This window comes from Saccopteryx bilineata, chromosome 2 (assembly GCF_036850765.1).
Source record: "Saccopteryx bilineata isolate mSacBil1 chromosome 2, mSacBil1_pri_phased_curated, whole genome shotgun sequence".
NCBI classification, from domain to species: Eukaryota; Metazoa; Chordata; class Mammalia; order Chiroptera; family Emballonuridae; genus Saccopteryx; species Saccopteryx bilineata.
This window is the reverse complement of record NC_089491.1, coordinates 205,115,927-205,260,105: the sequence shown is the minus strand read 5'-3', so window position 1 is coordinate 205,260,105 and position 144,179 is coordinate 205,115,927. Positions and strand designations below refer to the sequence as shown.

Here is a 144,179-nt window from a genome sequence, read left to right as displayed (position 1 = left end):
GGGCCAGAAGAGAAACCCATGAACTGGGGTGAAAAGCAGGAGACAACATACCAAGAAATAAAGAGACTGCTTGCCAGTGTCCTGGCGCTAGGTCTGCTGAAGAATGTAAATCGTGAATTCAATCTCTTCATCTGCAAGAAAGACCATGTATCATTAGGGGTCAGCTCAACCTAGTGGCCACCAGGTGGCCCCCTTGCCTCCAGGCACTCACTAGTCAGAGAGGCTGGCAAGCTCACCTTAGGCCAGAACACCCATGTGAAAGTCCCACATGCAGTGACAACCCAGGGGTACCAGTGGTTCACCAGCGCTAGGATGGCCCACTAACAGGGACTATTGTGCAAAAACCTATGGGTGAAATTAGAAACAGTACACACACTGAACCTAGCCACATTCCTCTTCACCTTGGCCAGGCCACCAGATCATGACTGTGAGGAAACCATGGATGAGGTCTACTCTAGCCAACCTGATTTAACAAACACCCTCTTTACTGAACCTGAACTGAAACTATTCACAAATGGAAGTTGCTTCATTCAAAATGGGGAATGGAGAGCTGGATAAGCACTGACCACCTGGAACTGAGTCATAGAGGCAGAAGCATTACCACAGGAACGGCTCGCTCAAAGAGCAGAACTATCGGCACTAATCCAAGCACTAGGATCCTCAGAAGGGAAGAAGGTCAACATCTTCACCAACTCTAAATATGCCTTCACAACCCTACATGTGCATGGGGCAATTGACTACTTACAGACAGGGGTAAAGAAATCAAAAACAAAGAAGAAATTTTTCAACTACTAGAGCAGTCCAGAAACTCAAAAGAGTAGCAGCCATACACTGCAAAGGACATCAAAAAGGAACTGACTCAATACACTTGGGAAACTGTTTCGCTGACCAAGCAGCAAAGAGGGCCTGCCTTCATGTCAACTTGTTTGAGTAAATAGCAAAAGTATTAAAAATCAACTGGAAACTACAGGCTGCATACCGGCCTCAGAGTTCAGGGAAAGTTGAACACATGAATCGAACTCTAAAGACTACCTAGCTAAGTTCTGCCAGGAGACAGGCCTCCTGTGGGTAAGACATGCTACCCCTTGCCTTGCTGCAGGTGCAATGTACTCTTGGACCCACAGGATACTTCCCCTTTGAGATTTTAGATAGGAACCCCCCATCCACCATTAATAAGCTAAAAGGAGACACCCCTCCCCCAGACAGGTAGGGGAATTAAGCCTCTCAACCCAACTCCAGATGCTAGGAAAAATGTTCCATAATATAGCCTGAGATGTTCTAGAGAAAACCCCATTCCACTAGGAAACTGGACCCACCCCTATTAACCTGGGGACTTAGTATGGGTTGAGTATTAGAAAAAGGAACCACTCCCATCTGTTTGGACAGGTCCACATATAGTTGTATTGGCTACCCCGACTGCCATTAAAATTGCAGGTATGACACCCTGGATTCACCATACTTGAGTCAAAAGAGCCAACACTGAGGACCCTCCAGATACCTGGACTGCTCACAGTGACCCCACAAAGCCATTACAGATGCTGCTGCGAAGGACTACGGAGCCCAAGGAGCAACCAGGACTGTGATGACCTGCCAGCTGATGTTCCTGATCATTGTCAGGATCCTGACTCTACTTCTGGGTATAGGACTAGCTGCAAGCACTCCAGTGGACTGGAGTAGACCAGAGAGACTGTTATTGATAGTCATTTACATACTAATAGTACGATGTGTTGTTACTATAAACTGTTTCAGAAATTTTCTGTTAAAACAACTCCTTACAGCCTGACCTGAGGTGGTGCACTGGGATCAAGTGTCGACTTGGAACACTGAGGTTGCCTGAGGTTGCCTGTTCGAAAACCTGGCTTTGCCTGTCAAGGCACATATGGGAGTTGATGCTTCCTGCTCATCCCCTTTCTCTTTCTCTCTCTCTCCTCTCTGAAAATTGAATAAAGTCTTAAAAAAAATGTTTGTGAAATACATTTGAAAAAAATAAAATAATAAAAAAAAATCCTTACAAAATCCTAATCAAACATTTTAGTAAGCATCACCCTGCCACCAAGTGCCCCCATGCCTTCATGTCCTAATGAGTGTTTTCAGACATGTATAGTGATGGCCCATAGACACAGCTAGAGGGCATCAAATTTACTAATTTCACCTTTTTAGCTTCTGTAAACCTGCCTCCACATTCTTCATACCTTGTGACCTTAAAACCCAAAGACCCTGCCATTCTGGGCTCAGACTTCGAAGAATTAACTCTTCTGAGCTCGCTGGTGTAATAAATCGGTTCTCCACCTCTCTGAGTGTCGTTTGGCTTTCTGCATTCCATTCTGCTGCAACACAAGGGGTTGTACAAAATGGAATATTTATATAGAAAAAAGGGTGTGGCAAAAGAAAAGAAAGAATTACTCTTAAACCAGAACATATTTTGGAGAAAAGAGGAAAATTGTCTCTTTTTCTATGGGGATGGAGAGGCCCCACTTGACAGATTACCTCATTGGTATTGTTAATGTAGACAGGTAGCTAGATATTGATGGGGAAATAGGGCACAGAGACTTGGACATTATATTTATTAAAACTTGAAAAGTTTGCTTCTGTAAGAAGCTTCAGTATCCCTTTAGCTTAATTTGCTAAAAGGCAAAAGTTTTTAAAGACCCAATTGTATATTACAGGAATTCATTATGCCCTCAGAGTCCATTGTACCTCAGCCCTCCAGACTCAGGTTTGGAAGGAATCTCCCCAAGAAACTGCCAGTCAGGTGCTAGCGGGGAAATGCTTCTGTGCTTCCACTTTAAGACATGCACAACGGAAGTCAGAATGGTGACCATAGAGGCTTGTCAGTCTAGCCTAGAAGAAGGACCTGATTGGTTAGTGGGAGGAACCAATGCAAGCCCACAAAATTTTAAAGAAACTGACTGTTTGGGTTGAAGGAGAGCAGTCCTTCCCAGCTCAAAAATATAATAAACACAGGGTTAACAGAGATCTAGCTAGTTTTGACCTTCTCTTTTTTGGGGAGGCACTAGCTACATCTACAGCCATACATTGTGGGCTGGCAGCCAGATGATCTCCCAAGTACGGGCTTTGAGCAGCTCCTGAACTGAACTGAGGTTTGATATGGGCTAAACCTTGGAACAGAATATATGGATTTTGATCTTTATATTGGGCTTAATGAAGACAACACTGGACGTTTTCCTTGGCAAGACAGACGGAAGTAAGACACTGGAAACCTGTAAGCAACCTTCCTTTTCAACTCTGAATAAAACTTATTTCAAAAAGCCTACGCTCCTCCAAATGCAGGTTGTTTGAAATTGCTTTCTCTCAACACTGGAACTTAACCACACCAGAACCATCATCACAACCGATATCAGTGTTGAGCAGAAAATTCCAGACTGGTTGATTAAGATGATGTTTCTCTGAGAAGTTGAAATAGCAATTAGATCAGGTATTTTATTGTTTGTTTTTTGTTTGTTTTTTTTGTATTTTTCCGAAGCTGGAAACGAAGAGGCAGTCAGACAGACTCCCGCATGCGCCCGACTGGGATCCACCCGGCATGCCCACCAGGGGGCAATCAGAGCCATTCTAGCGCCTGAGGCACAGGCCACAGGGCCATCCTCAGTGCCCGGGCAAACTTTGCTCCAGTGGAGCCCCGAAGAGAGAGACAGAGAGGAAGGAGAGGGGGAGGGGTGGAGAAGCAGATGGGCGCTTCTCCTGTGTGCCCTGGTCGGGAATTGAACCCGGGACTCCTGCATGCCAGGCAGACACTCTACCACTGAGCCAACCTGCCAGGGCCAGATCAGGTATTAAATTTAGGTTTGTTTCAAAAGCTTTAGCCCAAATAGTGCTATTCTGGGCCTGCAGTTTTCTCTTTAATAGTTTCTTTTCTCTAATAATCATGGCTCTCAGATGGTTTTCCTAGTATGACCAGTTAGTGCTGTTATTTATTGCCTGAGGCTTATGCTATGCTCTTGCAATATGGGATTTTTAAAATGCTTGTTTAAAATGTCTAAGACTTGGGCCCTGATCGGTTGGCTCTGTGGTAGAACATAAACTTGGTATGTGGATGTTCCAGTTTGATTCCTGGGCAGGGCATGTGGAAGAAGCAACCATCTGTTTCTTCACCCCATCCCCTCCCCATTCTCTCTCTCTTTCTCTCTCTCCCCCTCTGGCAGCCATGGCTCAATTGGTTCCAGTGAGTTGGTCTCAAAGTGCTGAGGATGGCTCCATAGAGCTTCCAACTCAGGTGCTAAAAATAGCTAGGTTGCAAGCATTGCCCCAGATTGGCAGAGCATCAGCCCCAAACTGGGGTTGCCAGGTGGATTGAGTTAGGTTTATATAGAAGTCTGTCTATCTCCCCTCTTCTTATTTGGAAAAAAAAGAGAAAATAAATAAAATATGTAAGGCTTGGAAAACAAAGTATATATATTAGTGTATACTTGATAATTTGTAGTCACATGATGTATGAAGGAAGAAACTCAGGAAAGAAGATGGAGATATACAACCTATCACAACTTACCCCATAGATTATGCCATCAAACTGTTTTCATTGTGTTATTAAAAATAGCACTATAAAGGTATTATGACAAGCTTTTAATCCTTTTTGTTCATTTCCAGAAAAGACTACATTGAAAATATTAAGACGAGATATAATATTAAAGGCATCTTTGCATGTAATGCTTGTTTGCACATCTATTTTTTTTATGTGAGCTAATAAACTCACTAGAATAACAATGTTCTAGTGCTGGATCTTAGAAAATATTCTGATGGCAAAACAGTTTGTTTAAACTGCTGCCCCCTTTACTGGCTCTTCCCGTCATCAGTTGTCTGTCCCTGCCCCACTTAGCACGTCTGAGGGAAATAACTGAGGCCAAAGTGTGCCAGAGCATTGCTAGTGAAGGCAGTGTGGTTCCCACTCACACAAGCAGGCTTTCATACACATTTTGAACAGATCCCTGCTAAATATAAACTTAAATCTGCTTTGTACTTTGTTACAATAGGATTAAATCTATATAAAATATATTAAACCTTTACCTATTAATCAAAAGAATATTCAAGTACAATCAACATCTAAATAGGTTCTAGGTTTGTCAGGAAATAAAATGCTTATTAGGTGATACTAGTTCTGTATATGACCCACTTGCATGACAATAGAATCCCTATGGTAATTTTTAGAAACTGTTTTAGATGAAAGAGGAGAGAAGATTATGAGATTGGGAAAGGTGCTCAAGAAATACAAATGATTGGTGTATCCCAATGAAGTTCATTAATAATTAACAGAATCAGCCAGCCATGTGACCTTTGCTTCACTGTCACCTTCTAAATGTGGTGCAAGGACATCTGATGGGTCAAACATAATCTCAACCAAAAATCAAGCTGCAAAGAAGTTGAGCAACTTCAATTTTAGTTCTAAGTTTCATTCTTCATGGTAAACGACTGGACATTAGAAAGTAGATGGTACAGATGTGCTAAGTCTTTCAGTTCCAGTTATACATAATTCTTCTCATTCTTGCCATATGTTTAGTAGGTCAGAATCAATGAATTAAACATACACATATATGCACACACTCTCCATGAACAAGCACTGCAATTCGTAAAGAGAAACAATATATGTAATGACAGCTGCCCATTATAAATCGTTCTTCATATGAATATACAGAATTTTCATCCTCTCTTTATTGTTCCACAAGCTAAGAGGTAGCAGACCTGGTTTTCTGGTGCTGAACTTCACTAACCAGAGTTATCACCTCATAGATAAATACATGCTGCACAGAGATGACCGCTTCTTGTTTAAAACTGTGTTCTAGTTTTGATACTTAGCTATGGAATTTATTCTAGGATAATATGAATAATTGGAGAAACACAACCCTGCAGAAATCTTTAAAATAAAGTAATTTTTTGTTTCATTTTTAGATCAGTTAAATTTATAGGGCAAGGTTTTCTCCAATAACATCTATTTGAGTAATCAGAATGGAGTGGGCAGTGCATGAATCACTTATTCTCAGTGCCAAATAATTCTTTGGGGGTTTTCTAGTCATAAGTATGTGTATTTACTTACTTATCAAGAATAAAATATAAAAATTAATGAAAAAATTTCAGCATATCTGGGAAGGCTTTTCAGATAATGAATTGCAGGAGCATGCTACTTAAGAATCACAGATACTATATATTACATAAATAAGAAAAAGAGCAAGATTTAAGCAAATTGCCAATGTTTATTGATTTGTATTTTTGCAATATACATCATACCTAGAGAGAAATAAAAATCAAAACATTATAGGAAAAATGCTGCTTTTTTTATTTTTACCAAACCTAGGCATACATACAAATAATTGAATTTATCTCTTGATGTCCACAGAAATTACATATTTACCTCTAAGACAAAGCTCATGGATTCTTTAAACATAACTTTCAGAAAAAAACTAAAATATAAGTAAAATGGTCAGCCATCCTATGTCATTCAGGGTAATTCCCTTGCACCCTGAGGTGAGACAGAATTGTTTCAGTACAGTAAGTTTGGCCACACATAAGTGTCATCAGACTTTTTTGAAAGTCATGTCTTTTCCTTTTCCTTGGAAGGACAAATGTATCCTCTATGCTTGGTTTCAAGAAAACCACAGAGTGAAATTAAATAAGTAAGGCGTTTATCTGTCTCATACAACAAGCCCATGGATAGGAAGATACAATGAGTAGTGTGAATCAAAGTCTTCAGGGATCCATTGTTCTTCCTGCATTTCCATGAAACAACCATAAAATATGGATTTAATCCTCTTAATTGCAAGATGATTACTCTTCCAGGCATTCATCTGGGGGAAAGGCAAAGGAAATAAAGGACCATATGAATGAGTAAATCTCTCTTATACAACTTTCCTGGAAACTCTAACCAGAAGCTTCTATGATTTTGTCTATTTTACTTCTACTGTTTGGTCAGTTTGGGTCAATTCTATCTGCACCAGAGACTAGCAAAGTGAGGTTTTTAGCAGGACATATATTGACTTAAGTGGAAAGGCTGGTAACTAAGAAAGGGGAAGTAGATACTAAGTAGGCATTGGTTAGTGGCTGTCACTGCTAGTAACTATACCACACAAGATTCACTAACTTCCTCCCGCACCACCCCAAGTGAGAAGCAGGGGAGAGGCAGACAGATAGACTCCCACATGTGCCCAACCGGGATCCAGCCGCTATGACCACCAGGGGGCGATGCTCTGCCCACCTGGGTCGTTGCTCCACTGCAATCAGAGATTTTAGCACCTGAGGAGGAGGCCATGGAGCTATCCTCAATGCCTGGGCCAACTTTGTTCCAGTGGAGCCTTGGCTGCGGGCGGGGAAGAGAGAAATAGAAAAGAGAGGGGGAAGGGTAGAGAAGCAGATGGATGCTTCTCCTGTGTGCCCTGGCTGGGAATCGAACCTAGGACTTCCACATGCCGGGCCGATGCCTTACCGCTGAGCCAACCGGCCAGAGCCAAGATTCACTAACTTGATACAATGTTCCCCCAACTAACCTGCAAATTACACACACACACACACACACACACTAGTACTTGGGCCACTTCATTTTTCACTTACATTCGGCTTCTATGTATTTGTTAAGAACACCCTTTCCCTGAAAGAATAAGCATATACTTGAAAAATATAAAAACGTAAGTGCTGTTCACTCAGGTTTCTAAGTTTCTAAATTAAGTACTGAGAAGTGTTAAATCAACATTGAAATAAGACTGCAGAGAGTCCTAACGTTGCAGAACTTTTCTAGATCCAGCCATCGATTAATATTCATTTCAGCTGAATATATCTGAGTCAAGAAGCACTTATTGAACATCAACACTGTGCCAGGCCCTGTGTTAAAGTTACAAAGAAGAACCTGACCTGTTTTAGTGCAGTGAATAGAGCAACTATCTGGAATGCTGAAGTAGCCAGTTTGAAGCTTGGGCTTACTTGATCAAGGCACATGGAAGAGGCAGCTGCTGCAAGTTGATGCTTCCTACTCCTCCTCCACCACCTTTCTCTCTCTCAAATCAATCAATAAATAAATAATCTCAAAAGAAAAAGAGTTCCCAAGAAGAAAAGGAGAAAATGTTTTCCACCAGGGAACTCATTATCTGATACAAAAACTAGGCATGTGAACACATAACTACAATAGAGGACAATACGAACACAAATTAGAAGACAGTACAGCTCAAGAATGCTTCACTGCATTGAGAGAGGGGTGCAGTGAAGAGCTCTCCAAGACATGAGTTCCAAACGAGGTGAATCAATGTCAGGATCTGTTCTCAGGTTTGCTAACATTCAGTCTAATGCATTTTCCACAATCTAAAAATGGAAGTTATAAAGTGGCAATGGGAAATACATCCTCAGTATTATTTTTAGATCTATCTATGAATAAATATGCAACCCATCCCTGGCCGGTTGGCTCAGTGGTAGAGCATCGGCCTGGCGTGCAGAAGTCCCTGGATCGATTACAGGCCAGGGCACACAGGAGAAGTGCCCATCTGCTTCTCCACCCCTCCCCTCTCCTTCCTCTCTGTCTCTCTCTTCCCCTCCCACAGCGAGGCTCCATTGGAGCAAAGATGGCCTGGACGCTGGGGATGGCTCTATGGCCTCTGCCTCAGGTCCTAGAGTGGCTCTGATCGAAACAGAGCAACGCCCCGGATGGGCAGAGCATAGCCCCCTGGTGGGCAGAGCGTCCTGGTGGATCCCGGTGGGCGCATGCAGGAGTCTGTCTGACTGTCTCCCCGTTTCCAGCTTCAGAAAAATACAAAAAAAAAAAATGCAACCCAAAGTGTTGGTCTGAATTTTAATAAAATATTTGGATTACTGCTTTGGCTCACCCAAAATGCATTATATTATCTTCACAGTTTGTTATAAGTTTCATAAATATAGCACATCTTACACATTGCTTATACCTACTGAAAAACAAATAGCAAAGTAACTAATAATCCAAGAAAGTTTTGGCCGTAAATATGCTAGACATTTTCATAAGCATGAGAAATACTTAAATTTCTATTTGTTTTCTGTACTACATAGTTGAGAATAAGAGAGATTAAGTATTTTTAACTGACTCTACCATATCACAATAGTCTAAACTCTAAGTGTGTTGTAGTATTATAGTTAAGCCTCTTAATGATCAAGTTACATGTTCTTGAAGGTATCTCTACCCATTTTAGATTTTTTAGGGGATAGAATTTCATGGCAATTCTTAAAAATTGGAAACTAGAATGTGTTTCCCCTTCTCCCAATGATTTTCCATTTTCACTTTCATCTTTCCATTTTAGACACTTCCCTCAAAATCCAATCTTGTCTGCCTTGAAAAATATTTAACATTTTTAAAAATTCATCACAGTGAGTTCAAATATTCTATTCCTTTAGTTCTCAAAACACTCCTGAAATGTTGAATGAGCCATTTTATGTGGATTTTGTGAATTTAGAGGACTTGTCTAAAGAGTTATCACTACTAAGTGACAAAGCCAGCCCTGGTTTTCTCACCACATATTAGTCCACTTTTCCAGCACTTCCCAGGACTCCTCATCTAAAAACTACGCATTTTCACTAGGTATCCTTTTAAGTAGCTCATAGGTCAGATAAACTCTCACTCTTAAGTCTTCTTCTTTTTTTTTTTTTTTTTTTTTGTATTTTTCTGAAGCTGGAAACAGGGAGGCAGTCAGACAGACTCCCACATGCGCCCGACTGGATCCACCCGGCATGCCCACCAGGGGGCAATGCTCTGCCCATCCGGAGTGTCGCTCTGTCGCGACCAGAGCCACTCTAGCACCTGGGGCAGAGGCCATGGAGCCATCCCCAGCACCCGGGCCATCTTTTTGCTCCAATGGAGCCTCGGCAGCAGGAGGGGAAGAGAGAGACAGAGAGGAAGGAGAGGGTGAGGGGTGGAGAAGCAGATGGGCACCTCTCCTGTGTGCCCTGGCCAGGAATCAAACCCAGGACTTCTGCATGCCAGGCCGACACTCTACCACTGAGCCAACCAGCCAGGGCCTCTTAAGTCTTCTTTAAATAGGCTTCTCAAAAGTTCTTAATATTTTAAATATGATATTCATTTTAATAATTTAGGATTTTTTACTGAGCATCTATTTATGTTCTAGTACACTACTAAGAACAAGGCAGATATAATAAACTTCAGTTTTGTCTTCTAGGAAATTAGAGTTTGTTCAACTAAGTGCTAGGCGGTGTTCTAGGCATAAGGATATTTCAGGAAGTATATATAAGGTCTACCGGAAAGTTCTGTCCGTTTTTGGAATAAAACAAAACACAAATTTTTCTTACCGTCAATAAACTTTATTAAGTAATATAATTGCCATTATTATTAATGATTTCTTGCCAGCATGAGGGCAATTTATATATCCCATTTTTGAAAAATATTTTATATTTTGATTGGAAAAATTGAACCAGTGCTTGTTTGATATCTTCTTCATTTTTTAATTTTTTGCCCTTCAAAATATTTTGTAAGGACAAAAATAAGTGATAGTCAGAGGGTGCTAAGTCCGGAGAATATGGTGGATGTGACAGACATGCTTCTGTAGCATTTCTTCCTTGTTGAAATTTGTAAAAATTACAGTGGAGTAAATGAACTTTATCAGTAGCCATGGGTACACTATCACTTCACACATAAGACTAACATGAATCAACTTTGTTTTAGTTAATTTGCTACATCAGTATGTATACATTAAGTGATAAAAATAGAGAGGCACACATGTGCCAAATAAACATGTGCTTACGTGTCGAAATTTGTGATAGAAACAGACAGAACTTTCAGGTAGACCTTATATGTTCATACAAGTGAATTTTCAAAGCTAGAAAACATTTGATGGATGCAACTGTGAATGAACAAATGTAAATGGAAAAACAGGAAAATGCTAAGGCCAAAGAGCATGCATACAGAGACTATAGACATTCTGGGGTGATTAATAACTCATGGCAGACTTTTGTAGCCAAAGTGGAGAAAGGCCAAACCACTTTGGGATATGTGTATATCAAGAATCTTAATACAAACTTTGACTTATTTACAAATTTTAAAATATTTTCCACCAACAATAGTATGTGTTTTCAGGCAGGAAAGCAACCACATATTAGCCCAATCCGTTGATACATATGAACATTATATCTCCTAACTGGGGGGTGAGGGAGCTAGAAGTAAATGAAACTTTTTAAAAAGAAAAAAGAGGCCTTGGCCAGTTGGCTCAGTGATAGAGCATCAGCTCAGCTTGTGGAAGTCCCAGGTTTTATTCCTGGTCAGGGCACACAGAAGCACCCATCTGCTTCTCCATCCTCCCCATCCTTCTTTCTGTCTCTCTCTTCCCCTACCTCAGCCAAGACTCCATTGGAGCAAAATTGGCCCATGCACTGAGGATGGCTCCATGGCCTCGGCTTCAGGTGCTAGAATGGCTTTAGCCTCAATGGAACAATGCTCCAGATGGACAGAGCATTGCCCCCTGGTGGGCATGCTGGGTGGATCCTGGTTGGGCACATGCGGAAGTCTGTCTGACTGCCTCCTTGCTTCTAACTTCAGGAAATACAAAAAAAAAAGAAAAGAAAAGAAAAAGAAAGAAAGAAAGAAAGAAAGAAAGAAAGAAAGAAAGAAAGAAAGAAAGAAAGAAAGAAAGAAAGAATTTGAACTATTATTTTAGCTAAATCCGGTGCAAATTTCTGGGCTGAGGTCAATTGGAAACTATACTGAATCGCACTGTATACTAGTTAAAATGACATTTGGTTTGGCTACATACTTTAGGTTTTATAAGACCCATTTATTGCTTTCATCTCTCAATATGGGTTTAATCGTTATCAACCAATTCTCTGTCATCAAATATTAGTCTCTGTGTGTGCTTTTTAGACATTGATGTTGAGTTTATACAGACGTTACCTGACTACGATGAGTGAGTAAGCATCCTTTGCAGGATGTTGCTTCAACAGCTATAGCTTTAGCTCAGATTCATATTCTCTGTGACAGAAAGATAAACTGTAACCCTGAGAATTTGTACAAGGTCTTGTCACCAGTAAGTAGTGAATGAGGATATGAGCTCAGCTCTGCTGGCTCCAGAGCTGGTGCTCTAGATCAATGGTTCCCAACCCCCAGGCTGTGGACCGGTACTGGTCCGTGGACCATTCGGTACCAGTCCGCAGAGAAAGAATAAATAACTTACATTATTTCCATTTTATTTATATTTAAGTCAGAACGATGTTTTATTTTTTAAAAAATGACCAGATTCCCTCTGTTACATCCATTTAAGACTCACTCTTGACACTTGTCTTGTAAGTTCAACAATTATATTTAAAAATACCACAGTTTTTAAGCCGGTCGCATAATTTTATTTTGTGCATTTATCCATCGCACCCTAAAGGCCGGTCTGTGAAAATATTTTCTGACATTAAACTGGTCCGTGGCCCAAAAAAAGGTTGGGGACCAATGCACTAGATCACCAAATAAGGTTTATCTATATCTACTACTTAGGATGCAGGTATAATCAAAGTTCAGCTTCTGCAGATGTATTTTGTCTTCTTGGTACACTACTCCTGACTTGGGTATAACTTTAAAATAAATGATGTCTCTTTGCCATTCAATAGGAATTGTTTTGCATTTCAATGTCATCAGTTTTTTTTTATGCCCAAGAAATATGATTCAGTACTAAATTGAAGTCATCAAGAAGGCAGACCCACCCTGAGGAAGACATGATGGCAGGTGATAAATAAAATCTAGTTATTTCAGTTTTCCAACCTTTAGAAAAAATTTAGAGAACCTAACTATAGTCACCCACACAAAGTCAGCATGAAATTGTTGAACAAAAAACGCAGTTGATTAAGGAAGATTCAGTTCTGGAAGAGGTAAGTTCCTTCTGGAAGACAAATCTCTAAGGAAATAAATTTAAAAGGCACAAGAGAAGTGTGTGGGAGTAGTGAGAGTAAAGGCTTTAGGAAGTCCTCAACCAAGATATTGTTCAAGCTTGACCCTCTCTGACAAGGCTTCACCGACTTTATTGTGCAAGAGAATCACCTTGTTGAAATATAAATTTCTGGACCCCATACCCAGATTTTTTAATTTGGTGACTCTGAGGTTGGATCCAAGAATATGTCTTGCTAATAATTTCCCAGGTGATATTGATACTGCTAGTATTACATCATTTTGAGAACCACTGCTTTATAGTAATGGCTCTCAATACAGTAAATACAATAAGAAGGTGTATTCTTTGAGATATCCACATTGTAAAGTGATGTCTTTATGATTAGAATCAGAGTAGATGCTAGAGATAAAGCCTAGAATGACTAAATATTGAGTGATAGCAAGAGAAGAAAAAAAAGAGGAAGAAAATCTACCAAAAAGTATCTCAGCTCCAGGAGCAGTAAACAACCTGTTTATTAAGTGTTGTTCAGCTAAGATAACAAAAAGGATACTAACCAAACCAGAATTGGTAACCACCCTTGACTAACATTGTTAAAAATAAAACAATGAGAGAGAACACCTCCCCCATGTTGATGGTATTACAGGGAAATCTATATATTAGTTAAAATTAGATAAAGATTAGGACTCTATCCTATGTAAAATAGTGAGTCCAAAATATTTTTAAACTGAAACATGACCTATTAGATCTGAATTTTAAGTAATGAGACATATATTAATCAGGATTCTCTCAGTTGAAAAAGAAACTGAATTCAGACTCACTTTAGCAAAATGGGAAGTATATTGTTTCATATACAAGAGGTAAGTTGGAAAAATTTATCCATGGTTGAATCTACAAGCTCAAACAATATTCATAAAAAATTTCCAACTTTCCTAATTGCTCCTGATACTGAGTGTCATTTGCCAGCTTTTAGTCTAATGTCTAACCATGAACTAATGTCTATGTCTTGGGTAGCTGGAGGGTTGGGTTGGCTAGAACCCCAGAGCTAGCTACCTTGGAACATGAGCAGCATTGTCAAAGTCCCAATTCTCCAGTATTCTATAGAAATATTATCTTTTTTTTTCATATGACTGGACATAAAAGAGTTTGGAAAACATTGCTCAGAAGATAAAGTAACAGGATGGGAAAGAGGTCACATATTTATATTTTCCAATTATTCCTATTATGATGCTAGTGAAAAGAAACTCTACATGTCTCAAGGTCAAAATTGGGTATTTAAAACCAATTATCCCTAACTGTTATGCTGTTACTTCAGTTAGGCAGATAATGAATCCTTTATAGAAATGGTTCCTATGTTCTCAGAAGGTGGAGGAGAGGGAGAGTGGCTAGAGACTCCTGAGATAGGGACGGAGGCCACTGCCTTGCTGCCCCCCCCACTTCACTCTGAGTGATGTGTGCTCTGTTTATTTCTATTTTTCATATAATCTTTACTTGAAGTCAGAGTTCAGTGGCTAAAATAAGCTTGTAAAATTCCACCTTCAGAACAGCCCTAGACAGAGTTTCCTTCATTTTAGTTATCCTTTACTAAAGAAACTCAAAAATATTCTTTCCTCGAAAAACCCAAGCTGAGATTATATGAACCCTACTCCTATATCCTCTATTATGAATAGTGCAAGGAGTTAACTCTGTGGGACTGAATTTTTTATGTATTTAAGGTGCAACTGATTAGTTCTTTTAAGGACAGGGACTTAACTAAAGCTCAGAAATCAACTTATCCTCCCCAAGTCATACATGGTTTGGGATAATTCTGACAATAACCCAGTGAGAAAATGTTCATGCTCAGTTATCCACAGTTCAAAAATCATTTTCTCAGAATAAAACAAATTGAAGAAAAAATATAAAGTCTTATAAAAATAAAACCAACATAACCTTTAGGAGAACTTCTAGCTTTTAAGTGCCTCATTGTGCAATCACGCAAAGATGACTTTAAAAGCCAAGTTTTGGAGTGAGATGTACAGTTTTTGGTCTTCAACAAATTCTGACAAGGTTTCACCCAAGGTCAGAGAGGTTTTCCCTTGACTGGCTTCCCTGTGGTGGGAGAGGGGACTGAGCCATGCCCCAACCACCTTACACTCTGGGAGGCACTTTGACCCAATTCCAGAAGTCCAAGGTTTGTCTTTAATTAGCATTGTATTTTATATTGCACAATTATGCAAATTGGGTAAATAAACAAAATTAGCTTCTCAGTTTGCTTTGCTATGAGAGAAATGCAAAGACAATTAAAGAATAGAATAAAGAAACAGAACAGTTAGTGCTTGAATGCAAGACACCATTTCTTAATTTATCTATTCTTTTGTTTTACTCTTTCACCTTGCACTTGGGGTCTATTAAAATTTTTCTTTTCTCCTATTTTTGATTTTTCTTTTTTAATGCCATTTTTTTCTTCCTTTATCTATGCTTGGCTCTTTTCTTTGAGAAATTTTCCGTTTTATTAATTCTGCTGCAGCGATTCATAACTCTTCAGGTCATGTCTTTGTTTTCTGATTTGACTACTAGCTTCACAGTCTATACTTTTGTCTCCCTTTATTTCTCCCTCCCAGATTCTCTCCTGTCTCCTGGCATCATTTTTCACTTTACTCCATTTTATTGTTAGTTTGACTTGCTTTTATATCTGTGTGTTACTCCTTGATGGGTATCTTGAAAACACCCTCAGGACCCCATCACTTTTACTAAACTTGGCGAATAACAGGTTGGAAGATAGGAAATTAAAGATACAAAGCCCAATGAAATAGAACTGTAAGCCAATGCCTACAGGCAATAGACTATTCAAGGAGATATTAGCCATCAGGTAATCATTCCAAAAATCACCATAACAGAAAGTTAATTTTCCAACACTAGATGATATTCTAATTAAGCCAGCCCTTTTAAAAAGTCTTAACATTGTATGGGAGATCAGGAAATATAAAATATTTAAAACTAGTGGAAAATATAACCTTGTAGATGAAGCTGGCTATGCAAGAACAGAGGTAATTGGTGCTGGACAATATATGGAGACTAAATGTTAAGAGTATTAAAATAGAGGTGCTTGAACAGAATTGTGAAGAGGACAGAGTTGTTCACTGCTTTATCTGCCCCAAACCATGGCTCCCATGGGAGATATACCTCTTCCTTCTACAGCCCTCTGGCTATAGCAGCCAAATTAAAATATAACCCAAGGGATACTAGATCCAATTTGGGCAAATCAGAGCACCCTCCCTCTAGCTATAACTTTTTTTTTCCATTTTGAATAACAATCAAATGCTTCACATATAGCTTTTGAGTCCCAGTCTCTCTGGATGATCCCCACCTCATCTACATTTCTCTAAGTTCCAGCTACTTTGGCTGACTAATGCTCTCAGGTCATTGCTTTTGCATCTTTCATGCTTTTCTACTGGAAGGGTCTTACTTGATTTTTTGATAAACAGTTTCTTGTTGTTATTTGAATAGAGACTCAAATGTCATCTCAGAGAAATAACCTCTCATATCTCTATTTAATAATGCTGACTTCCATTCCATCATTCACTATATAGGTTAGTTTGTGTTAATTTAGCACTCTTTAAAATTATCGATTTATTTATTTTGTATATGTACTTACCTCTCAGATATTTTTATTTTAACTTATTATCTGTCTCTTACAGCTAGAATATAAGCTCTTGTATGTCTGGATCACCACTGTATTTCCAGTACTCAGAAGAGTTCAGATGCAGAGAGCATTCTAAAATAATTTTGATTTAAGTGAATGACTTAATATTTGTTAACAAATGGGCAATGACCTAAATCTGGCCAAAGCTTTCCATCCTCATGATGTGTGAGCTTTGTAGAAGATTGAGTCAGATTTCTGTTTTGGGACATTGAGTGTTTGAAGTAGGAAATATAAAGCTAACAGGAATAGGTTTTCCACATTGTGAACCAAAGTGAGTAAACCAGTGGGGTTGGGGGCAGGGAGGAAACAAATAAAGGGTATGGAAGTGGTCAGAGTTGAAGTGGATGGAAACTGAGCTCGAACAGTGTTTTTGTTTGTTTGTTTGTTTGTTTGTTATTGCCTGGTTTCTGATGCTCCTGAAGCCAGCTATATTTCTATTTTTGTTTTTTTTATCTTTTTTATTTTAGGTGAGAGGAAGGGAGATAGTGACACAGACTCCCACAAGTGCCCAGACCGGGGTCCACCTGGCAACCCCATCTGAGGGTGATGCTCTTGTACTGAACTATTTTTAGCACCTAAAGCTGATGTTGCTCAGAACAACTGAGCTATCCTCAGCATCCAGGGCCATGCTTGACCCAATCAAACCACTGGCTGCAAAAAGGGAGGAGAGAGAGAAAAGGAAACAAGAGTGAGAGAAGGAGAGAAGCAGATGATTGCTTTTTCTTTGTGCCCTGACAAGAAATCAAACCTGGGACGTTTGTATGCTGGGCCAACTCCCTATAAATTGAGCCAACAGCCAGGACCCTTTGGGTTCTATTAAACCCCTCATCCTTTCTATGATTTCGTGTTTTTTTTTAAACTGTGCACTGGATTTCAATCCTTTGTCATCAATAAAAGTAAAATAGGATAACATTATAACATAGTGCTTAAACCCTTAAAATAAGGTACAAAATAGGTTTTGTTATTTATATTTGTATCTTGGACTACCAAGTTTTTATCTCTCCAAATTTTAGTTTCCTTGTCAAAAAAATGAATGGCAATAATAGAACCTATCTGACGGGAGCATTAGAAAGGTTAGTAACTTCCTAGTTAAGGAAGATTAGAGCCTGGCTCAAGGGTGAAAGTCTGCTTTGGATTGGTATTTTAAACCTACCTTCATTGATGTATCTTCTGCGGTACATTCTGCATTTCATTACATTGGGGAACAGATTTTTTGTTGCTTTTTTTTTGTTGCATGAGGTTTTAAAACTGTTTCTATATATTTCTGCATTGCTGATTCCAAATCTAAAATTTGTTTTTTGGTGCATGCTCTAGTTTTTATGCAATTTTCTTTTTTTGTTACAGTTAATGGCATGCATTGGTTTTTAAATTGGATTTAAAGGGCAACGACTCTTAGATCAAACAAAACCACAAGGCAATTAAAGTTTTACAAATATCACTTTTACATAATTGTAGTTGTTTTTAAATGTAAAAAAAATTATTATCTGATAAAATTTTGCTTTAAGATTGAAACATGGCTTCTTCGAGTAGGCATAAATGTAAGAATAGTCCTGACACCTTCTGTTATATCTGTGGCTGTTACACACTTCAACATTAAAGGCGCAATATGTCATCATTTGTGACACGTTCATACATTGCCTTTTTTCAAGTTCCCCTTGGCGAGCAAGACAAGAATTGGGCTCCTCATATTGTGTGTCATAATTGTGAGAAAATGTTTTATGACTGGACAAAAGGAAAACTCAAAGGAATGCCTTTTGATATTTTCATGGTTTGGTGTGAACCTAAGGACCACAGCAGTGACTGTTATTTCTGTCTGATCCATACAAAAGGCATCGGCAAGGAAAAACAGCATATAATCACATATCCTAATATTCCTTCAGCAATACTACCTATCCCACACTCTGAGACAGTACTGGTTCAAGTTTTCAATGGTTTTATTTCTTCTAAGGATGAAGAAAGTGAACACGGTGATCAACTGTATTTTGATAAGATACATGAGGAAATGGTTGTAGAATCTGAAGGGTCTTCTGATGCCAAGCAGTCATTAACCCCTCAGCAGTTTAGCCAACCTGAATTGAATGACTTAGTAAGAGACTTGGGCCTATCAAAGAAGGCAGCTGAGTTAGTAGCCTCCAGGCTTTAAGAAAAGAATGTACTTCACTGGTCAGCTAAAGTATCCCTTTTCAGAAAGCATGAACAAATTTTTTTATATAAATTTTTATTAATTTTAATAAGATGACATCAACAAATCAGGGTACACATGTTCAAAGAAAACATGTTCAGGCTATCTTGTCATTCAATTATGTTGCATACCCATCACCCAAAGTCAGATTGTCCTCCGTCACCTTCTATCTGATTTTCTTTGTGCCCCTCCACCTCCCCTTTCACTTCTCCCTCCCTCTTCTCCCCCACCCCTTACCACCACACTCTTGTCCATGTTTCTTAGTATTGTTTTTATGTCCCACCTATGTATGGAATTATGCAGTTCTTAGTTTTGTCTGATTTACTTATTTCACTCCATATAATATTATCAAGATCCAACCCTTTGTTATAAATGATCCAATGTCATCATTTCTTATGGATGAGTAGTATTCCATAGTGTATATGTGCCACATCTTCTTTCTCCTGTGATCTATTGAAGGGCTTTTTGGTTGTTTCCATGTCCTGGCCACTGTGAACAATGCTAGGATAAACATGGGGATACATGTGTCTTTATGTATCAATGTCTCTGAAGTTTGGGGGTATATACCCCGTAGAGGGATTGCTGGGTCATAAGGTAGTTCTATTTTCAGTTTTTTGAGGAACTACCATACTTTCTTCCATAATCGTTGTACTACTTTACATTCCCACCAACAGTAAATGAGGGTTCCTTTTTCTCCACAGCCTCTCCAAAACTTGCTATTACCTGTCTTATTGATAATAGCTTATATAACAGGTTTAAGGTGGTATCTCATTGTAGTTTTGATTTGCATTTTTCTAATAACTAATGAAGATGAGCATCTTTTCATATATCTGTTGGCCATTTGTATTTCTTCCTGGGAGAAGTGTCTGTTCATGTCCTCTTCCCGTTTTTTTATTGGATTGTTTGTTTGTTTGTTTTGAGTTTTATAAGTTCTTTGTATATTTTGGATATTAGGCCCTTATCTAAGCTGTTGTTTGAAAATATCATTTCCAATTTAGTTGCTGTCTGTTTATTTTGTTATCAATTTCTCTTACTGAACAAACACTTCTTAGTCTGATGTAGTCCCATTCATTAATTTTTGCCTTCACTTCTCTTGCCTTTGGAGTCAAATTCATAAAATGCTCTTTAAAACCCAGGTCCATGAGTTTAGTACCTATGTTTTCTTCTATGTACTTTATAGTTTTAGGTCTTATATTTAGGTCTTTGATCTATTTTGAATTAATTTTAGTACAAGGGGACAAACTAGTCGAGTTTCATTTTTTTGCATGTGGCTTTCTAGTTTTCCCTGTATCATTTGCTGAAGAGGCTTTCTTTTCTCCATTGTGTGTTGTTGGCCCCTTTATCAAAAATTATTTGACCAGCCTGACCTGTGGTGGCGCAGTGGATAAAGTGTCGACCTGGAAATGCTGAGGTTCCCAGTACAAAACCCTGGGCTTGCCTGGTGAAGGCACATATGGGAGTTGATGCTTCCAGCTCCTCTCCCCTTCTTTCTCTCTGTCTCTCCTCTCTCTCTCTTTCTCTCTCTCTTCCTCTCTCTCTCTCTCTCTCTCTCTCTCTCTCTCTGTCTCTCCCTCTCCTCTCTAAAATGAATAAATAAAAAAAAATTGGAAAATTATTTGACCACATATATGTGGTTTTATTTCTGGACTTTCTATTCTGTTCCATTGATCTGAGTGTCTATGTTTCTGCCAATACCATGCTGTTTTGATTGTCATGGCTGTATAATATAGTTTGAAGTCAGGTATTGTAATGCCTTTAGCTTCATTCTTTTTCCTTAGGATTGCTTTGGCTATTTGGAGTTTTTTATAGTTCCATATAAATCTGATGATGTTTTGTCCATTTCTTTAAAAAGTGTCATTGGAATTTTGATGGTAATTGCATTAAATTTGTATATTGCTTTGGGTAATATGGCCATTTTGATTATATTTATTCTTCCTATCCAAGAACAAAAAATATTTTTCCATTTCACTCTAACATTTTTTATTTCCCTTAACAATGCTTTGTAGTTTTAGTGATATAGGTCCTTTACATTCTTTGTTATGTTTATTCCTAGGTATTTTTTGTTGTTGTTGTTGTTGTTGCAATCATGAAGGGGATTTTTTTTTTAAGTTCGTTTTCTAATGTTTCATTGATGACATATAGAAAGGCTATGGACTTTTGTATATTACTTTTGTATCCTGAGACCTTACCGTATTGGTTTATTATTTCTAGTAATCTTTTTGTAGAGTCTTTGAGGTTTTCAATGTATAGGATTATATCATCTACAAAAAGTGATACCTTAACCTGTTCTTTTTTGATATGTATGCCTTTTATTTCTTTGTCTTGTCTGATAGCTAAGGCTAGAATTTCTAGAACCACATTAAATAAGAGTGGAGAGAGTGGACAACCCTGTCTTGTTCCTGATTTAAGGGGAAAAGTCCTGAGTTTTATGCCATTTAATATGATGTTAGCTGATGGTTTATCATATATGGCTTTATCATGTTGAGATATTTTCCTTCTATACCCATTTCGTTAAGGGTCTTAAACATAAAGTTGTGTTGTATTTTATCAAATGCCTTTTCTTCATCTATTGATAAGATCATGTGGTTTTTGTTCTTTGTTTTGTTGATGTGGTATATTACGTTAACCGTTTTATGTACGTTGAACCATCCTTGAGATTCTGGGATGAATTCCACTTGATCATGATGTATTGTTTTTTTAATATGTTGTTGTATTTGATTTGCCAGTATTTTGATTAGTATTTTACCATCTGTATTCATTAAAGATATTGGTCTGTAGTTTTCTTTTTTTGTACCATCCTTGCCAGGTTTTGGTATGAGGGTTATGTTGGCCTCATAAAATGTGTTTGGAAGTACTGCTTCTTCTTCAATTTTTTGGAAGAATTTGATTAGAATAGGAACCAAGTTTTCTTTGAATGTTTGATAAAATTCACTATTACAACCATCTATGCCTGGACTTTTATTTTGGGGGAGGTTTTTAATAGTTTTTTCTATTTTCTCCCTGCTAATTGGTCTGTATAGGCTTTCTGCTTCTTCATGACTCAGTCTAGGAAGGTGCTATTTTCTAGGAATTTATCCTTTTTATAGATTGTTGAATTTGGTGGAATATAGTTTTTCATAGTATTCTACAATAATTCTTTGTATATCTATGATGTCTGTGGTGATTTCTCCTCTTTCATTTTGGATTTTGTTTATATGAGTCCTTGCTCTTTTTTCCTTGGTAAGTCTTGCCAAAGGTTTGTCAATTTTGTTGATCTTTTCAAGGAACCAGCTTCTTGTTCTTTTAATTTTTTCTATAGTTTTTCTGTTCTCTATTTTATTTATTTCTGACTGATTTTTATTATCTCCTTTCTTCAGCTGGTTTTGGGTTGTCTCTGTTCTTCTTTTTCTAATTCTTTAGGGTGTGAAGTTAAGTGGTTCACTTGGGCTCTCTCTTGTTTGTTCATATAGGCCTGAAGTGATATGAACTTCCATCTTATTACTGCTTTTGCTCCATCTCAGAGATTCTGATATGTCGTATTTTCATTTTCATTTGTCTGTATATATCTTTTGTTCTCTGCACTTATTTCTTCTTTGACCCATTCATTTTTTTAAAAGTATGTTGTTTAGTTTCCACATTTTTGTGGGGTTTTTTTTCTCTCTTTTTTGCAGTTAAATTCTAATTTGAAGTCTTTATGATCAGAAAATATGCTTGGTACAAATTTAAATTTTTCTGAATTTGCTGATGTTATTTTTGTGGCCCAACATATGATCAATTCTTAAGAATGTTCCGTGTACACTAGAAAAAAAAGTATACTCTGTCGGTTTGGGATGAAATGTCTTGTAGATGTCTATCATATCCATATTGCTCTGGTGTTTCGTTTAAGGCCAATATATCTTTATTGATTTTCTGTTTGTATGAACGATCTAGAGCCATCAGCAGTATATTGAGGTCTCCAAGTATGATTGTATATTTGTCAGATTTTTTATTGTATTTTCTAAAGTTAGAAACGGGGAAGCAGTCAGACAGACTCCCACATGTGCCCGACCAGTATCCACTCAGCATGCCCACCAGGGGGCGATGCTCTGCCCATCTGGGGCATTGTTCTGTTGCAACCAGATCCATTCAAGCGCCTGAGGCAAAGGCCATGGAGCCATCCTAGGAGCCCAGGTTAACTTTGCTCCAATGGAGCTTTGGCTGCAGAAGTGAAAGAGAGAGACAGAGAGGAAGGAGAGGGGGAGGGGTGGAGAAACAGATGGGCACTTCTCCTGTGTGCCCTGGCCAGGAATTGAACCTGAGACAACTGCACACCAGGCTGACACTCTACCACTGAGCCAACCGGCCAGGGCCTGTCAGTTTTTGTTTTAAGGTCAATAAGTACCTGTCTTACATATTTTGGTGCTACTTGGTTTGATGCATATATATTAAGAATTGTTATGTCTTCTTGATTCAGTGTCCCCTTAATCATTATGAAATGACCATTTTTGTCTCTGATTACTTTTGCTGTCTTGTTGTCAGCGTTATTAGATATGAGTATTGCTACATCTGCTTTTTTTTTTTTTTTTTTTTTTTTTTTGGTGTTATTTGCTTGGAGTATTGTTTTCCAGCCTTTTGAATTTGTTTTTAACTTTGTTGCTTAGATGTATTTCTTATAGGCATCATACAGTTGGATTTTCTTTTTTAATCCATTCTGCTTCTCTGTGTCTTTTTATTGGTGAGTTTAATCCAATTACATTTAGTATAATTATTGACACTTGCGGGTTCTCTATTGTCATTTTATAAATTGCTTTCTGTTAGTTTTGTATCTTGTTTGATTCTTCTTTTTTGTTTTTCTATCATTTGTTTTTGTTTGTTTGTATTCCATACTTCTTTCCTCTGTTGCTACCTTTTTTAAGTCATGTGCTTCTGTGGTAGTTTTTTTTCTAGGGTGGTTACTATTAAGTAATGAAAAGGGTACCTACCATGTTCATTGTAATGTACTATTTTCTGAGTACTTCTGCACTCCATTGTCCTTTGCTACTGTTAATTTCAGTTCTCTACCCTCCCCTTTTTTTTTGTTTTTGTTATCACAGTTTAAATTTGGTTTTATTGTGTTCTTGGTGGAGCTTTTACTTGTGGTTTTGTTTTGTTTTATTCTGTGTATCTGGTTGGAAAACCCCCTTTATTATTTCCTGGAGTGGGAGTATTCTGATGATAAAGTCTCTCATCTTTTCTGTATCTGTGAATGTTTTTATTTCTCCTTTGTATTTGAAGGATAGCTTTGATGGGTATAGTATTCTTGGCTAAAAGTTTCTTTCCTCAGAACTTTAAATATTGGGGTCCACTCTCTTCTAGCTTGTAGAGTTTCTGCTGAGAAATCTGATGATAATCTAATAAGCTTTTCTTTATATGCTATATTCTTCTTTTTCCTGGCTGAGTTGAGAATTTTTTCTTTGTCGTTGGTTTGTGCCAATTTCATTATGATGTGCCTTGGAGTAGGTTTGTTGGGGTTAAGAAAACTCGGTGTTCTGTTTGCTTCTTGAATTTGAGACTTTATTCTTTCCACAGGCTTGGGAAGTTGCCATCTATTATTTGTTTGAATATGTTCTTCATTCTATATTCTCTCTCTTGTCCTTCTGATATAACTATTATTCTTATGTTATTCTTTTTGATGGAGTCAGACAATTCCTGTAGGGCTTTCTCATTTTTCTTTTAATTTTTGAGTCTCTCTCTTCTTCTCTATGTTGTGCCTGAAGTTGCTTGTCTTCTATGTCACTAATCCTACCTTCTATCTGGCCTGTTCTACTCACTAAGCTTGTTACCTCTTTTTTCAGTTTATGAATTTGGTTTTTAGGTCTGTTTGATTTGTTTTTATAGTTTTAATTTTCTTGGTAATATATTCTTTGTATTCATTGAGTTGTTCTTTGAGCTCCCTAAATTGCCTTTTTGTGTTTTCTTTTATATCTTTGAGTACTTTTAGGATTTCTATTTTAAATTCTCTGTCATTTAGGTCCTAGGTTTCCAATATATTAAATTTTTTTAATAGATTTTTCTTCATCTATCTGCACTACATCTCTGTCTTTTTTATCCATGATATTCGATTTCCTTGTCCTTAATGACATATGAGGGTGGTTTTGTTGATTGCACTAGTGAGAATTAATAAAGAATAAAAAGTTAAAAAATAATGAAAAAAAAATTATTATTTCTTTTTTTTATCCTCTCCCCTCCTCCATGAGAAAATATTGTGATAAACTGTAAATTATATTGAGCTAAGTGGAACAGAAACTATCTATAATGAATGACCTGAGTTGGGGAGGAGGGAAAAGGGGGCAAAAAAGGAGGTAGGGCCCCACAAAATGCAATAAAGAAAAAAATTTGGGTCAGGAATAAAATAATTTGCTTGTAAGTGATGGTCGACTGAGAGATATAATGAGAGGGAGAAGAGGAAAACAGGAAAAAGAAAAAAATACTATTATATTAAGTGGAGCAAAAGCTAGACATAATGGAGTGCCGATGTTGGGGGGATTGCTAATGAGTTAAAAAGCAAAGTAAAAAGCACCCAAAATGTCACAAGAAAAAATTTGAGTCCCAAATAAAATAAGTTGTTCATGAGGATTGAATGAGAGGAAAAGTAAAGAAGAAAAGAAGAAACTAATAGAGGGGGAGAAAAACAAAAAAGAAAAAATGAAAAAGGAAAAAAAAGAGAGAAAGAGTTAAGGGTTTTTTAGTGTAACCCTCATAGAGGGAAAGGAAAAAAGAAAGAAAATGGGAAATGTAACACTTATGGGTAATGTAGTTCAAGAATATAAAAAAATAATATGGTCAGAGAATAAAAGAACCAAGGTGAAAGAAATAAAATAATAAAGACAAGAAGATGAAAGAGCAAAAAAAAGTGAAAAAGTTATAAAGTCTGTGGATGATTCTTGATTATGAGAGGTTATCTTCTTCTTTTTTCTTTCCTCTCCCTCTTCCTGGTTGGTGGCTCTGTACCCCAGTCTCTGTCCCCGTGTCATGCTTAGGTAGAGATTTGCAGATGATGAGTCTCTATGGCAATGTCATATATTAGGCTTCAGTTTTGTTGGTTGTTGGGGCTTGTTAGTGTTTGCAATCTCTAACAATGAGAGAGTATGTTTTCTCAGATCCTCTCTCTTAGTCTCTCCTTCCTGAATTAGCAGCCTGATGATCCAGATATGAGGTAGCTGTTGCTTCTGCCTGGAGAGTAAGAGGCTTGAAGAGCTGGCAAATACCCACTCTTTTCCCACTCAGCACAGTGCTTTGGGTAAGGTTCTGTCAGTCAGAGCTGCCAACGTCATCAGTCAGGGCTGGGAGCCAATTGCTCTCAAGGTGTCTTTCTATGAGCCTCCAGGTGTGTCCAGTATGCCTCAGCACTCTGTGGGACCACTCTCCCCAGGTTTTTTGTACTTTGTGACCTGTTTTGGCTGGGAAGAAGATGCCCTAGTCGCTGCCTGCAGAACAGGAGGACTTAAAAGCTATTATGTCTCTCTTTTTAACATATAGCCCTGAGTATGAAAGCTCTGCCAATCAGAGCCACCAGCTTAATAAGGTAGGGGGGCATGTTGGCTTCTGTTCAGTTCCCCAGGTATATCTAGTTAAATTTGCCTTAGTGTTCCATGGTATTGCTTTCTGCAGGTTTCTTCCTTGTTAAAAAGCCTACAGCCTAGCTGGTCTAACTGCTGCAGTGTTCTCTGAGGTTTGTTCCATTGGAATGTGTTTTTCACCCTATATTGGCTGACAGAAAGTTGCCCCCACCCTTATGTGCATAGCAAGAGGCACTAAAAAATATTATGCCTCTTGTCTTAGTTCGCTGAACTGAGAGAGATATTGTCAGTTAGCACCACGTAGGTCAGTTGGGAAGTGAGCAGACTGTGGGTTAAGCTAATTTCAGTGATTGGATCCACAGATCTGCTCCCAAGACAGACTGCAAGCTGCCTGCACACCGCTCCCCCTAAAGCTTTTGTATTTTTTATTCCTGGGGATGTTAGCTTGAATGGCTGGGTGAGGCACCCCACCTGCCCAAAGAAGTTTGGGCATAGGAAAGTTTGCTTTTGTGCACTCCCTGTGCACCACTGTTCAGGGTGCAGGGACCACACTGAGACTCTGGTCACAGTCCATGCAAAAACCTCTGACCCTGCCCCTCTGTCTGAGAACATAGGCACCCACTGCCGAGGTGCTAGGAGGAACCTCTCACACACTATACACACTATTCCATCAGGATATTGGGGCTAATCGCGGCTGTCGCTCACCCCTCTTTGCCAGGGTCCAGCACCAGCTTTAGCTTTTATGGGCTGAGTCACCGCAGGAACACTTTTTCTTCGGCTTGAACGTCTGTGCTGCAGTCCAGTTCCCTCCACACCCTCAGCCCTCACTCTATCTCTGTTCCAAGTGAAAACAGCCTTTGCTCAGTTTAGTGAGGAAGGCAGAGTCTTCCTTTGTCCGACTTATTTCCTACAGGGTTGATTATATATTTAGTCAATTTTTTGTTCGATCATACCTTTGTGTTCAATGTGTGGGACTTCCAGATGCTCCAAGGATTGATTTTTCTGTCACTGATTGAAGAACTTGTTGAAATTTTGGGGAGAGGTATTGGTAGTGCTCCTCATGGCACCATTTCTCTGACATCACTCGTGAACAAATTTTTGTGGACTTTTTTTCCGAAGACAAACACTTTGTTTACTGTCATGATATCAGTAGTCTTCTCAGCCTGTTAGGTGTTACCACTTACAGTCCAATAGAATGGCAGCTATTTCTTGAAAGCTCTAAATGGAGTCTGAAATGTGTTTTTTTACACAACAGTAATGTTTACGCAGCGGTTCCAATTGGTTATGCAACTCATCTGTGAGAAGTTTATAATGACATAAAAATTGTCCTTGATTTACTGATGTATGAGGAGCATAACTGGATCATTTGTGTGGATCTTAAAATGGTAAATTTCCTGCTAGGACAACAGAGAGATTTCATAAAGTATCCTTGCTTTCTGTGTTTGTGGGACAGCTGAGCTTGGGAAAAACATTGGACACAGAAGGTGTGGCTGAAACATGAAGCTATGGAAGTAGGAATGCAAAATATTGTTAGTGAACCTGTAGTTAATCGAGACAGGATCATTTTACTCCACTTCACATCAAACTTGGCTTAATAATGCAGTTTGTTCAGGCTTTGAATAAAAAAAAGTGAATGCTTTCAACATATTATTTCTGCTTTTTCTGCCTTGTCTTTGGAGAAGATAAAAGCAGGTGTATTCGCTAAACTTCAAATCTGAATCCTCATACGTGATAAAGAATTTGCCAGGAAGATGAATAAGGAGGAGAAAGCAGCATGACAGGCTTTTGTGGCAGTATAAAAAACTTCCTTGGCAACAAAAAAGCAGAAAACTATGAACTTCTGGTTCAAAGAATGCTGTTGGCTTTATACGACATTGGATGTAACATGAGCATTAAGATTCATTTCCTGAACAGTTACCTTGATAAGTTTCCTGAAAATCTTGGAGTTGTTAGTGATGGCAGACTACTGCTGGAGCATCAAATGAGATTGTCCTCAACAAGTACACAAATGCAAGAGCTACAAACGTAATTTTTTGCCTGAATAGAATTTAAATAAGTTTTGCACAAATTTTATGATTAATATATGTGTTTTAATATGTTCTATGTCAAAATTGTAGACAAATTCTGATGCAGTCATATCTTTTAGTGTATTAACTGCATTATATAAATTATTATTTTTTCACAATGATGTTGCCCAAGAAGACATTCTACTTCATTATGTTAAACTAAATGTTGAAAATGTTACAATAAGATGAAAACTTAAAATCTTGAATTTCAAAAATATGTAGCTTACAGAGAAAAACTAATGTCTGATTTGAGATCAGCACACTCAAATTAAGTAAGAACAAGTGTATTTGTGGATGCAACAAAAATTTTGTTCCCCAGTGTTATCTTTTAGAATAGTTTCTAAATTTTTTATGATTAAATACAGTTAGAGTTGGACTTTACTTTCCTCTATGAAAAGTTATGTTCATTTCATCTTTAACTCTTTAAATAGTATGAACATTCATGTATGTCCTTGTGCCTTCTGACTAGTATGATCAATTTATTTAAAAACTGTGTAAGGCAACATTTAAAAAAGGCAAATGTATGTTCTTCTTGTGTCCATAAATTGGTTATCAAGCAAACATGATTTTATGTTAAAACAAACTGTAACTGAAACTAATTTCAATTTTTGAAGAAAAAAACCTCATTCCTGGTAGTCAACAAACATGAAAAAAAACTCACTACTCAAAGGGATAATTTATCAGTTTCTGCTAGATGTCCAGGTGGGAGATTAAACAAAATATTTGGTGCTAAGAAATTAAGGAAATGATGCTGTTGACTAATCCTCTTCGTTGGTAAGTGCTAGGTATCTAATATATGAAAAGTAAGTTTATAGGATGAAACCCTGGTAGACAAAACAATGAAAACTTGCCCCTCTTAATCTGTGGCTCTACATTTTTATAGCCACCAGATTTCATGGAGTGCACGTAATTATTGAATCCACTTCCTTGATGTGTGAGTGCTCTTGGTAATAGTACTTATTGCTTATTACAGGATGTGGGTTGTTACAATAAGAAGAATGAACTAAATAGCATGAAATCTGGAGAGGAGCTTGGACTCTGGATCAACCGAGGGAATGAGGCTTGAGATACCACTTTGCTGCTCCCATGGTCTAGCCTGTACGCTAATGGCCAGTTTACAAAGTTCCTATAAGTTAGCTCTGCCTTCACCACATCAATAAAATGGATAAGCTACAACTGGGCATGGGGGTAAGAGACAGTTTCTGTTGGTAGAGGTTGTTCCAAATCAGTACTATAATACTAAAATCTAATCAGTGATGATGAGAGAAGCTAATAAAGCAGAGAGTAAAATGAAGGTCTCTATTCAGTTAACATGTATTTTTTACTTTTCTATTTTTTAATTTTTTAAAATTTATTGATTTCAGTGGGAAGGGAAGGAAAGAGAGAGAGAGAGAGAGAGGTACACTGAGCTGTTGCTGTATGTGCTCTGACCATAAATCGAACTGGCAATCTCTGCACTTTGCTATGATGCTCTAACCAACCAAGGTATCCAACCAGTTAACAAGTATTTCTTAGAAATATATAATATCTGCCAAAAGTTAAATGTTTAAAAAGAGGCATTATATATATATATGTTGATATATATATATAATTAAAAAGTTTTAAAAACTTACACACTATTAAATGATATTGATTATAAATGTTGACATTTTTCAGGACGTCAGAGAAATGGTGCCGTGAGGAGCGCGACCGACAAATGTCCCCAAAATTTCAACAAGTTCATCAACCAGACACAGAAAAATATATCCTTGGAGCATCTGGGAGTTCCACACACTGAAAATGAAGGTAGTATTCAGCAAAAAATTGACTAAATATATCATATAATCAACCCTGCAGGAAATAAGATGGACAAAGGAACACTCTGCCTTCCTCATTAACCTGAGCAAAGGTTGCTTTCACTTGGAAATGAAAGTCGGGGGGGATAAGGGTGTGGAGGAAGCTAGGCTGTGGCACGGACGTTCATTCAAGCCAAGGAAAGAGTGTGCCTGTGGTGAATCAGCCCATGCGAGCTAACACCGGCACCACGAGCAAATGCCCAAGCCGCGAGAAGCAGCTGCCAGCAGCCAGCAGGGAGTGCACCAAAGTGAACTTCCCTATGCCCAAGCTTCTCTGGTTGGGCAGGGTGCCTCACCCAGCCATTCAAGCTAACAATCAAGCATCGGAAGAGGGGTGTACGGGCAGCTTGCAGTCCTTCCTGGAGCAGATCGGTGGTTCCAATCACTGAAATTAGCTTAACCCACAGTCTGCTCACCTCCCAACTGACCTACACAGCTCTAACTGAAAAGATCTCTTTCAGTTCAGCGATCTAAGACAAGAGGCGTGATATTTTTTAGTGCCTCTTGTTAAAGGGATGGGGGCAACTTCTGATTGGCAGAGCTTTCATACTCAGGGATATACGCTAAAAAGAGGGACTTGGCAGATGTTAAGACATGTACAGCATGCAGTGACTAGAGCATCTTCTTCCCAGCCAAAACAGGTTACAAAGTGCAGAATGCCTGGGGAGAGTGGTCCCAAAGAGTTCTAGGCGTGCTGAACAGGCCTGGAGGCTCATAGAAAGTCAACTTAAGAGCAATTGGCTCCCAGCACCACCTGATTACGCTGGTGGCTCTGACTGTCAGAGCCTTACCTAGAGCCCTGCATTGAGTGTGGATAGAGTGGGGATTTGCCAGCTCTTTGAGCCTCTTACTCCCCAGGCAGAGGCAGCAGCAGCCTCATAGCTGGATCATCAGGCTGCTAATTCAGGAAGGAGAGACTAGAAGAGAGGCTCTGAGAAAACGGACTCTCTCATTGTCGGAGCCTGCAAATGCTAACAAGCCTTGACTACGAACTAGACTGAAGCCTAATATATAACATTGCTGTAGAGTCTCATCAACTGCAAATCTCTACCTAAGAAAGGGCCTGGGATACAGAGTCACTGACCAGGAAGAGGGAGAGGAAAGAAAAAGGAAGAAGTTAACTTCTCAAAATCAGGAAAATTCCACAGAGTTTATAACTTCTTCCACTATTTTTTTTAGTTTCTTTCATCTTCTTACCTTTATTATTATTATTTTTATTTTCTCCACCTTGGTCCTTTTATTCTTTGCCCATCTTATACTTTCCTCTTCTTGAACTACACTACCCATAAGTGTTACATTTCCCATTTTATTTCTTTTCTTCTTCCTTACTCTCCATTTTTTCCTTTTTTGCATTCTGTGGGTCCCTCATTTCTTTTTTGCCCCTTGAACACTTCCCCCCAACACAGGCCCTTCATTATCGGCAGTTTTTGTTTCATTTAGCATAATATAATTCGCAGTTCATCACAATATTTTCCTAAGAAGGTGGAGACAGGAGAAGACGAGAAAAAAAGGGGGGGGAGGAAATAATAAATTATTATTTTTTGTGTGTTTTTTTCCAAATATTTTTCCATTTTTTACATTTTATTTATTTTTTTACTTTTTATTCTTTATTAATTCTCATTAGTACTATCAACAAAACCACTCTTAGATGCCATTAAGAAAAAGGAAATAGAATATTATGGATAAAAAAGTTAGAGAAATAGCATAGATATATATGGGAAACTCTATGGAGAAAACATTTAATATAGTGGAAACTTGGAGCTAAATGACAGAGAGTTTAAAATAGGAATCCTAAAAATACTCAGAGATATACAAGAAAACAAAGAAAGGCAATTTAGGGAGCTCAGAAAACAACTCAATGAACACAAAGAAAATATTACCAAGGAAATTGAAACTATAAAACAAATCAGAGATGAAAAACTCAATTCATGAAGAGAAAAATGAGGTAACAAACTTAGCTAATAGAAAAGGCCAGATAGAAGGTAAAATTAGAGACATAAAATACAAGCAACTTCAGGCAAAACAGAGAGAAGAAGAGAGAAACTCAAAAATTAAAAAAAATGAAGAAATCCTACAGGAATTGTCTGACTCCATCAAAAAGAATAACATAAGAATAATAGGTATATCTGAGGGAGAAAAGAGAGAAAATGGAATGCAGAGTATATTCAAACAAATAATAGATGAGAACTTCCCAAGCCTGTGGAAAGAACTAAAGCCTCAAATTCAAAAAGCAAACAAAACACTGAGTTTTCTTAACCACAACAAAACTACTCCAAGGCACATCATAATAAAATTGGCACAAACCAATGGCAAAGAAAAAATTCTCAAGGCAGCCAGGGAAAAGAAGAATACAACATATAAAGGAAGGCCTATTAGATTATCATCAGATTTTTGAGCAGAAACACTATAAGCTAGAAGAGATTGGACCACAATATTTAAAGGCCTGAAGGAGAGGAATTTTTAGCCAAGAATACTATATCCATTAAAAGCTATCCTTCAAATATGAAGGAGAAATAAAAATATTCATAAATACAGAAAAGATGAGGGATTTCATCATCAGAAAACTTCCACTCCAGGAAATACTAAAAAGGGTTTTCCAACCAGATTCAAAGAACAAAACAAAACAAAACCAGAAGTAAAAGCTCCACCAAGAACACAATAAAACCAAATTTAAACTTTGACAACAAAAGCAAAAAAAAAAAAAAAAAAGAGGAGAGGACGGAGATTAACTGTAGCAAAGGATGATGAAGTGTAGAAACACTCATAAGATAGGGTACTACAATGAATATGGTAGGCACCCATTTTATTACTTAATGGTAACCACCCTTTAAAAAACCACCACAGAAGCACATGACTTAAAAAAAAGGTAGTTACAGGCCCTGGCTGGTTTGCTCAGTGGTAGAGCGTTGGCCTGGCGTGCAGGAGTCCCGGGTTCGATTCCCAGCCAGGGCACACATGAGAAGCACCCATCTGATTCTCCACCCCTCCCCCTCTCCTTCTTCTCTGTCTCTCTCTTCCCCTCCCGCAGGCAAGGCTCCATTGGAGCAAAGTTTGCCGGACGCTGATGATGGCTCTGTGGCCTCTGCTTCAGGTGCTAGAGTGGCTCTGATTGCGGCAGATTGACACCCCAGATGGGCAGAGCATCAACCCCTGGTGGGCATGCAGGGTGGATCCCAGTCGGGGCATGCAGGAGTCTGTCTGACTGACTCCCTATTTCCAAATTCAGAAAAATACAAAAAAAAAAAAAAAAAAGGAAAGAAGTATGGAATACAAACAAACAAAAACAAATGATAGAAAAACAAAGAGAAGAATCAAACAAGATAAAAAACTAACAGAAAGCAATTTATAAAATGGCAATAGGGAATCCACAAGTGTCAATAATTACATAAAATATAAATGGATTAAACTCATTAATAAAAAGACACAGAATAGCAGAATGGATTAAAAAAGAAAATCCAACTGTATGCTGCCTACAAGAAACGCATCTAAGCAACAACGATAGAAACAAATTCAAAGTGAAAGGCTGGAAAACAATACTCCAAGCAAATAACATCCAAAAAATTGCAGGTGTAGCAATACTTATATCTAATAATGCTGACTACAAGACAAAAAAATACTCAGAGACAACAATGGTCATTTTATAATGATTAAGGGGACACTGAATCAAGAAGACATAACAATCCTTAATATATATGCAGCAAACCAAGGAGCACCAAAATATATAAGACAGCTACTTATTGACCTAAAAACAAAAACTGACAAAAATACAATCATACTTGGAGACCTCAATATACCACTGATGGCGCCAGATCATTCATCCAACCAGAAAATCAATAAAAATATATTGGCCTTAAAAGAAACACTAGAGCACCTGGATATGATAGACATCTGCAGGACACTTCATCCCAAAGTGACAGAGTATAGATTTTTCTCTAGTGCACATGGAACATTCTCAAGAATTGATCATATGTTGGGCCCCAAAAATAAAATCAGCAGATTCAGAAGAATTAAAATTGTACCAAGCATATGTTTTATCATAAAGCCTTGAAACTAGAATTCAACTGCAAAAAAGAGGATAAAAAACCCCATAAAAATGAGGAAACTAAACACCATACTTTTAAAAAATGAATGGGTCAAAGCAGACATAAGCGCAGAGATCAAAAGATATATACAGACAAATGAAAATGACAATACGACATATCAGAATCTCTGGGATGCAGCAAAAGCAATAATAGAGGGAAGTTCATATCACTTCAGGCCTATATGAACAAACAAGAGAGAGCCCAAGTGAACCACTAGAAACTAGAAACTAAGGAACCAAGGAACTAGAAAAGGAAGATCAAAGACAACCCAAAACCAGCTGAAGAAAAAAGATAATTAAAATCAGAGCAGAAACAAATGAAATAGTGAACAGAAAAACTATAGAAAAAAATTAATAAAACAAGGAGTTGGTTCTTTAAAAAGATCAACAAAATTAACAAACCTTGGAAAGACTCACCAAGAAAAAAAGAGAAAGGACTCATATAAACATAATCCAAAATGAAAGAGGAGAAATCACCACAGACATCATAGGTATACAAAGAATTATTGTAGAATACTATGAAAAACTATACACCACCAAAGTCAACAATCTTGAAAAAGGATAAATTCCTAGAAAATAGCACCTTCCTAGACTGAGTCATGAAGAAGTAGAAAGCCTATACAGACCAATTAGCAGGGAGAAAATAGAAAAAACTATTAAAAACCTCTGCAAAAATAAAAGTCCAGGCCCAGACGGTTATACTAGTGAATTCTATCACACATTCAAAGACTTGGTTGCTATTCTACTCAAAGTCTTCCAAAAAATATATGAAGAAGCAATACTTCCAAACACATTTTATGAGGCCAAAATAACCCTCATACCAAAACCTGGCAAGGACGGCACAAAAAAAGAAAACTACAGACCAATATCTCTAATGAATACAGATGCTAAAATACTCAACAAAATACTGGCAAATCAAATACAACAACATATGAAAAAAAATAATACATCATGATGTAGTGGGTTTCATCCCAGAATTTCAAGGATGGTTCAACTTACGTAAAACGGTTAACATAATACACCATATCAACAAAACAAAGAACAAAAACCAAATGATCTTATCAGTAGATGAAGTAAAGGCATTCAATAAAATACAACTCAATTTTATGTTTAAGACCCTCAACAAAATGGGTATAGAAGGAAAACATCTCAACATGATAAAGGCCATATATGATAAACCATCAGCTAACATCATATTAAATGGAATAAAACTGAGGACTTTCCACCTTAAATCAGGAACAAGACAGGGTTGTTCACTCTCTCCACTCTTATTTAACGTGGTGCTAGAAGTTCTGGCCAGAGCAATCAGACAACAGAAAGAAATAAAAGGCATCCATATCGGAAAAGAAGAAGTAAAGCTATCACTTTTTGCAGATGATATGATCCTATACATCAAAAACCCCAAAGAATCCACAAAAAGATTACTAGAAATAATGAACCAATACAGTAAACTTGCAGGATACAAAATTAATATACAAAAATTCATAGCCTTTCTATATGCCAACAATGAAATATTAGAAAACGAACTCAAAAAAATAATAATCCCCTTCATGATTGCAACAAAAAAAATAAAATACCTAGGAATAAGCATAACAAAGAATGTAAAGGATTTATATAACAAAAACTACAAAGCATTGTTAAGGGAAATCAAAAAAGATACAATGAGATGGAAAAATATTTCTTGTTCTTGTATAGGAAGAATAAACATAATCAAAATGGCCATATTACCCAAAACAATTTATAAATTTAATGCAATTCCCATCAAAATTCCTATGACATTTTTTAAAGAAATGGAACAAAATATCATCTGATTGATATGGAACTATAAAAAAACCCAAATAGCCAAAGCAATCCTAAGGAAAAAGAATGAAGCTGGGGGCATTACAATACCTGACTTCAAACTATATTATAGGGCCACGACAATCAAAACAGCATGGTATTGGCAGAAAAATAGACACTCAGACCAATGGAACAGAATAGAAATTCCAGAAATAAAACCACATATATATGGTCAAATAATTTTTGATAAAGGGGCCAACAACACACAATGGAGAAAAGAAAGCCTCTTCAACAAATGGTGCTGGAAAAACTGGAAAGCCATATGCAGAAGAATGAAACTGGACTACAGTTTGTCCCCTTGTACTAAAATTAATTCAAAATGGATCAAAGAGCTAAATATAAGATCTGAAACAATAAAGTACATAGAAGAAGACATAGGCTCTAAACTCATGGACCTTGGTTTTAAAGAGCATTTTATGAATTTGACTCCAAAGACAAGAGTAGTGAAGGCAAAAATTAATGAATGGGACTACATCGGACTAAGAAGTTTTTGCTCAGCAAGAGAAACTGACAATAAAATAATCAGACAGCCAACTAAATGGAAAATGATATTTTTAAACAACTGCTCTAATAAGGGCCTAATATCCAAAATATACAAAGAACTCATAAAACTCAAAACAAATAAACAAACAATCCAATAAAAAAATAGGAAGAGGACATGAACAGACACTTCTCCTAGGAAGAAGTACAAGTGGCCAACAGATATATGAAAAGATGCTCATCTTCTTTAGTTATTAGAGAAATGCAAATCAAAACTGCAATGAGATACCACCTCACACCTGTTCGATTAGCTATTATTAACAAGACAGGTAATATAGCAAGTGTTGGAGAGGCTGTAGAGAAAAAGGAACCCTCATTCACTGTTGGTGGGAATGTAAAGTAGTACAAACATTATGGAAGAAAGTATGGTGGTTCCTCAAAAATCTGAAAATAGAACTACCTTATGACCCCTTATACCCAATCCCTCTACTGGGTATATACCCAAAAAACTCAGAAACATTGATACATAAAGACACATGCAGCCCCATGTTCATTGCAGCATTGTTCACAGTGGCCACAACATGGAAACAACCAAAAAGCCCGTCAATAGATGACTGGATAAAGAAGATGTGGCACATATACACTATGGAATACTACTCAGCCATAAGAAATGATGACATTGGATCATTTACAGCAAAATGGTGGGATCTTGATAACATGATACGAAGTGAAATAAGTAAATCAGAAAAATCCAGGAACTTCATTATTCCATACGTAGGTGGGATATAAAACTGAGACTAAGAGACATTGATAAGAGTGTGGTGGTTATGGGGGGAGGGGGGAGAGGGAGAGGGAAAGGGGGAGGGGAGGGGCATAAAGAAAACTAGATAGAAGGTGACAGAGGACAATCTGAATTTGGGTGATGAGTAAGCAACATAATTGATTGACAAGATAACCTGGACATGTTTTCTTTGAATATATGTACCCTGATTTATTGATGTCACCCTAGTAAAATTAATAAAAAAAAAATTAATACTCTTGCAATGTGAGGTACTTACACCTCACATTGTTATTAGTTGTTTTTAATGGATTCACTCATAAATAACTGTAAACATTAATCTCAAAACTTGACTGTACTTTGTAATTATGTGGGGAGACATTTAAAACCTAACTACTCATCAGACTAATTAAAATCCAAATCTCCCAACATCAGTTTTTCTGAAGCTCTTCAGGTAACTACAGAGTGCATCCAAGTATAAGAATATAGAAGAAGTCCATGGAGTCAGAATCCTCAGTCTAATCAGGCCTGTGAATATAATGCAATATGGGAAAGAGCTTTTCTGGATATTTACAAACTGATTTTTGAAAACAGGGCTTCCAGAGTAGCACAGCCACATCAAGGTGATTGAGAAACACTTGTATCATTGACAGAACTATGTTATCATTTTTTTAACATGCAGATCAATGAAGTATCTAGCTATGTTTTGGGGTGAAAGTAGAGAAAACAAGAGGGTTTTCCAGAGTTTTGCAGATAGTTCAATTAAAACAAACATGAAAAAACAGATTGTAATCCAATTTTTCAAAATAAAGAACTTTATTTTATAAATTTGATTTGACCTCTCTTACACAAGAAAATCTGAAGTCATTGCACTAATAATAAATTCCTGCAATCTTTTCTTTTCTTTTTGGTATATTACCACCTATATGTTTTCTGATTTTATGGAGCTTCAGACAAGTGAGTTCAGAATATGGATCAGATCATCTAATTTTGAAGAATACCTGACAATAATCAAGAAACAATACTCAGGCAAACTGAGTGGCATTATATTATATACATTTTCTTAAATATACTGTTAGGTAATAAATTAGCAAAGGCATTCAAGCTATTGCAAACATTATTTTACAACAAAGGGAGTCAGCTAGCTCTTTTAAATAAGATAATTTTCATTCGATTGTTATTTTTTAAATTTAAAATTTGTTTAACACCATCAATTAATTAATTTATTATAATTATTTTCCAGCTTTACTAAGGTATAATTTATAAATAAGATTGTATATAAAATAGCAAAAGTGTACAATGTAAAGATTTGATATACAAATACTTTGTGAGATAATAACCACTATCAGATTAATTAACACATCCATCACTTCATATATTTACCTTTTTTTTTGTGCATCTGGTTAGAACACTTAAAAATCTATACCTATAACAAATTTCAAGTATACCATACAATGTTGTCAACTGTAGTCACCATGCTGTACACTAGAAGCAATCAGTTTAGTAGTTAACATATGCATTGTCTCAGGAAAGAGATAATTTATACAGATAAGAGTGAACTAAATTATGTCTATACTATAAAATGTTTTATTTTTGGCCTTTCCTTGCTAGGCAGGGTCTATTTATTTTGTTGTTTATAAGTATGTTGTTAAAAATATCCAATGCTCTTGTCAGCAGGTAGCCTTAATTATATAAATATTTTGAAGTTAGCTTTCTTTGTATTAAGATCTGGATTCCCCAAGATAGAGAGCTTGATAGAAAATACCAAGAAGAATATAGAATCCCTAAACTTCCATCTTAGAGAAAAATAATCCAGGAGATAGAGTTAAGTGTCTTCTATAGTGATTTTCACATAGTTCAGTGGTTCTCAAATAAGAACTGAACCAGGTTTCTTTGGAATTTTAGAAATGCAATTCCCAGGCTACACCCAGTCCTAGTGCAGAAACTCTGAGGTCTGTGTTTTAACAAGCCTCTGTGTGATTCTATTGTACTCTAAAGTTTGAGGATCATACACAATACAGTATATTGATGACTTGTACACTTGAAAGCTATATAATTATATTAACAAATATTACCCCAGTACAGTTAATTAAGAAAAGCATGATGATCTCTAACATATCAGAAGTACCAAAAAATGTTAATATAATAAACACATAACAATAAAATCCATGGCTCTTCTACTACCTTTTTGTTTTATTTTGTCTAGAATACAATTTTTTTTGTGCATAAAAGAGAATATTTGTCTAGGAAGTTCATTTTTATCTGCAGTAGAATTAATGAGGGTACCTATCATTTGATTATATTTTTCCATCACCTGTCAAAGATTCATGACTGTTTTTTATTATCTTTCAATGTACACTTAAGTTATTATTAATTCCTTATATTTGCTTTAAAACATTCTTTCAAGCAGCAGAGTGTTATATTTCACATGTTCTTTACTTACCTCATTGAGATAATATTACTATAATAATCTTACTTATATGTTGCATAATTAGGTCTAATATCTCTCTAATAAGATATACTATGTTAGTGGAAAACAGCTGCCCTATCATGGATAGCAAAAGACAATATAATATGGTCATTGCATTCAAATTATTTATTCCTTCTTTCTTTAAAAATCTATTTGTTTCTGGATGGATATTAACATTTGCAGTAGTGACTCAAAGGACAAAGGATGTCAGTTGTCTTTGGCACAAACATAGTTTCATGACAATTATTTGCTGGGAGAATAATGACTCACTCCGTTAACAAGAAAAAACAGTTGACTGAGAATATAGACCAGGTTGCTCTAACATCCTTGTATTTGTATGCTTACAGCAAAGTTAAATTTTTATGATGTTATGGTTTAAGAAAAAAACCTTTCTTATATGAAGAATATATTTATTTACTATAAAAGAGCTCCATGTAGGCTTAAAGTGTGTTAGTCATTTTTATTCAGTACCTTCTTATGTATGTTCAATAAATTTGAGATGGTAATAAGTACATGTATATCTATGGGGCTGGCTTCATTGGCTATTATCTCATATAGAAGTACATACATATATTGTTAATATAGACAAATGAATACACAAGAGACACACATAGATAGACAAAGTGGACTGCATGGAGGCAGAGCCACTAGTTTATTTACACTCAATGCTGTTCTATAACCCTCCGCTGACTATAATAAATACATAAGTATTTATCTAATTGTATTTGCTTGTTAACAAAGCCAGAGTATGCAGCATTTTATGAAAGCGTGGTGAATTACTGGCTAAGATTACTTCACCTCCCTACTGTCTTCTCAGTCTGTACAGAAGCAGAAATAAAAGGAGACAAACTGAACTGGGTGGGATGCTTGGGGACTTCCTTGATTCTGCCTGTCACCATTTTAAGCTGGCTCAAGGCCTCGGGGGAGTCTGGCTGTTCTAGCCTTCCTCAGTCAGCCAGACAGTAATGGCCTGCTGCTTTTATTCATTACCCTGAATGTAATGCACTAAATTTAACAAGTAACACACTCAGTGGGAATTTATTGGCCTTTTGCAGCATGACTGCAAGGTAGAATATGGATATGAATTCCAATTACTGTTGACACCCAGATAAAAACAAAGTCTGTATATAATTATTAATCAAGGTTGATATTTTAGGGAAATGAAAATGCATACATACATATATACATACACACATACATACATACACAAATGCATACATACATATTTCTATACTGTTTGAAACACATGCTTCCAGATTGAAAGACTTCTTCCTGGTTATACAATAGGAGTGTTTCAATTCAATATAGTAATAATCAAATAGCAACAATTTTCACATAAAAAGAGCCGTGTGGAACAGATGTACAGTAGCGGGAGGGTCAACAAATTCCAAACCTAGACTTACATGTAATATGTAAATGGATGGTCAAATAAACAGTAATCTTTAAATAAGGATTTAAGATTTTAACTGGAAAAGTAATCCATTTAATATTGTTATTCCAGACAGTAACTTGAGCTCTGTTAAAATGTAGGAGAAGTGATTGTATAAAAAAGAAAAAATAAAAGATATATATATGTGTGTGTATGTGTGTGTGTGTGTATGTGTGTGTGTGTATATATATATATATATATATATATATATATATATATATGATGCTAAAATTTCAAATCTATAGCACTGGATTTACCTGACTGTGGAAATTAAATACTGATGGCATATGGATATTTATGATGAACCTTCAAGTCTTCAGATTGCAATAAAAAAATAGGAGAAGGTGCTAAAAATTGTACTGATTATGGGCAAGGGTTTATTGTTGTTATTATTTGTTTTATTCACAAAGGCCATAGCAACACAATAAATATAAAGGCATAGGAGAGAAAAAGAACAATATTTTATTTACTGGACTAAATATGAATAAAAGATGTTGAAAAATCACCTTATTTAGATTAACCCAAATGTCCAGCTTAAACTAATGACATAAGAGGCAATATGTATCACCAGTAAAGGCTGAACCCTCACATGCCACAGAATCATATTCTGGCTTTAATAATTATTAGTTCTCTGACCTTGAGCCACTAATTGAATCTCTATTAGCCTGTTTCTTCAACTGTAAAATAGGGATACTTATAGTAGCTACGTCTGTTGTTATGTTGACAATACTGTATTACATACTTCAAAAGTGCTAAGAAAAAGATCTTGGAAGTTGTGATTACAAAAAAGAAATAATAATGGGACATGATGGAGGTGTAAGTTAATACTAAGGTTGTAATCATATTGCAATATATCATATAAATGTGTTAAATCAACATGTTGTACACCTTAAGCTTGCACCATGGTAGATGTCAGTTATAACTCAATAAACAATTCTGATAAATTATTTAAAATAGCTCTGGCCACAAAGGAAACCATCAATCAATGTTAGCCAATTTTGTTATTTTGTATTATTTTAATCAGTGTTGAAAATCATAAAACTGCAAAACAAATATCATTATCTTTTACACCTGAATATGCTCAATACATATTTGTGCTTAAATATTTCAATGGGAAGAAGAGTTATTTCATCCCTCTACTGGTTAGTTTCAACTTGAGAGTGCTAATTTTATGGAAAGTCCTGTCATGTAACTGTGTGAAGTTAAACAAAGTACATTTCTGACAGTATGCTAATGTGCAATGTTGATTTAATAATACTTACCTTTGAAGGTATACAGTAAAATTTGAGAAAGCATATACATGTGTATATGTCCATGAAACTTAACACATGGTATTATATCAACCAATGTAAAGATTTTTTTATATTAGGGGTCTATGAACAAACCCTAGAATTTAGTCATCGCTGAAATTCTGCATGGTAAGTTTCATTATGAAATGAAAGATGGAACACGTCAATTGGTCTTTTCAAGACCACAGAGTTAATAGAAAGAGCCTCCTTTGCCTTAGATCAGTGACCATAAGTCAGTGTTCTTTCTACTGCAGTAACCTCCATTGATCACTGACAAAATGTGTATGTGTGTGAAAATAACCATGTGCTTTCAATAGCTGTTGAACAGTTTGGGTTCTAAAAAGAGAGTGGGGAGGTGAAAATCTATGTTGTGCAATGATTTTTCCTAAGAATGTCATGAAGCTTACCTACCTATTTAAGGGCTTAAATAATGGGAATGCTGAGACAAAATTATCTGAAGTAGAAAGAACTATTTTTTTATTGTATTCCCCCATTCAATCTTGGCTGCCACAATCAGACAGACAGAAACCGCGAAGACCCTTTCTCTCGCATCTACACTGGCGCCCCAGCAGCAGACAGTAACTGCTCCAGGTCTGTCAACTAGATGCACTATTTTTTTTTTTGAAAAAGACAAGAGAGAGTCAGAAAGAGGGACAGACAGACAGGATGGGAAAGAGATGAGAATCATCAATTCATTGCAGCTCCTTAGCTGTTCAGTGATTGCTTTCTCATATGTGACTTGACCTGGAGGCTATAACAGAGCAAGTGAACCCTTGCTCAAGCCAGAAACTTTGTGCTTCAAGCCAGTGACCTTTGGGCTCAAGCCAGCAATCATGGGGTCATGTGTATAATTCCACACTCAAGCCAGTGACCTTACACTCAAGCTAGTGAGCCCACACTCTAGCCGGTGACCTTGGGGTTTCAAACCTGGGTTCTCCACATCCCAGTCGGCCGCTCTATCTAGTGCACCACCACCTGGTCAGGCTAGAAGTACTTCTATCTCAGTGTCACCTATTCACGTTTTGAGATCAGTCTTCCTAAGGTAAGTAAAGCAAAGAAAACAGTTAAGTAACACAAAGTCCATCAACCAGCAAGGCATGTAACTTAACAAGGAAATGATTACTTAAACTAAAAACTACTACCAATCAGAGTACTATATATATATAGGTTGATTTCTATTACTGAATTCTGTGATTATTCCAAAATAGTTTTTATTCAACAATACCTAAGATCCAGATGTAAAAACTGTTCATAAAATAGATAAAGTTCTAGTGTTCTGAATGAGAAAAACATGAATAATATATGACTTTCAAAAATTTATTGATTTAGAGAGGATAGAGAGAGAGAAAGGCAGGAGTAGAGAGGGAAGCATTAACTCCTAGTTGTTGCTTCTTGTCTGGACAAGCCTGGGGTTTCGAACCAGCGACCTCAGCATTCCAGGTTGATGCTTTATCCACTGTGCCACCATAGGTGAGACCTGACTTTCAAAAATTAAGAAGAAAAAAATTAAATAATATTTTGTGTAAGTGATGAGTAAATGCTTACATTGAAGGAAATTCATTCATTCTCTCATCCAATTATTTGCTCACTGATTAGTTCACTCATTCAACAATGATATATTAACTTCCTTCTTTGGGCCAGTTGGGTACCAGCACTGACAATATTGCATTGAATCAGATAGACAAAGTCACTGCCCACATAATAATAGAGAAAGATCTGAAACAATCATATAATTACAATTTTAATGAGGATGTTGACTGCAATGAAAGCTTAAATGAGGATTTAAATATGCTCTTGGGCAGGTGGTCAGAAGGATCTCACTAGGAAATAATTTTACATGTGCTAATTCAGTAAGTTCTCACACCAACCCAATGAGATCAGTACTACTATAATCATCCCATTCACAGATTAAGAAACTGAGGAGGAAGGTATTAAATACCTTGTCAAATCATATAGCCAGTAAGGAGTAGAGCCAAGAATTAAACCCAGGCCTTCTGGTTTTGGACTCTGCTCTTAACCACTCTGCTTTAGAAGTTCATGAGCATTTGTGAAGGGATAAGGAAAACACACTTCAGATAGAAAAAAAGGCTTGTGGGAAGACCTTGCGTTGCAGAAGTATTTGATATACCAGAGCAGCACTGTCCAATAGAAGTGTGAGCCACATATACAATTTTACATTTTCTGGTAGTCATGTAACAAAAAGTAAAAAGAAACAGGTGGGTATAGTACTCTGGAAAGATGCTTTGGCAGTTTCTTATAAGACTAAACATGCCAATACCATATGACCTAGCAATTGGACTCAAGTACTTACAATAGATAAATGAAAACATATGTTCACACAAAACTCTATACAAGAATGTTTATGGCAGCTTTATTGTGGCAACACTAGAACCAGCCCAGGTGTCTTTCAATGGGTGAGTAAACAAAGTGCGGTACATCCATATCATGAAATGCTATTCAGCAAAAAAGAAGATTGAACTACTGACATATGCAATGGCTTGGAAAAATCTTCAGAGAGTTGGGCTAAGAAAAGAAAGCCAATTCTTGAAGAATACACCCTGTAGGATTCCATTTCTGTAATATTCTTGACATGACAAAATTATATAAATGGAGAACAGACCAGAGGTTGCTAGAAGTTAGGGCCAGGAAGGGATGGAGCACAGGAATGGGGGGGATATTGTCATAAGAACACAGCACAAGAGATCTTTATGGTTAAGAAACTATTTTTAAACTTGACACGATGGTAGAAACATGTACCTACTTACATGATAAAACTGCACAGAACTAAAAACACACATATAACCAAATGAGTGAAACTACAATTAGGGAAATCTAAGTAAGAGCATATCACTGTCAATATCTTAGTAGTAATATTGTAGTGACAGATTTGCAAGATATTACCATTGGACAAAACTGGATAAAGGGAACACAAGATTTCTCTTACTATTTCTTATAGCTGCATGGGTTTCTAGAATTGTCTCAAAAATTTTAAAAGAAAGAGATTAAGTTTATTTTTAACTTTTATTTAAGCAAGTATATCCAAGAGGATTTCAACATATCAAACAATATAAAAATTATAAAGATTTTTACTTTTTGTTTCATACTGTCCATTTTAACTAGCCTCAGTCCAAGTTCTCTGTGCCATATGTGGCTAGTAGCTATCATATTGGGCAGCTACTTTGGGAAATCAAAGACAGGAGATGCAAAAAGAGGCTCAAAAGATAGGCAAGGGTCAGGTTACAATGACAGATAGCACTTGTAAAAAATTCAGTCTCTGCAATGGCCTACTGAGCCCAAAGTCAAGGGAATTCCTGCTGCTTTTCCCCTCCCTCACTCTCCTCAGCCACACTGGAGTCCTTGCTGATTCTGGAAAATGCCAAGCATGCTCCAGATTCAGGAACATGCTCTTGCTGAGTTCTCTACCTGGAACCCTCACCTCAGGATATCTCTCTGACTTGTCTCTGCTCAGATGTGTGTCACAAGGTCTTTCCTGATCTACTTGTACAAGAGAGCAAATTCCACTCTTTGACTCTGCACCCATTATACGTTTTCATATTTTTGACAGTATTCACATCACCTAACAGTCTATATAGCTACCTACTTGTTTACTGTCATCTTCCCACAGAGCTTGGAACAAGGCCTGGCACATAGAATATACCCAATAAATATTTGTTGAATGAATTGATATGAACAAATTAATCATGTGTAATTCCTTCACAGTTCTCAAATGAACTGCCTGCTTCAACTAAAATCTACAATATCATTGAGTTCAAAAACTGACATAGATCTGGGAAGAAGCCACACTGAGACTGGTAGGAAAAGCAGAAATGCAGAGGGGACAGCCCAGCTCCCTGGAGCGAACGGCAGCAGGGAGAGACTTGCGTGGCAGGAAGTGAGTTTAGCAGAGGGGAAAGGGTCCTGGACCCCAGGAACAAAGCCCCAACCTGCAGCCCCAGAGCCCAGAAGAGGTGTAAGGACAGTATTTAGCTGGAAACAAGTCAGGATACTGTTTGTGAGAAAGAGTCTGATTTCTCAGATCCAGGATCCTTCTTAAAGGGACCGCACAGAACATCTCTCTCACAACCACTCACCCGTGGCTCCTGGGGATGGGGGGAGAGAGGAGAGGACCAGAGTAACAGGAAGAGAGTGTAATCTAGGAGGCACAGGGAGAAACATTTTGGGAGATAGCACCCTAACCCCTGGGACGAGCCACTCCCCAAAGCTGAAGTGAATATTTCCTCCAGAAACAGCAATACCAGCAAAGGGAAGCAGGAGAGCAGCCAAACAAGCTCCCTCGTGGCACTCAAAGCAGAGTCGCATAGAAGGAGGGAGCTTTTGGGTCTACAGTAGTGAGTCTTAGGGTCCAAGCTGCAACGCCCCCACCCACGCAGCTGAGGGCGCACCTGAGGGTGGGTGGCAGTGGGAAACAAAAGCACGGTTCTGCTGGCAGGGGTGGAAGCCAGCTGGCCACCACTGGGCTCAGGTGTGAGCTCAATCTTGCCCGGCTAGGGAGAAGGGGGCGTGCAAAAGTGGTCAAGCTCAGCTGCCGGCAGCCTGTAATCCAGCCTGTGGGAGAAGGGTGGGAACCCTGGAAAGGGTGGAGACCAGCCCCTGAGTAAGGGCAGAGGAGCACAGCCTTGCCCCGCCCGTGCAACCCAGACTTGCGGTCTGACTTGGTAGCTGGCTCCTCCCACGGGGGTGGAGCCAAAAGCCCAGAAGAGATGGAGTTCTGCTACTGAGCTGAGCTTGGGCATGCAGTCCTGCCCAGTGGTAGAGCCAAGGCTAGCAGCTGTTCCTTGAGTGGGCTCCTCCTGCAAGGGCAGGGCGAAAGCCTGGAAACAGGCGTAGACCTGCAGCTGAGCAAAGGTGCTCGCCAGTGCCCTCAGGACTGAGCATAACGTCATACACGGAGGCGGGGCAAAGGCCAAGGCCACCAATGCTTGTGCACCCAAGCGCGTGATCACAGCCACTCCCGTGAAGAGAAAATGTGGAGGCAGAGAAATACAACACAAATAAACCAAGAGAAATCCCCAGAAAAGGACCTAAGTGAATCAGATATAACCAAATTACCAGATGCAGAGTTTAAAATAACAATTGTTAGGATGCTCAAAGATATTAGAACAACCATAGATGGCCATTACAAAAACCTAAATAAAAAGATAACAAATATAAAAAAGGACATTGAAATAATAAAAAAGAATCAGTCAGAAATGACAAATACAATATCTGAAATAAAGAATACAATGGAAGGAATTAAAAGCAGGATGGATGAAGCAGAGAATTGAATCAGTGAGTTAGAGGACACAATAAATAAAGGCACGGAAGCAGAGCAGAAAAAAGAAAAGAGACTCAAAAAGTCTGAGGAAACTCTAAGAGAGCTCTGTGACAACATGAAGAGAAATAACATCCGCATCATAGGGGTTCCTGAAGAAGAAAAAAACAAGGGATAGAGACTTTGTTCAAACATATCATAGCAGAAAAGTTCCCTCAATTAAGGCAGGAAAACATTTCACATGTTCAGGAAGCACAGAGAACTCCATTAAGGAGAAACCCAAAGAAACCAACACCAAGACACATCATAACTAAAATACCAAAGCTAAATGACAAAGAGAAAATATTAAAAGCTGCTAGAGAAAAAAAGACTATCACCTACAAAGGGCCCCCATAAGGATGACTTCTGACTTCTCAACAGAAACACTTGAGGCCAGAAGGGAATAGCAAAAAATATTCAAAGTAATGCAGAACAAGAACCTACAACCAAGACTACTTTATCCAGCAAGGCTATCATTTAAAATTGAAGGGGAAATAAAAAGCTTTACAGACAAAAAAAAAAAAACTCAAGGAATTCACTGCAACCAAACCAAGGCTACAAAAAATGCTAAGGGACCTGTTGTAAACAGATCAAAAGAAAAAAAGAATATAGCAAAAAAGGAATACAGTTTTAAAGAAAAAAATGGCAATAAACAAATACATATCAGTAATAACCTTAAATGTTAATGGATTAAATGATCCTATCAAGAGGCATAGGGTAGCTGTGTGGATAAGAAAACAGGACCCATACATATGCTGTCTACAAGAGACACACCTTAAATCAAAAGATGCACACAGATTGAAGATAAAAGGATGGAAAAAAATATCTCATGCAAATGGAAATGAAAAAAAAGCTGGGGTAGCAATATCAGACAAAATGGACTTTAAAACAAAGACCATAGTTAGAGATAAAGAAGGACACTACATAATGATAAAGGGAGCAATCCAAAAGGAAGATATAACCATTATAAATATCTACGCACCTAATATAGGAGCACCTAAATATATAAAGCAGACTTTGATGGACTTAAAGGGCGAGATCAACAGCAATACTATAATAGTAGGGGATTTCAATACACCATTAACATCATTAGATAGATCCTCAAGAAAGAAAATTAACAAAGAAACAGCAGACTTAAAGGACATATTAGATCAACTCGATTTAATAGATATATTGAGAACCTTTCACCCTAAAACAGCAGAATATACATTCTTTTCAAGCGCTCATGGTACATTCTCTAGAATAGACCACACGTTAGGGCACAAAAGCGGTCTCAACAAATTTAAGAAGATTGAAATCATATCGAGCACTTTCTCTGATCACAATGGCATTAAGCTAGAAATCAATCACAATAGAAAAATTGAAAAACATTCAAACACTTGGAAACTAAATAGCATGTTATTAAATAATGAATGGGTTAACATTGAGATCAAAGAAGAAATTAAAAAATTCCTAGAAACAAACAATAATGAGCATACATCAACTCAAAGTTTATGGGACACAGCAAAAGCAGTCCTGAGAGGGAAGTTTATAGCATTACAGGCATATCTCAAGAAGATAGAAAAAGCTCAAATAAACAACTTAACCCTGCATCTAAAAGAACTAAAAAAATAACAGCAACTAAAGCCCAGAGCAAGTAGAAGAAAGGAAATAATAAAGATCAGAGCAGAAATAAATGACATAGAGGCTAAAGAAACAATACAGAGGATCAATGAAACCAGGAGCTGGTTCTTTGAAAAGGTAAACAAGACTGATGAACCTTTAATGAGACTCACCAAGAAAACAAGAGAGAGGACTCAAATAAATAAAATTAGAAATGAGAGTGTAGAAATAACAACTGACACAACAGAAATACAAAATATTGTAAGAAAATACTATGAAGAACTGTACGCCAAAAATCTAGACAACCTAGATGAAATGGACAAATTCCTTGAATCATATAATCTTCCAAAAATCAATCTGGAAGAATCAGAAAACCTAAACAGACCAATTACAACAAATGAGATTGAAACAGCTATAAAAAAACTCCCAAAAAAGAAAAGTCCTGGGCCTGATGGCTTCACAAGTGAATTCTACCAAATATTCAAAGAAGAACTAACTCCTATCCTTCTCAAGCTATTTCAAAAAATTCAAGAGGAAGGAAGACTTCCAAACTCCTTTTATGAGGCGAGCATAATTCTGATTCCAAAACCAGGCAAAGACAACACACAAAAAAGAAAATTATAGGCCAATATTCGTGATGAACTTAGATGTAAAAATCCTCAACAAAATATTAGCAAACCGGATCCAGCAATATATGAAAAAAATCATACACCATGATCAAGTGGGATTTATTCTTGGGAGGCAAGGCTGGTACAATATTCGCAAATCAATCAATGTGATCCATCACATAAACAAAAGAAAGGAGAAAAACCACATGATAATTTCAATAGATGCAGAAAAAGCATTTGATAAAATACAGCACCCATTCATGATCAAAACTCTCAGCAAAGTGGGAATACAGGAAACATACCTCAACATGATAAAGGCCATCTATGACAAACTCACAGCCAACATCATACTCAATGGGCAAAAATTAAAAGCAATCCCCTTAAGATCAGGAACAAGGCAGGGGTGCCCCCTTTCACCACTCTTATTCAACATAGTTCTGGAAGTCCTAGCCACAGAAATCAGACAAGAAAAAGAAATAAAAGGCATCCGAATTGGAAAAGAAGAAGTAAAACTATCATTATTTGCAGATGATACGATATTGTATATAGAAAACCCTAAAGTCTCAGCCAAAAACTACTAGACCTGATAAATGAATTTGGCAAGGTGGCAGGATATAAAATCAATAGTCAAAAATCAGAGGCATATTTATACACTAATAATGAACTATTAGAAGGAGAAATCAAGGAATCAATCCTCTTACCATTGCAACCAAAAAAGTAAGGTATCTAGGAATAAATCTAACCAAGGAGATTAAAGACTTGTACTTGAAAAATTATAAAACATTGATAAAAGAAATCTGGGAAGATATGAATAAGTGGAGGCATATACCATGCTCATGGTTAGGAAGAACAAACATCATTAAAATGTCTATATTACCCAAAGCAATTTATAAATTCAATGCAATACCGATTAAAATACCAATGACTTACTTCAAAGACATAGAACACATATTCCAAAAATGTATATGGAACCAAAAGAGAACACGAATAGCCTCAGCAATCTTGAAAAGGAAGAATAAAGCGGGAGGTATCACACTTCCGGATATCAAGTTATATTATAAGGCCATTGTTCTCAAAACAGCATGGTACTGGCATAAGAACAGGCACATAGATCAATGGAACAGAACAGAGAACCCAGAAATAAACCCACAGCTCTATGGACAACTGATATTTGACAAAGGAGGTAAGGGCATACAATGGAGTAAAGACAGCCTCTTCAACAAATGGTGTTGGGAAAATTGGACAACTACCTGCAAAAAAATAAAACTAGACCACCAACTTACACCACTCAAAAAATAAACTCAAAATGGATAAAAGACTTAAATGTAAGGCATGAAACCATAAGCATCTTAGAAGAAAACATAGGCAGTAAGCTCTCTGACATCTCTCGCAGCAATATATTTGCTGATTTGTCTCCACAGGCAAGTGAAATAAAAGACAGGATAAACAAATGGGACTTTATCAAACTAAAAAGCTTCTGCACAGCTAAAGACAATAAGAACAGAATAAAAAGACAAACTACACAATGGGAGAATATATTTGACATTGCATCTGATAAGGGGTTAATAACCAAAATTTATAAAGAACTTGTAAAACTTAATACCAGGAAGACAAACAATCCAATCCAAAAATGGGCAAAAGAAATGAATAGACACTTCTCCAAAGAGGACACACAGATGGCCAATAGGCATATGAAAAAATGTTCAACATCACCAATGATTAGAGAAATGCAAATTAAAACTACAATGAGATATCACCTCACACCAGTCAGAATGGCACTCATCAATAAAACAACACAGAATAAGTGCTGGAGAGGATGTGGAGAAAAGGGAACCCTCCTACACTGCTGGTGGGAATGCAGACTGGTGCAGCCACTGTGGAAAACAGTATGGAGATTCTTCAAGAAATTAAAAATCGAACTGCTTTTTGACCCAGCTATACCACTGTTAGGAATATGCCCCAAGAACACCATAGCACTGTTTGAAAAGAAGAAATGCACCCCCATGATTATGGCAGCATTGTTCACAATAGCAAAGATCTGGAAACAGCCCAAGTGTTCATCAGAGGATGAGTGGATTAAAAAGCTTTGGTATATATATATATACTATGGAATACTACTCAGCCATAAGAAATGATGACATAGGATCTTTTACAACAACATGGATGGGCCTTGATAACATTATACTGAGCGAAAGAAGTAAATCAGAAAAAACTAAGAACTATATGATTCCATACATAGGTGGGACATAAAGATGAGACTCAGAGACATGGACAACAGTATTGGGGTTACAGGGTGGGGGGAGGAGAGGGAGGGGGTTGGGGGAGGGGAGGGGCACAAAGATCATGGCTTTTCAGCATTTGCCATATTCCCCCTTTAATCTATAGACAGACAGCAAATATTTACATATGGTGTTTCCACTATAAAGACTGCTGTCTTAGGGACAAATGCTGATGAACTATTTCAGCAGTTCCTCCTTCTTCAAAGACTTATATGTCAATATGGAGCTCCATGTTTTATAGGACATACTCAAGCTCACTCCATGCTCCCTGGAGCTTTGGCACAAGGGAATGCCCTTTTTTCTCTCTCTCTCTCTCTTTTTTTTGTTGTTGTATTTTCTCTTTTATTTATTTATTTTTTTTGTATTTTTCTGAAGATGGAAATGGGGAGGCAGTCGGACAGACTCCCGCATGCGCCTGACTGGGATCTGCCTGGCATGCCTACGGCAGAGGGGGAATGCTCTGCCCATCTGGGGTGTTGCTCTGTTGCAATCAGAGCCATTCTAGCACCTGAGGCAGAGGCCATGGGGCCATCCTTAGTGCCCCGGGTGGCTTTGCTCTGGTGGAGCCTTGGCTGTGGGAGGGGAAGAGAGAGACAGAGAGGAAGGAGAGGGGGAGGGGTGGAGAAGTAGATGGGCGCTTCTTCTGTGTGCTCTGACTGGGAATCAAACTCGGGAATCCTGCACACCAGGCCAATGCTCTACCACTGAGCCAACCAGCCAGGGCCTAGGAATGCCCTTGTTGATCAAGCTACCCAAAAGAAAATTATATGGAGCAACCATTACAGACCGAGCAAGTCAGTCTCATACTATTCATCACCAGAATGCTGCAGCCCGGTGTAAACAGTTTCAACTTTCCCGGGAAGCAGCACGGCAGATTGGGAAATCCTGTCCAAGGAGTCCTATACTGCCCCTTCATTTGGAGTTAACCCTCAAGGACCCCTACCAGGACAACTTTGGCAGATGGATGTTACTCATATATCTTCATTTGGCAAACAGTCGTATGTCCACACTACAGTCGATACATATTCTGGATCTATAGTAACCTCTGTCAGAACAGGAGAGGCTGCTAAGCATGTTATAGCTCATTGTCTGTATGCATTGTTCTATTATTGGATTTCCTAAACTAGCTAAACTGAAAGTGCTCCTGTATATGGAGCAAAAGCATTTACTGTATTTTGTAAGGCTTACAATCTTTAAAGTTAAGGTATTATTAAAGTGTTCTCAGCAAACATTTTAAGGTCAATTAAAAAAAATTAAAAGGGGGTAGTCATATCCTGGAACTCCTATGGGTCTACCATATCATGCTTTTTACTTAAAAAAAATTACATTTCTTTTGAATGCTGATGAACAGGAGACACCAAATCTTTTTTGCCTGCAAACTACTACCTTCTTTATTAGATCCAGCTAATAACACTGTTTTGTCTTTTTCCAAATAGCTCCAGATATATGGAAAAGATTTATATAGGTGGATGGGGATCCTCAAACCCCTTAGCGAGATCTTCTGAGCATGGCTTTTAAGATACCTAGAGGCAGAAAAAGCCCAATAGAGATCAGGGGAACTACCAGCTTTTAGGATATGCCCTTAAAGGCTCTAATGCCCCAAAGGGGTCTCATAGGATGCCATCTGGGTCCTGCTTCAATAGTGGAAAGGAAGGTCATTGAACTAAAGCCTGCCAGGCTTACATGCCTCTGCTGTGAGGAAATGGGGACACTGGAAGGTAGGCTTCCCCCTCGCTCCTCTAAGGGAGGGTTCAGTCTCTTCCAGCCCTGCTCCAGCCACCTATGACCTAACCTTGCCCAGAATGCTGGAGTTTGCCACTGAAGGATGAAGGTGCCCAGGGCCGTCGACCCCATCTACGACACTGTGGACAAGCCTAGGGTATTTCTTCCAAGAAGCAGGTAAACTGATCTCATTTGCACAAGGGCCACTTAACTATGTTTTGCCTGAATAGTCAGGTTTTTTATTCTTCCCTCAAAGATCTCTGTTGTGGGTGTTGATAGTCTTATTTTCTGCTGCTTTGCTTAATATATAGTGTTTCCTTTATCCCTCCTACCTCAATGCCCCACTCATATTTCAGGCTAGGACCTACTCCTAATTTAGAGCTCTCTTTCCCCCTTTTGCCAACTTCTGTTATGAATCTACCTTTGCCACCCAGCTTAGTGTATCCCAAGGTTTTCTTTACCATGCCACAGTCGCAGAGCTCCAGGGAAGAGCAACCTGGTCTTATCTCTCCAGGCAGAGAAGAACAGAAGCTCCATATGCACGTATGTTGCAAATGGCTTTTCTAGTCTACCTGAATCGTTACCAGCTAGAAGCAGCGGTCACTGGGACCTGGACATGAGCTGCAAAGTATAGAATGGTGACAACAATTCCAGTGCCATGAGGACTTTTCCTGGATGTGGACTTTTCTGGACTCCTGCTCCCTGTGACAGCTCCTAACAGACTGAACTGTGGTTGGGTTGCATTTTTCAGGGATTTGGCATGGTGATGGGGCCAACTTGGACTTGGTGAACATGTTAAGGACACTATTCTTTTATGGATTTTTGCTGTATTGGCCAAGAGTTTGCTTAAAGGCTTTTAATCACTGTAAAAAAATTAGAAGACTGTATAAAGAAGATGGGGCACATATACACCATGGTATACTATTCAGCTAGAAGAAATGATGACATCAGATCACTTACAGCAGAATGGTGGAATCTTGATAACAGTACACGGAGTGAAATAAGTGAATCAGAAAAAAACAAGAACTGCAGGATTCCATACATTGGTGGGACATAAAAACAAGACTAAGAGACATGGACAGGAGTGGGGTGGTTACGAGGGGTGGGGGGAGGGAAGGAGGAAGAGGGGTAGGGGTACAAAGAAAACTGGATAGAGGGTGACGGAGGACGATCATTCTAAAAACATAAAATACATAAAATAAAATAAAATAAAAAACTGACAGAATACATTTTGAAATTGCATATAGTCTTCTTAGTTTTTAAACTCCAAAGCACAAAAACAATCTCTTTACATCCCAGCAAGATGAACAGATATTTTAAATACAAAGCCAAAAATTTGGGTTTTTTTCTTTAACACTGCCATTTATTTTCGAGGGCCCATTTCTGAGAAGAAGATTGTTTTATTTATATTTTTTTCCTTTACTCATGAATTTATTTACATCATGTTGTGAAATTCATTTTTCTGGTAAGGCAATTTATTCAGAAATTCTGAAAAGTGTTATTCACTATTTCTAAAAGTTCCTTCAGAGTGTAGTAGTCCTCTGGGCCTTCCATGACATGCCACCTTCTTAGAGGAGCGTTCTCCAATAATCCCAACCAGGATTTTGTTCTCCCATTCATTTCCATTATGGCACCAGATATGCATCTTAATTCATCACCTACTTATATCAAAAATATTTATGTTTTTATTCCGGTAAGGCAGAATTTCTTTTGTCTTTCTTGGTCACTAGCATAATGCCTTACACATTTTAAATAAAAATTTTTGAGCGATCGTACTATGAATGGTCAGGAGGCATGAGGACGTACATGAATGTTCATACTACTCAAAGGGTTAATTGTTATTTCTTTATACTTAACTGAATTTGAGGTTCTTGAATAAAACTCTCAGAGTATAGGTTTTATTAATTGACTATAAACTAACCTGTTTTTTTGGTGTAAGTTGCATTTCACACTGTTCTGTTAATATTCTTCTCAACACAAAACATTGTCAGGGCACACAATACTAATACCTTATTTAAGAGAGTTTATTTTGTGGCCCTGTTATAAAATGTAATATATACCAAGCATCCCACCATATGACAAGTGTAATAACACCTGGTCTAACTTTTCCCAGAGTATCTTATTGCTATGGCTCTGTATGGACTATAAGGTTGGAGTTGCCTTCAGCCATCATTTTTTATTTTCTCAAATAACTCCATCAGTTTTCTCTAAAGGCACAGATGGCTCCAGGTTCCTATATGTGACCAGTAAAGTATAATGTGAAATAATAATTTTAAAATGTTAGATTAAGGAACTTAATTAAAACAAATGATTCTTTTAAAAATTGGCAATAGTGATAAAGCAAGGTATCATGTCTATATTCTTATTTTGGGAGCAAATGCAGTTGGGAGAATGTAAATATAAGAATTGGATCACAGACTCCCACATTCCATTTTGTAGATTTATGTAACTTCTTAAAAACACTTTTCCAATCCCTGATATGGAATAAAAGAGATTCAAGCAATCTTGAAACTTGAGGAAAACTCATAAAAGTAATATAATTCTCAAAATCTAAGTTAAGATATTCTCCAATGGTTTCAAAATAGAATATGACCTTAATTTTAGTGATATATTATTGAATAATTGGAGTATTTTTATACATGATACCATAGCTTTAAATGAAAATCACCCAGCTTGACCTGTGGTGGTGCAATGGATAAAGCATTGACCTGGAATGCTGAGGTTGCTGGTTTAAAACCCTGGGCTTGTCTGGTCAAGGCGTATATGGGAGTTGATGCTTCCTGCTCCACCCCCCACTTCTCTTTTTTTCTCTCCCCCCCCCTCTTTAAAATGAATAAAGTAGTTTTTATGAGACAGAGAGAAGGACAAATAGGAACAGACAGACAGGAAGGGAGACAGATGAAATAACATCAATTCTTCATTGAGGTTTTTAGTTGTTCATTGATTGCTTTCTCATATGTGCCTTGACCAGGGGACTACAGCAGAGCAAGTGATACCTTGCTCAAGCCAGTGACCTTTGGGCTCAAGTCAACAACCACGGGGTCATGTCTATGATCCCATGCTCAAGCTAGCAACTCAAGCTGGTGAGCCCGCACTCAAGCCAGATGAGCCCATGCTCAAGCTGGCAACCTCAGAGTTTCAAACCTGGGTCCTCTGTGTCTCAGTCTAACACTCTATCCACTGTGCCACTGCCTGGTCAGGCAAGTCTTTTTTTTTTTAAAGCATCTATACCTATGGAACATGAAGTATAATTATTTATCCCTAATAAATATATAGTGGAAAAATATATTCTCTTCATATTTGGAAAATGACATGAGACTAGAGTTCTGTTACAATGAGCTAACTATAAATTAAAACTCCCTAATTCTCCAGTATTTTTTTAAAAAAAGAATCAAAACATATACATTTCTAAAAGTCCATAAACAATCACATATTTTTATTTTCATTCTGTTTTTAAATGACAATTAACATTTCATACCATGTCTTCATATTTTTATCTCAACTCTGCATTCCAGGATAGTGACAGGGATGCACTATCTCACTGAAGTAGGTGGGAATGGTTCACGAACTCCACCACATGACAGTTTTAATACTTTCAACTGCCTCTGTAATCTAGTGCATAACAGTCTTCCCTTATAAGGGTCACCACCATACAGTATTACTATAATATTACTCATTTTTTCCTGAAAATAACCTAGGGATATTTTGGATTAGAGAAGGTCTACATAGACCTTCCCCTGAAACTTCTCCATTATTTTAATTCAGTTTCAGACCTATGAGTTGAAAAATTCATATCCACTAGGGTATGGTGCTCAAACTTGCTCAATTGGTAGAATCACTGTATATTAAGGTTTTGATTTTGAAATATCATGAAATGATGACATACTATATTCTAACATGAAATATTTGATTCCCAATGATGTGTCCATAATATATACAATTGACCCTTCAACAAAATGGGTCTGAACTGTATGGGTCCACTTGTATCAGGATTTTTTAAAATAAAAATACAGGTGACCGTGTATATTCTTGGTTTGGGGTTTTGCATTCATGGATTCAAAAAACTGAGTTTCAAAAACAGTGTTTTCAACCTGCAATCATGAATCTAAGGGTGTGGAGGGCTGAGTATATGCATTGTTCTATGCCATGTTATATAAGGAACTTGAACATCTACAGATTTTGGTACCCATGGGATCCTGGAGTGAATCACCCATGGAAACTTAGAGATGACTATAGTTAAATTTTTAGGGAGTCAAAAGTTGTACATGGATTCTTGACTGTTGTGCAAGGGTCAGTGTCCATAATCTCCAGGATCAGCTTTACTTTTAAAATCACAAACATCTTTGCACTCAGCCAAATAAAAGCAGGTTTTCTATGTGCTTTCTAATGAAATATATATGATACCATTTATGAATGAGCTTTGTTAAATCAATCTTAGAAAAGACCCTGAATGAAATACTCCAGTCTAGCACTCTGTTTACAGGCAATGTTGGTAGAGGAAAATATGACTAAGGACTCTAATAGGGAAGCAATCAGTAAAATCCAGAAAAAGGAAGATACAAAAAGACAAATGAGTCAGTTTCATTAATAAGTAAACTAGGCCTTGCCCGGTTGGCTCAGTGGTAAAGCGTCAGTCCAGTGTGTGTAAGTCCTGGGTTTGAATCCTGGCCAGGGCACACAGGAGAAGTGCCCATCTGCTTCTCAACCCTTCCCCTCTCCTTTCTCTCTCTATCTCTCTTCCCCTCCTGCAGCCAAAGTTCCATTGGAGCAAAGTTGTCCAGGTAGCTGAGGATGGCTTGATGGCCTCTGCTTCAGGCACTAGAATGGCTCTGGTTGCCATGGAGTGATGCCCCAAATGAGTAGAGCATCACCCCCTAGTGGGCATGCAGGTGGATCCCAGTTGAGCACATGTGGGAGTCTGTCTCTCTGCCTCCCCATTTCTTTTCCTAAAAAAATAAAATAAAAAATAAAAAAATAAAATGTAAAGAACTAAAAAAAGAGAAAATTTATAGCTTGAAAAGGACTTCAGAAATATGTTAACTATATGTTGTATGTGATTTATGCTTAAATCTTCAAATTAACTGTAAAAAATAGCAATTAAAATGTATACACTTATGGAATTTTTTATATTAAAAAACTATTATAGATATTTTTAAGGATAATAATGCTACTGTGTTTTAAAAAATAGTATTCTCTTTTTAGAGAAAAACACTGAATTTTTTATAGATGCATGCATTTTACATGTTGCATGGGTGTGCTTTAAAATAATCCAGGTATTTAAGAATGTGTGAATGATGGGTATGAATAAAACCAGAAAAAAATAAATAATAAAAGTTGAATAGTTGGGGATATTTTGGAGCGAAAGGAAATCTCTATTTTGAAGAGATACCTGCACCTCCATGATCACTGCAGTATTATCTACAATGCCAAGATCTGCAAACAACTTAAGTTTGCTATTGGATGAGTGGATAAAGAAAATGTGGTATACAGCTTGACCAGGCAGTGGTGCAATGGATAGAATGTCAGACTTGGAAGTAGAGGACCCAGAATCAAAACCCTGAGGTCACCGGCTTGAGTGTGGGCTCATCCACTTGAGCATGGGGCTCCCCATGGTCACTGGCTTGAACAAGGAGTCATCCGCTCTAATGTAGCCCCCAGGTCAAGGCACATATAAGAAAGCAATCAATGATCAATTAAGGTGCCCCAACTACGAGTTGATGCTTATCTTTCTCCCTTTCTGTCTGTCTGTCCATCCCTGTCTGTCCCTCCAACTCTTTCTCTCTCTAAAAAAAAATATATTATTCAGCCATAAGAGGAAGGAAATCCTGTCATTTGTGACATGCATACACCTTGAGTATATTATAAAAATTTAAATGAGTAAGACAGAGAAAGACAAATATACTGTATGATTGCACTTATATGAGGAATCTAACAACACCAATTTCATAAAAACCAATTGTAGGTTGGTGGCTGGCAGGAATGTGGGGAAAATGATGGTGGTCAAAGGGTGCAAAGTGACAGTTACAAGGTGAATAAGTTCAGGGTGTATAATGTACAACATGGTGATTATAGATGATAATACTATATTGTTTACCGAAAAGTGGCTAAGAAAGTAGATCTTAAATGTTCTCACCCTCAAAAATAAAATAACTATGTCACTAAACTATTTGAGGTGATGAACGTATATGCATTAATTAATCTTATTGTGGGAATCATTTCTCACTATATATTACACAATGTTATATGTCAGTACATCTCAATATAGCTGGGGAAAAGATGTGAATTATCTACTTCTCCCACACAAAATGTTTGGATAGTTGAACATCTATGTGTGATAAGCACATGGAGGTTTGTTATACTATTCTCTAATTTGTGTATATTTGGAATTTTATGTAATAGAAGTTTTAAAAGAAAAATGATTACCTAAAATAGATTTTTCTTAATATTACTATAATCAGAAAACCAAAAGAAAATGTAGCAAAAGTATATCTGGAAGAATTCACTGAGACAGAAAATTCAGTTCCTGCAGTCACATTTGGGGGTTGAGGAGGAGTTCTGATCAGGATTTGGGCCACACTTGACATGTGTCTTTTTAGAAAAGAGGCTATAAAGGAGCAGAGCAGGATATAACACCTACAAAACCAATGTATTGGGATTGTGTACTAAATGAAGTACAGATAAAAAGATTAAAATTATCTGTAAGGTTAAAAAGAATACTCTTTTTTATTTCACAGACCAAATACTAACTCATGCCTCTTATAGAGTTATAGAGAACTTCATAGATTGAAGAGAATAAGCAGAGGAGACTAGAGGGTAAAGAATGTAATTTTATAGTATTCCAAAGAACAGCTATTAAATTTTTTCTCTTAATTCATAGTATTGAGACCTAAACTGTGTATTAATCACTTACAGGGTCCATATATATTTTTTCACTAATTTCTTTCAGACTGATGTCCATTTTGGTGTCTGGTTACTCAATTTATTGTCAATATTTTGTTATTTCATTAGTTTTGTCCAACTGGGATAGAACTGTACTATTTTGGCCAAAAAAATATAAGTCATCCATATTGCTAATTCAATTCAAATGCTTGCCTCAAAACTGTAGTGAAGCTTTACCTTTTTGTTGGGCCATTCCTGAACTTGTTGGCTTGTATTTGCTTGGATTATAGTCAAATTGAACCCATTATTCCATCAATAATATGCTCCTAAGATGCATTCTGTTTAACATGGAAGGAAAATAACACAGCTTGACCTTTGTGAAGTATTATGAAGAGCTTCAGTCAAGTGGAGGCTTCTTTTATGCTGGCTAGAGTATGTTGTTGCAATCTTAACCTTGAGCTGGGCAGAGTCATGAATAGCTATATAAAATTTCTTTATCTTCATTGCTTCAATGTTAAGAGGTTCTATGAACACAAAGGCATTAAAATAGGATTGAATCTGTAGCTGAACATTTCATTTTATTGCTTATAATAACAAACTAAGAAGGTAAAGTAATAGCTACTATTTACTGAGTTTGTATTTTGACCAAACACTGAGCTAAGGGCTTTACATCCAGGATTATATTTATATACCTTTTCATTATATGTTTGACATTCCAAAAGAGCATCCAGCCAGTTGCTCCCAAAAAGACCACCACTCTCTTCTCCAGACTTAGCAATGGCAGTGAGCAAAGTTATTGCAGCTTTTAAATACATATCCTGCTGTGGGCTGGAGCCAGCTCCTGCTGATTCAGGAGACTATTAATGTCCATCTTTTTAAACTCTAAATTAAGTGACATTATATTGGTAGTTCCATATGGCCATGGAGAAAGAATATACTACAGAAATTAGTTATTGTTCTTTTCTCCCCCCAGAGAGTTAGTTGTTAGACATTCACCAATAATCACTGTATGTGTCTCTCTTTTGTTTTCTTTATATTATTTTTTATAATTTTTTATTAATTTTAATGGGTTGACATCAATAAATCAGGGTACTTATGTTCAAAGAAAACATGTCCAGGTTACCTTGTCATTCAATTATGTTGCATACCCATCACCCGAAGTCAGATTGTCCTTCATCACCTTCTATTTAGTTTTATTTTGTTTTCTTACAAGAAAACTTGGCACTGTGAGGATCAAACATGGCCCTGTTTTTGCTATGACCAAGACAGTTTAGAGTTGAGAACTGATTGTGAACAAAGAAGATGAGGGAATAATGGGACCAGCCTCAGGGGTGTTCCATCCACCAGACAACCCCAATTTGTACCATTTCTTGAACAAACCAGGTAAGTGAGCCATAGTTTTTGAGCCATAACTTGGCAGGAAGAGAAATTGGAGAAACACTCTTCGACAGGGGTCAGCAAACTATGTATAGCCTGGGTGCTAAATGGAGCTGATTTCCTTTTTATAAGTAATATTTTATTGGAACACAGCCACACTCCATTGTTTATATGTTGTCTATGACTACTTTCACACCTCAACGAAAGTGTTGAGTCACTGTGACAAAGACAGTGTCGCCCACAGAGTCAAAAATATATACTATCTAGCCCTTTACAGAAAATGCCTTCTGTGGACAACTGAGGTTGTGATGTTTTTGGTACATGAGTTGTGCTTTATTTTAGATTTTATCCATGCAACAATGAGGTAGAAATAAGCTTAATTTCCTGTTTTACTTAAATCTAATGAAGACAGCCACAGGAATACACACTATATTCCTAAATTTAGTTTATCTATTCATTCAATTTTATCATGTTGGGTAAGATTTCATTCATTATATCAGGGACACTCATAATTAGTCTCACATAGATTGGGATACATAGACGTTCTTTCTGGATCTTTCTATTTAATCATTCACTTATTCATTCATTCAACAAATATTTATAAAGGCTATTAGGGTCCAGCTCTAAGTTCTAGGAATTAGAGGTATACTCATGCATAATCAAAGCTCCTGCCCATACAAGCTTATATTTTAATTGGAAAGGCATATACTTATCTAATATATCAAAAAGTAATAAGCACTATGATGAAAACTTAAAGCAAACAAGTTGTTGGATAATAAACAAGGCATTTTTAAAAATGTTCAGGGAAAGCATCTCTAAGGAGGTGACATTTCGGCAGAGAAACCAGAATACAGTAAAGGAGTGAGCCATGCATTCCTGGGGAGCCAACAGCAAAGGCTAAGGCTCTCCAATGGGTATGTGCTTGGCTGGCTAAGGAAAGGCAATGTGGAGAGTGTAGAAGAGGGAAGTGATGATGTCAACATTATAGGCAGGGGCATGGTCACACAGAGATTTTTAAGCACAGTAGGGATTTTGAGTACTATTCTGATTATGTGCAAACCCACTGGGAAGCTGTGAGTGAGAAGGGTGCTTACTTCAAGTGACTTGCATTTTAAACTAGTGTTCAGTCTCCTGGGCATGGTCAATACTATAGTGGGTAATAAGAGTGGAGGAGACAAGTAAAGATGCTCTTTCAACAATTCAGGCAAGAGATGACATGCATGTGTTGGGTTTAGGGATTACTGGGATCAAAAGAAGACAGTTAAAAAGAAATTTGGATTGAAAATGCTTGTAGACCTCCTAAAGCCTGTGCTAATTTAGTTTTTACTACATAGAATAGAGAGTAAGGAAAATTCATACATTCATTCAACAAACACTTATTGGTCATTAATAAGAGAACAGCAGGTGCTATATACTTGAGACTAGAGGTTAAAAGAAGCTTAGTTTACTGAAAAATAGCTTGCATCAATTAGGTTCCTCACATATCAGTTCTTTCTCTTAATTCATACAAACTCCCCTCATACTAACCCTCTCTATTAAGTTCTCTGCGTTCATCAGACACAGTCAGGACAACTGAGGTTTCTGCCATTCAAAATGCTTTCTCATCCAGAGTTTTCAAATGCAAAGAAGAGATTAAAACAGATGTCTATGAGGTGTACATGAACACATACAGATTAATCAGGATTTCAGTATACAACTGTTGAATCTTCTAAGTCTTTTTATAAATTTGCCCCATCTCTATTGAGATAGTGACATAATTTTCCAGCCAATTAAGCTATGGAATTCTTTGATTCATATTTTAATGATGGCAGTCTCAACTTTCTCTTATTTTTTCCTTATTCTTTCATGGTAACGTTTTAGGTGAAATACACTAAAAATGTCAGATTCCCTTGGAGATCTTTTGTACTGTTTACATAGAAATATATATACTCTCGTATTAACCCTGCAACATTCTGCATTGCCTTGGGTACTGTGAATTTAATATCCATTCCAAAAGTTATGCTTATTCCTTTGTCCTAAACAAAGGGCAGATCTTTGTTGGTTTTTCAAGCCAGCAAGATTCATGCCATTAGTGAACATTTGAGCATTTTAGTAGAGTGGTGATATTGGTTCCTATAATATGGACCTGCCTTTGACTCCAAAGGAGCCTTTACACGTTGGCTAAAAATCTAGGGTTTATAAACAGGAAAGGGAGGGGCAGAATCAATTGACAGACAGTTCTCAGAGCTGAGAATAAGTGTACCAAGCTGATATTCCTGACAGTGGAGATTCTGAAAACTACTGTGGAATCCAAATTGCAACACAAGATACTTTGATGTAACTTAAAAATTTTTAAAGAAACAGAGAAATAACACTATTTATTTCACATATTCTAGATCAAGGGTCGGGAACCTTTTTGACTGAGAGAGTCATGAACGCCACATATTTTAAAATGTAATTCCGTGAGAGACATAGAACGACCCGTGTACGTTACGCATTATCCAATAAAAATTTGCTGTTGTCGTGGAGGACAGCTGTGATTGGCTCCAGCTACCTGCAACCATGAACATGAGAGGTAGGAAATGGATTGTAATACATGAGAATGTTTTATTTTTTAACGTTATTATTTTTTTTATTAAAGATTTGTCTGTGAGCCAGATGCAGCCATCAAAAGAGCCATATCTGGTTTGCAAGCCATAGATTCCCATATCCTGTTCTAGATAAAATATATAAAAATACATATAATATTGTTGACAGACTTTTAATTTTGATAATACTTTAAGTGTGCAACCTTGCCCATATTTGCCTTAGTGTTATGATAAAGGTGAAAAAATGAAATGGGACTTGGGAATCCTCTCCAAGGTGTGAGTAAGCTGCATTGGACTTCTACCTCACTAGCAAGGCTCAGGAAAGTGCCTGGGAGCTTGGGAAGGGTTAAAGTTTTGCCTGTGACACTGAAATTGAGGCCAGCTGTAGGTCATATTCATGTCCCAGTCACAGGAAAATGAACCTGTGAGACAGAATCTAATTATCTGCTAAACCAAAAGCCAGTCTCAGTTCAATAACTTACGACAGAGCTAGCAGCCAGATATAGTGTTACCATGGCAACGTTGGAAAAAGCTCCATTGCAGTTGAGAATAAGGAGGAAGGGAAGGAGCCTGTAACCCTAAATGTGCTGTAGCCGTCTGATCTTGGACAAGTGAGTCTGTCTAGAAAACCAGGTTATTCTATATATGCTTACCATTATCTCTATTCACTTTAATATCTGCTACAATCTCCAAAAAGAAAAATGCAATTAGAATGTATTCTTGGCTGAAAAATAATCCACTAGTAAATGGCTAACTGGGAATTAATTTTAAAGGGAAATCATAAACTTCCTCTTTATCCTCTTTCATGCTATCCTCAAATACAGATAAAATGGGACACCAAGAATGGGTATTCTTGACACTTTATCATTGTAATGAATGGACACAAAATTAATTGTCCATTTTTCTCTCATTCACAAATGCTGAGGTATTTATGAGAGAAACCTGTTGGCAATTAAGCAATAATATTTGCTTTTCTAAGGGGTAAGATTAAAACTGGATAGAAATAATTTTTCTTTGTGAACTCTCCCTAAACTTTCAAATAATTTCCTGGAATAGTGAGTTAAGAAGAATCAAATATTAGAGGGAGATAAGCTCTGGTAGGTTGGTCATTTTTCTTCTTGACAGTTAATCTTTATAGTTCTCCAAACAGCACTGAGTTTCTGAATTTCGAAGATGACATGCCTTAAGCACATATTAACTTCAGTATCTACTTACCATGAATACAATAAAAACAGCATCTCATTAAAAATATTTGCAGAAGAAACAAGAGCTTACCATACAGTAACATGCACTCTCTCTCTCTTACTACTTCAATACTCACCAATAGAGACAAATTATGCTCAAGCTTGTCAGTTACAATTACTGGATTTCAAGGTATTTGACAATTTTGATATGCTATTAATGATGTAATAATAAGACACACCTAACACATAATGTTATCACTTGGGCTTACTCTCCAGTTGTAATACCAAATTTTAATCATATAAATATATATAAATATATAGATATAGCAGTGCCTTTTATGTGTAACTTATAAACACATTAGGTTTGGAATAAGGAGAGGAAGGAATATGAATATGAATAATATCCTTTTCATATGCATGAATAAATTTGTAGTAATGCAAATGAGAAAACACAAAATAGAAAGTAGGTTTCCTCTAGCAGAAATATCACTAAGATGGTAGCCTGACATTTGCCAATATATTAGAGCCACTATGATGCTTTTCAATTTTCTTTAAGATGTCACACCTTTTGAAAACATTTTGCACTACCCTATTATGCTTTCAGTATATAATTATATAAATATAGAAACCCACAACTTCAAATTCAAATTTAAACAACTGTAATGCATAAAAGAGAGCTTTAGAATTTTAAGAAGATAAACATGGGTGGGGGAGGCACAAGGTACATTAAAAAACATCAAAGGGCAAAATGAATTTTCTGATTAATTTCCAGGTACAAGTAACCTAGCCTCTGCTCTTGACCCTAACTTAATTCAAGTAAATGGACCCAGAAAGTGTATCACTTTCTAAGACAGATGTTTCTGAGATCTGATTATTAATAGGGTTTTATTGGTTGGTTGCAAAGATGCCAACAACGCAGTCCAATACACTGGATTCAGTTACCCTGATCTAAATAAGTTTTTCTTTTAATCTTTCCATTTGCATGAATTAATTAGTTAAAAAAGGAAACGAAGCACTTTTATCAGGAAAGCATCTGAAGGAGGTATTGATTCAAATGCTTTTACATTTTAGCTATCACACTTGATTAACTTGCAAATATGAGCTTAATATGATGTAAAGCACCAGATTTCACTGGATTCTCCGTTCCACCTGAATTCCCAGAAAAGAAATTAGAAGTACTAAACGAAGAAGTAATATTAATATGTACTGTTTTTCTCAGGCTCTTCCTTTAGTCGGTGATTTTGAAGAGAAATGCCATGACTTCACACAGCACAGTTTCTCTAAACTCTTCTATTACACATTTTCTCTAGCATCATGACTCTTTACTACATTTTTGTGAGTAGGTTTGTCTGTATGGATGTACATGTTTTTGTTTATTTCCTTTTTTTTTTTTTTTTGGATTTTTTAAAGTGAGAAGTGGGGAGGCCGAGAGACAGGCTCCCGCATGCGCCTTACCGAGATCTACCTGGCAAGCCCACCAGGGGCCAATACTCTGCCCATTTGAGGCTTTTGCTCTGTTGCAACCAGAGCCATTTTAGTGCCTGAGGTGGAGGCAATGGAGCCATCCTCAGCACCTGGGGCCAACTCACTCTAATTGAGCCATGACTGCAGTAGGGGGAGAGGGAGAGGGAGAGAGAGGAGTGAGAGAGAAAACGAGAGAGAGAGAGAGAGAGAGAGAGAAAGAGAGTGAGAGAGAAACAAGAGGGGGAGGGCTGGAGAAGCAGATGGTCATTTCCCTTATGTGTCCTGACCAGGAATCAAACCCAGGACATCCACATACCGGGCTGACACTCTACCATCAGCCAGGGCTTTGTTTATTTCTAATTGTAATCCTAATATCCATTCATAAGAATTGTGCTAAACATATATTCCATTCAATATAAAGACATTGATATGTTCAATTAACACTAAACAAATACAATAAAATAATTTGCACTAAAAAGTAAATTTACAAATGAAAGCTAAATTTACAGTTTAAAATAATCTGCTTGCCACACGGAAGACACTCAATGTATTTGTTGGCTGAATAAATAAATGGGCGTGTCTGCCAATGACTGAGACAAAAAGAGATAAAGCAAAGCCTTGTCTATTAAACTTCTACCATTGGTACTAGCTGCTGTTGAGGAGCCTCTGAAATCCCACAACATCCTCCACTTATTTGCAGCTATCTCTTTGATGCCTTTGAAAACAAGGAAACTTTTCCAAATCTCTTTTGTGCTTCTCTGAAGGACCTTCTTGGGAAGGCCATGGGTTGAAGGTTGGAGAAGGGTTCAGCCTGTGGTTCTTCCCTGCTGTTATTCCTACAGGCATCTACAAAAGCAGTCTCCCTGTAGGGTTCCAGATGGGCAGCACTCTTAAATTCTCTTTGTATCTTATGTCTTCACACCCATCAAAGGTAATCTGTTACCCATTTTCTTCTCCTAGAATTTGCAACTCTAAGAGGAGTGAAATAGGATATATTCTTTGTATATATCCGATTTGTTTCTCCTCCCTCTAGCACTCTAGGCTCCTCATTGTCCACAACCCAGAAAGTTTCATGCTGTCCTTTGTGATGGGAAAATACATCTAGCTCATGTCCCAATCCCTCCTCTACTTTATACTTAACATTTATAAATTCTATGATCCAGATTTCTAGAATCAGGTTAATATTTCTGGCCATGCCCTTTAGAAATTAAAAACAAACAATTTATCTTTTATTTATTTTATTATTATTATTTTATTAAAAGCCATTTTTCTTTTAATAGCTTATTTCTTCCAAATCACAACAGTTTGTTTTGGGCTTAGTGTATTCATTATAAGTTTAAAAATCTACTAAGCCTTAAATCTCCTATTGACTCTGTTCTTGATTGTGTCTGCCATCCCACTAAAGCAATAAATGCCATTGATATTATGAGTAGAGAAAAATGTAGCAACAAACACATTTGGAAAATCTGTTAAAATTTTCCAAACATTCTTCTGTCCAGTTAATTATTTGGCTCTGTCAATTATATATTTTAAATATTTCATTGGTTCTTCATTTCTATTGCCATCACCTTCATTCAGATCATATTCATTTATCCCAATTAATATTCCAAAAAATTATTATATGTAATTATAGAAAATGCCATAAGAATTCTGTTTATATTAAGGAAAAAAAGGATAAAAAGAAACTCAATCTACAACTGTGAATTAGAAAGTTAAATAAATTATATTCTAGTCAAATAGCATAATGAGTATGTGTTAAAATGATAACAGGCGAAAAGTGTTCATTAGGCATTTAACAATTAAAATACAAATTAGAAATAATTATGAAAATAGTGGAGTGTAGGTATGTATGTGAACGAGAGATAAAGGGAGAGAGAAAAGGTATATGTGTATTAAATAAGACAAAAAGAGATATTCTGACTGATGAGTTTAATACATTTTTTTCTATTTTTCTGGAATTTCTAATTTAAAAAAGACTAACACTTGTTATCTTTGTGAGATTTTATTTTGTAAATAAACTAGTTGTCTTTAGAATAATGTAAATATATCCTAAATTGGCTTATGATGGATTTATACCAGTAAACTTAATACCATTGGACTAGTAGGTTTAATTTTAATTTTAGTCAGTAAAATCATCTTTCTAACTTAACATAAAATAATTCCAGTCATTGCAGGATATAAATTATTTAAGGAGGATATAACTAATTATTTAAAATTAGTTATGTTTTTATGAAAAGATATTATGAAGAAATGTCTGCTTCTTTCCAATCAAAATATATTATTTAGATTGAAGGTTAAGATAAATGTCTCTATATTATTTTTACTTTTATTAATTATTGAATGCTTCAAAATTATGTTCACTGTGACAGGGAGTACTAGTTTTTCTGCTATATCTATTCTCCCTTTTCCTAGGTCCTTCACTAGGTAAATGTTCATCCAAAATAAAGTCTACATTTCCATGAACCCACTACCCAAAAGCTCTATGTATTTGATGACTAAGGTCTAAGGGTATAGTGGAAAGTATGTATAACAATTCCAGACTTTATTTTTTAAAAGAAAAATAGTGTCCTTGATCTTGTATTCTTATTTTTATTGACTGAAAATAAACAATATGGTAGAACTCCAATGGTCTCTTGAGATAACCTGGGAAAGAAGTCATTCAAAGAGAGAAAATAGGTAGAAACAGATTAAGTTTTTTTACTTCAAAGTATTCTACCAGTTTCCAATGAGAATGATTTTCAAAGCTACGCAATCACCTCCACAATTTTCTTTAAATGTTTGACATCTATTCTGGGTGTCACATTCACACTATGAAGCCAATATGCCTGAATCAAAGTTCTATTAACTGAAATAGGAACCACGGGGGATCTGATGCTGGTTCACAAAAGGATTATCATAACTTCATTCCTCTAGTGTCAAATGGTAAGAAAAATTAGTGCCATCTTCTCCTTTCTTACTTGCCACTATTTGTATCTCCATGCAATTTATTCAATCATTAAATTCTCTTAATTATACAGTTAAGATATTTCTCACATTTACCTCCTCCTTTTTACACTATCCTTCATAGTTCTTAATTTTGGGATGGTGGCAGCCTCCATTGAGAATCTTCTAAACACTACTAGACTCCCAAGAAAAATAAATATTCACCCAAAATATTTCATGGAATCTCATAGGGACATGAAACATCAAATGGCTAGGGGTATGTGGGCCTCAGGTTCAAAATCTCTGGTTTACATCTCTTTTTTTTGTTTGTTTCTTAGTGTCTAATTGTCTCTGATGTCTTCTTATTTTAACATTTTCTATCTGACTTTTTCTCAACTGGAATGTCAGTCAATAACCTAAGAGTTTTTATAAAATACATCTCTGCATGAATAAGAAGAGAGACATGTCTTCATAAGCCTTGTTGGGTAGTTCTGATATGTCCTTTATGCTAATGTCTTATGTCACACTGACTTCAGATTAATCTTGCATCTTCCATTCGTGCATCTGTCCAAAGTTGTTAAAGGTTTCCCAGTGTCAAATACACTGTAAAACTACACAATTACCAGAAGAGCCACTGTGAGCAGTGTAGGTTTTCCTCAAGCTAATCTCAGCTCAGCTTTCAATAGTCATTTTATAAATGGCACCTAATATTCCAAGAAAACTGAATGCCAAACACAACCCGTTTTTTCTGCTCCTGCACATTTGTACGTTACATACACTGCCTGAAAACCAGCCCTCTATCACTTCCTATAGAATTCAGCCTCCTCTAGGGAATTTTCCATAATTCTCAACAACTCAAATAAATACTTCTCAATTCCCCCAAAATTGTATTTATATATTTTTTCTGAATCTGTCATATTCAACCTTGATGAATTTTTTTTTTTTTTACAGAGACAGAGTCAGAGAGAGGGGTAGATAGGGACAGACAGAAACAGAGAGAGATGAGAAGCATCAATTATCAGTTTTTCATTGCAACACCTTAGTTCATTGATTGCTTTCTCATGTGCCTTGACCACGGGCTTTCAGCAGACCGAGTAACTCCTTGCTCAAGCCAACGACCTTGGGTCCAAGCTGGTGAGCTTTGCTCAAACCAGATGAGCCTGCGCTCAAGCTGGCGACCTCGGGGTCTCGAACCTGGGTCATCCACATCCCAGTCCGACGCTCTATCCACTGCGCCACTGCCTGGTCAGGCCATAACTTTTTTTTTTTTCCATTTTTTTTTTGTATTTTTCTGAAGCTGGAAACTGGGAGAGACAGTCAGACAGACTCCCACATGCGCCCAACCAGGATCCACCCAGCACGCCCACCAGGGGCGACGCTCTGCCCATCAGGGGGCGATGCTCTGCCCTCCGGGGAGTCGCTCTGCTGAGACCAGAGCCACTCTAGTGCCTGGGGCAGAGGCCAAGGAGCCATCCCCAGCGCCCGGGCCATCTTTGCTCCAATGGAGCCTTGGCTGCGGGAGGGGAAGAGAGAGACAGAGAGGAAGGAGGGGGGAGTGGGGAAGCAAATGGGCGCTTCTCCTATGTGCCCTGGCCGGGAATCAAACCCGGGTCCCCCGCATGCCAGGCTGACGCTCTACCGCTGAGCCAACCGGCCAGGGCTATAACTTTTTTAATTTTAGTTTTTTTTCATTTTCTCATGAGAACATCATATTCTTTAAAGAAGAAATTCTAACATTATTTTCTATTTCTGACATAAGCATTTGTTTTGCATAGATTATAAATGAATGGATGGATGAGTAGAAAGGTGGGTAAAAAGATCAAAGTATTGGAAGTCTCTTGTTTTGAATTTTCTATAACTATACTTGGTCACAAGACATTGCAAAATATGAATGTATCATTCAAAGAGTATTTCTGTCGAGAAGTGAGATTTGGGACAAAGATGAAGCTAATAATAAAAATGATAAAGTGAAATCACTACCAGACACTGTTAATCTTTCCATATATGACAAGACAGAAGGTGATGCCCAAATTCTTCACTAATAATTGTGAAGAGACAATCTAAGGCTTAACTGAGTTTACATCACTCTTATAAAGAGAGTTAGCAAAGTATTAAGTAGAAGTTTCTTCCATTTTATGGTTTTAAAGAAATTGCATTGTTCTCCTAAAGTGAATGACAACAGAGTAGGTTATTTTTATTTAAACATTCAATGTCAAGTTCTTAAAATATCTAAAAAGAACTTTTCACATGAGTCAAGTGTTGAGTTATTTTTTATGCCATTTGAGTAAAAAAAAAAAATGGGAGAGTTTAATGCCAGACCCACCTAATACAATTAAGTACATGCTATTCCTCATTGACTCTATAGTACTAATCCTGCTTTTTATAATGCAAGAATATAAAAATAAAAATACTTTTCAGAACATTTTAGGCTTGAGACCTGCCCCATTAAAGTTCAAAATCACTCCAAAATCAACATTATGTATTAAAGATAATCAAAGGTTAACCTAGATGTTGAGTACACAGCTCAGATTACAGGACATTTTACAAAAAAAATTGCAAAACTAAATAGTACTTACTGCTACTATAATATTTTAAAACTATCGATACGTCATGTTTAAAATAAAAATCATACATATGCTACATACACTGCCTGAAAGCCAGCCCTTCCATCACTTCCTATAGAATTCAGCCTCCTCAGCCCTGGCCAGTTGGCTCAGCGGTAGAGTGTCGGCCTAGCGTGCGGAGGACCCGGGTTTGATTCCCGGCCAGGGCACACAGGAGAAGCGCCCATTTGCTTCTCCACCCCTCCGCCGCGCTTTCCTCTCTGTCTCTCTCTTCCCCTCCCGCAGCCAAGGCTCCATTGGAGCAAAGATGGCCCGGGTGCTGGGGATGGCTCTGTGGCCTCTGCCTCAGGCGCTAGAGTGGCTCTGGTCGCAACATGGCGACACCCAGGATGGGCAGAGCATCGCCCCCTGGTGGGCAGAGCACCCCCCCATGGTGGGCGTGCCGGGTGGATCCCGGTCGGGCGCATGCGGGAGTCTGTCTGACGGTCTCTCCCTGTTTCCAGCTTCAGGAAAAAAAAAAAAAAAAAAAAAAAAAAAGAATTCAGCCTCCTCTAGGGAATTTCCTATAATTCTCAACAACTCAAATAAATAATTCTCAATTCCCAAAGAATTGTATTTATATTCAATATATTCTTTCTTAATCTGTTACAGTCAACCTTTACTAGTGATTTTATATTTTTACATACAAATTTAAAATTTTTTTTTCCTGTTGAGATTAAATAAGGAAGTAGGAATATAATTTTAACAGCTAAAATAAGTTAAAATATAATGCACAAATAATCCTCTGATAATCATGATAATTCCAAATATGTTTCAAAAAGACACAAGAAAAGGCTTAGAGCAGTATTCTAAGATTTGTAAAATTAAATTGATTTTCATTCAAATCAGGTCTTTTCTCTTCTTAAAAATGTCAAGGTGTCAGCCTTGGCCACTAGGAGACTGTGATTTATAGTTAAGACAAAGCAATAGTACCAGCTGACTGTCTGGAGTTAAGGTACAGTGTCTGGAAAGGCTGCCAATGACAGTCATCACTTTCTTTAACCAATCAGCAGAGCTGAACTAAAATCCTAGTCTTTTTTCCTCCATCTTGATAAGGGTATGATAAAATACAGTCTGGAAGATTTACTTTGCGAGAAATAAGCAAATATTGTGGGGGCAAAGTAGGTAACATACTTCCACAGACTAAATAACAGATACTGTTATGGCAATCTATGTCTCAGACATTTAGAAATACATACTAATAGGAGCATAAACAGATGTTGCAAATATGATAACTTATTCTAATATACTAGACATCATAGCCTAATTTTGTAATCTGATTAATTAGGAAGAATTGCTATGTTAAAATCCATTTTCAAACTCTCTAAATTATATTTATAGCATCTGTATCACAAAAAAACAGAATGTTTTGTATTAGAATCATTATTAATAGTAAATTAATCTTTTATTTCATCAAGGATGATCTCTAAATAGTTCTGAATAGGAAAGTGTTTAAAACTGCCCAGGTTACATCATGATAAACAAATGGGCTGAAAAAGATAGGGATCTAACATCCTAATCATATAAAATCATATAATGAGTGCAATTATATACAAATACAAATATGTATATATAACTAGTAGAAGATGGAAGGGGATCAATCAATTCACAAACCAGAATAAAAGGTTTCAAGAATCACCTATGTAAAGCTTCCTAGAATTGGTGGTAAAAGTGAAAAAGATATAAATTTGCGGAGCACATGATCATGTCATGGCTGAACACAAGCACTGGACTACAAAATATAATCACCATCGCTTCTTTATCAAACTCCCATTTCTAATAAACCTAAATAATTTTTAAAACATCAAATACCTAAATGAGTCCCAATGTTGACGTTACTGATATATCCCACATATTAAATGATCACAGAAAATGTTAGCCAAATGTAATCAACCCCCATGATATTCAAAGTTGAAATTTGTTGCTGTAGATGTTTCTTAGTTACAACACTTGTACAAAGTACATTTGGGCTAAATAACTTAATATTGTCTGTATGTTGACAGATTTCACTAAGTTTACAAAGGTAAACATATTTGACAGAAGCCCATAACATATTATGCTAAGAAATTTAGAAATTTGTAGTGGTTGTTTGGACCTCTGTTACATTTTTGCCTGATTTGGAATTCTGTCACCTTATGCCATTGACATTAACCTTGATAGGTTAACCCTACCCTGCCCCGCTACAGGACTAATATGAGTAACTTTCATCTGGACAAAGAGGTATCTAAAAATCAGAGCAAATCAGAGCCTTCTGAGAAAGGGAATTGATGTAGGAGAGAATCTTTTTTTTTTTCTTTCTGGAATCACAAGCTCTAAGAATGACACATGATACACGTCTAGAGCTGCTAGTGGCCATTTCTGCCAATGTATAGAAAGAATGTGAGAATGAAGTCACCCACCTTAGGATAAAGTCACTACACTGGAGACAGTAAGAGGGAGAGAAGAAGAAATACTGAGATGCAGAAAGAGAGGGAGATAGAGAGGTGGAAGGGACGGAAGAAGGAATAAGAGAGGTAGAGGAAAGAGAGACAGAGTAAGAGGAGAAGAGGAGAAGAAGGAGGAAGAAGAGAAGGAGGTGAAGGAAGAGGAGAAGGAGGAGTTCATGAAATACATACAGCTTCCATTTTGCTTAAATTGGTTTGAGCTGTGTTCTTTTTCTGTAGAAAGAGTCTGATTAATGTAGTGATTTAAACTAAGACTATTCTTTCTTACCTCTTTGACTCAAATTGTCCCTTGTGAGATAAAAAAATATCCAAGTAGCTAATGACATACTAATTTTTTACCTGAGAGTCACTTTAAAATCATATTGTTCCACATTTTTTTTATTTATTTTGGAAATCAGTTGTAAATCGGGAAAGTGAAAGAGAGAGGTTTAGTTCTATAAGATAACTAGTGGTAGGAATGGTGTTAGAATTCCAGTCTTTTACCTTCTACTTCACTATTCAAGTTCAATGGTGGCATTTGAAATGTAAAAGTAAAAAAATCCAAGTTTATTCTATATATAAACTCCCAGAGAATAGCTTGATTAGAATGCTTTAGTTCTTTGACTCATGTATGTAATTGCCACTTCATGAAAATTTGCATAATCAATACCATATACATTATATTTTTAAAAAAGAAGTTAAATGATGATTTTTAGGAGGATATAAAACATATGTATATGCTACATGTTGGTTCAATTATCCTGGAAATGCCAGTTTTATTAACCTCAATTATTAATATTCATAGTCTATCTATGGTTTTTAAAGACCTTTGTGTGGTATAGGAAATAATATAAAGGCACTGAAAAATTCTAACTATATCCCAACCATATTTTGTCTAAAGCAACTCAAAGTGTATAGGTTATCTCATCTACAACTAGAAAACAGGACAAACCACACAGTATGTTATCTATAAAATATAAAAAAGAATAAAACTGCTGAATTACAAGATTTATAAAATGCAAAGACACAGAAAAAGGACAAAACATGTTGAACAAGTAAAAGATTTCTTTTGTAGACCACAAACTATATGAGAGCAGAATTTCTTTTTCTATTTCTTACAGTTAATACACAGGAAATATATGATAAAGACCTTGAGAGTAAATTTTTTTTTCCTGAAGTAGAAATGATTTTCTAATGGTATCTGCCTCTCACACTAAAATTTTGGTGATGTAAAAAATAGTGTGTTTAACAAAAGCAAATACTAAGGCCCAAAAGGAAGAAATATGCTAATATTAATTGAGTGGTTTCTGTTTATTTTGGGGGGGTTTGTTTTTGTTTTTTGGTTGTTGTTTTTTTATTTTTTTTAATTCATTTTATTGGGGTGACATTAATAAATCAGAGTACATATGTTCAAAGAAAACATCTCCAGGTTATCTTGTCATTCTCATTGTTGTTTTTGGTGCTAGGAATGAGGCTAAGAAATTTACATAGATTTTTTTTTTTTTTTATCAACAATACTAAAATGTCATTACGACTTAACAAAATGAAAATTAATTTAGTTGTTTAGTAAATGATGACCCAGGCTGCATCCGTTTGTAGTTAAATTGCCATCTTCTTTACAACCTGTAATCCCTGAGGCAAAGAATGACAATCTTTATCCAATATTCATGTTAACCCTAAAAGTAGACATTAGGAAAAAGCCAGCTAAAAATTTCATCCTTTAGTCAAGGCCATATTGGCCTTCATATAAACTTTATAAGCAGTCTTTTGACTCAACATTAGGACTAAGAAGATATATACTCTTATAGATATGGGTACTCATGATAGATAAAGAAAAGGTAAAGAGCATTTTCTAAAGTCAGTAAGAGATAAGGTAGGGATATTAATCTTTCCAATTTAGCATCACATAGTACTATGTATTATTTATCAACAATTTGTTCTTTCAGAATTATTTCATTACATTCATTTAAAATATAAAGCATAGAATTGGATAGCACGAAATTAGAAAGAATACACAAGTTGAATGTCTTCCTTCCACAGTAGGAAGAACAATTCTATGATATGTCTCATTGCTGAAAAAAAAATACATCATCTCTTTGTCCTATGCATATATTTAGGTGATTTTAGTTCGTGCACTAAGTGGCCACCACGAGAGTACTCTCTAGAGAAAGAAAACACATTTTCTTAAATATAACGTACAATTCCTTTGAGATTCTATTAATCACTTTTTCTTTCTAATTGAAAAAGTCACCACAGAAATTAGAGTACGAATTTCATTATTCTAGAAATAACCTTAAAAGTTGACATGTTTGAACAATTGTTTCAGAAATCTTTTTTAAGTAAATTTTCATTTTCTGGCATGGCTTGAATTGAATTTTAAACTTTCTGCTGCTTGTCCTCTAAGCCCCTCTGGTGAATTTAAATAGGCTTCCTTATATATTTAGTACATTCAGGAATTCTTTGTCATAAGGCCTACTCTGCTTTATTATTAGAAAGCTGTCTCGGAAGTCCAGCAGCCAGTTTGGTTTTTGCCATCAATAAAGAGTCTACTTTCCCCGCCTACTTCTTTGAAGAAGTTGAAAAGGTTCCATGTTGGGTGAGGGGGGTTGGGTCAGGAAGAGAGGGAGAAGCGAAGGGCACCGACTGTGGTGTAATCCCCCAACAAAAAATGCTGTCTAATGTGGAAACCACCCTGAGGTTTACACATGCACAGGCTGGGCTTAATTTAGTGTGATGTATAACAGAGTAATAACTTAGCCAAGGCCTGGTTCAGTTCCCCTCCTCCTTGCTAAGAATAGCAAGTCTACTATGAGAAAGACATTACTTTTTTTTTCTTTTTGTAAATCCTATAAAACCAAATACTTCCACTTGCTAGTGTTTCAATGCCATACAAATCTCTTACTTAGGATGTTTGGAAACTGGAAAGACAATCACAGTTTAAATCTATACTATCTCATAATACATTTATATACTGAAAAAATATATAGAAAGATTTCAAGAAACACCTACAAATTTGGGTATATAAAATATGGATGTTGACTCCTGGACTAAGGAAAGCTAATTCAAAGGCAAGGAAAGATGATTTCACAGAACAGTCACCTGGTGCTCACAAATCAGAGAGGGAGAAGCTTCTTAGAAAAAAAGAATGGTTAAATGGCTGCAAAAAAGAACCCAAAAATATTAAAAAACCTTAAAAGGTTAAGATAAATCTAAGAGTTATTATTCTTACTTAGTTGACATACTGAATATACTCTATGATTATTTTCACAATTGTTTTGTTTGTATAGGAATTATTAAAGTAACAAACTTAAAATCCTGCTACTTATATCAACAATAAAAATTTTATTTTACCATCTGAGAATTTTTCACTTTTAAATTCTGTATAAAATAAGCATGGAATTAGTTGACAGATTATACAAAAATTAAGCTATTTAACTTCAAATTCATTTCATCTCAATTACTATCAAGTTCCACCTGCTTTTAAACTTCTATATGTAAAACCATTACATTTAAGTTAATATTATGGGCTAGTAATGCACTTCATTTGATAAAACTACATTTAATATGGGAAGATGTGGTTAAACAAAAAGCAACCTTCAATAAAAATTGAAAAAATGTTCTGAATGATTTTAAGATGGTGTATCAATTTTTATACTGTTTTTCCTAAGACTTAAAAAATAAAAGATACGTATACACACACACACATATGTTAGTGTGTGTTTGGTGTCTTGTAGAACAGAAAATAAAATATGGAGGTGACATAATACCACCTAAATTTCTGCAGAATAAATTTGAGTTCATAAAGCTATACTAAAAAGTATATTGTGCAAATGCTACAAATGCCCAGGATTTAAAAAAAATTTAAAGAAGTTTAGTTTCTTTTTTTTTTTTTTTTTTTTTCATTTTTCTGAAGCTGGAAACAGGGAGAGACAGACAGACTCCCGCATGCGCCCGACCGGGATCCACCCGGCACGCCCACTAGGGGCGACGCTCTGCCCACCAGGGGGCGATGCTCTGCCCATCCTGGGCATCGCCATGTTGCGACCAGAGCCACTCTAGCGCCTGGGGCAGAGGCCACAGAGCCATCCCCAGCGCCCGGGCCATCTTTGCTCCAATGGAGCCTTGGCTGCGGGAGGGGAAGAGAGAGACAGAGAGGAAAGCGCGGTGGAGGGGTGGAGAAGCAAATGGGCGCTTCTCCTGTGTGCCCTGGCCGGGAATCCAACCCGGGTCCTCTGCAAGCTAGGCCGACGCTCTACCGCTGAGCCAACCGGCCAGGGCCCTTTAGTTTCTTTTCCATATACAATGTCAGTCACTCAGAGATCACTGGAGTTTGAGTGCTAAATTAAATATGTAGTATGTAATTAAAATAATCCAGGTAATCAAAACGATTCCTGCATTTTCTGCTTATAGAAAAGTAGGCTGCACTGTATATGTGAATGGCAAGAACACTTGGCCATTAGCTATGTACTGTTTGGCTTGAAACTAAAACGGGGCAGTTTGTAAAACCATTTATACATTTATCAGGTGAATCTGACCAAACCTAGGCACATGTGCCAGCACATCCTTATGAAGAGAAATTTCAGGTAGTACATACCTTTTCTAATTTCATTAGTAATTAACTTGTACTATAATCCCCCAGGGAAACTTATGCCTATTCTAGACAGTATTAATATAGCCTAATGCTTAAAAATATCTCTACACTTCTTCTGTAGTTTCAGTGAAACACTAAAGTGTTAAGGACTTTAAAGTAAGAAAAATATCGATCCCATGAACCTAAAAGGAAATGTTATTTAGATTTGGCAAAATTCCAAGAAGTGGCTTCCTTATTGGATCCTAAAAGTCTTTACGAAATGCCATTTTGGAAAATTCATGTTTTCCTTACAGAGATTAAAAGTCAAAGGCCAATGCATCACAGTATTAACAGAACAATGCAAAAGAGAAAAAGGAAAAAAGAAACTAATATTTCATTGATCTCTGATAGATGTTTAAGGGAAGTGATGATATTTAAAAAAAAGGGAACTTGAAGTTCATAGTACATTAGCAAACAATGTGAGGAAAGAAAAGATAAAGGGTTAGTATACTTATGTAAAACAGTCACTTGCTATTTCAAAATTAAAATGTAAACGTAAGCTAGTATCAGAGAGGAGGTGATTCCTCATTTCCACCACATTGAGCAAGCTCTCATCAGCAGCAGACAGCCCTTAATATATGTGTCTGGCTCAGGCTGGTCTCCCAACCAGGAAGATATCGAATTGTTAATATCAGTGCTTTTTTTTTTTGTATGCAACACACATTATTTCTTTGCTTTTTGTTGTAGATCTCTCCTTTTATTTTAAGCTTAGTATAATCTGATTTCCCAAATCATACTATACAGCCCTGAAACAATATTATCCTGTGACAGCTACGATAGAAATGCAGAAAAAGTGTCATCCATTTATCTAGATATAAGCACAAATAAGTTTATATAAAATAAGTCACCCACTTATAGCTTTACTCACCTTTATGAAGCCAGAGAAAAGCTTTATAAAAGATGCTCTCAGAAAAGAGAGTTTATATGTAGGAAAGTTGTATAGAAAAGGTTCAAAGATTATATAATGATTAGTAAAAAAAATATATATATGGAAATATATATCCATATGAAAATATATATATTCATATATATATATGGAAAATAAACATCATTGCATTGTAAATTCAGTTTTGGGGTAGCTTTTTTATGAAATAGAAGTTAATATATAATACTGTTCACAAATATGATAACTTAAAAAGAAAACATTGCATTTGAAATAGCTTATATCTAACATCAGTAAAGCCAATAAACATATTGTACAATATTTTGAAACTAAACTGACATAACATCTTATACATATTACTTATGATTATGTTAAACAAGTGGCTATAAAAATATGCTTAGTAATATTGTTTTATATAAGATATAGTTTCTAATTCATTGTGTAAACATTACTATTAAATATAGTCAAGTTTCTGTGTACTTGTAGATACACATATATATATGAGTTCTTTGTAGATATATGTAGAGTTATTTGTATTGAGAAATTTATGCTTTTAAAATGTTTAATTACAATGAGAATGAAGTTAAAAAAAGTAAAAGATAAATATACCAAAATATTTACTGTTTATATTACCTTCTTTCATTTAGAGTTTTAAAACATATGTTTATACATACATGCATAAACTTAAAATTTCAGAGCTTCTAGAGAAATGAAATAGGTGAATAAATAACCTGGATAAATAACCTGAATAAGTACAGTGTGAATACATGCTTAAACATATGCTATGTGCCTTGCCCAGAGGAAGATAATGTTTACCACACTGTAATTTCATTTTCTAAAGAAATACAAGTCCTGGGTAATTCATATTCTGTGGTATTTTAAATTGTAAGTAACTGTAACAAATTCAATAAAAAGGTGAACAAAGGCTCCATTAAGTATTCTAAAATACATTCATAAATTTATTTTAACAATGCAGAAGACATAAATTTATAGGGCTAATGGAAAGCATTTGAGTTAAAAGAATGAAATTGCTTTGTTTCTTCTATTATGGAAAGTCTCTCATCTCCATTTTGAAGCTTATCTGCAACATTGTTGTAAAATTTTAAAATAGACTTAATATATTCTAACTCCAAAAAATACGTATTTGATGTGGCAATGGCTAATAATGTTCAAACATGACACACTACTTATAGTTGGAATAGTTACTTCCCATAAAAACTAAAATTCTTATAAAACTGAAATTCTCATAAAACTAAAACTATGCATTTCAGATTCAGCTGATAGATGAGCTACAGCAGTTTAACTTCATAAGTGCTGTTTTGATTTATCTCACATAGGTCCATAATATATATAAAATAAAATATAAGAACTAAAAGGTACCAGATTTTGACTAATTATTGATAACTCTTGATTGAATTCGTACAACAGGAGAATATCCTAAAATAATACAAGATATAAAGTATTTTGTCTCGTCAAAAAACTAAGGAAAACTCTGACAATAAATACCAAAATATAAAGCAGCATTCTTCTAAAATCAGCAGTAAAAATCTAATAGGGTCAATAAAGAAGATTGTAAATAATTTTATTTCTAGGCCTCAAGCATGATTATAGCTGTATATTACATATTCTGAGCCACAGTTACATAGAGACATATAAGATTTATATAAGTAGCTAATGTATATATTCTATGCATATGAAAAAGTTATAAAAAACCTAAACCACTCTCTTCATTATTAACTAAGGAGATATTCTCTTAGATAAGCCACCTTAAAATACACCAAAAGAAGCATTTTAAAAACACTTGTATTTTAATTTTGCTCCTTACAAAGATATCTTATATTGCTTTCATATGGTCATTATAATATAAATGTGATTCAGTGAAACTCTATAATCAATTTAGAGCACAGTTTCTGAAAATAGTATTTAGGGGGATGGGTCCTGGTGAAAATCTTGCTGATTATAAAGAAGATCATTGTTCTTTTCTCCTAGGCAGAATCTATGTATGTTCTTTTGTTCTGATGGTAACTGCAGACAATCAATAAGGTCCGAAGCTGCTGGTTCCCCTCCGCCTAGGTCCCAAGAGCCTGACTTGTGATGTTACTGAAATACCTCACAAGTTAGGGTCTCAGGGACTAGGAAAAGTCTGGTTGGATGCGGTAGAATTCTTCTTCTTTAGTTATAAGGCTAGGTTAGAAATTATAGTTGGGTTCAGTTAAACTTTTCCCTCTAAATACTAATTAAAACATATACACAGAAATCCCTCTATATATATGATATATAAAAATTAAGATGAGCTGAATATTCACAACAGTGACCATTTACAGACCTCAAAATAATGAAGAATATGAGAAACAATACAAACATTGAACACTTAAGAGTCATTCTATTAGATCCAAAGAAAGAGACTACAAATGGGTTAAAATCTGTTTCTAGTAGATTTATACAGCAACACCATAGCTCTATTATGTTCGAAAAGGATTATATGCCAGTAATGGGACCCTGATTGAAATTTTTCTTCCCAGTAGCCTTTTATACAGCACAACTGTTAAGGTGGGCCCAGGACATATAATACTTTAAATCTGATTTAAATATATACTGCTGCAGTACAAAACAAAACAGAAACTTTTCTGCATGTCATAACTTAATACCTCTGAAGCTCGAGTTTTCTCTTTGAATCTCCAAACTATTCAGACAGCAAGTATTTCCATACATACTCTGTAGCTATTTGAGCAATGCCACAATACATGTAACTTAAAAAGCTAGCAACATAAGAAAGAAAATGTTTCTATATCTTAAATAGTTGCATTCAAAAGCTCAATACTTTTGGAAAATGCACAATCCCAATCCTGTATATTCACTGAATTTCCTCCTATCTTTTTTAGCCTTGTTTGTGGTTGGAGAACAGAATTTGTACTTTTGGAATGATCCAAGGTTTAGTAGCATACAACGCAGCATAAAACCATCGGACCAGCCATACGTAAAAGTCCTGGCCACAGAAGTGGAATCTGGTTCTTCTGAAGTGGTTGATCTTAAAAGGGAAAAGAGGAGGAAAAAAAAAACCCAACCAACCAACCAACCAAACAAACAAACAAACAAAAAACACGGAAAGAATTAGAATGTTTTCCTGCAGAACAGGTTAATCATCCATTTCCAAGTAAGCTGCAAGGAAAGCTCTGCTGAACAAAATATTTGCTAACTGGACCCCCTCCTCCACCTAGTACCACACCCCTTTCCAACCCCCAACCCCCACCCGCAGTCCGGATCTTCACTTTGCCTTGTAAGACTTTAAATATTCTGCTCCATGATGCAATGCATCCTTATATAAGATCTTTTTCTGTTTATCATTTGATTTTTCCATACTGAATCAGTTATGGCTTAAAATAGTAAATAGTTTTTTTTTTAAATCAAACAAAAAAGCACTCACAGAAGCAAAATAAATAAATAAATAAAACAGTCCTTAAATCTAAGTCCATGCTTCTCCTTAAAACTGAATATGTCTTTACAATTTTTGACCATAGCATTCAACCAATTATTAGAATGAAAAATCTCACCCCTCCATAAATATGACATTAACATAATTATACCACCCCCATCACGGAGACCCATCCTCCTTAGGGAATACATCTGATGCTCCAAAGATGGAAATCAGTCAGATTTTAGTTGCTCTCCAACGTACCTTTGCTTCTCACTGACTGACTGGCTTTTTACCCTCCACGCACTCACACGCCACCCCCTCCCCTTGGCTAGACACGGGTGCCCGAGCGAGCAGGCGCGCACACAGGCATACAGACACCCAGCGAGAGGCGAGGCAAAGCATCTGATGCTGACTCAGAGCGCCCTGTGTGCAGGGGGTGGCAGCGGCTGGTATTTTCACTGCGCTCATCATTAACATTAACTCACAGTCTAGCATCCACCCTCTCCCAGACCTGCGGGACTGCAGCATTTGCATGACGCTGTCACTCTAGCCTTTGCAGGTCAGATGACATTAGAAGAAAAAATAAAAAAGAAAGAAAAGAACTGAAAGAAAGCAAAGGAGTGCAAAGAGAAAGCCCCAAGGCTTTCATCAGAAATGCCTTCATTTCTTTCAGTCTATTTTTTCACCTTTCTACTTCCTCTGTGGCTATGTCTCAGTTATTTGACATCTTTCTGGAAGAAAATACCTTGTGCTTCCATGAGCCAGTAGTCATTGGTCTTGCCCTCACCTTACAGTCTTATCCCCACCCCTTTTCCCCTAATCAATAAGACAGAGCTCCAAATGCAGTTGTGGAGACAGGCTCTGACACAGTCTCATCCTGGATCCACTACTCCGGGAGCAGGCAGCCAGACTCACACATGAGAGAATGGGAAATAACGCCAGCAATTCTTTAACAGCCCTAGACTTTATTATATGCTTTTTTATCCCCCCCCACCCCTGCTGACTAAAGTGCAAAAGGAGTCTTTTTACTACTGTATGAAACCCCAAACCGCCCGAGACACAAGAGTGAGACTGATCTTTATATATTAATCATTTCTATTTAATAATGAAAGAAACTACAATTTTAATAAAAGTAATTGCTTAATATTTTTATTAGCTATGCTCTCATTTCAGAAGAATTGTAAGCTCTGCCAATGTCTGAATCATCAATATGATTTAAGCTGTGTTGAAATCTTAAGTTGCTGGAATAAAATCAACCAACAGGATATTAATATATTTTTTATTTTATTTTATTTTTGATTTAAGAACTTTAAAAAATAATACCAAATAGCTGGATGTTGGTTGAATATGTAAAAGCCTTTGAGATTAAGAAATATATGCAGATTACACATATTAAAGATTGAATATACATATACATAAAATGTGGAATTGTATACATATGTGAAACCAAACTATATGCATTGTTATGAAAGGAAGTAAAATATTTGGCTGAATGTAGTCATATTTGTGCTACCATGTTTCACAACACAAAAGTCTGTATGTAGGTATTTATCCAGTTCCTTTGTTCTTCAATTGTTTCCTTTAATGACAGAATGTGGTTAAACTACCCACCTTTCCTTTCTACATGAGCAATGCTCCTGAATTATTATACTTATCAGACAGAGCTAGCCACCGGTGACTCTGCAGCACATGAGAAGTACATAAAAAGGAAAGAGAAGTATGACGATTCCCAAGCCAGCTCGAATGCTGTCTGGTGCTTTTGAAATTTCAGTTTACTCACACTGACAGATCCCAGCATACACTGCGGCAATGCACGACCAACTAAGGTAGCAGTCTGGCCACAGATCTGTGTCAACCAACGTGAAGGACAACCATTTGCAGAGGTTTCAAAGAAAACAACACACAGCTCCATAAAAAGAGAATGAAGCATCTGCAGGCAGACATGTATCTCTATAATCAGGTCTTATAGGCTCCTGACAAAACAAAACAAAAACCCAAACAAAAAACAAAATAATAACATAAAAGAAGTGGTCACTCGAAGAAAACATGGAATCAAGTACATTTTCTTAGGAGAGAGAGAAAGGCAGGAAGAAAAAAAAGAGAGAAAGAAAAGAAACAGAAATGAAAAGAGGGAGGGGAATGAAGGAGGGGAAGAAAGGATCAGAGTAAAGAGCCAGGAATCACTGGGCACTGATGCAATAAAATGTGAAATTAGACTGTAGAAAACAGAGGCTCTGGGATAGTGTTCAGGCTTAGAATTTAATGAAACACTGTAACAGAAATTAATGCATACACAGCATAGCTTGCCATAGGTATTGTCAGTAATAGTGAGACTCGACCTGACTTCTTGTTCTACTTCTAGATCTACTAGTCATCAGAGATTCATCTTTTGTTTTGATTTGTTTTGTTGTTTAGCATTCTACCATCTGTGTCCTTTATGCTATTTTTTTTAATGCTATTTTTTTTTCTAGACAGTTGCCCACAATTCTCTGGATAAATTAATGTCATGACCTCACTATGGCTATCAGACATAAAATGTCGACTATTTTAATAATTGAACATGTGCTTACAGCAAACTGCCTACTGATATCTTAGCTCTGTGGACTGTCTGAATAATCAATGTTATTTGCAAGAAGATGTTGTAGTTAATCAGTTCAGTTACCACCATCATAGATATGGGGTTAAGATCTCTTGTGATTCTGGACTTCTAATCATCAATACTAAAATATCCTTAAATGAGACTCTGATGATAGTTAAAAGTATTTACAAAGTAAACATTTCTCTGTTTCATATTTAATTTAAGCAATGCAACAATTTATGATCTTGTTAGATCAATTATTTTTATGTGTTATTTGAATTTTGTTCTGTTAACTTAAAAAATAACTAATATATATATCTATCATCAAATAATACATTGAGTTAAAGGAAGTAATAACTACTGTGAAATATTTTAACACAACCTGCCTTCTACCATATTACTAAGGCAGGAATATTTTATTTCTTACAAAGACCATTTGAAATCAGTTTTATTATAAGAATCATATTTTAAAAAACTAGTTTAGGGTAAGACAGAAGGAGGACAAAAATGATCTAGAGTTCAAATTTTGACTCAAAATTCATAGATGTAAAGAATATGTTTATCACTTGTATGATATTTTCTTTGTTTTAATAAAACTACACTCTCCAATAAAGTACAACAAGCATCATGTAGCTATTAAGATTAAAATTAAATTAAAAAACTTCATAGGCACAGACAACAGCATAGTGATTACCAAAGGAAAATGGGGGTGGGAGGAGGTAGAACAAGGTTAAGGGGTGATAAATGGTGATGGAAAGAGAGTTAACGGGGTGGTGAATGCACAGTACAGATGATGTATTATAGCATTGTACACATGAAACTTATATAAATTTATTAAATAATGTCACCCAATAAATTCAATAAGAAAAAAAAATAAAAAAATTTTTATTTATTAGTCAAAAAAAGAAAGGAAAAATTTAGTTCCTCTGTTGTCCTAGTCATATTTCAAATGTATAATAGAACATATGGCTGATGGTTTTCATTTTGGGCAACACAGCTATAAAATGTTTCCAAATTTTGTAAAGTTTATTAGACAATGATGACTTAAACTGGTCTTGTGAAAAGTTTATAGTATAACTGATCTTTGGGTACCAATACTTTTATTCTAGTATGTTTTAAGAGAGTGAATCTACATTGATTTATTTGAAGATCTAAAATAAGAGAATGCCATTTTCCTGAAGAAGATCTGGTGGTTTTATTTACTAATAGTTTTGAAATATACAAAACTACTTAAGGAGATTAGTTATACAGAAATTAACTTTAAAGTAGTTTTAAAAAAATCAGGAGACACACAAAATACGTAAAGTCTCCGGATAAATCTGAGGGATTCTTATGTGTCTATCTTTTCCAGAAAAAAGAGTTGTGATCTTTTTAGTGTCAAACAACAGATAGCACATATTTCTGTTTTTAATAAAGGGGTATAATAGTAGTGTAAGTAGCAACAATTGAGAGAGAGAGCGCACTTTTTAAAAATCTTATTAATATAAGGAAGGAATAACAGTTAAGAGTGGCAAAAACTATGGTTAGATTTTTTTCTTTAAGATATAATTAGGCCCTGGCCGGTTGGCTCAGTGGTAGAGCGTCGGCCTGGTGTGCAGAAGTCCCGGGTTCAATTCCCTGCCAGGGCACACAGGAGAAGCGCCCATCTGCTTCTCCACTCCTCCCCCTCTCCTTCCTCTCTGTCTCTCTCTTTCCCTCCCTGAGCGAGGCTCCATCGGAGCAAAGATGGCCCGGGCGCTGGGGATGGCTCCTTGGCCTCTGCCCCAGGCACTAGAATGGCTCTGGTCACAACAGAGCGACGCCCCGGAAGGGCAGAGCATCGCCCCTTGGTGGGCAGAGCGTCGCCCCCTGGTGGGCGCGCCGGGTGGATCCCGGTCGGGCGCATGCGGGAATCTGTCTGACTGTCTCTCCCCATTTCCAGCTTCAGAAAAAAAGAAAAAAAAAGAAAAATACAAAAAAAAAAAAGATATAATTAAAGGGCAAGGGCAACAAATATCAGATTCAGATGACCAACAATGATCTGTTGAGAACTTTCTATTAAATAAAACACAGAAAAAACAGGTGTGTGCATGTGTATATGTGTGTATATAAACCTTGTTAAGATAATTTTGAGTTACTGATCATATTCTGGAACTAATTACTTTAAATAAAAGGAAAATGAAGTAAAATATAAATGTATATGAGTTATTATTTTAAAATTTTCATGGCGAAAGATACAGATGGTTTTTAATGAGGAAGAGTACCTGACCCATATTTTCTTTCAGAATTTTAGTATTTGGACTAGAAGATGATTCAGAATTTAACGCAGACATCTTTTTGACTTGGATGCAATAGGTTTATTTGTCAACCTGAAATTAGTTTTTTTTCTCTCTCTTCTGATAACTAACTGCAAAGCGTCCCAATTAACATGGAAAAATAATATCATTGATTTTTCTTCCTTTCAAGGATAGTACTTTATATTCTGGCATTTGAAATCTAACATTCATTCTCCTATTTGGGAAATGGATATAATTATAACACTTGCAATCTATCCGTATTTCTCCCACCTTTCCTCCCTCCCTTTTTCCTTTCCCCTTACTCTCCCCTTTTCACTCGCCAATCCAGGCTGTTACCAATATTCACAAGGAGACCACATTCAAACCCATACCAGAGAGATGAGACTTGAGGCCAGCAAGTCTGAGGCCAGGTGAATTAGAAGAACAACATGAACTTGAGGAAAGTCTTGAAGGGACAGTGACAATAATAACCACTGTTGTACAGCTATACACATGAACAAATAGGTTCTGAGGATGCTGGTGGAGTGTTTCTTTTCCAGGAAAAAGGCAGGATATGGTAATGAGGGGCAATTTAGAGACTACAAAAGATTATTTTATTATCAAATTATATTTAAATCTGGAAAATTATTGGTCCAGTTACCAGGAATATGTACATACTGGTAATAAAGAAATGTTTCTGCTTTGTTGGTGTGTTTCCTAACAGGTGAGAGAAAAGAGTGAATCTTGGCTTTTTAAGATGGGATAGAGTGGAACAGTTTAATGATAGCAAATGACTTGAAAATTAGTGCTGCAGTTAAAGCTAACTTATTATGGCAACGAAGCAATAATAATTTTATTTTAGCTAACATAACTATAGAAAAGCACTATTTTCCTGATATTTTATAAACAATACTTTGTCAGAAGCTTGGGAATTAGGAAGGAAACTGTTTCTAGTGCCACTTTGGTAAAAAATAGTTTATGGTTTTGGATAAGTCATTGAATGCTCAGAAACTTAGTTCTCTTACCTTTCAAACTAGGAGAAAGGACTAGGTTAATAACTAAGGCCTAATTCAGCTATAAAATTTTGTAAAACGAAGGGGAGTAAAATTGGAAATATATGTTAATCATTACAGCCTACTGGTTAGATACAATATTTGTATACATAATTTTCTCATTTAATCCTCAAAGTATTGTCCTAAAGTATTTATTCTCAGAAAGACTAATGATATATACTCTTTCTTTGTCCCCAGGATATCTCATCTAATAACTGAATCTTAAAAATCTGTAATTTCATATTAGCTGAATAATTTGGTAATATCAAAATGCTATATTAGATATTTTCTATTGATTGCCCTATTTACATTTAAGTTTTTATTTATTTGAAACAATATATAATATAGTATTTTTATTTTAGAGCTAAGGAGGCAGTCATTTTCTAAGCATCAGAAAAATGTGCAGACATTGTTATGGTAACTGCACTCAGGAGAAAAACTCATAGTTTTCTTTGATAACTTATCGGTAAAAAATTAGCCTATATAAATTAAAAAATATTTTAGGTTTAATTGATTGAATAGATATACTTTAGTCTTAATAATGCATTTATAAAACCTCCTTAAGTAGATTTTAGAAATTCTAAATAAAAAAATATGTCTCTATCAACTATCAAAAACTTAAAAAAAATCCTTGTTGGTTTTTAAAAATACTGATTTTGAATGTTGCTTAATTTAGGTAGAATAAAGTTATTAATAAATGGTTATTATTCTGATTGTTCATAATCAATTTTATTCTAGAGTTTTAGAGTTTTCTTTTTTTAAAATAAATTTTTATTAATGTTAATGGGATGACATTAATAAATCAGGGTACATATATTCAAAGAAAACATGTCTAGGTTATCTTGTCATTAAATTATGTTGCATACCCCTCACCCAGAGTCAGATTGTCCTCCATCACCCTCTATCTACTTTTCTCTGTGCCCCTCCCGAGTTTTAGAGTTTTCTTATCTAGGAAAAAGTAGGGGCTTTTTTTTTTTTTTTTTTCATTTTTCTGAAGCTGGAAACAGGGAGAGACAGACAGACTCCCGCATGCGCCCCGACTGGGATCCACCCGGCACGCCCACCAGGGGCGAAGCTCTGCCCACCAGGGGGCGATGCTCTGCCCATCCTGGGCGTCGCCATGTTGCGACCAGAGCCACTCTAGCGCCTGGGGCAGAGGCCACAGAGCCATCCCCAGCGCCCGGGCCATCTTTGCTCCAATGGAGCCTTGGCTGCGGGAGGGGACGAGAGAGACAGAGAGGAAAGCGCGGTGGAGGGGTGGAGAAGCAAATGGGCGCTTCTCCTGTGTGCCCTGGCCGGGAATCGAACCCGGGTCCTCCGCACGCTAGGCCGATGCTCTACCGCTGAGCCAACCGGCCAGGGCGGGTCTTTTTTATTATAAGTATTGAATGATCATTGATCATAGTAGGCAGGAATGGAACACAAATAACAGTAAATTAGATTAATTAAAAAGTATTATCTCTTTAGATACTATTATTTCCTTCTTGATTTTTCCTATTAAAATAATGTATATTTCTGAAAGTTAATATGACACAATCATACATTTTTTCAAGATTGAATTATTACCTTTTTATCTCTGTTCTCAATGATACAAATTATATCCTAATTAATACACTCTTAGAAGTAAAAATACTATGAGACACGTTTAACTTTTGAAAAGTTATTCTTTCATGAAGAATACCACTATATCATAATCTCAAACTTTATTACATAGGTTTTCAACACAGGTTAAGATGTTTCCATTATATGGGAGTAGAGGAAAATGTTTCTAAGTGTTATCAACATCATTTACATATTTCTGAACAGTGAAGGTTCAAGTGTATCCTGCATTCTCATGCTTCGATCCATCTTTTCCAATCAATTATATTGATCTGTTAAGGGTTACAGGGTATATTTTCATTGATTAAGGAAATTGCCTGACATAGCAAAACTGTTTGCCAATTCAAGATAGATAAATCCCACCTTTGTTTCCTTTTGGATACATTATGATTATTCATTTTGTATCACTTAAATTCCATAATACATTTTTTATCATGAAAGGAAATGGATAAAAACTGTCTATTTTTATGAGAAAAAAAGTGATACATTACTGGGTATTCCCATCACTGAATTGCTATTGAATGTGGTGGACATTGTAGTACTTGATCAAGTGTTCAGCCTCATTCGCAAGTTCATTTAAGAATTCTGTTCATGTTCAGACTTTAACAAAGTATTCAAAACACTTTCAAAAAATGTTGAATTCATTTAGAAAATTAGTGTTTATTTGAGAAAATAAAAATGAAAACACATCATTGTAGCTTTCTTTTCCAGAGTCATCTTGTTCACTCATTTTTTTTAAAAAAAATGTCTTAATGGAACTGTTTAAAATACAAACAATGCACTGGTCTGACAACTTTATAACTTAAAGAAGCTGAAGAACTTGGGAAATAATTTAAAACAAAAACAGAAACCATCATACAGTATTGCAGTAGTATATTAATCCTCTTGGGAGGGAATTTTGTAAGACATTGTACTCTGACCCTCCAAGAGTTACTAACATTTTGACTTTTACTAATTAGAAATGCTACATGTTCTTCCTACTCTATCTGTAAACTTTACTTAAATGATAAAGAAAATATTCACAAATTAAAAACCCTCCTAGCCTAAGTGGCCTCCAGGCATGTCAATTTCTTTTATAGTAACTGTTGATTATACTTCTTTATTTAGCAATATAAGGAATTTGTTTTATCTTATGTGCCATGAGCCATAACTCATTAAGAAAAATGGTTAAACCGGAATTTTTGTTCAAATCTTTTGCTATTATGAAACTTTGAATTTAAGAGAAATGTATTTCCATTCCTATGTCTGACAAAGACATGTTTTAAAGTATACATTAAACAAAGAAAATGGCTTTTCAATGACTAAATGCAGCCCTCAGTAGGACAAAAACTTGTTGCTTCTCTTAAATGCTAGATCTTTAAAGCATTTTCTACATGACAGCATTATTTAAAAAAATAGTTTCTTTAGCAAAGAATTAAAGCTGAATATGCAACATTTCTTAGGAGCATTGAATAAATCTATTTGTCCAGCTTACTTTGCAAAGACTGTAGAAAACAGCAGCATAAACACTTTCAGTCCCCACACAAGGGCTAAACAAAGAGTTCTCTTTCTAGCCATCTAATCGGGTAATTTATTTTTTCAACCATCGCATATAAATTGAAACACAGCTGTAACCAATGACTTGCAGATCCAGTTCCCAGCCAGCTGGAATCAGGTCTGCTGAAACAGCAAGATTTTTACATTGTTCACTTCTGTACATCTGGAGAAATCATTGAGGTTCAAAAGTGACCAGAAAAGCTCTTTAAGTAAATTCAATTGACACTGAAGATCTGCCTAAAAAACTACACACTCCACATTCACTTTTACAAAATGTTCATTTCATGAAACTAATGCTTATAAAGGCTATTTGCATCCTCATCAGTATAGACTTTATGAGTTCTAACTGAATTAAGCATTTAAATGCCTGTTTCTTTCAAACACTTGCTTAAGGTTCTTCAAAAACTTTTTCCAAGAAGTGATAGCTATTTAAAGATGGTTACATTAAAAAACTAGGTTACATGCAGAAACACTGGGGAACCGTAAGAACCTGTAGCAAAACCAGATACCAGAAATGTACCTACTCATATCTCAAGTTTAATCATGTTTAACTAGTATAATCCTTTATTTAGATAAAATGAAGAAGAAATACTATCTGAAAGAAAGCAGGCTAGAATATTTCCCTCCAGCTAAGCAGGCAAATCCCCACGGAGCCCGAGTCCTGGGAGAAACAAACTCAGATCAAGAATGTCCCACATGCAGTCTTGCAGAGAGGCAATTCTGGCAATAGAAGAAAAGAACCTTTGGAGCAGGAGCCACTTCTACTCTACCTTAGAAGCACCTCAATACACACAGGGCATGAGTTAAGATTCATCAAAACAAAAACTGACAAAGCTAATCCTTGATGTAAACAGCCTTCCATAAAAATTAGATAAACTAAAAGCAACTAGAAACCTAGAGAATAAATGTATTCTTGGCATTTAAATTGTACATTATATATCGCTTCAAGTGCATCATTTTCTTCACTAAAGCCTTCAAAAAAATATATACCTTGGGAAAATGAATATATATATATATATATATATATATATATGGCAAACTTCTCAAACTAGTTTTTATTACATTAAAAAATAACACACAAACAAATCACAAATACACTTTGTTTTGCCTTCTTTAGTTAAGTCAACATACAAGTAAACAAGTTATTTTAATTATTTAAGTCACCTTACTAAATGTGGGGCTATTTCAATAACACTAGATCAACAGTAACTTCTTGATGAGTAGTACCTCTGACTGAAAAGTATAAAAATAAATAGTAGTAAAGTACATTATCAGCTTATACTGAAATGATATACATATGGTGATCATATAGTTAGCTGCAATTTCCCATTAGATACCAAATTCACATAAAGGTGGTAAATTCATTCACTTGGTCAATATGTGACTGATTTTTGTGTACCAGTCACTGGGTAAACAGGCTACAGAAAAATGGTCTGAAAGTTAGAAATGTGATTTAGTAAATAATGAAATATTTCTGTCATGAGGATTACCTTTAAAAATTTCAAAGCAATAGCCCTGGCCGGTTGGCTCAGCGGTAGAGCATTGGCCTGGCATGTGAAAGTCCTGGGTTTGATTCCTGGCCTAGGCACACAGGAGAAGCACCCATCTGCTTCTCCACCCTTCCCCCTCTCCTTTCTCTCTATCTCTCTCTTCCCCTCCCGCAGCCAAGGCTCCATTGGAGCAAAGTTGGACCAAGTGCTGAGGATGGCTCCATGGTCTCTGCTTCAGGTGTTAGAATGGTTCCAGTTGCAGCGGAGCAACACTCCAGATAGGCCAAGCATCGCCCCCTGGTGGTCATGCCTGGTGGATCCCAGTCGGGCACTGCGGGAGTCTGTCTCTCTGCCCCCCACTTCTCACTTCAGAAAAACACACACAAAAAATTTTTTTTCAGAACAATAGAAGTTAGTTCTTTGCTTAAACTTTGTTATTATCAAAGTTTGATTAACTTTAACCCATTTTCTTTTTTCACAATGTCTTCAGTCTTTTAGTTGTAAACATTTAATATGCAGTTTATGCAACAAAGGCTATGAAAACTTTATAGAAAACATTCCATATTGGTGTCATCTGCTATGGATTTAGAATTTTTAAAATTCTAAAAATCTATGTCAGCCTTCTTTCTACTTCAAGAACCAACAACAGTTTCTTTTTTTTTTTTTTTTTTTTTTTTTTTTTTTTTAGAGAGGAGAGAGAGAGAGACCGAGAGGGAGAGAGAGGAGAGACAGAGAGAGAAGGGGGGAGGAGCTGGAAGCATCAACTCCCATATGTGCCTTGACCAGGCAAGCCCAGGGTCTTGAACCGGCAACCTCAGCATTTCCAGGTCGATGCTTTATCCACTGCGCCACCACAGGTCAGGCCCAACAACAGTTTCTCATCTAGCTTTGAACTGGTAGGTTAAGGCAAAATAGTCTAAACTAGCAAATATTCCATATTTATTTGTGATGGTACTTTGCTCTTACTATACTAAAAGATTTTTTAGTCCATTAATATTAGCCTGACTCTTTCTTAAGTACGCACAGGTCATAAAATTTCAAATCCTTTGTTAAGCATATTACACATGAACTTTTGTGATAATAATAGTTTTAATTTCTTTGGGCTAGGTCCCAAAAGACTTAGAAAGCCACAAGATAAATTTTAAGATGTATCAAATATATTAAGTTATAAGATATATTTAAATACAGGCTTGGGAAAAGGTAACTTTACAGTTGTTCATATGAAAAATAATGCAATAATTAATAAATTTTAATAAAAGAATGAATTCTGTGTTTGTGTACTCACAATTATAAACCTAATTTTGCCCACACAGCATAATTATCAATAAACTAACTTAAATAAGTATACTTAATTGTTCTTTCATACAGGCTTTTAAATCCTAATAATTGATTTTTACCATTAAGTCAGCACTTATTTATATTAGTTGTTTGCTTACATGCATATTTTGTTTATAAAGGTACAAGAGTATTATCAGTCTCCATAGGGAAATGGTAGAATTTTATATATTTAAAAGTGGTTTGAAACCTGGCAGGGTAAAAAATAATAAAAATACTCATTCAAGGAGGGATGAAAAGTCCATGTTTTTTTCATAAAGATAAACATGACATGGCAGGAAGGTGTGGCTATAGAAGAAACATGGAATGAAACAGAGAAAGGGCTCACAAGGCAAGACAAGATTCTTAACATGTATTCTAGAGCCTATCTGAATCAAATAATACTTTCAAGTTAGGTTTACATGTGAACTACTATGTCACTTTTCGATTTAAAGAAAAATATGTAATATTTCTTCTCTGTTTCTGATAAAAGAGAACTAAATTTATACTGACTTGCTAAATCCTGATAAATTTGTCTTTAAACTTAAGTTCACCACTGCATCTGACCAGGAATAAAGAGTTTTGAAAGTAACTCTAACCTGTATAGTTTTAAACGTTGATGAGTTTTCTTTGTCAAACTGTGACAGGTCTAGTAATTTCTCTGTCTACGGTTAAATCTTGATAATATACATTCAAAATGAAATACCAAGAGAAGGTAATCAGGATATTTAAAAATCATAGGATTGTGAGCAGACATTTTGATTGGTTGACTGAATTATCACATATACTGACCACTTGCCAAAAAGTATATATCACTAGCCATTTTAGAATGTTTTATCTAAGGGTTTTAGCTAAATTCCCTAGGTTAGAAAGTAACAGGACATTAATTTGGGTACATATTCTTGGGGGAAAAATGCTCTCTCTCTTTATATATATATATATATATATATATATATATATATACACACACACACACACACACACACACACACACACATATACATACATACATATACAAAAATACATTTATATCCACATACATTATGTAGCATATATATCAAATTTTGCAGTTTCATTAATCTTTTCAGTAACTCAGATGGTAAAAACAGTTCATAGATTTGTAAAGATATAAAGAAATCAGGAATTTATATGAGAAATTTTGTCTTTTGAGGACTGATATTATGTATCAGTGGTTTTTATAAACCTTGTTGCTAAGAAATTTAATTTAATTAGACTAAAATCAGGAGCTCTCGCAAGATTAGCAGACATTCACATTAAAGTCAAGTGTTGCCCTGGCCGGTTGGCTCAGCGGTACAGCGTCGGCCTGGCATGCGGGGGACCCAGGTTCGATTCCCGGCCAGGGCACACAGGAGAAGCGCCCATTTGCTTCTCCATCCCGCCCCCCTCCTTCCTCTCTGTCTCTCTCTTCGCCTTCCGCAGCCGAGGCTCCATTGGAGCAAAGATGGCCCGGGCGCTGGGGATGGCTCCTTGGCCTCTGCCCCAGGCACTAGAGTGGCTCTGGTCACGACAGAGCAACCCCCTGGAGGGGCAGAGCATCGCCCCCTGGTGGACAGAGCATTGCCCTGGTGGGCGTGCCGGGTGGATCCCGGTAGGGCGCATGCGGGAGTCTGTCTCACTGTCTCTCCCCGTTTCCAGCTTCAGAAAAATACAAAAAAAAAAAAAAAAAAAAAAAGTCAAGTGTTGACCTTATGTTTGCCCAATCTCATCACTCATGTAGTTTAAAGAACTATTTTTTTCTTTACAAGAAAGAATTATAAAAAACCATATTTCAAATCTTGAGTCTATTTTCCTTCCAGAGGATGTGCAAATCTTCCAACTATACCATGTTAATCAATGCAGATGTCCTTCCATATCTTTAAGCAGTAGAAAGTCCCTGAAATATTAAAGGTACTATTGTTAGCAAGCCAGAAGTAGAGTTTGTGAATTACATAAAGGAAAATGTCTGTGAATTAGCCCAGACAGAAAAATATTATACCCATATATTTGTACCCATAAGCCTTATATCTGTGAAGTTAATTAAAATAAAGTGAGAGGGAGGAAAAAGGTGATTTGGATTCAAGCATCCCAATAGGTTTTGCCTTTTTAGAACCAACTTCATACAAATAAAATTTTGATATGTAAAAATTATAAAAATAATACTCAAGTAGGCACTTCAAAAGACAGCCTTGTCAAGAGTGATATGAAGTTACTTCTATAGCTCTCAGTCAGTCTTGATTTCCATTGGACACAATATTTATGAGTTTCTACTGTATACAAGTGACTAAGTTACTGAAAGGATTAATAAAATGAGAAGAGAGATGCCCTCTTTCCTCAAATAGCTTAATATGTGTAGAAAAGTCAGACACAAAATTATAATACATAAAAAATATGAAACACACTATTAAATATAAGTACTATGAGATCACAAGGGAGAGAGACAATATTGAGCGTTATAAAGAAGGCTTATAGCAAGGAGCTCCATTTGAATTGAGATATGAAGGAACAGAACTGTTAGAAGAAAAGGTAGAAAGAGAAAGACATCTAGTTTAAGGGCTGAGAAAGAGGAAAGGCTCAATCTTTCATGTAATGTTTGGGAAATGACCAGGAAAGAGGAGTCAAATGCTGGCTTATGCAGACAGTAAGAAAAAAATGGCCAGCCAGTTGGATTGGAGTACAGTATTAGAGGATCTTTAATGTTACTATGAATTCATTGGTTAGGCAAAAATGTACAACTAAAATCTTTCAGATAAGGGGGTTTTGATTAGTTTAATGACCAAACAACAATAAAACCGTAATTATTGTACCATGTTCAATACACAATCTCTATCTAGTTCTATACTGGTATATATCATATCATTTTATCATCACAGTGGTTCCACAAGGTTAAGTATTTATTGTTATTTGCAATTTATTGTTTCGAAGACAGTTATGTAATTTACTGAAATGCCATACCAATAATAAATGGCTAGAATCTGATCCTGGCTTATCTGATTCTGAAGTTCATCTGTTAACTGTTTTGTTTTGTTTTTATAGAGCACCTATCAAAATTAAATTGGCCTCTCTTAGTACATATACACTTTTGAATTTGGACCTTACTACCCAACAACATAGGCCATCTACATCATGCCAGGAAGATCCTGCAAAAAACTTCTGAGAGGGCACAAAAATTATTTCTAGGAATCTCTTTGTATTTGGAATGCTTTTGAAGCAACAGAAGGAATGAAACATAGGTCTGTCCAGTCTCAAAGCTCATGTTCCTTGTTCCATTGCATGCTACAATTTGTGTAATTAATAATTTAAGTAGCTATATCAAATTCACCTTGGGAGTGTACCATAATTTGCTTAAAAATTTCCCAACTACTGAGAATCTCTAGGGGTTCCAATTTGGGGATTTTATGAATAGTGTTGAAACCAATCCTTTTCTTCATGTGTTTTATTCCCTATTTGAATTCCCTTTTGTATAACATTGCAGAAATAGGAAGGTTATAATGATTTAAAACAGCTGAGTAACTTTGGCATAACTGAATAATTGATGGCCTAGAGATGTTTTTTCATTTTTATTTGAATTTTACAATACTGTATACTAAACTTAGGACTATGATATCTAATATGATTTCTTTAAAATGTTTGCTTATAAATTTCATTCATTTTTCCACTGGTTCATTACTGAACCATTTTATTGCTCATCTATTTCTGATTAGACAACATATTATATAACTGAAAATCAGCTAAAGATAAGACTTTGTGTTTATCTAGTAGGCTTTGGAAATAGCAACTGAATAATGTTCAAAGGACATATAACAAAATATTCTACTCTACCCCATGTGCTAGTCTCAAGTTACACGATTAAAGAACATTTGGCAATACACCATTACGTCTAGTGTAAGAAATAAAGTCAGTGGTGGAACATAAATTGTACCAAATTCCCCATGAGCATTTTATCAAAACAAGAAATATACCAGTTTGGACGCATTTATTTGCATTTCTATTTCATTCACATTTCTAACATTTTAAAATTTGGGGGAAATAAAGCTTATACTGCAGAAAAGTAAGCACAAGTGTATTATACAACAAGGGTTTTTGAGAGGTCTAAATTAATTTGAAAAGCAAACAGTGCTTCTAATTGGGAATTTTAATGCATAAAAGAAAAGCAGAAGAAATAATACACTGAAACTTTGAAAATCTGAGTTCTAATTATGTCTCTGCCATGTTCATTGTGCAACTACAGTCAAGGTACTTAACACAAGGAAGCCACTACATTAGACTGCAATGTCCAATTTTGCAACTGTAAGCCCAATAAAAAAAAAAAGCTGCTATATAATTGTAAAATAACATTTCCATGTAACAGAGTGATTTGTGGTTATTTTACCTGCTATTTTTAAAGCATATTTTGTTAAATGGAAAAAAAATTCCAGTTGACTTCCATTTTTAAAACCTGACTTTGTGCATCTGGAATGTTGTGACAGAATTGTTGAGTTTTGAAGATGTGAAGCAGAGCAGAGAGTAAAGGAAAAAAGTCCGGACTTATTCCTTTGATGTACATAAGGTTTAGTAGGATGAAAAGAAATAAAGATAGCTAAGAGAATTTTCAGGATCTGGGGGCACTATTATTCTGAGTTGAAGAATCAGATAAATAACATTTCCAAACTGTAATAACATCATCTCAATTCACAGGTCCCTTTAAAAATTTTATAAATTTACAAACCAATGAAAAATATGAAAGATATTTTAGCTCCCTTTGAAAAGACAACTTTGTATTAAGTTTTAAAAATAACTACTACACACAGACCCTAAAAAACAAATCCACTACTTACAGGAAGGAGGAGGAAGTGATTAAGTCAAGGAAATGTAATGTTTACTGTTTTTTCACCCAAGTAACCTGGTCTTTCTGCCCTAAAAGCAGTAGCAATGGGGAACTTTCTCACTAGGCTAGAAGGGCATATCAGGTAGATTCTTGAATAATCCCAATCAGTTTTAAAGAAAGCTGATCTGTGATTGCAAACCTCAGATATCCAACTTTTATCATAGTAAAGTAGTACTACATGCTAATATGTCCTGAATAATTGTTATATCTTCTTTTCTTTTCTATTAATTATTTTTATTAATTTTTAGATTTTATTTATTCATTTTTAGAGAGAGAGGAGGAAGAGAGAGAGAGAGAGAGAAGGGGGAGGAGCAGGAAGCATCAACTCTCATATGTGCCTTGAACAGGGAAACCCAGGGTTTCAAACTGGCGACCTCAGTGTTCCAGGTTGTCACTTTACCCATTGTGCCACCACAAGGCTCTATTAATTATTCTTTTTAAATCAATAAATAGTGTGGGGGTATAGAAGACATATTTCTATTCTGAATACTCTTCATCCTCTGTTCAAGTAGCCTTCAGGCTATTTGGAAAGAAAGATGTCTTAACTAAAAGAATATTTTATTGTTCAGAAGTGAAAGTATTTTACTAAGGGTTATTTATATAAATATATTTTTAATTGACTGATTGCTTTCAGAGAGAGAGAGGAAGTAAGGAAGGGAGAGAGAGGGAAAAAGAGAGAAAAACATCAATTTGTTGTTCTGTCTTTTTTTGTGACAGACAGAGAGACAAAGAAACAGAGAAAGGGACAGACAGGAAGGGAGAGAGATGAGAAGCATCAATTCTTTGTTGTGGCTCCTTAGTCTCCTTAGTTGTTCATTGATTGTGTTCTCATATGTGCCATGGCCAGGGGAGCTACAGTACAGCAAGTGACCCTTGCTCAAGCCAGTGACCTTGTGATCAAGCCAGCCACCTTGGGCTTCAAGCCAGTGACATTTGAGCTCAAGCCAGCAACCATGGGTCATGTTTAAGATCCCATGCTCAAGCCAGGGACCCTGCACTCAAGCTGGTGAGCTCACGCTCAAGCCGGATGTACCCATGCTCAATCAAGTCTTTGACCTCTGGGTTTCTTTTCTTTTCTTTTTTTTAATATTTTATTTATTGATTTTTTTAGAGAGAGAGGAGTGAGAGAGAGAGAGAGACAGAGAGAGAGGGAAGGGGGAGGAGCAGGAAGCATCAACTCCCATATGTGTCTTGACCAGGCAAGCCCAAGGTTTCGAACCGGAGACCTCAGTGTTCCAGGTCGACGCTTTATCCCACTGCACCACCACAGGTCAGGCCTGACCTCTGGGTTTCAAACCTGGGTTCTCTGCATCCCAGTCTGACACTCTATCCACTGCACCACTGCCTGGTTAGGCTGTTTTTCCAGGGTTTTTTTACGCATTTATTGGTTAATTCTTTTATGTGCCCTGAATGGGGATCAAACCCACAACTCTGGCATATGGGGACAATGATCTACTTAACTGAGCCACCCAGCCTGGGATTAAGGCTTAAAAAGATCAAAACTATTGTGTATTCCATGAATTAGAAGCATACATTATAACAACAAAGGAACAGTAACAACAGAACAGAGTCGATCTTGTTTAGTAAAAACTGCTTATTCATTCATTCACTCCTTCGAGTCAAAACTCCTCATGAAAAGCTGTCTTGAACAAATCATAGAGATAGAATTTCTAAATAAGAAGGAGATTTTTACCTTCCTAATTTTCAGGATAGCTACCTAAGCTGTGCTTACACTTTTTTAAAATATATTTTATTTATTCATTTTTAGAGAGAGGGGAGAGAGAGAGAGAGAGAGAGAGAGGAAAGAGATAGTGAGAACAGGAGTGGAAGCATCAACTCCCATATGTGCCTTGACCAAGAAAGTCCAGAGTTTTGAACCGGTGACCTCAGCATTCCAGGTCGATGGTTTAGCCACTGCGCCACCATAGGTCAGAAACTGTGCATACACTTTTTTAGGATCCAGGTACTTCCAAAGGTTTTGCATATCTCAAAGATATCTGGAGTATTATGTTCCTTTCTTCAGAATGCTTTGCCCTGTCTTCAAAAACACTGAGAATTTAAAGAAACCTTGTAAATTTTCCTTGATATTAAGTACAAAATGTGTTAGATACTATTTTAAAAAAATACGAAGACAAGAATGAAAAACCACAGAACAGTCTGTTCTTGAGAAATAACAATGGTACAATAATAAAAAATATGAAATTACCAAGGGCTTCAGAATTTAACAACATAGGTTCAAACATGTTACTCTCACATTCTTTTCCTTCCTGTGATACTTACATCCTTTTCCACGTGGGATTTCCCAGATCACCTCCATATCCTAGCTAAGCATCCAATGAGCAGATGCACTAGATACTGTAATTTGAAAACAATGCCTTCTAACCTGCCTCCCAATCACTAATGCAGCTACGGGGTAACAGATCCTTCTACTCTTGCCCAGTCGAGTGTATCTCTATTTCTATCTACACTCAGGATGTTTTTGCTACACTCTTATAATTTCTGTTGGCTTTTTAACCAAAGTTTTAAATGATGTTTCTGTGACTGACACTTTTTCCTTTGAGATTTTAGCAATGACTTCAGAAATACTTTATTCATTTATCCAGTTTTTTACATTTGATATTTAGATGGTCATAGTTTAGCATGAGCATTGTTAATAAATATTGGGTTTGCCTGATCGGACAGATGGTGGTGCAGTGTCAGCCTGGGATGCTAAGGACCCAGGTTCATACCCTGAGGTTGCCAGTTTGAGCATGAGATCATGGGGTTTGAGCAAAGGTTCACCAGCTTGAGCATGGCATTGCCAGCATGAGAGTGGGATCATAGACATGACCCCATGGCTGCTGGCTTGAGCCCAAAGGTCACTGGATTGAGTCCAAGGTAGCTGGCTTGAGAAAGGGGTCACTTGTTCTGCTGGAGCCCCCCAGTCACGACACATATGAGAAAGCAGTCAATGAACAACTAAGCTGCCACAATGAGAAATTTATGCTTCTCATCTCTTTCTCTTCTAGCTTGTCTGTCCCTATTTTTCCCTTTCTCTCTCTCTCTCATGCTTAAAAAAAGATGTTGGTTTCTTTTACATCAATTTTTAAAAATATGCTACCCTTGTTTTCAATAATAGTGTAACCCCACTTCTTTCTATTTATACATGCAAAATTAATTAAAGAAAGCTTTATTACATTTTCTAGTATTGACTGGAACAAGGAAAACCTTTACATTCTCCTAAAGTGCAATGATAGCATAGCTTGCAGGAAGATAACCTAAGAAAAAGGTAGCCAGACAATTGAATTTCAAAAATGTAATGACAATTTGGAGCTTTAGGTCACACTAACTATGTTTCTGATAATAATAATAAAAAAATTCTTGTACCTTGAGTTTAGGTAATCAGAGACCATCACTTAACTGTATGTTAAGCATCTACACCAAGGAGATAATTACCTTATTTTTACAGAAATGATTAGGAAAGATATATTAGTTTTAAATTTTTTATTTTTTAATTTGTTGTTGTATTCAATTTCCTAGTACTTTGTTTAGTATTTTAGCATCTGTATTTATTAGAGATATTGGTCTGTAGTTTTCTTTTTTTGTGCTGTCCTTGCCAGGTTTCGGTATGAGGGTTATGTTGGCCTCATAAAATGTGTTTGTAAGTTTGCTTCTTCTTCAATTTTGAATAGGAACCAAGTCTTCTTTGAATGTTTGATAGAATTCACTATTATAGCTGTTTGGGCCTGGACTTTTATTTTTGGGGAGGTTTTTAATAGTTTTTTCTATTTCCTCCCTGCTTATTGGTCTGTTTAGGCTTTCTGCTTCTTCATGACTCAGTCTAGGAAGATTGTATTGTTCTAGGAATTTATCCATTTATTCTAGATTGTTGAATTTGGTGGCATATAGTTTGTCGTAGTATTCTACAATAATTCTTTATATATCTATGATATCTGTGGTGATTTCTCCTCTTTCATTTTGGATTTTGTTTATATGAGTCCTTTCTCTTTTTTCCTTGGTAAGTCTTGCCAACGGTTTGCCAATTTTGTTCTTGGATAGGAAGAATAAATATAATAAAAATGACCATATTACCAAAAGCAATATATAAATTTAATGCAATTCCCATCAAAATTCCAATGACATTTTTTAAAGAAATGGAACAAAAAATCATATTTATATGAAACTATAAAAATCCCTGAATAACCAAAGCAATCCTAAGGAAAAAGAAGCTGGGAATTGGCAGAAAAATAGATACTCAGACCAATGAACAGAATAGAAAGTCCAGAAATAAAACCACATATATATGGTCAAATAATTTTTGATAAAGGGAGAAAAGACACACACAATGGAGAAAAGAAAGCCTCTTTGACAAATGGTGCTGGGAAAACTGGAAGGCCACATGCAAAAGAATGAAACTCAACTATAGTTTGTCTCCTTGTACTAAAAGTAATTCAAAATGGATCAAAGACCTAAATATAAGACTTCAAACAATAAAGTACATAGAAGAAAACATAGGTATTAAATTATTGGACCTTGGTTTTAAAGAGCATTTTAAGAATTTGACTCCAAAGGCAAGGGATGTGAAGGAAAAAATAAATGAATGGGACCACATCAGACTACAAAGATTTTGCTCAGCAAGAGACACTGACAACAAAATAAGCAGACAGTCAACTAAATGGGAGATGATATTTTCAAACAATTTCACAGATAAGGGCCTAATATCCAAAATATACAAAGAACTCATAAAACTCAACAACAAACAATCCAATAAAAAAATGGGAAGAGGACATGAACAGACACTTCTCCCAGGAAGTAATACAAATGGCCACAAGATATATGAAAAGATGCTCATCTTCATTATCTATTAGAGAAATGCAAATCAAAACTACAATGAGATACCACCTCACACCTGTTAGATTAGCAATTATCAACAAGACAGGTAATAACAAGTGTTGGAGAGGCTGTGGAGAAAAAGGAACCCTCATTTACTGTTGGTGGGAATGCAATGTAGTACAACCATTATGGAAGAAAGTATGGTGGTTCCTCAAAAAATTGAAAATAGAACTACCTTATGACCCAGCTATCCCTCTACTAGGAATATACCCACATAACTCAAAAGCACTGGTATGTAAAGACACATGCAGCCCCATGTTCATTACAGCATTGTTCACAGTGGCCAGGACATGGAAACAACCAAAAAGCCCTTCAATAGATGATAAAGAAGATGTGGCGCATATACACTATGGAATACTACTCAGCCATAAGAAATGATGACATCGGATCATTTACAACAACATAGAAGGATCTTGATAACATTATACGGAGTGAAATAAGTAACTCAGAAAAAACTAAGAACTGCATGATTCTATGCTTAGGTGGGACTTTAAAACAAGACTAAGAGACATGGACAAGAGTATGGTGGTTACAGAGGAGAGGGGGGAGAGGGAAGGAGAGGGGAGAGGGGAGGGGCACAAAGAAAACTAGATAGAAGGTGACGGAGGACAATTTGACTTTGGGTGATGGGTATGCAACATAACTGAATGACAAGATAACCTGGAGGTGTTTTCTTTGAACATATGTACACTGATTTATTAATTTCACACCATTAAAATTAATAAAAAAGTAATTTAAATGTTAAAGATTATATCTTCTATTGCTGTATTATTGCCCCAATAAAAACAGAAAACTAAAAAAAAATTTTATTGAGTGGATTAATTCACATATGTTTTAAGTAATATGTACATATATATGATGTAGAATGAAATATAACAAGGCTAACATTTTAAGACTTCTCTCCAGTGAAAATAAGAAATGGAAAAAAAATATGCTAGCAGTGATGAGAAAGGTAAAACAGGCACCAAGAAGCAGTCCAGCTGCTCACATTTCAGAAAGCATCACACTGGCTATATTGGAACAACCTGTGAATTTAACAATTATCTAAAAGCCAGTATTTGATGTAGACTTACTTCTCAGATTATCTGCCATGTCCATCCCTATTTCTCCTGTGAGACAATGGACCTACTTCTACCTCAGCTACTGCCACCTAACAGGTAGCTTTAGAAGGAGTGGGCTAATGTTTAACTGGAATAAACTGGGTAGGTAGCACCAAAGAAGACCTAATATCTGAGCATCAAATGACTATTCAACTATGTGAACAGTTCATTCTATATAGGTTTATGAAGCTGAATTTAACATAAGCAAAGAAAAATAGTTCAAGGATAGACAACAGAAAAGAAAGATTCTTGAAACAGACTCGGTGATAAAACACTAAGAAAATATGCCCTTCTACTAAAGCATAATCACTTAGCACTGTGAGTCTGTACAGTGCTGATACAATATATATTTTGGCTGCTCCAAGAAATACAAACATTCCTGAGAAAATCATGGCAACACAATTTAAGCTTTACAAGTATAAGCAGTTTCATTCAGAATATGGACAAATATATAATAAACATAAAGAATATAACCATTATACAGTTAACAATATGGGGGTTAAGGACACCAACCCCCCCCCCACTGTTGAAAATCCACATGTAACTTTTGACTCCTCCAAAATTTAAGTGTAATTGTCCCTTGGTATCTGCAAGGGACTGGTTTCAAGACACCCGTCGATAACCAAATCCATAGGTGCTCAACTACTTTATATAAAATGGCACAGGACAATGCACAGTCGACTCACCACATCCTCAAACTCCTAGTTATGATAAAAATATATTGTTTTTGATCAGCAGTTAGTTGAATCTGCAGATGAGAATTCTATAAATATGGTGGGCTGATTATATTTATTGAAAGAAATCCACATATAACTGGACCCCTTATAGTTCAAACCCATGTTGTTCCACGGTTAACTATTTATCTGAACATTAACTTTTTTGAGAAATTACACATAAAGCTATTCATAACTATTCAAAAATTAAGATGTCCTACTCTATTTTGAACAAATAGAATTATTAAAAAGGGATGTGCATTTTTTAAGAGGTAAGCATAGCACAGACACAAAAAATAAACACTGTGAATAAATCAGTTGCAAAAGAGACAGAGCAGATAGTACAGTCTATTTTATTTATTATTATTATTATTATTTTTTTCCGAAGCTAGAAACGGGGAGGCAGTCAGACAGAATCCCACATGCGCCTGACCGGGATCCACCCGGCACGCCCACCAGGGGTCCATGCTCTGCCCATCTGGGGCACCACTCTGCTGCAATCAGAGCCATTCTAGTGCCTGAGGCAGAGGCTACAGAGCCATCCTCAGCACCCAGGCAAACTTTGCTCCAGTGGAGCCTTGGCTGTGGGAGGGGAAGAGAGAGACAGAGAGGAAGGAGAGGGGGAGGGGTGGAGAAGCAGATGGATGCTTCTACTGTGTGCCCTGGCCGGGAATCGTACCGGGACTCCTGCATGCCAGGCCGATGCTCTACCACTGAGCCAACCGGCCAGGGCCCAGTCTATTTTATTTTGAAAGCCCATCATTTCCCTAAAATAGATAATGGATATCAATATGCCTATTCAAAACCTCACAATAAAGTGAAATAACTTTTTCCCCATAAACCTCCATGTGTAGGTTATTTTTTATATATGAATATCCTAGTTACGGAATTCAAAATTAAGTATTAAATGTTCAAATACAAGGAGTTTAGTACGACATCAGTTTCCTTGCAGCCCTCTCTAATCTCTATTTATAGGACACAACTTAATTCATCATAAAAGGCTTTCTGTCTTATATTCATTTGGTTTTAGTTTAGTTTATTAGACAGAGTCCAGGGGAAAATGTGCCTGTAATCAGATCTTCCCCACAAGATCCACCAGAAGGAAAATACATACAAGCAACAGTTTTGGAGGCATTAAAAGTAGCAGCTTCAGGATGTATAAACACAGACTATGAATGTTCATACTACATATTGTGAAACATTAATTGAAGAATGTTTATTTGGCACAAGAGCCTCCCTTTTTTATACATTCCATAAAATGGTGGGATCACTTCAAAAACCTTATAAACCTATCCATCTGCATTCTCTATACGAATTTCAAACTAAAAATTTCACAGATCAAAGCAAAAAACAACGACTAATTGGAAATCATACTTAAATTAAGGGCAAACCCTTCTATTATATTGAAGTTATAGAGATTTTAAAACTATCTTATAAATTTAAGTTATGGAGTGTTTAGCTAGAAGTATCTTAGTCTCACAGTGTAGACCGCAGTTCACTATTCAATGTAAACTTTCCTGACTAATCATACTTAGAATTCATGCACTTTTCAATAGGCATAGCTTTAGGATAAAGTACTTATTATTTAAAAATTTATATTAATATTTTCATTTTTAATATGGAACATATACATTAACCTTTGAAGTTTAAACTATGGTATTTAGAACACTTAAACAATGACTATTATTTTACTTCCTCCCAAATTTATGTCTTGTGTCTACATTATTTTTCAGTCATTCCTCCCCCAATACACACACACACACACACAGACACACACACACATTCACACACACACACATTCACACACACACACACACACACAAAAGACGTAATTGTAGACAGAAAATCAAGTAAAAATAGCAAAGCAAGATTGTAAGTATGTGTAGAAAAAAATAAGTGTCACCTAGATTAGTACATTGGGGACATAATAAATGAACAAGTCACATGCTTTTGACATCAAAATGTTATTCAGAATTGTGCTGATTTTTTTTCTCTATTTCTTGATGTCTTTCAACTGACCAAAGAAGTAGATAAATTTTCAATGGAAGGCTTGTACCATAACTTATTATACCTTCTGTAGATACTTAGGAAAGAGAGGACACTGAAGAGTAAATTCATCCTACCTATTCATGATAAAAATCATAAGTATCAAAAGTTTGAAATATATATAAATTATATACATATATAAATAAACACACGCACACAAACCAAAATTACACAGCTTTAGTATTAGAAAAACACCATGCAGGTAAAACGCAAGAACATATGTTTTTTACATGACAGAATGACAAAGAAATACAGCTATTTGGAGAAAGTCTGTTTCTAGCTTTTTGTCTTGTAAAAATAACCTGTCTCATTAGCCATTTATCATATGAAGTGTGGACTAGAATGTATTGCCTTAAAAATTTGAGTCAAGTAGGTTTAGTAAAAAATTCACTTTCAATAGAAAACACAACAAGTGCCTGACTAGGTGGTAGCATAGTGGATAGAGCATCAACCTGGGACACTGAGGACCCAGGTTAAAACCCTGAGGTTACCAGCTTGAGCACAGGCTCAACAGCTGGAGTCTGAGGTCACTGGTTTGAGCGTGGGATTATAAACATGACCTCATGGTTGCTGGCTTTAGTCCAAAGGTCCCTAGCTTGAAGACCAAGGATGCTGGCTTGAGGCCAAGATTACTGGCTTGAGCAAGGGATCACTGGTTTGGCTGGAGTCCACTGGTCAAGGCATATATGAGAAAGCAATCAATAAACAACTAAGGTATCACAACTATGAGTTGTTGCTTCTCATCTCTCTCCCTTCCTGTCTGACCCTCTCTTTGTCTTTCTCTCTTGTGCAAGCTAAAAAGAAAAGAAAAGGAAATAAGAAAACATGACAAGCAGTGATTAATGCCATTTATTTTAGAAATTACTTTATAAAATATTTACATAATGATTGGTCTTAAAAGCAAAACCAAACTATTCCCAGAGTTTGTTCTGAGGTAAACACACACTTCCATCCTCCTGCATCTATAATTTAGAAAAGAAGGGGACTGTTAACAGCAGGATTATGACCTCAAGTTAACATATAATTTTAATGAAAAGTAAACATTAAGTTAGGATCCCCTTAGAATATGAAGCTATAAGATAAAAATTGTTTTTGAAAAAAATAAAGCATGATAACTCTGGTGAAAAAGTAATCAACTGTGTTTAAGATAGTCATTAATAGGCCCTGGCCAGTTGGTTTAGTGGTAAAGTGTCAGCCCGGTGTGTGGAAGTCCAGGGTTTGATTCCCGGCCAGGGCACACAGGAGAAGCGCCCATCTGCTTCGAATGGCTCGGGTTACAACAGAGCAGCAGCCCCGATGGGAAGAACATTGCCCCCTGGTGGGCATGCCGGTGTTTCCCAGTGGGGTGCATGCAGGAGTCTGTCTCTTTGCCTCCCTGTTTCTCACTTCAGAAAAATACCCCCTCCAAAAAAAAGATAGTCATTAATAAATTTTTAAAAAACATGATTAACAGGAAAATTACACTAAATACAAAAACAGATAATTACTAGACCTCACTACAATTACCTTGCCTTATTTACAATAGAAATTTTAATTATAAGAGGTATATTTTTAGCTTTTAAAGTCTTGCTAAAATTTTCTGATTTTTCTAAGAAAAACATGGATAGTATTGACAGAAAGTAAAAGAACTGGGAGCAAGTCATCTACATACATATGACGTCCTAGTGTCCCTTGATGGGTATCCATAGGTATCTCCACACCAGTAAAATCTACTGATGTAGTATAATTAGCCCCATTGCTTATATACCACTTTTATCTATCAAGGGTGGGATGAGTTTACTGACATGCCTGATTTTTTTTTTAATTTTTTTTTTATTTATTCATTTTAGAGAGGAGAGAGACAGAGAGAGAGAGAGAGAGAGAGAGAGAGAGAGAGAGAGAGAGGAGAGAGAGAGAGACAGGGAAGAGGAGCTGGAAGCATCAACTCCTATATGTGCCCTGACCAGGCAAGCCCAGGGTTTCGAACCGGCGACCTCAGCATTTCCAGGTCGACGCTTTATCCACTGCGCCACCACAGGCCAGGCTGACATGCCTGATTTGTAGGTAGCAATTGGATGATCGGTGAACATTGTTCAGAGTTTTTTATTTGTTTATTTTTTCTGTCTGTTGATGCCATTCACATTACTAATCCATAGGTAGGTAGCCATAATCTAGTTAAGCAACTCCTCCTCCATTCTTATAATTAGAATATATGAGCATTCGGTTGAAAATGGTCAGATAGGGATTAATCAAAGAATTATAAGGAGTGCCTAGATGGGAAAAAATCCAGCAAATTCTATGTGGGCCACTGTGTTTATCTCTGCATAGCTTTCTACTGCTTTTACCAGAAACTTTGGGTACATACCTTTCCTTTTTTCACAGTGGGTTTATGACTGACTGTCTCCTGATTACAAGAGAAAGCGTTACCAGAGTGGAGCAACTTGACAATTCCAGAAAACCATTTCTTTTCTTCCTACTATTAATTGTTGCAGTGTGGTTTGAGGTGAATAAACTGGGCTGAGCAAAGTCATCAGCGGGGGAGGTGTGTCTTCAATGCATCAAATGTGCATTGTTTGGATGCTTGGAAGGGGTGACTGCCTCCTTCTTGGCTTCTATCTATTTTCCCTGGTTTGGCTGTAGGAAGCATGTGTTTTATTTTTTAGTGATGTGTAGGTAATATTTTCATGATGCATTGCCAACAAAATGACTTACATTAATATATAAATATGTCATTTAAGCATGATGTCCTGAAAAAAATCCTAGATGAGGAGTTTTGAAACTTGATCAGCTGACTAGCTACAGCATCTAGGACAAATTGTGGCAATGTTTTAGGTGTTCTTTTTTTTTACTTCTAAAATTTTTTTCAATTACTATTGACAGACAATATCAGATTCATTTCAGGTGTACAGCACAATGATTAGACATTTATATAATTTAGGAAATGATCACCTGATAAGTTTAGTACCCATCTGGCAATTATATCTATTCTAATATTATTGATTATATTCCCTATGCTGTACTTCACATCCTCATGGCTATTTATATAACTGGTGATATGTACAGGTATTACTTTTAAACATTCAGTGTATTTCCTAGCTCTTAGTCACTGATTACAGACTGCTCTTAGGTTTCTAAAACTAGTTTTAAAGCAGAGCTTCATTTCATTTCAAATTTGATTGAGATATCTTCAATTTTTTAAAAAATTATTTATTGATTTGAGAGAGATATATATTGAGATAAAAAGATATCTACTTGTCTACCCATTAACTGTTTGATTCTTGTATGTGCCCTGAACAGGGATCAATGCTCTAATATACCAGGATGATGCTCTGAGTTCTCCAGCCAGAAGTCTTTTCAATTTTTGTTTTCTTTATTACTGTGTGTGTGTGTGTGTGTGTGTGTGTGTGTGTGTGTGTGTGTGATAGAGACAGAGAAAGAGACAGAGAGAGGGACCGAAAGGAAAATACAGACAGGAAGGGAGAGAGATGAGAAGCATCAATTCTTTGTTGTTCATTGATTGCTTTCTCTTATGTGCCTTGACCGGGGAACAGAATGAGTGACCCCTTGCTCAAGCCAGTGACCTTGGGTGTCAAGCCAGCGACCATGCAGTCATGTCTATGATCCCACGCTCAAGCCAGTGACTCTGTGCTCAAACTGGTGAGCCCATGTTCAAGCCGGATGAGCCCGTGCTCAAGCCGGCGACCTCAGGGTTTTGAACTTGGGTCCACAGCATCCCAATCCAATGCTCTATCCACTGCGCCACCACCTGGTCAGGCTCAATCAGTAAAATATCTTAATAGTCATTATAAAATAACATTATTTTCTATGGCTATTTTTTTTCTCTGAAGCATAAATTAAAAACTAAGAAAATTCAAATAAATCTTTTAATTCGGTTAACTAGTTTTTCTTTAAAAGAATTTTAAAAATAGAAAATGCACATCTGATCCAAACTGAAGCACAACCTGCTTTCCAGAACAGTCTTGCGAGCTCCTGACCCAACAACCTAAGCCATCTTCAAACCATCTTGCTCTTCTACCCTCCTTCCTCCACTCATCTAACCCTGGGAGAGGGCTTCTGATCATTCTCTCTTGAGAATTATTTTAGGATTCTAAGTTTTACATATACGACAATGATAATGATTTGTCTAAGCAAATATTTAAAAACTATCATGGATTAGATTTTATATAGACTTTTGTTTGATATTCTAATTAATGTACAATATGAAAAATAATGAAAACTAGTTGAGAAACAGGATTGCAATATTTAACTTTTCATTCATTTGCAAAGCTTTGCCTACCTTTTCATGAATTAGAGTGGGTATATACTGTACTAACCATTCAGACATAAAAGGCTATTGAAAAGAATATTAAAAATAAAATAAAATAAAATAGAGCATATGAATATGCATAGTCTTTATTCCTTCTGTGGAAATCCTACCACACAAGAGTACATTAATTGCTCTGTCACAGCCCTCATCATATTGTGTTATAATTACAGTTTGTAGTCTATCTCTCTAACTTGGCAAAGAGTTTCAGGAGATCTTAACCTATTTATCTCTGGGTATCCGTTCTGACATAATGTCTGTCATGTAGAGGATGTTTAGCATAAAACTGTTAAATAAAAAATAAGTGAGGAGAGAGAATAGGCTTGATTTCCTCATGCAGCCATTTATGGTATGTGGCTTCTTACCTCTTAGCTTCTGTGAGTCTCAGGTTTCACATCTGTAATATGGGTGAAATAAGAGTTGTAAAGAGCCTCAAAGGACATCCTGTGTGAATAAGCTGGAAAGACCTGCACAGGGCTTAGCTAACTTTCCTATCCCTTCCCTCTTAGTCACTGAGTATGTGTAAAACACTGGGCTAAGTAATTGGTCACCCAATTCTTTTCCTTATGAAGTTCAGAGTCTAGTGGCAGAAAATGACAGGTGATTGGGCAATCACGGTAACATCCGCTAATCATACTGTGACAAAGGTTGGGCGAAGTACAAAACACTAAGGAATATATGGGAGAGTCTTTACCACAGCCTTGAGGGATCTGAAGAGGATTTTTGGATGATGTGGTACCTAAGACTGATATACGTCAGGTAAATATTTCAGGCAATGGAAGAAAAGATGAAAAGAGTGAGACCATAATGCTATATGTGTAACGGTGGGTAGGTGGGGCTTCTTTAATTCCACAAGTCCTAGCCTTATTCCAAAGATCACATAAAAATGCTTATGTAATTTTTCATCTACTTCAGAAAAACATCTAAGTTAAATTACTTTTTTTTCTTCCATCATATAGGAAGAAGCTTTCTCTTTGGAACTACACTTCAAAATTTTGTCTAACTCATCGGAACTTATTTATCATTTTTGTAATTTAGCAAATGTTCTGTCATAGAAATAGCAGAATCTTATTTTGATGATACAAAATAAACTTAATAATGCTGCTGAATATATTCATATTGCTGAATTAGTTTTAAAAATTTGAAAGCATCGTACCACTGACTGGTTTTGCCTTTTATTAATTACTGGTATTATGTGCCTTCCTAAAGGTAAAAAAAATACTAGTCACAGAAATATTTATATTGTCTTGGTTAGTGATTTAATAAATGTTTGATACATGATAATTGTTATTTGTGATTAAGCAGCACATATTGGGTGTCATATTAGCATTTATGTTTTGTATGTTTTATGTAAACAATGCAAGAGTGTGAACTGTACTTTGTGTTGATAAGTAAAGATATTAAACCATGCACTAAGGTCAGATGTCTTAAAACATTAACTTTTTTAAAGGAGTAGTAAAAAGAGCATAGGCAAATCAGAAAATCTAGGTTTGATTCTTGGCATAGACATGAACTAGCATGTGGCTTCAGGCAGGCTACTTCTATTTTATTTAATAAATGTTTTCTTTATCCTCTTCACTTACACTTTAAAAATATGGAAACAATGTTTGCAAGAGTTCTCAGTGGAGAGTAGTTATAAAATAAATACTTTTAGTTTATTTAAGTAGGGGTAAATATAAGAAGTTAGAGGAAAGTTATCAATGATCACATTCTATTTCAGTGCATGAACTCTAAACAAAGATTCAAATTTCCCAAGCACTACCTAAAATATAAATGTAAACTCTCTGTTTTACTGAATCATTGTTTACATTACCACCATCCTCAGATATCAGTGTTTGAAATGGCCGTAGCAACATCAACAGAGGAAGACAATTTTAAAGTCACTATAATGAATCCAGACAGCCAAACAAACAAATCCAAGAAAATAAATTTAAAAAATTATGTTATTATAAGCTGATATCCACAGGCATATTTCTAGAAATTTGATTGCAAATGTGTTAAGAGAACAATTTCATGGGTTGAAAGGAAGAAATGAGCTACAGAGTACTTCTCATAATATTCACACCAGAAACGCACAAGTTCATTTTCTCAGTCTGACCTCTCAAGAATTAGATACACTATTCTCTCTAAAACCAACCAACCAACCAACCAACCCATAGAAATGCACAGTAGAAATATCTGTTGCCTTCTTGTTTTCTGTAAGAAATAAATCACTAAATACTTCAGAGGGTGAACATGATTTCAAACCATATATTTATAACAGAAGTCATTTTTGTTTTTCATCCCCAAATTTCCTAATGACAAGAAACAGCCTATTTTAATTATATTGGCCTCCCTTATGCTCCTTAAGTACAAGAGATTCTCAGCTGAGTACGACTGATAACAATGTCATCTGATGGCAACTCAAGTTTTAGGCCACAGTCAGGGCAGTCTTCTCCTAAAAATAAGTATCCATTTAAATGCTACCTATTTTGTTTTGCTAATCTATTCTCATATAGCAAATAATCACTTTTGGTACAAAAGTTAGTCATAAAATCCTCCATTAGTGGTTGGTAATGGACCATGATAATACATGTTTGTAAAAAGTATGTTTGAAAAATGAAATGCTGGAAGTACTGGCCATATAAGGAACATTAATATTTATACAACATAACATTGTAGGGCCAGATTTCCTTTTTATTGACAATTGACTGCACAGAATATTTTCCATTATCTTGAGGAAAGAGAGCTTTGTCATTCCATCACTTGTTTATATTAAGCTATATTAATACTCTGCTTTGTTGTATCCTTGACTGCTTTAATAGAAAAATGAGAGTGATTAATAATTGTTAGTTTTACAATGGAGATGATAAAATAAATCAGAAATTAGCTTTGGAATATTAAATATATGGCAGGCAAACAATGTTAACCTATGTCTAAATCAAAATTGAATACGTAAAGCAAATTTCTACCCTTCATTATTAACATATATCCCCAGAAGGGTGAATTTCAGGCAAGTAACAAGAGAGAATCCGGTGCTTGTAATTATATTTTTAACATAAGGTGATATATATTCCCAGTGCAATGCCAACAATGCTAGAGGAGATATTTACAGTTTTCACCATGGTCAAAACTGACAAAGATGCTTCTGAGAATAAACTGAATTAAAGTTACTTAATGGTAGATAAAAGAATTAATTCTGAGCTTCTTTATTTCTTGTTTTAAATGCAATTTGTCTTTATTTAAATGCATAAAAGTATGATTATATTTTCAATGATCAACTGAGATTACACAAAACTATTCTTAATTCTCACAAAGTTATATATAGCTATAGTAATAATAATTATGAGTTAATATTAAGCACTATGAGGCAAGCATTGCTCTGCTACATTTGTTATTTTATTCATCCTTTTCCATAACCTTTGAGGCCGACACTGCTTTACAGACAGGGCATCGAGGGCACAGAGAAGATAAACAGCTTGTTTACGGCCATACATCTAGCAGTGATTCTAACTCTGGCTAACCGACAATGGAGCATACTCTGTCTCTGCTGGGTTCTCTCTCCCTGAGCAGAGGAGTAAAAGACTCATTGAAGGTTACTGTGCAGTTCAAGTGTTAATTAGTAAATTCAGTGTGTACACCCTTAAACCACAATCTAGCCAGTTGTCTATTTTCGGGAACTGTAGGGCCTTTAGCATGGACACTCATCGGGTCTCTACCCCTTGTCTGTTTTTGGAATTTTGTGAGAAATTACATGAAAGAATATTAGGTTTCTCTAAGTGTTAGAAAAAAAAGTGTACAAGATTCTACTGGTGTAGATTATTTCAACCACAGGCCTATGGCAGCCCCAGAGGAGCCATGAGAGGTGAAATCATGCAGGGTAAGCACATCAGGATGATAAAAAGGAAATCCGAATTCAAACCAAGCCTTCGTTTCCACATCTGTAAAACATGGAACTTAATAATTTTCTGCTTCTCCTTGGGTTACTATGGAGCAGGAACAGGTTACAAGCATGAAAGAAAGTCTGCAGACAGTCATGATCGTCACCAAGTAGGTATTACTATAAAGTCACTGTTGAAACAATCAATTGTTAGACAAAATAAAGGACTGTTTGATGTCAAGGGTAATAGAACCTCATTTCCTGATCAACTTTACCGGGCGAAAATACTACTGCTGCAGCTTCCATGTCCCCTGGGCCTACATCTTGGAGCATACATTGTTACAACTGCAAAGTGAGTTAAGTAATTGCATTATGAAACGAGGAGGGTTCCTGGATCTTCTAAAGATCAGTTCTAGAAGAGCCACTCTAGGATGATCAAAAGCTTTCAAGAGAGATTTTCAGCAAGTGAATATGAAAAGCAAGATGAAGTTTGAAAAAAAGGAAATAGAGCATAGAACTAACTTAGAATTCAGAAATCTGGCCAGAAGTGGTTTCATGACATTCATTTATTTCAGAAATATCCATCAGTATGGTTCTGACTTGTTCTAATCATTATGAATACTACATCAATCATATACATATGCTTTTTGGAAATAGAGAACTAGGGAGGCAGATAGTATACCGTATTTCCCCAGGGATAAGATGCTCCCATGTATGAGATGCACTTTAATTTTGGGGCCAGACATAAAATTATTAAAGTCAAGTTTTATTCATCATAAAATTCATACAATTACTTATCACTGTCAAAACTCTCAACCATTTGCTCATCCTGATCTGTGTCTGATGACGAATAACTATCTTCAACAATGAGCATAAAAACAAGCGCAAAAAAAAGGAAATGCAAGTAAAAAGATCTACAACTGCTGTATAAAATGTACCCAGTTTTTAGAAACCCAAATTTTTCAAAAGAGGGTGTGTCTTATACATGGGGAAAGATGGTATAAGTAATTGCCACAAGGGTATTATTGAGTTTGAATGAATGATTGCAAAAGTCCCCTTTACTCATTACCTATGACTGATGTTTTAAAAAGTGTCCATCTAAAGAATAGAAAAGGATACAATATAAACTAAGAAATAAGAAAGTGAAAGTGCCAGAACACATTTCTTACACATTATTAATTACATATTAATGTAAATATTAGAGAGAAGCAGATTTTTAAGTATTAATGTAATATTGTCAAAAAGGAAAACTAATTAAAAAACTTTTTGGACAAAAGGAACAAATTAAGCAAAGCCTTTGTGGTGTTCATCTTTATCATATCACAATAGCTTCCACTTAGTGCCTTCTGTGTACCAAGCAATTTATAACATCATTTAAACTATGCTACCTTTAATCTTCCAGGAGTTCTATGCTGTGTTATTATTCTGGTTTGAGATAAAAACAAGCAAGGCTTATAGAAACAGCAACTAACTGATATAGCTACATTTGTACCTGGCTGCCTCATTCCAAAGCCTGTGCTTATACACCTGCTTGCCTTCCATCACACAACCCTTTCATGAGCTACTTTGGGGCATGGAGCCCTAGTGTGACTGAATTTAGTGGGATATGAGCTGGAAAGAGATAGGTCCAGGAGATGGAGGGGGCACCTGACATAAGTTTAAGTTGGTGCACTATAAACAGATCGTAGTTCCTTAATGTCCTGAAAGTAATGTAAACTCTATTGTATATACAAGATAATACAACTTTTTCAAACTACACCTACTCTTTGAGTAGTGACTTACATAGAGGGGAAGGAACGTCAGAAAATTAAAGAAAGCCAGCAACTTAAGTGAGGGTCAGTGTAAAAATGAGTAAAAATATAATTTAGATATATGGGGCATTTATTAAAAATCTAATTACTTAAAAATATTGCATTGTTTACTTTAAAATAATCAAAGAAGCCATTTATTCTTTTCAAATGTGTAATAAAAAGCTAAAATAGAAAATGTATATATTCAAAGAACATTTATATGTGAGAAAGGACTATGTCTGGGAACAAAAATATTAAATTAAATTGTCAGTGTCAAAAAGCAAGGTAGACAGAGATCAAGGAATGAATAATTTCTTATCCCCCACCAAAGCTAGGTCTTATTAAAAGTTCTATTAAGAAATTCTAATAAATTGTCTGTTAGTAAAACTGGGGAAAGGGAACATTTACTGAAAGCCGACTATGAGCAGTTCAGGTGGATATTTTAAATCCCCTTTAATTCTAAAAATAAAACAAATAAACAAACAAAACCCCACCACCACCATTCTGTGACCATAGATCCTATGTGACAGGATGATCTTAATACTCTAGAAAAGATTGATTTAATAAAGAGATCAAAGTCCTAGCCTTGATTTGTGACAATGTGACTTTAAAAACAATCTCCTGATCTTTATGTGTTTATGTCCTTCTATATAAAATAAAGGCAATGAGGCCAAGTTTTAGGGCAAATTTCCTCATAAAATGAAAGGATTCATTGCACGTGAACACGTGGACAAGCATGTGTGTGCCTATTGTTACTTGATGGGTGACACTTGAAAGTCTCCAGGTCTGTTATTCTCTGTTCAAGGTTGCAATATTAGAAAGAAACTTGGGGATGGTGAGTGTGAGGAGAAGACCCAGCTGGCAAACTTAGTTCTCTTGGGGGTCTGGGCCAAACTGGAAAGGGTGGAAGCTACTGAGCAGTTGGGATGGTCAGGAAGGAAAAGATAAGGCTGTGAGAAAGGAAAAAATTGCAACATGGGCCAGACAGTGAGAGAGTACCACCACTTTCTAGGTGTCATGTAAAAAATAAATAACACAAAATACTTGAAAATACTTATTCACAAAGATTTATGCAGCCCTATGTTCATTGTAGCATTATTGACGGTGGCCAAGATATGGAGACCACTAAATTGTCCTTCAACAGAAGATTGGGTAAAGAAGATGTGGTGTATATGTACAGTGGAACACTACTTAGCCATAAGATGAAATACTGCCATTAGTGACAGTATGGATGGTCTCTAAATATTATGCTAAGCAAATTAAGTCAGTCAGAAAAAGCTAAGAACCATAGGATTTTACTCAGATATGGGATCTAAAACTGAAACTCATAGACACAGACAACAGTACGGTGGTAACCAGAGTCAAATATATATGATGACAGTAAATGATCTGACTCTGGGTGGTGGGCACACAATGCAATATACAGAACACAAATCAATGAACACTTGAAACTTATATGATCTTATTGATCAATGTCACCCTGAACAATTAAATAAAAAAAGTAAAAACATTTTTTTTTGCCAGTTTAGGGCAAAATAGACACAACATAAGTTATGTGTATATAAAATATGTTGTGATGGAAACTGATGTTTCAAAAGCTGATAAAGATTTGAAAGTAACTTATAGCAATAGACCATGTGAAAAGCAAGTGATGTTTTATTCATATGAACTCAAAATAAAATGCTTTAACTAGAATGTTAATTTTTTGGAAAAATTTTACTCTAGATCTCTTAAAAAGAAATCTGCCATAACTAATGCAAAGACAGCTTAAAATATGTATCAGGTAAAATGGCTTAACATTCAAACAATTTATTTTTATTTTTTTATTTATTCATTTTAGAGAGGAGAGAGAGAGAGAGAGAGAGAGAAGGGGGGAGGAGCTGGAAGCATTAACTCCCATATGTGTCTTGACCAGGCAAGCCCAGGGTTTTGAACCAGCGACCTCAGCATTTCCAGGTTGACGCTTTATCCACTGTGCCACCACAGGTCAGGCCACATTCAAACAAATTTTTAATGTCCTAAATTTTTTGTTGATGTTATCAACTAGCTTCTATTTATTAGATGTCATTTGCTAAACTACTTTGTTTAATCATGTAAAGTAATATAGTCTAGTAGTTATTTTATATCATTCTAACATTCAAGAAGAAAAATTATCTTTAATTTTCTATTATTTTAATATGAAATGTTTTATTAATTTTACATGCTTTCCCAAGAACTTTCATAAATAGATTTTATTGTTTTTGTTATTAGCTTCTACTCTCTTATTTATTGTAAATAGAGCATATATGGAAAAAATGGGAATAAGACACCTTCTGATGGAAAAGGCTATCTAAAGAGAAGTATCAAATAAAAAACATAGGTCATGAAGTCAAATCTGAATTTTAGATAAACTACAAAAATAACATGACATATCAGACACAGTGATACTAAAATATCATTTTTTGTCTGTTTAAAATTTAAATTTAACTGGACATCCCATATTTTATTTGCTAAATCTTGCAGGCCTCTATCTAAAGCCCAGCCTATGTAATGAAACTATCTAAGCAAAGAAAGGAGGTCTACCTTCCCTGCACCTAACAATACACCAAATTGGAAAAGGTCTACTCTGAAGGCCACAGCATTTTCAAAGTTCTAAGTTAGATAAAAATTGGTTACAATAAAATTACTGAAAATGCTTTCACTTCATGACAAAGTGAATTTAGTTTCCACAAGGCAAAAAAATTTTTAGCCCAGTTTTGAAACAGAAACACACTTAATTTTCTGTGAGAAATGTTTAATGTTAGTCAAGCTCATTGCACAATCATGTTGTGCATGCTGTTGCTTATAATGAGGTGGTTGGCTCTAGAAAAGGAACGTGTTAAGCAAAAATTGTAAGACTGACCTAGCTTCCTACGGCATTCCATGTTCATGAAGCCAACAATGAATATATTAATTACACTGTAGCTAATACCTTCCTGTTACCTATAAATTAAAGTCTACATTTCTGTAGCTGCTCATTAACTGATTTAACTTAATAATTGGTTTATTACATATACACACACACACACACACTACTTTGGACACTTGGCTAAATTAAAAAAAACCTTTTCTGTAGTTCTGTAGTAATGAAAACAAATATAAAGTTAAACAATAGGAATAGCAGAATTTAAGAACATAATAGAGAGAAGGGAAGTAACACATAGAGAAAGATACAGAGAGAGAGGAAGAGAGAGAAAGAAAGAGAAAGAAGAGAGAGAGGGAGAGAGAGGAAGAGAGAAAGGGAGAAATGGAGAGAGAGGGGGAGAAGAGGTATTGAGATATTGATATTGGCATTTAAAAATACTTTACTTCTTCCCTGGATATCTGTTTATGGAATTTCCTGAAGATCAGTTTAAATGGGTTATTTCTCATTTGTAGAAATGCCGATGTTTTGTTTTGTTTTTTTCTTCTTTTACATTATATATTTTCGTTTCTCAATAATCTAGAGAAGAGCAGTAGGAAGGGATTGTTACCTTTTACAGATGGGAAAACTAATGCACTTAAGTAATTGATCACTATATTTGTACATAAACAGTCATGACACATTGCTTATGTTTTCAAAATAAGAATGATACACGAAGGAAAAAAACTACAGACATATGAGGAAGTACTATCATTTCGAGAGGAGAAGATGAGACCTCTTGTCTATCACGATTTGATAGTGAGAAGGATATTTGAAATGTAGTTTATTCAAAATAACAAATCCAGAAAGCAAAGCCATAATGTTTAGAAATCAAGGGGGAGGTCTCAAAGAAAACAGCCTCATTCTAATATTTTGTGGCTGGCTCTATGTAAATTCCACAGTACTGGACCTGTGGGGGCATTGAATAAGTAAACAATACACTGCACTATTTAATACATGTGTAATGGTGGTCATAGTAATTATACATTTTTCAACTCTAATGATCTAAGAGGCATCATGCTTGCTAAGTGCCATATAAACATAGTCTTTTAATCCTCACAAAAATCTTATAATACTAGTGTCCACATTTTCACTTACAGATGAAGAATACACAGCATTGATGAAACGATCAACATTCTTCGTAATAGTATATGTATATTTGTTATGAATGTATGTGTGCCTGACTCCAAGGCTGCAGTTCAATCTCTCTATTACTGGGAACAGAGAATAGTCAATAATTATATGCTAAGTTTAATGTTCAATGAAACATTTTGGAATGGGGTGACATTTCCATGCCACTGAAATCATATCACAAAATGATGCCTATTGGAATGTGTGACCATGCAGACATAAATCTGAATAACACTGAGGAGTTTTCCAAACTGCTCCTACCACCTGCCACACACTCCCCTTTCTCTTCATGTCCTCAAGTAATAGAGTTGAGAATCACTTTTCTAAGAGGTCTTAAAACCCAGAGCAAGACAGTGAATAATAAGCAGTATAAAGCTAATATTATTAGAAGAGGGGGAAAAAAGTGCTCTCAGAGTCCCTAGATTATGCAGGTAACAATGTTAGGTATTTCTCAAATACCAGTTAATCTCAAGTAGCCTGTTTATTGCACTCTCTTATTTTGAAACTTAGACTTTAAAAATAGAAGTGATCGTTATGTAATAGATAGATGTAGCTCTATATTTATCACCAAATAAACATTTTACCACACTGAGCTGATAAATTCCCAATTAGACATAAATATATTTGCTCTTGTTAGGGAGGCCTGGCAATGCTGTACTGTTCTATGTTTTAAAAAATCTGAAAAAGAAAAGAGCTCATTGAATTTTTGTTGGATGGATCTCTAAATTGAAATAAACACTGGTCTAGGAAGTTCTGATTAGTGAAGCTGTATTTTCATTCTAAATGAAGTAGAGCAAGTCTTACTTTCAAACTTTCATTGTGTGTACCTACAACTCTCAACTGGCTAAGCCTGTTACTGAAGATGTAATAACAAAGTAGTTGAAATTACCATCTTTTGGTATGAGACACATTTGTTTCACTCCTAGGATTTACCATTCATGTGGTTATAGAAAATTCTATAAACCATTGACTGGTGTTCTCACATTTCAAAGAGGACTAGTACTATCACAAGTGAAGCCATCCTACCTGATATATTGGGGATCAATAATTTATAGATTAAACAAAAATAATATTTAGAAAAGAAAATACATTAAATAGAAACATCTTTACATTTTCTTAAAACACACAAGAGTGCAATATTCTAGTTTTTCCAGTATTTCCATGTGAGAAAACGTCTTCCATTAAGCATGGGACTGGTAATAGTCTTTTATGGTATATAAATCATACACATAATATACCACTTTAATAGGCTCAATCATTTATAAGCAAGACCACATAATGGCACTGATACAGAGACTGTTCAATCTATATTTTATGATTTTTCCAATAATTTATATTTGAATGTTCAAATTAAATATGACAGTGATTTTGCCCCTCTGATTTTATTGAATCCTTCCAAGAAATTAAGCTATTCTTTCTTGTCTCAACCATTAATAAAATTATATATACATTATATATTGTACAATATTTAATTAATTTTTACATATTTAATTATACATAAACTATAATTTGAAATATATATGTAGATTAATGCATGAATAGGTAGATTGATAGGCAAATAGACAAATAGATACACAGATTTATAATATTGTAAGAGAAGGCTTTCAATGATATCAAGTTTACTATTTAATTAACTTCTGATACCTTAAAAAGTCTTAAATAGTAACCCAAATGCAGTTATTCTTAAGTTTTTTGAGAAATCATGGACTCCTGAGAGACTATGACAAGAGCTGGGACATTTTCTTTAGAAAAATAAATGCACGCACATACATTTAAAGGACCCAGAGATATAACAAGTTCATCCTATGGCTCTGATGAATCTATGCTGTTTTTTTGTTGTTGTTCTTTATTTTTTTGGTTTTTTTTTTGTTTTTGTTTTTGTTTTTTGTGACAGAGACAGAGAGAGGGAGAGATAAGGACAGACAGGAAGGGAGAGAGATGAGAAGTGTCAGTTCTTTATTGCAGCTCCTTAGTTGTTCATTGACTGCTTTCTCATATGTGCCTTGACAGGGGAGGGGTGGGGGTTCCAGCAGACCTAGTAGTGATCCCGTGCTCAAGCCAGTGAGCTCGGGGTTTCAAACCTGAGTCCTCCACATCCAAGTCCGATGCGTTATCCACTGTGACACCACCTGGTCAGGCGAATCTATAATTTTAATTTAAAATACTTTCTTTCCCCAATGTTAGAAGCAATGTTATTATTTTCTAAGTAGCTAAGTGTTAATAAGTGAATGCTTCAGAACAAGTGACAAACCTCTATGGTTCCTAATGTTTGGGCTTCCTTCTTTGAAACAAAGTTTTAAAGTTCAGTAAACTAAATCCATACTCAAATATAGGCAAAATAAACAAATAGAAAAGAATAATAAGATAAACCTACTGAATTTCAAGTCAATTTGAATTTCCCAAGCCTTCTTGCCCTAAATCTTAATTCAACTACAGAAGTACTCTTAACCATTCATCACTTTACAGATTATCTGATATTTTCAACAGATGCCCCCAGCATATCCACTGCAAGAGATCTACTTTCCAGTACTGCACTAATACACTAGATACTACCACATATAACTACTTAAAGTTCAGTTAATTAAAATGAACTAAATTTAAAATTCAGTTCTTCAGTCACACTATCCACATTTCAAATGTATAAAACCCACATATGGCTAGTGGTTTAGGGCATTGCAGAGAATATTTTATCAACTTAGAAAGCTCTAGAACACCCATAAATTTCTGCGTCCAGCAAGTGATTTGTATGCTTTCTGGTAGGCAGTCAATTATGTCTGTTCCCAAACAAGTTTATGCCAGCTGGCTAAATATGAAATTGTGTTATGTAATTGAACATTATATAAAGTAATATAAATATGAGTATAAAGAAAACAAGAGAATTTCTATATCCACAAAATTTTAAAATTCAGTTCCTTTAAAAATGTTACTGCATTAGATGTAGGTAAGATAATTTTTAAAAATTAGAAAAAAATCATAGAGATTACAGAATTTGCTGTCAGATTTCTTTGCATTGGATTTTCACTTAAAGGCATTTATGAAGGAACCAAAATTATAGAGGGAATGGGGGGTGGAGAGAGGTAGAGAGGGTAAAAGGGGATAAATGGAGATGGAAGAAGACGTGAATTGGGGCGATGACCACACAATACAATATACAAATGATACAGAATTGTAAACCTGAAGCCTACATAATTGTGCTAATCAATGTTACCCCAATAAATTCAATAAAAAATTAATGGGAAAAATAAAAATATATAAATAAATATGAGCATTTTAAAGAAAAGAACAACTAAAATTATAATTCATAGATGATGCATTAAGAGATTTCTAGCAAGAAAAATACTAAGATCTATGAACAGCAACCCAAACTCAAAAATATTTCTTGGCTTCCATAACAACACTGGCAAATAAATATATAATTGTTTTAAAATTTAAACAAAAAATTATTTTGGCTTGACCAGGCAGTGGCACAGTGGATAAAGCATCGAACTGGGATGGGGAGGACCCAGGTTCCAAACCCCAAGGTTGTAGGCTTGAGAGTGGGCTCATCTGGCCTGAGCATGGGCTCACCAGCTTGAGCGTGGGGTTGCTGGCTTGAGTGTGGGATCATAGAAATGACTTTATACTGAGATGAAAACACTTGAACTTTGTGTTCACTTTATTTAACCTTTTAATTTTTCTGACCTGAAAATGTTATCTATCTATCTATGGCATTAATAACTTGAGAACTAAAAAGTACAAGAATTTTATTGTTTTGTACATTGAAATTTAGATGCAAATGAAAACTTAAAACTACATACACTACTAGGACTCCTGAAATTACTACTACTTTCTTTTCTTTTTATTTATTTTTTGTATTTTTCCAAAGTAGAAGTGGGGAGGCAGTCAGATAGACTCTCTCATGCACCTGACTGGGATCCACCTGGCATGCCCACCAGGGGACAATGGCTCTGCCCATCAGGGGCCAATATTGCTCCATTGCGGCTGGCAGGAGCTATTCTAGCGCCTGAGGCAGAGGCCATGGAGCCATCCTCAGCGCCTGGGGCAAACTTTCCTCCAATGGAGCCTTGGTTGCAGGAGGGAAAGAGAGACAGAAATAAAGGAGAGGGGGAGGGGTGGAGAAGCAGATGGACACTTCTCCTGTGTGCCCTGACTGGGAATAGAACCCTGGACTTTCACATGCCAGGCCGATGCTCTACCACTGAGCCCATCGGCCAGGGCACTACTACTACTTTCTTTCATTAAAATAGCATCAAGATAATATTGTAATTGGTAGGTGTTGCTTGACTAATGAGTTTTTTTGTTTGTGACAGAAACAGAAAGAGAGACAGATAGGAAGGGAGAGAGATGAGAAACATCAACTCTTCGTTGTGGTACCTCAGTTGCTCATAGATTGCTTTCTCATATGTGCCTTGACCAGGGGCTATAGCAGACCAAATGACCCCTTACTCAAGCCAGCAACCCTGGGATCAAGCTGTTGAGCCTTGCTCAAACCAGATGAACCTGCACTCAGGGTAGCGACCTCAGGGTTTCAAACCTGGGTCTTCCACATCCCAGTCTGACTTTCTATTCACTGCGCCACTACCTGGTCAGGCTGAATATTTTTTATTAGTCAATTAATTAAAGAAAATACTAACACTGTCATGGATCATACATATCTATTTAAAATAACAGCAACACATATCTTTAAAATAATACACACAAGTGTGTAAAATTTATTTTTATATACTTTGGAATTACTTGAAAATATCATAAATACTCCAAATTATCTAGTTCAACTATAGAAATGCTGTTAGCTTTATCAAAAAAACATATTTATTTAAGTGTTGCTTTACTATGTGATACCTTCATATCAAAATGGAAAATTGGCTGTCCTTGTGGGCCAAATTTAGATTGACTGAAGAAGTCATTTTGGAATAGCTTGAAAGTAAGTATGCCTTTCTTGGTCTACCACAGTCCCCATTACTCTCATTTGTCTTAAAGTCTATTTTATTACACTGCCTAGGTCATGAAGTTATTTAAGTTCATGATCCTCATTACATAAGATATCTTGCATATCTCATGGGGGATATAGGCAATTGAGTTCTTAAATCAGACTAAGTTATGCTTAGCATTTCATATTAACTTTCATTCTCTCAAGCAACACAATGCTAACAGGTTTACCAATTTGTACTTATTTCCTTTTTACTTATTATATACCACCAATAACTAGGCCATAGTCCTACCCCATGGAGAAGTGTTCTGAAAGAAAGGGATATATTACAGTGGAACTAGAAGGTAGAGAAATTTCTCTCTATGCCTATGTATTTGTATTTGAAAAGAAAAATACTATAAGGATATGAAGTTCATTTTAAATAAGATTAATTATATATGTATCATATTTGAGTTCAATTATACATTACTTTATTATTTGTAGTCTTTTCAAAATAAAACCTTACTATCTAATATCAATTAAGTAATCAAAATTTATTTAATGAGATGACCCAAAAATCTATTGAAACACAAGGCTCAGTATGATTGGAGTCAAGTACAGTCTAAAAGAGTTCAGAGTGAAGAGAAATGGAATTGAGAGTCCAGGGAAGTCAGATGTAAGGAAGAAATATGGGTAGTCTATTTAACTTACACATTTCACACAGTGTAGTGTGAGGTTAAAAATAAAGGTACACACTCAACAGTGTCGATTTTAAAAACCAAGAACCACCATAGCCATATAGCAGACTTCCCAAAAGTTAAAAGTGATATTTCTAATTTCTCTTAAACTCCAAATTTTTATAGTTTGAAGAAGTCCACTTAAATGTAGAATTGCTCTACTGTATCACATAATGGTTTTATTTAATTTAAAAAGTGTTTATTCATTCACCAAGGAGTTATTGAATTCATCCCATAAGCTCAATACTGTGGTAGAAGTGAATTTTGAAAAAGACAGATATTTCCTGTATATGAGGAGCTTAGATTTTTTTATAATAGAGATTAGTTAGTATTACATTCAAATGGTTATGCCACAGGTTTAATCAAGACTGGCCTACACATCTCATAGACAAAGTAAAAAAATTGCTCATCCCATAAAGATATATTCTGGATGGTCTAGAAATATCTTGGTTAACATAAGACTTTACTGGTGAAGCATAGTTTATTTTAAGGTATGTATAGGTTCTCACCATTGCCTGTAAATGATATAAATTTTAATTCAATCTAACACTTAAAAAGTAAGTATGCACATTGCAGGAAGTACAAAGGTAAGTCACAGTCCTTTTGGGCATTTGTACTTACTATTCATGGAAGTTAGAAAACCCCGTGGTAATAAAAGGTGCAAGGACTATGAGGATTCAAAACTGAGAAAGTTCCTCTTAGAGAAAGAGTAAAGGCTTTTTGGATAGAGAGGTAATATATAAGGATGTTGAAGAACATAGTATTAAATAATGGGTTTGCTTGGAAGGAGTAGTGGATGGTAGAAATTAGTAAGCAAGTAAGAGATAAATGCTCTTTTGATATGTCATAACCTTTACCTAATGATTTTTCAGGTGTTCTCTAGGGATGTTTTTTTGGGGGGGCAATATAGGGGTAGTCAGAATCAGTGACCTCGAGAGAGTTATTCCTATATTCTGTTAAAGAGAAACTAGATGTGGATGTGAAATAATGTTCAGGGTGGCAGAATCCTGTATCACATCATTTGGAGGATCTTGGGGAATCACCTGTCTTCATGAGGCAGCCTTTGATAATAGGGAATAACAGAAACAAATGATTATTTACACAGAGGACTCATTTATTCTAATAATAGTTCATGTACTATAGGATTGTCTTCAAGGAGACTTAGTCCACTTGCCAAGTAATTTATCTGATTTCCTCAGTTACTTTGGCTAATTTAGTTCACCATATTATGAACTATATTAGGCTTTTCTGGTCAGGCTCAAACAATTGTTTTGCAATTGGTTTTCCTTGCTTTTCCTTCTTCCCTTTCTCCCTTTCTTCCTCTCCTCCCCCATTTTTTCCTACTTCAATTATTTCCTGCCTCATTCCATAAAGTACTTAAGGTAAATCAGCCATTATGAACATTAAGAGATATATATACAATTTAGTGTCCCAAAATATCAAGAGATATTGGTTGAGTATGGTTTACTGATATATATATAATTGTTTCCTGAATTTTCACACTTCTTCTGTTACCAAATATGGAAACCTTGATTTACAGTAAAATGATTACTAAAAATTTTTAAAGGACTTAGTGAATCTGCATAGTTGTTCTGCCAACTAATGAACAATGTTTTCCCATATTTTCTTAGACAAAATTTAACTATTTCTAATGCTGATATCAGCGATGGACCTGATTCTTGGTTCCTTTAAAAATAATCCAATCCACTTGTGCATTTGTGATTTAGCATGTTTTTATAAATACATAATAAGTTAAATACCCCCCCCCCTTGCTGGAAGAAAATAATTTATTATTAATCACTAGTGAAAGCATAATTACCCCATGTACTATTTTCACCCTATTTTCTGCATTGGTGCTAATTATATCCTCTGACTCTCAGAATTATTATGATTTCTGCATGATGAACACAGTGGGTCACAGCTACATCTTTGCAACTTTCCAGTCATTCTTCTATAATATTATTCATAGATCATTTTATACAAAGTAGATAAGAGACCACAATTTTATACATTTATCATAGACTTTTTATGAGATTATCCTTATTCTACACATCATAGTTGACTTCTGTGATATACTTAATTATACTGCAGCAATTACTGGCAACAGTATTCTATTTAGGCCATCAATGTTTATGTGACTTCGTCTCCAATTGGGATACACACAATTACATACATTTATATTCAAGAAAGGTATCCTAGCTCTCAAGGGCTAAACTATTCACAAAGATTTACTGGTTTACAATTTAGTTGTCCTTTCTTTCCCACCTTTATATTTGAACTGTTACTGTTAGACACATGATTGCTTCTCTTTGCTAGGAATCTCTCCGTTTTCTCTCTTTCTTTCTTGCGCTCTTGTCTATGTATTCTGCCTTTTGTTCACTGTCTCTTGATTACTCTTTAAAAATACTTGTTTTTCTCACAGACTACTAGTCTTTAACTTCTGCATACCAGTCAAATAATTTTGCTTAAAATCATTGGTATTTGGCTTACTAAGGCTCATGTGTTCTTCCTATTGGTGAAAAAGTTTCTTCTTCACTACCACTGTTGGTTAATTCTAGATTTTGAGAGAGTCTGAGTGCCAGAGTGTTCTCTAGAAACTTAATCAACACACAGTCAGGAGCTTGTGGTTTTTAAACAAATACTTGTACCTACAATTCTTTTCTTATGTATTCAATGTTTCATGTTTGAAGTTTAAATTAGTTCTAATATACACAACTATTTAATTCTGTGATTGAAAGATGGCCTACCTAAACTAGCCTCCCTACATAAATTAAAGCATTCACTGCCACTAATCTTGGCAGCAAGCTAATGGATTCTAAAGAGACCCATTTGCTTTGTACAGACAGACTATTGTAGGTGTCTTTATTTCAAAAAAAAAATGTGATCCAAGGCTCAAATTATACTTCATATGCTTAATTCACTATTTATTTCTTAACATGGTTCTGGTTTAGTTGTTTCTAGTTTATTCAACAGATATATACAAAGGGTAGACAATAAAGAAACTATACAGAATACAAAAAGTTAATTTTAAAATTGATGCCAATATAAAAACAATTCTGGAAATTAAGGAATGTAAGTACTCAAAAAATGTGCACAATCAATATTTAGTGTTATAAACTATAATAAACTTTTTTAACAAAAATAAATCTGTTGTATTGTTTTATTCTAGATTAAAAAACACCTCTAAATTTAAAATTTCATGCTTAAGATTAGTGGACCTACTGAATACCATCAAGAAATAAGTCAAGTATATTACTGAATCAGAACAGTCTGGGAATTAAATTTAGAAAAATTTTAGAATCCATAAACAAAATTTAGATTTGTGACCACTGCTGTAATTGAATCAAACATTTAATAGAAATCATCACAGAGTGAAATCTTATACTCCATTTATTCATCCAATAAATATTTAGTTCTTATTATGAGTAAGGCATTGCAGGGGATACAATAAAAATAAAGCATGGACTTTGCCCTCATGGAGCTTACAGTCTAGTATGAAAAAAAAAAGCAAGCACTTAGCATAACATTAGGGAGAAAGTGATGTGTCATAAGAAAGATTCAGACAGGTGCTATGGAAGTCACTGACATTTGCAGATTTTTTTACTGTAGTGTTTAAGTTGCCAATAAAAACAGAAAAAATAACTAATTATCAGTTTACAAAATTAAGTGCCAAGTTCTGTGAATCTATGAATTAAAAAGCTGCAATATTGATGCAATTTACTGTCATTACTCACCAGTTCTTGAAAGTGTTTGAACTCTGAGTAACAACTTATTAGAAATGCCATCTTGCCCATGTCTATAAGTAGATGTAAATGGAATAATCTAATATTTAGAAACAAAAAGATCATTTTAATGTATTAAAGACTCAAATTATTTAAAATACTCATGACACATTACCTTCTCACACAGAAATTGGCTCAATCAAATTAAAGAGATGAAGAATTCCTCGACGGCTCAAGTGTGCTCCAAGGAAAGCTAGAAGGTTGTACAGTTAACTCCCAGGGTATAACTCTAAACCATACAACCTACTACCTCAACCCGGATGCACACAGCTTCTACTGTTGCTTCAAACTCCTTATCATATCTTCAGTCAGTTCCTCCAAATATGGCGGCCATACACCTAAGGGCTTGGCAAGGATGTAGATATTATATTCTAACATTTTACCAATTAACTTCATATGTCTCTACTAGGACTAGCCTAACATCTTGGCTTTCCAGTATATATCAAACAAAAGGGCTTAATAGTTAACACATAAGTCCAAACATTGCCTTTTTCTTATTGAAGTTGAGGTACACTAACCACTCTAATGTGAACTGACCTTTTTGAACAGAATCTGTTCAGATCTTAGTTCATACCTTGTTATAAAAAATCCAAGTTTATTAAGCAATTTGCTGTATATACATTCAAACTTGAATGGCTATGCGATAAACTCTTCTAGTGGTCAATAACTGAAGCCTGCCTTGCAAAACAGATTAGGATTAATATATTCAAAAAATGCAAAAGAAAATGTAATTAGTTCAAAGATATTTGACTAGAGTTTTACAGGAGTTGAACTGAAATATTATTTAACAGCACTGTGTATAGCACTTTGTCAGATTACCACACTGACACATACCCATAGAAACGAGCTTGTGCGGTCCACTTCACCACAAGATCGGATCTACGGGTTTATGCCAATAGGCAACATCTTACATGGGCTCCTTATCAAAACATAATTTGTTGTGAATATCTGATAAAATTAGGAGATAAAAGTAATAATAGCAATCTTCTAGCAAATATTTTAAATGCTGAACTGCTGTAAGTATGCATATTCCCAGTTAAAGGTCTTCATAACTATTCTAAACTAAATGAAGATTTATATACATAACAATTTTAAAAATACTGTATAAAAGATTTTCTACCAATGACTTTTGTTTAATAGTATTTTAAAAATTAGACTACTTCAACTAATGATGACTTTTAAAAGAAAAATAATCTATACATGCATGTATGAATTATGTAATTGTGAGGCATGAATGTAGTGTTATGAGCCTATAATTAAGACCAAATTAAATATTAAGCTAATTGTGTAAGACTTAGACTGTATTTGTTTTAATTCTTATAAAATTTTGGTTAGTAGTTTCAAGAAATTGGTAACACATAACTATTCCCATAAAACAAGTAAAATCCTGGTGACTAAGCAGAGTACCGAAGGAAATTATTTAAAAGTACTAAATATATACATAACTGCCTATAGTTGGAATAACAGTGAAATTAACAACATTTGGATAAATAAATATCAGAAAACTAAAATTAATCACACATTAAAAGTATTACTACTATTGCATGCTAACATTTATATTTCAGAACTATTTCATAAAAGAAGATAACATCTTCCTTATACACCATGTATTTAAATTGATTTTTAACAAATGATATAATTAAGACATAATATATGGCTACATACATCTCTCATCTGGTCAACAGGTTGGGTAAAAAGAATTTTTAAAAAATATTTAAATCTCCAGACCATGGGCAAGCACACAGAATAAACAAAGACAACCATATTCATGTTGCTTAAGAGTCTAACCTCAACAGCAGAAAAATGATAACTTGTGCAATCATTAATTGTTTTATTCATATCCACAATACATAGCATTTTTTAAGTATATCTTCATTGTGAAAATAGTAGTACTGTATAAAAGTTGTGTATCAGCTTGTTTTGAAATAAATAATATAAAATGTGTTTTATTGACTTTATATACAGAATTTCCTCTACATAATTTTCACCATTATTTGTTTTCAAATTATTCTCATACCTATTAATAAGCAAAAAATCAATCAACATTCAAGATTTATGCATTCAATTATAGTAAAAATATTTCAATAGATATGACTAAAAGGTAACATCTGTTTTGGGTTTAATCATAACTATAAAGATGTATATTTTGGTTTCATTGCAACATTAAATCATATGTTTAAAAAAAACATGACTTTTTTCCCTCCCCCCAGATTTCACTTCCTTTATATGGCAAAAAAATGTAAAATCTGCTTTTTCTTCCTTAAATAACTTCCTATTCAACCACATTTCACCTATGTTATATGTATGGATATAGAAATATATAACCCTGGTGACTCAAAGAATATATTGCTGAAAAACTCAGAGAAAATATTTCACAGAGGTAGGTAACATTATATAGTCTCAAACAATCAATTAAAATTCCAACAGCTAGCTTCATAAAGAATATGAAACAAATTCTTATAACTAAACAGTCAATATTGTTTTGTTTTTTCTTTAAAAATGTTAAATATTAATTACTGTTTTGGTTTCTAGTTTTACCTGAGATGGTTTTCTTTTATGATCACTTTCTTCACTTCTCATATCCATTTTAAGTTTTCCCCTAAAACAACCACAAAAGGAGAAATATCAGACAATTGCTGTCTAGAAGGAGCATCTGGGTGGATGGTGGGAATGAAGGTGAACGATCGAGAAGAAAACACAATATCAAAATGGGAAAAGCCTTTTAAACTATTTTTTAAAAGGCTTGGAAGACACACAGAGCCCCACCCAAGGTTACTCATATGACATATAATGTGGTTTCATAGTTTGCATTTATGCATTCATTTTGGTTGGTGTTGTTTTCACAGTAACAGTTTTGAAAGTGAAAGGAGGCATGTCTGTTAAGGAAGCAACTAGGTTTTGCACAATGAACTAGTGAAAGATGAAAAGAGATTTGGATTTGGCATGATCTTAATAAGATAATTAAGAGTGTAGAGATTAATGGCTCCTAAAAATAACATTTAAAATAATGTTTTTTAACTAAAGGATCTTGAAACATGAAAACAGGTTTATAAATGTTAATTAAGCCTGAGAAAGTTGATGTTCCATTAACTGAGGCAGCATGAAGGAACAAGAACTATTTTTAAAATAATTAGAGAACAACAAACCATAAACTTAATGCAACATTTTATTTGCATGTTATCAGTATATAGGGTATTTGTAACTCCCCATAATTCTTCATAGAATAACAAAAAAGAAAGTAAAATTTATTGATTCTATATGTATTCATTGTTTATGCTATATATTTTCAATATAATGAAAAATTATTTTATAAGCATAACAGTTTTACTTAAAGTTTATTCTTTTCATAAAAATATTATTGTATTAATTTGTAATATGCAAATTGTAGTCTTCATTTATATATGCTGCATATTTCAAAAGCATTTTCTTTTTTTAAACAAAATTTAAACATGATTAGAAAGTTTTAATCAAAATTAAAATAGGTAGAATACATCTGTTAATCCTATTCCATTGAGTCAGGCAAAACTGAGTTTTGTTATAAAATGCTTCAATTCCTTAACAATTTAATTTTACACACATAATAATTAGAATGTAATGTATTTATCTGCTGAGCCAATACATTACTAGAAACTTAAAACAACTCTGAATGTACTTTTTCCACTAAAAGACTTAAGAGATATTTCCAATGCACTCTGCAACAGCTCTAAGACAAATTTCTTTTAAGGTACGTTTTAAAAGAGAGTATTATTGTGGAACAAGCTTGTTTTCTACTTAGCAACTGAGAACATGATATTATCAGCCTTATTTCGGTTATACTGAAATCCTGGTAAATTATTTAAATATAACTTCCCCCAAAGTAATTTTATTTATCAGCAGTTTAATGCATATTCTAATATGATTCTTCTTTTACAAGTTCAAAAAGTTTTGGCTTTCACCTTTCAAATTATTGAGTCATAGCACATGAAAATTTTAGTTGTTTTTTTTAACCATCTAGAGCTAAACGCTCACTTTTCTTAGATGGCAAAAACTAATACTGTACACAAAAGCACAGATAACATATTAATATCCTTCCAAAACTTCTACGTATTACGAAAATAAAAATACGTGCCATTTTTATCATAGATATTTTTCTATTTTTAGTTACATATTTATTCTAATCAGGATTAGAACAAGAAAGCAAAAGAAAAAAGTTAAAAGTGGGTGACGAGTTAAATAAGAGTAAATTAAAAGTTCAAAGATTCCCTTTTATATAACAATAGGCTTACAAAGAAACAACAAAAAAAGTTATACCTGCTATGAAAGGTGCGATTTCACCAAGTGGAATACATTGCTAATCATGCCATATTTTTGAAATAATAAAAATAAAGAAGGCTCATTTGCTTATGTTGCCTTACAAAGCTGCTTTACAAAGCTCGATGTCTCTGTAGTTATACAAGCCAATGTTTGCTTTTTTTTTTTTTTTTGGTATGTTTTTGTTTTTGAGCAGGAACATCTCATTTTTTTCCCCATCACTGTTGCATGCAGTGGGACAAACTCAGTTTTTTTGTTTTTGTTTTTTTTCTTCAGGGCTCCTGTTATTTCTTGGGAAAAAAGGACCAGGGTGCTTGTCTTCTTTTTTCTTCCTTCTCGGTATTCCAGGCACAAAGTGCTGCGCAGAAGCTGCACCAATCCTTGCTGTCCCTGGCAGCAGAATGGTAGAAGATAGGAGAGACCAGGAATCCTTCCAGGCTGCGTTGACTTTAGAAATGAGGATTGCACACGTTTGTCTCCTGAACCAAAAGGGTGAGAAGGCAGAGTGCCAGTTTGCTACACTGCTGCAATGATCTCATGCTCACTGCTGCTGCCGTCCTGTTTGCCCAGTTCAAATGCCTGTTATTATAGACGAGAAAAAGAAAAGAAAAGAAAAGAAAAGGAACTACTTGGATTCTTCAACAAGCATAAAGGGTATTAACATTTAAAAATCAACAGTTAAAAAGGCAAAAAGATAATAATAATAAAGAACGAAATGCCCACACGATTTTAGGATTCACTTTTATGCCTCAATATTCTGTTTATATTATCCTCTTTTTTTTTTTTTTCTATGTAGAGATAAGCAGCAGAATTTATCAGGCGTGAAAGGGACAGCCTCCTGGTGGCCTGCCAAAAAAACCCAGAATAAAGGCGAAGTTGTGCTTCAAAGCTTAGTCGCTTGCTGAGTCTGGCTAAAGTCAAGTATTAAGATCCACCATTTTCTGAGACATGCTAGAAAAGAAGAAAAAAGTCAGGACGATTGCTGCTATCCAAATCTCCGCTGGCACCATCATAAAATCTCAGTCGTAAGGTCACATGATTCTCTGCCAAATGTAGAGTGCGTTCCCATCAACCATTCTGCTGATACTGCGAAGGCAGCTATTGTCTCGTTTAGACCCAAAGTTCAGCCCACTCTTCATTGAATTAGCTGAAAAAACGCATCACCTTTGGGGGCTGGGAGTCATGGAAACGTCTACCTGGCAAGCTGCCCACTTTTTCTGCCCATCAACCAGAGATGGAATTGTGCTGCCTAATGCAATGATGACTTGGAATGTGAAGAGTCGTCCAAAGTGAATCTGATTCTTGCAGAGCCTGTTTCACTTTGCACAGAAAACTCTGGCTCCTTGTAGTTCAGGGGTGGGGAAGAGGGGGGGAGAGAAGGGGAATCTTTCCTATTAAATGTAGCAAATAAAGGTCTGAACGTGCCTACTCTGCAACTTTATTTCACAACACACCCAAATGCTTCTCAAATAAAAGACTGATGTTCTGCAAGGTTTCTGAGTTTAAGGCATACTTTCCTCTTTTTTCCTTTTTCTTACTGAGTGAATAAAACAAGCCCAGGCCATTTGTTTTGGTTTCTCACATTAAGATTTAAAAGATCAAAATTATTCTCGCTTTTTGTTTCTTTCTGATTTTAACTTGTACTGATTTTGTACGAGATACCATAATATCTACTAGGTACAGTGGGGATATGTGATTGCTGCAATCTCACTCAAAGTGGTCCCCTGAGAGAAGAGTCAGTCGTCTCTTCCATCACACAAAACCCTGCAACTGGGTCCTGTGGTAATCCTCATCACTACCTAGGACAGCTGCGGTGCTTGTTTGCAGAGACTGACTTATGTAAAAAGTGCTTTATCTGTTCCTTCTGGCATAAAAGGTGTTTTTGAAAGATGCAGGGAATGTATCAACAGCTCTTTAGACAATAAAATAAAATGATTCCCGCTCCCTGATAAATTTCCATTCTAGTAGGCAACCAAAGTTCCCATGCACAAACATTTCCATACTTCCTAACAAAAGTACAGTGAATTAAATCATTCACCATTCCTTTAAGTAGAATCTAAAGCCAAGTGGAAAAGCAAGTCTTACTTGTATTTAAACCAAACATACTCAATAGTACTAAAAACAATCATGTTCTCCTACCTGCATTAAAAAAAAAAAAGTTTCCATGATGGTAGAGTCTTTCTCTAAGGTGTAATTTCATTTGCAAAAAATTTTAAAGGTATATTCAAGTTTACAAAATGATGGACTAATGTTATCCCTCTTCCATGCACACATACTCATACACACTGTGAAATGCAAAACAAGGATATAAAAAGATAAACCAACTTGCCTAATAAAAGAAAATCTTCCAAAAAATTCAGGGATCTAGAAAACATATCCTAAAAATGGTCTATAGTCTTTTTTGTAACATGCTATTCAGGTTACTCTCTTTAGAAATAATAGAAAGGAATGTGCATGCACACATGCTTGCACATGTGCATGTACACACACACACAGGAACCATTCTGATGTCCTCTCCATTTGTAATTCAAAATACAAACAATTCTAAACTATAAAACAAAAATGAACACGTGCTGAAATAGAAATTGTTTTATTTTAGATTATGAACTTCTGGACAAATTCTACTCATGTCCTAACACATGCTTAGAGTGCCTAGTAGGGAATCCAGCATGGCTGGCAGACTCATGTGCCCCATGCTTTAGCACAGCAAGAAGAAATTAGATAATCTCTAATAGAAAGAAAAGTTTCAATCTTAAATTCTCATTTACTTATTTAGCAGATATTTATTAAGTAAATATAATAAGCTCAGGGGAAGAGCAATAAATCAAATGAACATGCTCACATGTGGCAGTCATTCAGGAAGAACTTTCAAGAGAGAAAAACTCACTTCTAAACGTAAGTATTGCTGGTCCTAAGGGAGCATTTATTGGCAACAAACTCATAAAGAAACATACTAGCGTAAATTAGAGAGTGGGAATGAAATGGATATTAAAAAATAAATAAGATAGAGATGCATTCTCTGTCTCAAGTTCTCTCTTTTTAATACACAATTTATTAATCAGTTTTTCATAATTCTGTTTAGTTTCTTTAAAGAACCTGATGAGAAAATTTTGTATTACTTCTCCCACCCCAATTAAAAAATGAAATAAAAGAGAAAAGAAAAAGAAACAGGAGATGTTTCTTTAAGGAAGATAGAGCAGACTTAGTTTTTCCTAATCTTACTGTCAGGTACAACTAAAAACAACCCTGAACATTATATATAAAATACATGTAAGGAGACTCTAAAAGGAGGAGATAAGAAGACAGACCAGTCAGAGACTTCAGGACCCAAGGAACAGCACGATGGTGAGGTCCTTGGATTTTATTTTGCCTTATATACTCAAAACTTGCAGATGAAGAAGTCTGTAACCCAAAGATACAATCTGGTGCACACCAGAAAAGCCCCAGAAAAAGCCTGCTTTCTCTAGTGTAGGACCAGAAAAGGGCAATATCCAGGAAGACAATATCACTTTGCTCTAGGCAAACACACACTACACACCTGCAAAGGCACAATGAGAAATGTAGCACTGATTCTTGTCAACTAGAACAAAGTGTCCCAACCGTCTTCTTAACTCGTAGGTGGTATAGAGAAGTCTGAGCAGGGAATTGAGACTTTAATACTGTAGAGGGTTATTTCCCCTCCACAATACAATGCCAATTCGTATTACATAGGGAGCGGGGACTTCCATCCAAGCCCAACAATAATGAGGCACCCTTCTCCATTCCCTCATTTCTGTTGAGACGGTATCAAACAGAGGAGGCCTAAAGGAAAGTCAAGACCATAGAAACTTCCCAGCAGCAACAATATCACCCACCACATCATCTTCCAACCTGTAAAGTGCCAGGAGAGACCACAATGAGAGCAGTAACAAACCACAGGGAGTTATTAATGGAAGCCTACAGGAGATCAAAAGTTCTCACCCTACCCAGCAGTGACATGAAGCCCTCACTCCAGTGTTAATGGTGGCTGGAGGGAAAGACTGGACTTCTACCTATACCTGGCAGTGTCAGCATGTATCTTCCTTTCCCTGCTGGAGTAGCATTAGAGGAAAATAGCTAAAGCAGATTAAATAACATCTTGTAACATGCACCCAAAACATCCAGATTTCAACTGAAAATCATTTGTCATATAGAGAAGACAGAAGATCTCAAAATGAATGTAAAATAATAACCAATACATGGGAACACCAAAACAATAGAGGTATTAGAATTTTCTCATAAAGATTACAAAGCAGTTATAAAAATACTTTAATCAACAATCATGAACATGGGTTTAACAAATTAAAAAAATAAAAATCTTTTTCTTAATTTATTATTATTTTTTTGTATTTTTCTCAAAGTGAGAAGCAAGGAGGTAGAGAGACAGACTCCCATATGTGCCTGATTGGATCCACCTGGCAAGCCCACAAGGTGGCGATGCTCTGCCCATTTGGGGCATTGCTCTGTTGCAACCCGAGCCATTCTAATGCCTGAGGCGGAGGCCATGGAGCCATCTTCAACACCAGGGCCTATGTTGCTCCAGTGGAACCTTGGCTGCAGGAGAGGAAAGAGAGAGAGAGAGAGAGTAAGGAGAGGGGGAAGGGTGGGGAAGCAGAGGGGCACTTCTCCTGTGTGCCCTGGCTGAGGATCAAACCCGGGATTTTCACCACTGAGACAGCTGGCCAGGGCTAAGGAAATAAAGGTCTTAACAAAGAAATAAAAGATGTAAAGAATGACCAGATGGACATTTTAGAACTAAAAGTACAATAATTGAGGCTCTGGCCAGTTGGTTCAGTATAGAATGTTGGCCTGGCATGCAGAAATCCCGGGTTCAACCCCAGTGTGGGTACACATGAAAAGTGACCATCTGCTCCTCTCCGTCTCCCTCTCTCCCATCTCTCTTATTTCCCCTCTCCCAGCCAGTGGCTCATCTGGTTTGAGTGTCAGCCTCAGGTGCTGAGAATAGCTCAGTTGATTCAAGCATTCGAGCATCAGCCCCATATGGCAGTTGCCTGGTGGATCATGGTCAAGGTTCATGCGGGAATCTGTCTCTCTATATCCTCTCCTCTCACTTAAAAAATACAATAACTGAAATGAAAAAGTGAAGCAGGCAATAGAAAAAAAAAATTAGTGAACTGAAACATAGCAATTATCCAATCAAAACCACACAAAATAAACACACTTAAAAAAATAGAGACTCAGGCAAATGTGTAATATAAGAAAAGTTAAAACATTTGTATATCATACAAACATGAATTTATAAAAACACAAGGAGCAATATTAATATCAAATTAAAGAGAATTTAAAGCAAAGAAAATTGTCAGAATCAGAGGTAAACATCATGATATAAATAATATGATAATAAAAAAGACAATTCATCAAGAAGACATAACAACTCTGAATGTGTATGCACAAACAAAACAAGCTGTAAAATGTACAATAAAAACTGGTAAAATAGAAAAATGGACAAATTCATGATTATAATTGTAAACTTCAACAAACCTGTTGCAATAACTGATAGAGCAATTAGATAAAAAATCAGCAAAGATATAGAACTCAAGAACATTCATCAACCACAAGGATTTAATGGACAGTTTTAGAATACACTGTCCAAAAATAGCAGAATTTACAGTATAAAAAGAGAAAGGTATAGACCAATATTCTTCACAAATATGACTCAAAAATACTTCATAGTATATTAGCAAATAGAATTTAGCAATATATAAATATAAAGAATTATATACAGCATGGTCATTTGAGGTGTATTCCATAGATGCAAGTCTACTTCAATATTCCAAAATCAATCAATATAATTCACCATATTAACAAGCTAAAAAAAATTACTTGATGATATCAATGGATACAGAAAAAGCATTTCACAAAAATTCAGCATCCACTCATGACTGAAATTTATCTGACAAATAGAAACAGTGGGTACTTATCAATTGATAAAGATATTCTATTTTTTTTAAAAAAAAAACAACTTATAGTTACCATTATCTTTAATGGTGAAAGACTGAATGTTTTCTTTCTAAGATCAGCAATAGGCAGGATGTTCATCCTCTCCCACTCTTATTCAACATAGTGTTATTCTACTTAGCATAATAAAACAAATAGGTAACACTACAATGTTAATTAAAATCACTCAAAAATGAAATATTTAGGTATATTTCTAAAAACACATACAGAATGTGTATGCTAAAAACTGTAAAATGGTGATGAACGAAACCTAAGAGATCTGAAGAGACATACTATCTTTATGGATTGCAAGTCTCAACATAGTAAAGATGTCAATTCTTCCCAAACTGATACATAGGTTTAATGGAATTCCTATCAAAATCCCAACAAGATTTTTTTGTAGAGATAGATAATATTGTTTTAAACTTTATATAGAAATGCAAAGGAACTTGAATAGCTGAAACAATTTTAGAAAAAATATTAGAAGCATAATATTATTTATCTATATAATATATTAATTATAAATAGAGTAATAGCTTACTATTTGATTGTTATCAAAGTTGTATGGTATTGGAAGAGGAATAGAGCAACAATAGAACAGAACAAGAATCTAGAAATAGACCTCAACATATATGCCCAATTGAATTTTTGACAAAGATAAAAATTCAAAAAACCTATTTAATGGGTCTAGCACAAAACTGTGAGGTCACGATCTTGAG

At 35.8% G+C, this 144,179-nt stretch overlaps 1 long non-coding RNA gene and 1 other non-coding gene across 2 annotated transcripts; both read right to left on the bottom strand.

The window, feature by feature from the left end:
- Window positions 1–42,953: 42,953 nt before the first annotated feature.
- On the bottom strand, window positions 42,954–43,085 carry LOC136327468 (small nucleolar RNA SNORA31). Its single transcript, XR_010729678.1, has one exon. It is a non-coding gene; the product is annotated as a small nucleolar RNA SNORA31 (small nucleolar RNA).
- Window positions 43,086–57,500: 14,415 nt separating this feature from the next.
- On the bottom strand, window positions 57,501–138,005 carry LOC136323115 (uncharacterized). The gene is made up of 3 exons (XR_010728918.1): window positions 137,485–138,005; window positions 135,733–135,793; window positions 57,501–58,943 (listed from the first exon to the last, which is right to left on the bottom strand). It is a non-coding gene; the product is annotated as an uncharacterized lncRNA (long non-coding RNA).
- Between the last annotated feature and the right edge of the window lie 6,174 nt (window positions 138,006–144,179).